This window comes from Lactuca saligna, chromosome 7 (assembly GCF_052625555.1).
Source record: "Lactuca saligna cultivar CGN05327 chromosome 7, ASM5262555v1, whole genome shotgun sequence".
Taxonomy (NCBI): domain Eukaryota; kingdom Viridiplantae; phylum Streptophyta; class Magnoliopsida; order Asterales; family Asteraceae; genus Lactuca; species Lactuca saligna.
Genome location: NC_136423.1, coordinates 48,065,638 through 48,209,816, shown reverse-complemented (window position 1 = coordinate 48,209,816; position 144,179 = coordinate 48,065,638). Strand labels below are relative to the sequence as shown.

Here is a 144,179-nt window from a genome sequence, read left to right as displayed (position 1 = left end):
CTTGAAGAAGAACTTTGGAACCTCAGGATGACAGGCACTGATCTTGAAACTTATACTGCCCGTTTCAACGACCTAGCACTCCTTTGTCCAACAATGGTCACGCCAGAAGAGAAGAAGGTGGAACGATACCTCTGGGGGCTGTCATCCCAGATTCAAGATAGTGTATTGGCCTCGAAACCCACTACCTTTGAGAGTGCCAAGGAATTGGCACAACAACTCATAGATCACAGGGCTAGCCGTGGTACCGTGATAACCACCACCGACCGAACAAAAGGAGGGAACAACAAGAGGAAGTTCTGGGGCAATAAAAGGAAACAACCAATTCAGGACCCCGCCAAAAAGCAACCGATTGTTGCTGTTCGCGCCGCCACTACTGCTGTCGCACCAGCGCCACCAAAACAGTATACAGGAACTCTTCCCAAGTGCAACAAGTGTAACTACCACCATAACGGTGCTTGTCGAGAGTTACACTGCAATAACTGTAACAAAAAGGGGCACACTGCACGATTCTGTAGAGCGACTACCCAACCCGCCACACAAGTCGCTACGACCGCCAACACTGGAGCAAGCCAAGCCTGCTATGGGTGTGGTGAAACGGGACACTTCAGGAGGAACTGCCCCAAGGCACGAGCCCCTAATGCTGGGGGTGTAGGGAGAGTCCTAACTTTAGGGCAGGGAGAAGCAGTCAAGGATCCCTCTATGGTTACTGGTACGTTCCTCCTCAATAACTCTTATGCATGCGTACTTTTCGATAGTGGGGCAGAAAGAAGTTTCATAAGTCACCAATTCAAACATATACTTAAGCAAAATTCTCAACCACTAGAAGATTCTTACATCGTAGAAATGGCAAATGGAAAGGTTGAGCGCGCTAATGATATTTACATAGGGTGTACTCTCACTCTAGACAACCATTTGTTCAAAATCGACCTTATGTCGGTCACCATAAAAAGCTTCGATATAATCATTGGTATGGATTGGTTAAGCCTTCATCGTGCCGACATTCTATGTTACGAAAGGGCCGTCCGCCTCAATCTGCCGAATGGCAACGTTCTCACCGTTTATGGCAATAAACCTAGTGCGAACCTACAAATCATCTCTTGTGTTAAAACCCAAAAGTACCTCCGAAAGCAATACCAGGTTTTCTTAGCCCACATCGTAGACAAGAAACAGGAGGTGAAGGACATCAAAGAAATTCCAGAAGTATGCAACTTCCCTGATGTTTTCCCAGACGATCTGCCTGGTGTACCACTCGCACGACAAGTCGAATTTCGGATCGACTTAATCTCAAGAGCTACCCCCGTCGCCAGGGCTCCCTATCGCTTAGCACCGGCAGAAATGCAAGAACTATCCAGCCAATTGAATGAACTATTGAGCAAAGGGTTCATCAGGCCAAGCTTCTCACCTTGGGGAGCACCAGTCTTATTTGTAAAGAAGAAGGATGGGTCTTTTCGCATGTGCATAGACTATCGAGAACTAAACAAACTCACTATCAAGAACCGTTATCCCCTACCCCGAATCGATGACCTCTTCGACCAGCTCCAAGGAGCCAGCTACTTTTCAAAAATCGACCTGAGGTCGGGCTATCATCAACTGCGAGTTCAAGAAGAGGATATCCCCAAGACGGCATTCAGAACTCACTATGGGCACTATGAGTTTGTAGTGATGCCATTCGGATTAACTAACGCGCCCGCGGTGTTCATGGATTTGATGAATCGAGTGTGTCGACCCTTCTTGGATAAATTCGTCATCGTATTCATCGACGATATCCTGGTCTATTCGAGGAGCGAAGAAGAGCACAGACATCACCTACGACTAGTTCTGGAGGTTTTAAGGACCGAGAAGCTTTACGCTAAATTCTCAAAGTGTGAATTTTGGCTCCGAGAAGTAGGATTCCTTGGCCACGTAGTAAGCAAAGAAGGAATACATGTGGACCCCTCGAAGATCAAAGCAATCGAAGATTGGTCAACACCTACAACGCCGACAGAAATCCGACAGTTTTTGGGACTCGCAGGCTACTATCGAAGATTCATACAAAACTTCTCCAAAATCGCTAAGCCTCTCACCACCTTGACTCAGAAAGGGGTGGTGTTCGAATAGGAAGATAAACAAGAAGCCGCCTTCCAGACACTAAAGCAAGCCCTATGCAGCGCACCAGTCTTGTCTCTTCCAGAAGGAACTGATGATTTTGTGGTGTATTGCGATGCTTCAAATCAAGGCCTTGGCTGTGTGCTCATGCAAAGGGGAAAAGTCATCGCTTATGCATCAAGACAACTGAAGACACATGAAGTTAATTACACAACCCACGACCTTGAATTGGGAGCTGTGGTGTTCGCCCTGAAGATTTGGAGGCACTACCTCTACGGCACCAAGTGCACCATTTTCACTGATCACAAAAGTCTTCAGCACATTCTCAATCAGAAAGAACTAAACATGCGCCAAAGAAGATGGGTGGAATTACTGAATGACTACGAATGTGAAATTCGCTACCACCCAGGCAAGGCTAATGTAGTAGCCGATGCCTTAAGCAGGAAAGAATACTCGGGTCGCCGAGTAAAATCCCTAGCCATGACCATCCACTCCCAACTGGCCACCCAGATCAAGGACGCCCAATTAGAAGCCCTGAAACCAGAAAACGTGGCAAGCGAAGCACTAAGGGGGATGGATAAGAATTTGGAAGTCAAAGGGGATGTAACTCGTTATCTCATGAATCGAATCTGGACACCGAAGTTCGGTGGGTACCGAGATGTTGTAATGAACGAGGCCCACAAGACTCGATACTCCATTCACCCTGGGTCAGATAAGATGTATCTAGACCTCAAAAAGTTATACTGGTGGCCAAACATGAAGGCTGAAATTGCTACCTATGTGAGCAAGTGCCTCACTTGCGCCAAAGTCAAGGTGGAATATCAGAAGCCATCAGGACTACTTCAACAACCGGATATACCCGAGTGGAAGTGGGAGCGAATAACCATGGACTTCGTAACCAAACTGCCTAAGACATCAGGTGGGATGGATGCCATATGGGTGGTTGTGGATAGATTGACCAAGTCCGCGCACTTCTTGCCAATAAAGGAAACAGACAAGATGGAAAAGTTGACCAGGACGTACATTAAGGAGATCGTGCGACTTCATGGTGTACCAACATCCATTATCTCGGATCGAGATAGTAGATTCACCTCGCGTTTCTGGCAGTCCCTACAAAAGTCTCTGGGAACCAGGTTAGACATGAGTACGGCCTACCATCCACAAACGGACGGACAAAGCGAGAGAACCATCCAGACATTGGAAGACATGCTGAGAGCCTATGTGATAGATTTTGGTAAGGCATGGGATGCCCATCTACCGCTTATCGAATTCTCTTATAATAACAGTTATCACACTAGCATTGGAGTCGCTCCATTCGAAGCTCTCTACGGTCGCAAGTGTAGATCACCACTGTGTTGGGCCGAAGTTGGAGATACTCAGCTAGCCAGAGGGCAAGTCCCTGATAGCACCCTTACGGGGCCGGATATCATAAGGGAAACCACAAAAAAGATCATTCAAATTTGGGAAAGACTAAAAGCGTCTCGTGATCGACAAAAGAGTTACGCGGATAAGAGACGCAAACCTTTAGAATTCCAGGTCGGAGACCGGGTACTACTAAAAGTTTCCCCCTGGAAGGGGGTGATACGTTTCGGTAAACGGGGGAAATTAAACCCAAGGTACATCGGTCCGTTCGAAATCCTTGCTAGGATTGGTCCTGTGGCGTACAAACTCCGACTACCACAAGAACTTAATAATGTGCACCCTATCTTCCACGTGTCCAACTTAAAGAAGTGTCTGTCTGACGAGACACTCGTAATACCACTCGAAGAAATCGAAGTTAATGAAAATCTCCACTTTGTGGAGGAACCCGTCGAGATCATGGATCGAGAGATCAAGAGAACAAAACAAAGTCGCATTCCCATAGTGAAGGTTCGTTGGAACGCGAAACGAGGGCCTGAGTTTACCTGGGAACGTGAAGATCAAATGAAGCAAAAGTATCCACATCTTTTCCCAAACCCTTGAAGTCCCAGCCGAATTTAAATTTCGGGACGAAATTCCCTCTAACGGGGGGATGATGTGACAATCGTCAATCTTGAGTCAAGTCAAGTCATCAAGTCAAGCCGGTCAACTCTATTAAACCTTGTGTATTAGGGTTTGTGTTATGTTCGTACTGTATAACTTGCTATATTAATGGGAAAACATCACTGGAGAAAAGTTTTGTGTTAAAAATTTCCTAAGCCTTAGTACTAATCAATGAATTAAACTGATGAAAACCATGTTGCATACTCATTAGGAGTGTGTGGGATCCTTAATCATGACTTAACGGGCTCAAGAGACTCGCATTACGGAACCAAACACTCACAAATGCCACACTTGAAATCTCTCTCAAATATCTCCTGTATGAGAAATCTCTCCAAGAATGTCAAATCTCTCCTAAATCTCTCCAAGTATGTGAAATCTCTCTCAAATATCTCTCTGTATGAGAAATCTCTCCAAGAATGTCAAATCTCTCCTAAATCTCTCCAAGTATGTGAAATCTCTCTCAAATATCTCTCTGTATGAGAAATCTCTCCAAGAATGTCAAATCTCTCCTAAATCTCTCTAAGTATGTGAAATCTCTCTCAAATATCTCTCTGTATGAGAAATCTCTCCAAGAATGTCAAATCTCTCCTAAATCTCTCCAAGTATGTGAAACCTCTCTCAAATATCTCTTTGTATGAGAAATCTCTTCAAGAATGTGAAATCCCTCCCAAATCTCTCCAAGTGTGAGAAATCTCTCCCAAATCTCTCTCAAAAGTTTCCCGTAACTTTTTGGAATCATTCGGGTCATTCCGGCCCTTAACCGGGTCAAAAACGGCTTAAAACGGGGCGAAAACGAGAAAAATAGGCTTTAGGAACCGAAACCGGAATGAGAGGCTTCTTAGGACCAGAGACCGAGCCTCTGGTGGCTAAGAGACCCGAGACCAACCGAGCGATCGGTCCCTCTCGGTGCCTCTCGGTCCGCCTCCCTCTCGGTGCCTCTCGGTCCGCCTCCCTCTCGGTGCCTCTCGGTCCGCCTCCACGCTCGGTTCCCTTTCTCTCGCTCGGTCTCTATTCGCGCTCTGTTCCCTTCTCTCCCCTCTGTCTCTCGCGCGCTCTGTTCCTCTCTCTCCTCTCTGTCTCTTCGTACTCTCGGTTCTTCCCTCCTTCTCCTCTCCTCTCGGTTCTGCCTCCCTCCCTCTCTCGGTTCAGCATCAGGAGGCCGAGCCTCGGCCAGAATTTCGCATATTTGCCACTTTTAGCCCATTTTGATATTTTTAACATTTTAAGCCCGTTTTTCGTGATTTTAAAGCGGGATTTTCTCCAGAAATTATATTTTAACATAATAAACTCTAAATATTCATAATTTAAACTTATTTTTATAAAAATCATTAATTAAATAATAAAGATCTAATGGGGGATTTATTTAAGGTAGAGTGTTGACTTTGCCTTAACTTATGACACAAGCAACCACTCCACACCCACTCTATGACCAGCCATACCTCCCCACCTTACCTATGTCACTTCAATGTTCCCTTACACTCAAATTTCACTCACTCCCACGCTTTTGAGCTGGAACAAACAACCACACTCCTCATTTACTCTCATTTCTCTCATTCCACTAAGTAACAAACACCACTTTTTCTCTCAAACTCTTCTACACAAATTTTCGAGATCCAAGGCTGATTTCAAGTATTCTTCCACACTTAGTAAGTAAAAATTCATCCTCCCTATTACTATTTCACTTCATTCTACTCAAATCTTTGGTTGCTCACACAAACTCCCTAACTATGATGTTAGATTCTCGAAAACCTTCAAGGCATCTCCAAGTGTTCTTGAATTAAACACTTCCATTCTTCAACAATCATCTACTGAAATCACTTAAGGTGAGTTCATACCCCTACATTTTCATGTTTTCTCAAGTTTTCAGGGGGGGAATACAAGTTAAAACACTAGGAACATAGCTAAATTTTTCTAACAGCCTTCATCAGAAAAGTTCAACTCCATTCACGGACTGTTTTGGGCATCTTAAACATTTTTGTTTTCAAAACTGTACAAGGTGCAAATAGTTCAAGTTTTTAGCTTTAAAATGGCTACTTGCACATCTCCATACGATTTTTCTACAATTTATGGTGATTTTTACAAAACTGCCTATCATTTCAAACAACAATCCGGACCAGTCTGAGATTATGGACTTTTTCACCCAAGTTAGAGGTCATATTAATTTGTGATAAAAATTATGAGCAAACTAGAGACATTTTGTGAACTCTCAGAATTTACGGATCTAGTTTTCGACTTCGTATGATTTTTCTATGATTTTTCCAAAACAGGGCAGAATTGCTAAATTTTGCCAACAGCATGTAAATATCATAACACTTTGTATTAAGTTGAGCAAAGTGTATAATCATAAGTTTTAGTAATTGTATGTGTTTCCTTGTTAGTTTATCATTATGAACTGAAACTAAGACATTCATATTAAATATTAAATATTATTCATTCATTTTGGAACACGTATTATTAGACTATAAAAAGTATAGTTTGATAAATTCACAATACTAATACATTTCCATAAAAGAATTCATACATATTACATACATTTTAGATAAACTATAATAGGTATAGCTTATGATACATCACTCAACGCACTCGTACAAAAAGGATACATCCATACAAGAAAGATTTATATTCACACACATTTCACGTAAACTTGTTAACCTATGTTGTGAGACTCTCTCTCTCCCCGTACGTCCGAGTGCGGGATATAATTCCTGGTAGTTATAATCAGAATCTCCTTGAGGGAGAACGTGATACTTGTATATAGATCTATATTGGGTTTGACACCCCACACCTTGCTGCTAGCTACAGTGGGACCTGCAGGTCTACGGGTGACAAATGTCATTTCATTTTCGCGACGCCTGAGAAACGTTGTGGCAGGTTCACATAGTCACAGTATGATTATAGCGACTCACTTAGGGGGATAACAATTCATGAAGTTTACGGGGTTTCATAAAACCGAAGTAGGTTTTAGGCTGATAAAAGAAATTTACTTTCCATAACATTTTAAACTCACAACATTTCTACTAAGAAACGATGATTTCTCATACATCCTAGTCTTTGGCTATAAGGTTACATTTTTCGGATTTCAAGGAAAATATCGGATTTTTTCTGAAACAAACGCGACATTTACATGTGAAATACTTCTACTAAGTTTATTAATAAAAGCTTATGAACTCACCAACCTTTGTGTTGACACCTTTCAAACAACTTGTATTCACAGGAAAACACTAATCAGGTTATCAAGTGCTTTTGAGGATGGGACGTTAAGGCGTCAAACTTTTCATATTTTGACAACATATTGTAATTGATTTTGAAACATGTAATTCATACAAGTGATGTAACCTTTTCAATTATATATATATATATATATATATATATATATATATATGTTGGTTGTGTTTGCTTAAATTACTATTAAAATTGTGGTTATGATGCTATACATGAAGTCCTCCACCCCCGGACGTTTCCGTCATCCTCGGTTTGGGGGTGTGACAGATCCTATCGGGTCTGACACCCTTGTCTCGTACGGACAGGCAAGAGACCTCAGTATAGAAGGGCTCCTCTAGTGCCCGGAAGAGTAAGCCCCCCCCCCCCCCCCTCTCTCTTAGTTCACTTCATACAACCCAACTCTATCTACTGAGTTGACCGTCAGAGCATTTTCCCAGGATCCCCTCCTACCAAAGGCTAACGGTCTCTCCATGCCATGGCGTTATAGGTTCGCCAGAGTAATCAAAACCTTAAAGAAGATCGTCGGAGGACCAGGTCACATCATTTGGCGTCACCCCGTTATGTGACGAATGACAAATAGAAAACACACCTCAAAACTTTTGAAGATGACAACCGACAACACCGACGAGGCTAGTGGAACACCGATGAGTCCCATCAGATCCATGATGTTATTGGAATCAATCAACCTCCCACCTTAGCAGCCAATGAAATTCGACGGTGAAGTACCATAACAAAGTGGCTCGACGATAACGGTCGCTCCGATGAGTGAATCGTGGATACCATCCATTAAAGGACCGATACGTCCTGCTACCGCATCGGTGTAAAATGCCTCATCACATAGCAAGCAACCAGCAACAATCTTTAGCAGGATGACATCACCTACTGTGGACGCTGGCGACATGTTCACTTTCCCACAAGCACCACCGTTAATCCAAGCAACATGAGGGAAAACGACGCCCTTCCAAACATCCTCGTTCGCAGCAAGCATACCGTTCTCCGCGATGATCTCACAACAATCACCGTTCACACCAAACCACCTGTTCACATCTAACTCGCCACTCCTGGCAACCCAACCACCACTTTTCTCATTCCACCAAAATTTTTTTAAGGCCAACATCGGGAAACCACTCAGAAAAAAAAAACAACATGTTGGTGCAATCATGCCCCATTGCTCAACAGCTCAACCCCCAGAGCATCTTTCCAATCCCATACCAATATTTCTTGTCGAGGAGTGTGTCATCTCCGTTCGCTAAGGAACTCTTAGACTATGAAATCCCAAATACAACAAAGGTGCCACACCTTAAAACCTACAACGGAACCACAAATCCAGATAGCCACAAAGACACGTATGAATAGACTATGACCTCATTAAAGTTGGGCGAACGGTTCTGGTGTACGTATTTCCCGACAACCATAGATGAAAACGCGGGAACATTATTCAAAACACTCCGCCCTAGAAGCATCTACAATTTCGGCTAGCTAAAGTATATTTTCCTGAAAAATTTCATGCAGCTAAATAAGTACAAAGGAGATTCACACTCGATCATTGTCTGTAAACAAATGGAAGGAGAGACGGTGCGATATACTTCACTTGGTTCACTAATGCTACACTAGATGTTCTGGGGCACGATGAAGGTTTAATAGCAGGATCCTTCACATGAGGCCTCCTTCTGAGACCACTATCCCATAAACTCATGGGGAAGAAGCCCTAAACACATGTTGAACTAAAAGAAAAGGTGGAACGTTACTTAGGACAAGAAGAAGGAGAGGCAGCTAAACAAGCTTACTTAAACGCCATGACCGCCTTAGCCACAAAGCACTCGAGCCAGCCACAAAATCACCAAGAAACTCTTGGCAGAAGTAGATACTTTAGGTGTGGGAAACACCCACAATGAAGTTTCAAACCATTCCAGAGAGACGACATTATAGGTAGACGACCGGATGTCTACGTCGTCTCTGACAGATAACCAACAAAAGGGGTAAAAGGATGGTACCGCGAGTACCATAAGAGCAAGATACACGATACTACCAATTGATTAGTACTCAAAAGGGAAATGGAAAAGAAACAACTAAAAAGAAACTTGATAGAGGTAGCATAGAGCCTTCGCGCCAAGTTTGATGCTGAGAATACTAAAGACGCTGCAAAGGTACATGACCGACCCCAAGAAATCTTGATGATCAGACCCAAGAAAGGGAGGCAAGGAGAATGCAACAGTATGGACAACCTCGCAAAATCCATGTAATGCTTAACGTTCTCTATGAAAGATCCATGACCCGTATGTTAGCGAGGAGATGACTGACTCATAATCCAAGGGTCCATCAAAGACATCACTATACACCAGGTGTATATAGATACCGGAAGTTCAACAAACATTATCTACGAGCATTATTTCCATCTACTTCCAGATAAGCGGAAAAGGAGCTCAAGCCTGTGACAAGAAAAGTGACAAGAAAATTGACGGGATTCATAGGACACAACTTGTGGCCTCTAGGCACGATCCACCTGCCATTCACCCTGACAGGCTACGATAAAACAAAGAGGAAGACAACCCTCATAGACTGCATTGTAATTAGGCATCCAACAGAACACAATATCATCCTTGGACGAATATCCCTATTCAAATTTGGAGCAATCCCATCGAATATGCCAAAAGAATTGTTGTGCTACGAGATCATGCAACCAAAGGAGATCGTACAAGGATCTAAGAGGTTGTGAGAAGATTTGATCGGGGAAGCAAGATCATCAACATAGAAGATCTAAACCAGCTAGCGAATATAGGGGTTAACATCCTCCCATCGACAAGGCAGGCGCTGATCGATCTTCGAAAGAAGTAGAAGCACATTTTTCGCCTGGAATCCGACTGACATGGTAGGAGTAGACAGGGAAATCAAAGAATACAAAATCATGATTAAACCGGGGGAAAAGGAGGTAAAATAGAAGAAACGAGTTCAAGGAGGGGACAGGAATAGAGCGATCAACGCCAAAGTGTCCAAGCTGACTAGGGCGGGAATACTCCAGGAAGCGATTTTCCCAACTTGGATTGCAAACCCAATCATGGTTAAAAAGCAGGACGGTACATGGCTTATGTGCATTGACTATTCTGATTTGAATAAAACCTACCCCAAGGACTGTTACCCCATGATAGAGATCAATTAGAAGGTGGAGTCCTTATAGGGATTCAGATTGAAGTGGATGTATACAAGGGGTGTCACCAGATCCTGATGAGAAAAGAGGATGAAGAAAAGACCACCTTTGTCACACCCCCAAACCGGAATGGTGGAAACGTTTGGGGGTGCAGGACGTCATGTTCTGTATCACAACAATTGTATAATAGTAATCAAAGTGCAACAAACATGTATTGATAAAGTATAAGTTATTACATATGTGTTCAAATCATTGTATATTGACACCAAAATGTATAGCAAAAGTTCAAAGACATGAGTCTATGAAGGACCGTCTTCTCAAAACCTGTGGATACCTGTTTACTGATCTCTTGAGAATATAAGTAGTTTTGAGAAGAGTGTCAACAATTAAGTTGGTGAGTTCATAAGCATGTCTGTAATTGAAATCTTTCGTTTGTTCCTTGAAAATGTAAGTATGTTTTCCTATAAAATCCTATATTTTCTGTTGTAATGTGTTGTACTCAAAACATGTAAATGTTATTGTACTCTGAAATAGTATAATGTAGTTTTAAATTCAGATAAAACCATGAAAAGTACATTTTCTCTGTACTGAAATAGTATTCTATATTTGTACTCGTATGAAAACTGTGTAATTGTAAATATCTAGATTCACCAGCTGTACTTTTAAAATATTGTATTATAGTTTTATTATTTTAAATAAAACTATGTGAAGTTGTTTACTTATTCATACACTAATCGTATTGTTCAATACCAATTTGTGAGTTATCATAACCATGCTTGATGACCTAAGATGGCCGGAACACGACGTTCTTCAGGCGTCGCAATCAGTAAAACATTTGTCACCTCATGCCTGTCGGCCTAACTATAGCGAATAGTTAAGGTGCGTGATTGTCAGTCCTGTATAGATGTATAGATCTATACACAACTGTCACGCTTTCCCTCCAAGAGACTCTGATTATAATTTCAGAATTTGGTTGGTACTTAAATAAGTACGTGAAGTATGTCTCACAAATGCTATATTGACGGTTATGTGTAGAATAATGAAAATCTACTTTGAAATGGATAAATTGTATGTATATCTCATAAAATATTTTTATTATAGTTTATATGTTTGTTTTCCATAATGTATTATGAATATGTAAAATAGTGCATATGATCCATAAACTATGCTTATTATAGTTTATATGTTTGTTTTTCGTATTATGATCTAAACTTTGAAAAGCAATATGTAAGTTCCATAAACTATACCTATTATACTTTATATGTTTGTGTTTTACTGAAATGAAAACCTTTGTATTGTTAATAATTCGGCATGTTTAAATTGTAAAATCTATAATACGTTTTCTCCGTGAAATTTAACGTTTTATGTACAAATGGTACTAAAATAGTTTGCAAAAAAAATTATATTTTTGTTTAACAAGTTTTAAATCATTTTATACTTATATAAATATAATATTTATATAACTATGATTAAATAGACAGTCAAATAAATAATTCCACCCCAAGCCCATAACCAAACAAGGAACATGAAATGAAGCCAAATTATCAATTCTAATCCGATTGAATCTTAATTATATAATTTATACATATATATATATATATATATATATATATATATATATATATATAAAATAACGGAAACGGTTAATAAATATTGAAAACATTTAGATATTAACACAAATTTTCTTGTGTTACACTTGTATTGCCCCCTAAAAAAGTGAAAAATCATGAAAACGCAGGGATATGAACTCATCTCATGTGCGTGTTCTTGGTTGGTTATGATGTGGTTGTGATGATTCCCGGGATAAAAAAACATTTTATCAAACATATCCTAATAATTTTAAGCACATAATCATATGTGATTAAGATGTTATAATTAATATATGTGTTGTATAATACAAGTTTTATGACTAAAACTTACCAAAATATTAAGGAGAAAGTGGATCAAAGCTTCTTGTGAAGAGTTTTGGAATGAAAGGAATTTAGCTAATATTGAGAGAGATTGAGGAGGTTTCGTGGTCACTGGATGTCTAAAATGAGGCGGTTTAATAGTTAAATATCTTAGGTATTTTGGAGTCTGCGGTGTAGAACTCTACCCGAGGAATGAGATTTCGGTACAAGCTGTTTGCGGTCCGAAGAGTTTTTGTCCGAGAATGGGGTTTGCGGTCCGAAGAAAGGAGCAGTTTCGCACGTTTGCGGTCTCAAACGCAAATGTGATTTCGGTTGGTTGTTTTCGGTCCGAAGTGATTGCTATTGCGAGGGTTTTCGGTCAGGGAAGAGATAAGATTGCGAGGGTTTTCTGTTGAGTGGGAAAAATCCCAAATTTTGCAACTCTTTAATAGTAAAGGGTTCTCCATGTATCAAATTATTAATTTATCCTTTTTAAATTAAAAACTCAAAATTTTTGACTTTTATTTAGTAAGTTTTGACTTTTGTTGACTTTTACAAACTGGAATATAACGGGTTGCTACAGCCTTTATATGGACAACGACATGTTTTGTTTCACAATAATATCATTTGAACTAAAGAACGCTGGAGCAACCTATCAGCACCTCGTTCACTCCATCTTTACCAAGCAAATCGAAATAAACATCAAAGTTTATGTCGAATCTTTACCAAGAAGTGCATATCTCAACTCCAAAAGAGTGGATTTTAGGGGGCAAATGACATTGAGTCATTTGACATATGTGAATCTTTTTTATGTAGCAAGATGACAAAATCCCCTTTCTTTGGAACAAATGAAAGGGCGAGTATTTTATTAGGCATCATACACACCGATGTATGTGGCCCTTCAAAACAATGTCTAGATATGGTGAAAGATATTACATCACCTTCACTGACGACTTTAGTCGTTTTGGTTACGTTGATTTGATGAAACATAAACATGAAACATTTGAAAAGTTTAAATTTTTTTATAATGAGGGAAAATCAACTTGACAAAAAAATCAGAATCCTTTGTTCGGATAGAGGAGGTGAGTACTTGAGCCAAGAGTTCCAAGACCATCTAAGGAGTCGTGGGATTATCTCACAACTCACTCCACCTAGAACACCATAGCTTAATGGTGTTTTTGAGAGAAGAAATCGGACCTTACTTGATATGGTTCGATCTATGATGAGTCAAAGTACTCTTCCTTTATCATTTTGGAGTTAAGCTTTACTCTATGCCGCCTGTATCTTGAATATGACACCAACTAAAAAGGTAGAGAAAACATCTTATGAGACGTGGTATGGAAAAGCTCTACCCTCGTCATATTTGAAAGTTTGGGGTTGTGAAGCAAATTTCAGACAAGAGACTTCAAGCAAACTTAAACCTAGATCTACCAAATGTATCTTTGTAGGATATCCTAAAGATTTTTTAGGATATTACTTCTACATTCCTAGTGAGAATAAGATCTTTCTCTTATGAAAAGATGAATTCTTAGAAAGAAAGTTTCTAATGGACGAGGCAAGTGGGAGGTGCATGGAACTTGAAGAAGATCAAGAACCTTAACCCGATGCAACTTTAGTTGGAGCTAGTAGTGAACAAGAGGTTGTTGAAGATTAAGAGATCATTATCCTTCAACCTGTTGAAACAAAAGACGTTCGCAGAACCCTTAGAACTCGTCATAAACCTGAGAGATATGGATTTCTCATTGACAAGTGCTTCATGATGATGAATGCTAATGAGACCATTAACTACCGATATGCAATGTTAGATCCCGAATCTGACAAATCGCTTGAAACCATGAATGCAGAGATGCTATCCATGAGAGAAAATCAAGTCTTGGATTTGCTTGAACTTCCTCCCAATAGCAAGACTGTTGGAAGTAAGTGGTTCTTCAAGACGAAGACTGACATGGATGGTTATTTACACACATTTGAAGCAAGACTTGCCGCTAAAGGATTTACTCAAACTCATGGGGTTGATTATGTTGAAACTTTTTCGCCAGTCGCTATGATTAAATCTATTAGGATACCACTTTCCATAGCCACATATTATGACTATGAAATATGGCAAATGGATGTAAAAACTACTTTTCTAAATGGGCACTTAGAAGAAGATTTCTATATGGTTCAACCCGAAGGTTTTGTCGACCAGAATGTGACATCCCCATTTTCACGGCCAGAAAAGACCGATTTTGTTTATGCTTTCTAAAAATTAGAGTATCTCTTTTAATAAAAAAACGTTGCGGAATTTGTTCCCAGAAAAACATGATAAATACGTTATCAAAACATTTCCAAAGAAATGTATTTTTATTCATTTTAAAACAATTGGGATGTCATCGTCAATACAGAAACATAAGCATAAACAGAACTTACATTCATTTACACTAGTGATCTATATCTCCTTAATCTCTCATTGTAATGTAACTTCACCTCGTCACCTGTGATACAAGTAAACTGAGTGCGTCAGGTTGGGAAACTTGGTGAGTACATAGGGTTTTCAACCCACAATAATATAATTATTATGTTTAATCATCAAACAATTAACCCAATTACCCATCCCCATTATCTTCTTTATTCCTAAGTACCTTCCCTAAGGATTTATCCTATGGATCGTCTCCTACATCATATTTACCTCTCATCTCCTTACATCGCATTTCCTTATATGTTTGTTCCAAAGGACTCTCCCTAAGGATCATTGCCTACATCGCATAGACTGTATTGATTCAGGGATTACTCCCTCAATACGTGCCCAACAAAGGTTAGGGAATCATCGCATGAATACGTAGTTACAACATCGCATGAACTCGTAATTCATAGTAAGGGGTTACAATATCATCGCATGAATACGCAGTTACAACATCGCCCGAACTCGTAATTCATCACCTACAAGTTATGAGCCTGCTGGTGTTTCCACAGGGTTGTCTATAATAGTCCGTGGTCGCCATCTATACTCTGGTAGATGACTACATCTCCAAATTGCCAGACAAGGTTATAGTATCTGTCATCCTACATCACTGATTCATCATCACCTATCTATCCTCACCTAATTATCATCACCTGTCTTTCATCATTTTCTTTCATCACACATCAACTATTTCATCTACCCATGTTTTATCCCAATATATTTGTAGAGATAAAATAAATATACCGTTTAAATCTTTTAAAACATGTATAAAATCGTTCATCCAACATAGACAGCAAGTATTCAAATAATATGCACACATAACACATAATTTATATAAAATACTTCATATCTATGTGTAAGATGAAAGTAACTATGCACTCACAACACGTACTATATATAAAAACTTCAAATCTATGTGTAAGATGAAAGGGACCATGCACTCAATTGTTAAAGTGATGATTCCAAACTCAGACAGCGCTTCGTTATCTCAAAACAATCTTCCTCGACAAAACCTAGTATCAATACCACTGGGGTTTAGTTTTAACGTTAACCGCGACTAATTAACAGTCTAGCTATTATTACTATTATATAAGCGTTAAATAACACTAAATATAACTCGTAATAATAGCCCAAATAATTATTTTAAGGTCCTAATAATGTTAGTATAATTAAATAAAAGATATATTAAATATAGTATAGGCGTAGCTCATTTACAACGGGTTTTTATTAAAAACAGGGCTTCGCTGGAGCAGCGTTTTTGAGCCGAAAGCTTTTCTTCTCGGAGCCGTCGGGCGCTCCGGGGCTTTCTTCTCATGCTAGGGAGGTTCCCTAGACTTGGGAGGGGTTTAGGAAGGTTAGAGAGAAGTTAGAGAGAGAAAGAAAGGCTTATGTTGTGAAGAAATTATGAAGAGTTCATCTCTTATTTATAGGAATTTTATAGTAAAGTAGTCTCCAAGCTTCGTCCGTGTCTTTCGCGTACGAGCTCCATTTTCTATGTTCTTTATATCCACGCATTGGTATTTACGAGTACTACAACTTTCATTTAGACCCGGTAGGCTAATTCTCCTTCTATCTTAGATTTACAAAAACTGTATCGTATTTATCGCACACGAAGAGTAGCGACTAAGCTTCGTCCATATCTTTCGCATACGAGATCCGTTTCCGACGTTATTTATATCCATGCGTTGGTATTTATGAATACTACAACTTTCAATGAGACCTCGTTGGCTAATTCTCATTTTATCTCGGATTTACAAAATTGTATCAAATTCGCCGCGCTCGAAAAGTAGAGACTAAGCTTCGTCCATAACTTTCGCATACGAGCTCCGTTTTTGACGTTATTTATATCCACGTGTAGGTAAAAATAAAATCTACAACTTTCCATTTTACTCCGTCGGCCAATTCTTAACCGATCTTAAATTTAACAGTAGGAGGTGATTACACTGTTAAATGTCCGCGTAAAATTCAGAACTTTTACATACGGACTCCGTTTTCGTCCGTCTTTTTGTCGTTGAGTTCCTATTAATGAGATATTAAACTCTCATTTAGGTGGCGTAAGCCAAAAACCGCTCAAACTAAAATTCGAGTTTCGGGCCATGCACCGCTATGACAAATCTTAGAAAAATCAGAACTTCCTCATACGAAGTCAGATTTGGGCGTTCTTTTTATGAACACTCTTGGTTTAACATTTTCTACGACTTTTGTTTAGATCGATAAGGCTAAAAGTCTCTCTATCGTAAATTCACTATTTACACTTCCCGGTGCTATGCCAGTTCCGTTGTGAAACTTCGACGGGTCATAAGTCATAACTACTTCGTTATAACTCGGATTTCAACGTTCTTTATTTCTACGGAACCCTTGAGATATATTCTATAACTTCGTTAAGATTATTTATTCTAAATAATCATTTGTCGAAAATTCGTTTTCGACCCCTATTATCACTAAATTGACTAGCCCGGATCTACGGGTATTACACAGAAGCATCTTAATAAAGTGTGTAAGCTCAAGAGATGCATTTTGGGTTACAACAAGCATCTTGTAACTGGAATCATCGTTTTGATGATGAAATCACAAAGTGTGGTTTTATTAGAAATGAAGACGAATCTTGTGTTTACATGAAAAACAGTGGGAGCTCGGTGACATTCTTGGTCTTATATGTGGATGACATATTAATCATGGGAAACCACATTCCAACTTTTCAAGGTGTAAAGACTTGGCTTGGAAAGTGCTTCTCAATGAAGGACCTAGGTGAGGCACAATACATTCTTGGAATAAAAAACTATAGAGATAGATCAAAACGATTAATACGTTTAAGCCAAGGTACATATATTGAGAAAGTGTTGAAACGGTTCAATATGGAAAAATCTAAGAGAGGATTTGTACCTACGACACATGGCATCGTATTGAGTTCATATCAGCGTCCTAGCACAAAGGTTGAGCTAGACAAGATGAAAGATGCTCCATATGCTTCGACTATTGGATTTATCATGTACGTCATAAATTGTACTCGACTTGATCTTGATTATGCTATGAGCATGGTAAGAAAATTCCAACAAAATCTAGGGGAAAGTCATTGGACAACTGTGAAGAACATTCTCAAGTACTTACGAAGAACTAAGGATATGTTCGTCGTCTATGGAGGCATCGAAGAAAGCTTAAGTGTAAAGTGCTACATTGATGCTTCATTCACAACTGATCGAGATGATTGCAAATCGCAATCAGGATATGTATTCATTATCAATAGGGGTGCGGTATCTTGGAAAAAGCTCCAAGCAAAGTGTTGTTGCACAATTCACTATAGAGTCAGAATACATTGCTGCTTCTAAAGCTGCACAAGAGGCTGGTTGGATAAAGAAATTCATTGGAGATCTAGGGGTAGTCCCTACCATTCAGGACCCCCAAGACGTTTTCTTTGACAGTAAGGGTGCTACTGCTTTGGAAAAGAACCTAGATCACACAAGAAGACCAGGCATATTAGCTGAAGATTCAACTTCATCTGGTATAAATTTGAAGAAGGCGAAATTAGTATTCACAAAGTTCACACTTATCAAAATTTGGCGGACCCTTTCACAAAGCCCCTTCCTCAAGTCAAGTTTAAAGGTCATGCTTGAGGAATAGGACTTCGTTATTCTAGTGATTGGCTTTGATATATGCATTAGTATTTAGTATTAGAACATTATAACATCATATATGGTAATGACTATGATATATATGGCATATGATATTTTCATTAAATATTTGCTGTGTTCTTTATTAACATGTTTAATCCATGAGTAAATTTAGTCACTCTAAAATCCATAGTTGATTATTATTATGGGGACAATAATAAAGTAAGACTGATTTGAATAGGAATGGTTAACAAAATGTTGTAACTAGTTTCATAGGTGCTTGCTAGAGAGCGAGTATTGGATTAACCTGTTCAATATCATTTCACGGATCGTTGTCATGAATGATACTTGATAAAGGTAATATATGTATATTCTTAAGAGTAAATTACACGAATGGTCCCTATGGTTTAGGGTAATTTGCGTGCTTGGTCCATAACTTATTTTTTTTAACTTGAAAGGTCCATATAGTTTGTTTTTGTTACACGTTTTGTCCCTACTGTTTATTTTTGTTACGCGTTTGGTCCATATGTTATCTAAAAAGACTATTATTTAAAGAAGAAAAAATGATGGGGGTAGGTGAGGTAAGGTGAGGGGGTGGGATTAGGGGTGTGTTTATTTAGATAAATTAAAAAAATCAAGGGCATAATAGTCTTGTTAGGTAAGATAGGGACCAACCGCGTAACAAAAACAAACAGTATGGACCTTTCGAGTTAAAAAAATAAGTTAGGGACCAAATGCGCAAATTACCCTAAACCATAGGGACCATTCGTGTAATTTACTCTATTCTTAACACCTGAGATACATATATGGGACTTGAGTGTGGAGAACGTTAGGCTTTGATGTAATCAAACGTTGTTCTTTAAACATGCAGTTATAAAAGCTATTATCGGGAATGATGTGATCCATGCAAGAGACTTATCTAGTCAAGATGTCATATTAAAATGATATGTGATCCTAAGGGTCACACTAACAGCAAATTAATACTATTGATTATTTATTAAAAATTGATTTTAATAAATATTCATAAAGTCTTATACTAAATTGAGAAAATATTTATTTCAATGAAATAATTATTTTACAATACAAGTAACATATTATTTCATGAGGTATGAATTAGTAAGTCATGTACAACATTTTGGACTTGGAAATCGTTTTTGTCTTTTAGCAAAAGACAAAGTTTATATCTTATAAACTTTGAGTTTATAAAATATAAACTCTTCTTTTTCTTTTTTTACTCCATGGCCGGCCATGCATGAGGAAAAAGAGAAATATGGCTTTCTTATTTGTTTAATCAAAATAATTCAAAGTATGGTGTATGCTTAGGGACAAGATTGTCTAAAGATCTTAATGGTAAAGAACTCTTGGATTAACATTCTAATTTAAATAATGGAGAGCAGGTTCAATCTTATTCATTCCTTTCCTATGAAATCCGAGAGCTCTTCCTCCCCTCTCCATATTCTCTCAAGTATTGAACTTTGAAGATAATTGTTGTTTTCATCCTCTCTTTAAGTCATAATCTTGTTTTGACTTAAATCTTAAGAGTTGTAACTAGCATTACATCAAGTAGGAACATTGTTGGTGTCTCAACCCTCTCTCCATCAACTTTCAAGCCTCCCCTAGAGGACCCACAGTTCTTCAAAGGTTGTTGCTTCTTCTTCCTTTTCTATGGTTTTGCTTCAAATCTTTCTTCTACTTGTAAGATGATTCTTGGTGGGTAATAAAATATTTATGTTATCTATAAAACTCAAATTTTCCGTTAGCCATTATTTGTAGTTTTTGAAACCAATTTTTTAAATAAAACCCAACACATCCTAGGTAGGTAATATTAGAACATCATAAAGCATCTTATAGCATGCATAAATCATTTAGCACATAAAAGTAATATAGGTATTATTTCTAAAATAAGCTAGTGCATGTGTCAATTCATGTGCATTGCCTATATTATTAGAGATACTTATCTTACAATCCTCGCTTAACATTCTAAGTTTAAGTATAGAAATCCTCAAAATTCCTACATCGCTTAAATTAATGCTCTGATACCAATTGTAACATCCCCATTTTATGGCCAGAAAATACTGATTTGTTTATGCTTGTTAAATCAGAGTATTGTTTTAAAAAGATTAATTATGCGGAATTTGTTGCAAAAATATGATAATAATATTATCAAAACATTTTCAAAGAAATGTGTTATTTATAAAAAGCAGGATGTCATTATCAATACATAAACATAAGCATAAACGGAGACTTACAATGTCTCAATATACTAATGATCTACATCTCCTTGAATGCCTCATACATCATTATCTGAGTATCTTTATTTAATAACATGTGGTTCAAATACACTGAGCGAGTTAGGTTGGAAAACCTAGTGAGTACATAGGGTTTTCAGCCCACTATAATATAATTTAAAGATCTTAATGGTAAAGAACTCTTGGATTAACATTCTAATTTAAATAATGGTAAAGAACTCTTGGATTAACATTCTAATTTAAATAATGGAGAGCAGGTTCAATCTTATTCATTCCTTTCCTATGAAATCCGAGAGCTCTTCCTCCCCTCTCCATATTCTCTCAAGTATTGAACTTTGAAGATAATTGTTGTTTTCATCCTCTCTTTAAGTCATAATCTTGTTTTGACTTAAATCTTAAGAGTTGTAACTAGCATTACATCAAGTAGGAACATTGTTGGTGTCTCAACCCTCTCTCCATCAACTTTCAAGCCTCCCCTAGAGGACCCACAGTTCTTCAAAGGTTGTTGCTTCTTCTTCCTTTTCTATGGTTTTGCTTCAAATCTTTCTTCTACTTGTAAGATGATTCTTGGTGGGTAATAAAATATTTATGTTATCTATAAAACTCAAATTTTCCGTTAGCCATTATTTGTAGTTTTTGAAACCAATTTTTTAAATAAAACCCAACACATCCTAGGTAGGTAATATTAGAACATCATAAAGCATCTTATAGCATGCATAAATCATTTAGCACATAAAAGTAATATAGGTATTATTTCTAAAATAAGCTAGTGCATGTGTCAATTCATGTGCATTGCCTATATTATTAGAGATACTTATCTTACAATCCTCGCTTAACATTCTAAGTTTAAGTATAGAAATCCTCAAAATTCCTACATCGCTTAAATTAATGCTCTGATACCAATTGTAACATCCCCATTTTATGGCCAGAAAATACTGATTTGTTTATGCTTGTTAAATCAGAGTATTGTTTTAAAAAGATTAATTATGCGGAATTTGTTGCAAAAATATGATAATAATATTATCAAAACATTTTCAAAGAAATGTGTTATTTATAAAAAGCAGGATGTCATTATCAATACATAAACATAAGCATAAACGGAGACTTACAATGTCTCAATATACTAATGATCTACATCTCCTTGAATGCCTCATACATCATTATCTGAGTATCTTTATTTAATAACATGTGGTTCAAATACACTGAGCGAGTTAGGTTGGAAAACCTAGTGAGTACATAGGGTTTTCAGCCCACTATAATATAATTTACATTATACATTATCATTAAGAAAATAACCTAAATTACCCATTCCCGTTATTCTCACTTCCTGATCCTAATTGATACTCTTGAAGAATCTATCCTAGAGGATCTCTAAGTGAACAATACTGCTTCAGGGATTCCTTAGCAATATGTGCTAATAGGAAAATCATGGGGTGAATAGAGTACCTACTTAAATAATTCATTCATACCTATAGTTTGTAATGCTGTCTATATGTGGTTCCTTAACATCTATAGGAAGATGACCTGCCCATGCATAGTTTTGTAATACCTATAGTTTGTAGACCTATCTACGTATGAATCATTAATGCCTACAGGTCATAGACCTGTCTACAAAATGATTTATTAACACCTATAGGTTGTAAACCTGCTCGTGTATGATTGATTGTCACTTCTAGGTAGTAAACATGGTCGTGTATGGATTCTAAACATCTACAAGTTGCAAACCTGTCCATTTTTTACCTGACTTGTCTAGAATAGCATGTCTTCATTATCAATACCCTACTAGACGACTACATTCATTGCGCATAATCACAATACGTTATAAAGGTTACTACCTCTCATTATTATTTTCCTTTCCTATTTACCCTTTGTTGCCCAATACATTATAAGAACGAAAATACGTATATGATAAATAATGTAAAATCATACTATTTCATCTAACATAGAACATCTTTATGCATAAGCACATAAAGCATTCAATTATCTAAACACTTTGTATATATGTGTAACATGAAAGTAACTATGCACTCACTTGACAAAATGTCTAGTGACTGGTGAATCGGGTAGAGCTTCGCCTTACACCTTTTTCCAAAAAGACCTATATATACATAATGCTAAGTCTTAGTCTAATTTCATATTTCATGGAACTTATTATGCTAAGAACTTAGATTCCTCAACAATCCCAAAGTCTACACTAAGATCTATCAAGTAAGGATCAGCCATGTAGGATAGTCGGGAGGCATGACCATTTCGGCTATAACCTTTCTAAAATCCAACAGCAAAACTGACGTGATCATTCTAGTCACCTCTCCCATAAGTAGATCAGTCAGTATAATGACCTAAAATCGTTGATAAATCTTAATTATAAGTTCCTAGTAACGATTGATGAGAACTGGGATCTAAGCGGGCAGAATACTGACTCGGGAACTCCTATTGAAAGGCTACTACTCAAATGAGTGCTTAGGGTGTTGCAGGCTAAAAACAAATGAAAAAGGGCTATATATATATATATATATATATATATATATATATAGAGAGAGAGAGAGAGAGAGAGAGAATCTAGGGGTAACGGGTGAGGAGCTTATATGAAAGGGACTATTTATATGTGATTTTTCCAAGTGCGCGTCGTACGCTTCTACGATGTCGCTCCTCCTGGATCATGGCACATGTCGCGTCGCTATTCTCCTACCTCACGTCCTTCTAGAATGTGACACATGTCACATTCCTATGAATCCACGTTTCAAGATTTTATGGAGCCATATCGGCATATCTCTCGAAGATTTCAGCTACCTGACATTGCCACGTGTCGCATCCGGAGAGTGCCACGTCAGTGCGCGTGCCGTGCTTGTCGTGGGCACGATTTTCCAAATTTTCAAAATGGTGTAACTTCTTCATACGTGCTCTGGTTTCGAAATTCTTTATATCCTCGGAAAGCTCTCGACGAGATATATAACTTTCGTTTACACTCCAACAACTAATTCTCAAACTATCAAAATTTTTATATATTTGATAGGCTTAGGCTGTTTAGAAATCCTTGTAGAAAGCATAACTCCTACATACGGACTCCATTCTCGAAGCTCCTTATATTGATTGCTTAGGCTAACAATCAACCAATTTAAAAGTCAATATCAGTGCGCATATTGATGCGCTAAATCTTAGAAAAATTATAACTTCCTCTGATGAAGTTGGATTTAGACGTTCTCTATACGCGCATTCTCAGTTTAACGACTACTACGACTTTCGTTAGATCACTTAGACTAAAAACTAATTTATGGAAATTCACTTTTTATGATACGCAGAGCCGTGCATGTGTAATTGAAGGGTTTTGAGCATTCTAACACTCCTATGGTGTACATGAAACCCTAAATACCTTGGATCTATGTTTTCTCTATTATACATGCAAACTTGAACTTTCCAAGGTATTACCCTAAACAGCATACAATCATAAGTACTAGTATAACAAAACTAGATAGAATACATACCTTTTTGATGTAGCTTGATTCCATGGAGCTCAAGATCTTAGTGCCCCAAGTGTGACACCTCAAATGGTTCACACAACATCATCAACACTCGGAATAACCATGAGAAGAGATACATGGACTCTAGGAATCGGCTTGCCCTCTAGTGTATACAGTAGTTCCAATTTCACCAACCAATGGGGTCTTTATATAGTGTGGCTATTAGGGTTACACCATGTAACTCATGACTTTACCCATTCCTTATGCTCCATGGGTTTTAACCTCCATGGAGTATCCATGGTTCACCACATGGGTTAAACCCAACATAAGGAATCATGGATCATAATCCCACATATAAGAGTGAATGATTTAGACAATCAATCCCCATATATTTAATTAGTCTCTTGTGATCACTAAATTAATTCGAAGTTAATTCTTGATCAATACTAAGTAAATAATATGATTTCATATTAATGTATTAGAACTTATAATATATTAATATGTCATAAATATCCTCTTCTCACAAAAGGTCTACCCAAATGTTCCGATGCCATGCAACCCAAATGGACAATGCCGGGTCGGGTCAAGTATATACCAATTATAGTTTTGGACTTAGACACTAATCCAACAGGAATCACGTAACTTCGAGGAAGTATAACTTCTTCATACGAAGTTGGATTTCAACATTCTTTATATGTACATAATCCTTGTCATACATACTATGAATTTGGTTAAGATTATTTGTCCTAAATAATCTTCTATAAAAAGTTATTTTTACTCTTATTATCTTTAAATTAACTAGCCCGAATCTGCAAGTGTTACACTTTAGTTTCTTCAGAGATCTATTACTCTGAAAACAAGACTTAACATTTCCCCATCCTTTTTCTGAAGGGTCTAATTAATGGTTTGGTATAGGCTTTTGTTGTAATAGGTTCTTTTGTGTCAATATGCATTTTTGGTAGATTGTTTAGCTGTTTACGGCCAGGTTGTGAGTTTATGGTCGTAAGCCTGTTTACGGTCGTAAACCCAAGGCCGGCCCAGGTCCATTATATATACATGCTAGCTAGGTCATTTAATGGTTGTTGATGCCACAGAGTTCTCGGCTGCTATTCCACAAGTTGTACCAGACGTTTTCACTAATAGAAGCGTGTGCAAGCTTGTTTTGATTTCTGTTTCTACATCGTTCTTGTTATTATTGATTGTCTTGATTGTTTGATCACTGGTAAGATACGTTTTAGGACCTTACAATCAGTATCAGAGCAAAACAAGTGTCAAAGCATCCTACAATAGAATTTTTGACCGTATTCTTCATTGTTTACGACTGAAGTTGGTATCTGCTGCAAAAGGGTTTCACGTTTAATCCAAGAATCATGATTCCTTGAGTTTCTTGGAGATTATGGATAGAGCTTACGACCGTAAACACAGCTTACGGCCGCAAACTCAAGATTGTTTCTTGAACCGTAAAATTTATTCTTAGACTGTGAATAAAGCATCTTCAACAACCAGAATATTAGACTTATAGACCGTATATAGAAACCGCAGACTCTTTATGACCATAAACTCTCGACCGTAAGCAGAGTTTACGACCGTAAACACTCCTTTGACCATAAACATTTGTTTTGAACGGAAACTCATTTTTTAAAGAAAATAACTTAAATTTTTATTTAAATTAATAAATTAATTTTTATCTAAATTTAAATGGATTCACAAAGTCAAACACATCACCATGAGCTGGACTTTGTAATGGACACAACCACTTGAATTCCAAGACTACAATTTGCTGAAGGTTTTCCTGAATGGAAGTACAGGATTGAGAAGTATATCAAAATGAAGGACTTCAAGATTTGGAGAAGCATCATCAAAAATCATGTCAGAATAACTACCACTGTTGCAGGGCAAGTAGTTGACAAAGCGGTTGAAAATTACACTGATGAAGATTTTTAAAAGGTTGAGGAGTAGGAACGGGCTTTGGCCACTTTAACCATGGCCCTGTCTTTGGATATAGCTCAAGATTTTAGGGAGTACACTTCTGCAAAGGCTTTGTAGGAAGCCCTAATCGAGGTATATGAAGGGAATGAAGGCATGAAGGAGAGTCGCCAAGATATGTTGCGACAACGGTTTAACATGTTCAACTACATTCCAGGAGAAACCCTGGAGGCACAGCTGCAACGATTCACAACTCTTACCACTGAGATGACTGTAGCCGGGTTCTTTTTCACAAAGTCTGAAATAAATAAAAATCTACTGAATGCTCTCCCAAAGTCATGGGACATGAATGTGGCTGTTATTAAGAAAACCAAGGATCTAAGTTGGCTCACTCTTCTAAAATGATGGCGGTCATCAAGGCCTGTGATATTAATGACAAACAGCAGGAGATAAATCATGTGAATTCATACTCAGCTACAAACCTTGGGATCTCATATAACAATACTCTTTCATCTCTCACCTTTTCCTCTGCAGGTCATCCCTTTGCTGCTCAGTAAGCTCAGATTCAGTCTTTTTCCACTCCATCAGCTACTTCACTTCCTGCTGCATCAGCCATGCAATTCTCTCAAAATCAATCATTCGTTGCTATTTAAGCTACTTCTTCTTCTAATGTGGCTTCCTCCTCAAATGGAAAGGAGTGTGATGAAAATCTTGCTCTTGTTACAGGACTCGTTAACTGCTATAATGCTCTTGTAGCTGGAGATCTTCCGCCCCAATTATCATTTGCTGATCTTGATTAGATTCATTTTGAAGACGTAGAAGAAATGGATATCACATGGCAAATTGCCATGACAGTTTTTAGGGCAAAGCAGTTTGCAAAGAAGACCGGGAAGAACAATAGGGGGATGAGTGCTAATAAAAAGGTAGGGTTCAGCAAGGGAAAGTTGCGTTGTTTCAACTGCCACGAGTCATGTCATTTTGCTCGTGAGTGCCCGAAGCTGGACAGAAGATTAAACAATGACCGAACAATGGTTGCAGTAGGAAACAATCGGAGTGGTGCTCAAGTCAACAGTGAGAAGGCTATGGTTGCACAATCATTTGACTGGGCGGATCAGATGTAGGCCCGGAACATATCAAGACCTGAAAATGCTCATTTGGCTCAGGTTGGTGATGATGCTTCCGCAGAGAGTGTTGTAGCTGAAGATCAAATGATGGAGTTGCAGGTTGCGTTGATGGTCTCTTCTGCTCCTTAACCAAAGAAAAATGAGGCAAGTCTGCCTTCTTTGTTCTCAAGCTTGTATTGATTATGTCAAAATTCTTCATGAGGAAATTGAAACACTATGTAGAGAAGTAGAGGACCTTTGATAAGAGGGTTATCAACTTAGAAAAGGACAAAAACCTCTTAAGGCCCAGTTAGAAACGAAAATAAAGGACTTCAGAAGACTTTAGGAAGACTATAGTAATAAATGTGAAAATTATGACTACATAAAGAGACAGAACGCTGACTTAGTTACTGAACTTGAAACATTAAAGGCCAAATTTGAAACTGCTGATTTTGATTTTAGAAAATTTGATGTATCAAGTGAGGTAGTTGCCAATATGATAGACCACTGAATGTAATTTAAACATAATCAATCAAAGGGTCTAGGGTATAATAAAGTGCTTCCTCCTTTCAATCATTTATATCAGTTTCAACCTTTGTCCAAGGAGGAGATTGCCAATGAACCATCCATGATTTATGGCAAGCCATCTGATTTTGTTTCGGGAGGATTTATTAATGTTGAAAGTACTAACATTTCTACTTCTCCTGCAGATCAATCCTTAAATCAGTCAAAGCACGAAGTTGAAGGATCTATTTCTGAAAATAAAACTGAGTCTGAACCTGAAGTTTTAGTTTTAAATAAAGACGTTAATTTTTCTGATGTTGAAAGTGACGATGTTTTTTGTGTTTTTTCTGCACCTTCTTATACGGGTTTGAATGTTTTTAAAGTGTTTGATGATGTGGTTGATAATGCTAATGTTTGTGCTGATACTAATGAAAAACAACCAATTTCACAAGTTTTTCCATCTGATACACCCTCACTTGTCTCACAACCTAATTCTTGTTCATTTTCATGTGAGAAAAGCAAGGGCATTGGTATGGAAAAAAAATCTGAAAAACATAGTACATGTTTTAACAATAACAAACAGATATGTTTCAATTGTGGTGTTGGTGGTCATATAGCTAGGAATTGTCCTAATAGAATGTTTGTACATTTTGAGTCACCAAGAGGAGAGAACAAATTCAGAGGAAGGTCTTTAACTAGAAAGTCCTCTAGAACTTGTTCTCGGAATGATGATTGGAAGGACGATCATAGTAGAAAATGGGCTATTTTTCAAAAGAATAAAAAGGTCTTTCATAACAAAGTCCCAAACAGTTTGCCAAAACTGAACATGGCTAAGCCAAGGTCGGTTTCGTCAAGAAGCAGCAATGGGTCTTCAACCAATTCAAGTAAAAAACCCAAGTGCTCAAGGCAAACTGATAAAAATCCTATTTCAAAACCATCTGGGACTGTTAGAAAACCTAATTATCAATGGTTTCCCAAAATAACCTCCAGTCCATCATCTGTATCCTCTGAAAAACTAGTGAATAATGATAAATCTAAAAAGGCAACGGGACAACCTAGGAAAGTAATGACCTGGGTTCCCAAATCTAAATGAACCCGCACATTTTGCAGGGACAGTTGCGGGGGAATGTCGTCAGACCTTGGTTCGTCGATATCGGCTACTCCCGTCATATGACAGGAGATATCTCCCAACTGAAAAACATTCAATCTTTTAATGGGGAGGGGGGTATGTTTCCTTTGCGGGTGGAGAAGGTGGCAAGATCACTCAGAGAGGAACCATCACAAATAGGGTGTTAAGTTTCGAGAATGTCAACTTTGCTCCCGAATTAAAGCATAGTTTGTTGAGTGTGTCTCAGATATGCAACAAAGGCTATTCTACAAATTTCACTGACAAGGAATATATGATTCTCAAGCCAGACTTTGTCATCCCAGACCAGTGGATTCTTGTCAAATCTAAAAGGGATGGTAATGCTTACATCATTGATATGAATAGCAATCTTCCAGAACAAGTTACGTGCCTCTTTTCAAAGATCTCAGAACAAAATGCAATGTTGTGGCACCGAAGACTCAGTCATGCTAACGCCAAAAACTTGAATCGTCTTGAGAAGAATGAGATGGTCCGTGGTTCGCCTGTCAAAGACTTTATAACTTTTGAAAAGTGTGTGTCATGTGCCCAGGGTAAACATCACAGAAAACCACACCTGCCAAAACAGGTTAACCCAATCAGTCAGGTGCTTCAATTGCTACATATGGATCTGTTTGGACCAGTCAACGTTCTCAGTATTAACAAGAATTCATATTGTCTGGTTGTGATTGATGATTTCTCTCATTTTACGTGGGTTTTCTTTCTATCCAACAAAGCTGGAGTTGCTGATCTAATTAAGAAATTCATTGTCTTGATTGAGAACAAAACTAACAACCGGGTGAAGGTGCTTCGTACCGACAACGGAACAGAGTTCAAGAATTGTATTCTAGATCATTTTTGCGCAGAAAAGGGTATTATGCATCAATACAGCTCCGCTCACACCCCTCAACAAAATGGTGTTGCTGAGAGGAGAAACAAAACTTTCAAAGACGCTGCAAGGACGATGTTGTGTGACTCCAAGTTATCAGTTTTCTTTTGGGCCAAGGCGATTAACCCTTGCACCCTTCTTCACCTAGAGACCAACCCGAAGTTTAATGCGAAAGCCGATGATTGTTACTTCATAGGGTATGCTGCACGTACCGCATATAGGGTCTACAATAAGAAGACAAAGCAGGTTATGGAATCTTATGACGTGCGCTGGTTGGAGGAGAATGAGAAGGATGCTCGAGTGGGTCCAGATTCGTTGTTTGATTACACATCGCTTTCAAGTCCATAAATGTGTCTTTGGGTAGCTCATCTAGATCTGTCTCTGGTTCGAAGAATGTATCTGAAGACGAAGACGAAGAAGTTGTCTACAGACCCCCAACGGTATCCTCTTCACTGTCTGAGGGGGACTCCTCTGCTTCGCCTGAGGGTGAGTCATCTGTACAAAGTGATAGTCCAAAATCTCCAGTTCAGAATGATACTCCTAATGCTGAAACTACACATTACTCCTACAGAAAGAGAGTTCATGTCTAAAGATGCTTCCACTATCACTTCAACCTTTATGGAACTACTCTTTCCTGAAAACATTTCTAATGAGTTTGTAGCAGAGTCATCTGGTGCGGCACAATAAACAAATGAAGGAGGTGTCAATATTCACAATCTTCCTGTCTCGTTTAATGATATCAGCCAAGAGATACCCTTAAGGATTCAACGTGATCATCCGATCGATAACATCATTGGCCAGCTGGGTGAAGGCGTTAAAACCAGAAGCAAGAGTGGAGATGTCAATACCTGTCTTTACTCTTGCTTTATCTCTCAAGTAGAGCCCAAAAATGTTGAAATGGCTCTGAATGAGCCCAACTAGGTAGATGTTATACATGAAGAGTTACATCAGTTTGAGAAACTCAGGGTTTGGAAGTTGGTTGAGTTGCCAAAGGGAAAAAAGTCACTTGAAACACGATGGTTCTATCGAAACAAACATGATGATTCAGGGGTTATAGTGTGAAATAAAGCTAGATTGGTGGTTTGCGGGTTTTGACAAGTCGAGGGTCTTGATTACACTGAGGTTTATGCTCCAGTAGCTCGCTTGGAGGCTATTCATATCTTCCTTGCATATGCCTCTTACATGAACTTCACTGTTTACCAAATGGACGTCAAGACAACCTTCTTGTATGGGAAGGTGAAGGAAAAAATCTACGTTGATCAGGCCCTTGGGTTCGTTGACTCAAAGTTTCCTAATCATGTCTACAAATTGGACAAGGCATTGTATGGGTTACATCCAGCTCCTCGAGCGTGGTATGCGACTCTTACAAAGCACTTGCTCGAGCATGGATACTCTCGTGGCACTATCGATCAAACTTTGTTTATCAAGCATGTCGGTAATGATCATATTCTTGCTCAAATCTACGTTGACGACATTATTTTTGGGTCGACCAGTCCGCAACTTTGCAAGGAATTCAAAGGCGTTATGAAAAAGCGGTTCAAGATGAGTTCATTGGTGGAGATGACCATGTTTTTGGGCTTCAGGTCAAACAAAATTCAACCGAAATCCTGCTACCTCAAGCCAAGTATGTGGAGGATATTCTTGAGAAGTTCGGGTTTCAAGACGCTAAACCTGCATCGACACCAATAGCTGAAAGACCTCTTCTGACTCCAGATACTGATGGTGATTCCGTAAATTAGACATTCTACAGATCAATGATCGGATCGTTGTTGTATCTTACTGCAAGCCGTCCAGACATCATGTTTGCAGTTTGTCAATGTGCATGTTATCAGGCTAATCCTAAACTTTCACATCTTATTGTTGTCAAAAGAATTTTTCGGTATATCAAAGGCAGCCCAAAGTTGGTTCTTTGGTATCCGAAGAATTCTGAATTTGATTTATTTGCTTTTGCTGATAGTAATTGTGGAGGCTGTGAGCTTGATAGGAAATCTACTTCACGATGGTGTTAATATCTTGGTGACAGGCTAGTGTCGTGGCAGTGCAAGAAACAACACACTATCTCAACCTCAACAACGGAGGCAGAATACGTTTTTGCATCTGCTTGTTGTTCTCAAGTTATCTGGATCCAACATCAGTTGTTGGACTACGGTTTGAATTACTTAGAAACCCCCATTTACTGTGATAATGAGGTCGGAATTTAAATTACCAAAAATCTTGTCCAACATTCTAAAACCAAGCACATCGATATTAAAATTCATTTCATCAGAGATTGTTATGAACGTTCACTCATCCGGCTGGAACATGTTCCCACTGCTAATAATGTGGCAGATCTATTCACTAAGCCTTTTAACAAAGCTCAATTTGATGCGCTTGTGGGATTTTTGAAAATGATTCGTTTTGAGGATGAAGTTTTTTCTGTTTTTTTTTTAGTTTTTCTTTATTTTTCTTAATTTTTTTATTTTTTATTTTGTTTTTGTTTTTGTAGGTAGGTTAGTTTAAATTTGCGCATTTATTTCATTTTTATTTTCATTCTCACCCATGCACAAATTTAGGGGGAGAAATAATCAAAATCCATAAACAATAAAAAATCCAAAAATTCCAAAAACAATAAAAAATCCAAAAACAATAAAAAAAATCCAGAAAATAAAAAATGTTGCTAACAGTCTTGTTTTTAGGTGTTGTGATGGGAAATGATATTATCAAGTGATAACAGGCAATCTGAATCTGCGTAACGTACCAAAATTAAATTGCATACGCTCTATGCTTGATGCGCTAGTAGGCACGAAAGATTTTAAATGGACTTGACTAGGAAGAGTTGAACTTAAGGAATTCAAGGACTTGACAAACATTAAACTAGTTAGATCCGTTTAGCCTGAAAATACGACGCTCGGATAGGTTGAGCAGGGAGAGATACATGAGAATCTGTCGGTCACATTAAAAGAACCCGTATCTAGAACCGTGGATTAACTTTTCCTCAATGTGCGGATTCTGTCCTTAATTCCAGTTTTGATGGAGTGACTGGGGAATTCCGATAAACTAGGTCTGTAGAAGGTTATTTTCTTGCTTTCTGTCTGTTAGTCATAGGTTGCCTCCTCTGCGTGATCGACAGATCCGACCTGGACTGTAACATATGCAATTCTATCTCTATGCATCTTCTCTCTATGCAATTATTTCTATCTGTTAGCCATATATTGTCTCCTCTGCGTGACTCAGGTACATAGTATATACATCATTCTCTTCTCAATCCCTCTATAAACTTCAGTTAGTCATAGGTTTCATCCTCTGCATGATTGGAAGAGATCTGACCTTATGCATTCTAAATCTATCTTCTCTCTTAATAATTGTCTGCTCACCCGGTGTAAGGAGTATTCAGGAAGTCCTTGAATGCTGGGGCATATCAGGAAGTGGGAAACACGTTCTACTACAATTAAAATTGAACATATACAGATTGTTTGTAGATCTTGCTGCTCAATTTACGTGGACAACAATATCCCTGGTTGTAGTCAGCTAAATGGTCTCAAGGAAATTTATTTAAGAATAAGGGCTAAAAATGTCATGTCATTCGTAAATTATCCAAATTCTGTCACAAATGTTTCGTGCTTAAGTGGGCCACAATACTGACGATCGATCAAACGAAGACATGAAAATGAGGGTTCTGACAAGTGGATTTGGGTTGTCCAACAACTTTGATCCCAGTGTCAGAAAATCATTTTCAGTGATTAAAATTTTTAGGTTGTTTGTCTTATTTAATTTTAATTTTATTTTTTATTTTATTTATTTAATCGTTAAAATTTAATTGTTAATTTTAAAATTTTGCATATTAATTTTATTTTATTTTTAATTTTAATTTTAATTTTAATCCTCAAAAGTTTTGTTTTTGAAAATTTTGGAAAATATTGGATTGTGCCTTACATAGTGTGTTTAGTAGGTAAAATGATCAAGGGTATAAATAGTGTTTACAGCTAGAAACTCATTCACTATTCTGATTCCGGTCGCAAACTCTCTCCCTCTCTGTCTCTCTCCTTGAAAAAATTTCTTGTTTTTTCTGTGACCGTAAACTCCCCTTTCACCTTAACTCCCCGTTGACCGTAAACTCCCCTTTGACTTGAAATTTAATTTTAAAATTAATAATTCACTTTTGGGCTCGAAATTAAATCATTTAAAATATTATTTGCTCAAATTTGCTTCTTGTCTTGGTATGTTTTAGCGCAGATCAAACAGATCAAATGGCAGCTTTAAAGTTTGTAGACATACACAATCTGGCAATGGTGCTGATTGATCCTCCGGTGGCTCATGTGGATTTCAAATCAATGATTCATGGACTACGAGAATGCTGTTTGGCCTTCGCCATCACCATGAACACCATTGTCTATCAGAAAATCATGAGAGTTCTGGCAGACTGCCAAAATGACAAGAGATGATGATGGAGCTGTGACTGTGGATGCAATCGTTCAAGGATGCAAAATTGTGATCAATGAGCAGTTCATCAGAGAAACATTGTTGATCAATGACCTACCAAGCTTTCCCACCGAAATCGATATTGAAGATGCTCAGAAGATTTTGAGGAAGATGGGGTATGAGGGCGATTCTCCACCTACAATGAAAAAGCTTCTGCCACACTATTGGAGATTTCTAGCCCATGTGTTCGTGAGCTGCATCTCCGGCAAGAGGTATGGTGCAGATGAAATATCACTGAGAAACACCGGATCTATAGTTTCTCTCGCTGCAGGAATTGGTTTCAAATTTTCAAGGTTTATTCTGGATGAATTTATGGTCAACATCAATGCCATCACACAGGATACCTTCTTGATGTATCCTAGGTTCATTCAGCTTTTCATCGACAAACAATTTCTTGACATGAGAAAGGAGGGTGATACACTTGACATGAAGTCCTTGGGCCCTCACACTATTGGGCTAATTAAACAAAATCGCAAAGGAAAGGTTAATTTTCAAGGACTTTATCCATTAGTCAAATTCAGACGATTTGCTGAGCCGAATGAGGCGTTCGAGTCCCACGGATCCTCTGATAAAATATCTTCAGAACAAATATCATCAGAAAGGGTGATCTCGGATGGAGATGTGATCACCGTATCGGATCAGGAAGGGGAGGAGACAGCTGGTCCTAATGTGGCTGTAGCTGAGGAGCATGACCTGAGATCAGTTCGAATTGAAAGCGACTACAATGAAGGGTCTTCCATGAATGCGACTGAGACTGATCAGTATGAAGACCTTGGCCTTACAGGTTTTGATCGAGATGAAATTCCTACCAATTTTGGAAGCAATGATGACTTCTTGTCAAATGTCATCCTCAACACTTTGCTGGATAATATCAGTGATGTTGTTCTCCCAGCAACGGAGATAAGGGATCTTGAAGACGTTCTTGACTCAACACCCATTTATAAAGAGCAAGTGGTTGCTTCTACAACTCCAATGGTGACAGTGTCAGGGATTCCTACTCTTGACGGTGCCTCGCCTACATCCGAACCACTTCAGGGTGATCGCACAACAGACCAGACCTTACAGCCTCCATCCAAAAGAAGAAGACATGATCCTAGGTTTGGGCCTCTGGATTCTAGCTTGACTCACGGCTTGCCGATTATGCCAACGACTACTCCTGCTATTGTATCTACATAACCTTTACGTGGAGGTCCTACCACCATTTTTGAAGCCGCTGGCTTCTCTGCTCCACCAGGATTTTCTACTCCAAGGGCATATCTTGATGAGGCCTCTGTGTGGTTGGCTTTGCATCTTGCCCAGGAACAAACTATTGCACCTTCTTCTAAAGCCAAAGGATTTGCTTTTAGAGAAGGTCATTCAGGTGAAGTTGAACATGTGATTGATGGGCTTCAGAAGAGAGTGAACATGCTGGACCACAAGAATATCGAGCTCAGCATTCGCGTCGAAAATCTTTTGAGTGAGAATACAAATTTGAAGATTCAAGTTTCTGATCTTCAAGAAGATATAGCAACAAAGACCAAGCAAATCTCTGAGATCCAAGCTCATTTTAATCTTCTGACCTCCAGTTATTTTGATTTAAAAAAGAAGCTTGAAGAAGAACATCTGCAGATGAGTATAGAATCAATCTTCATTCTTAGGCTCATCCTATTGTCGTGCCAACTGCTCAAAGTTCGCGGGTTGTAGACCGTTTTGAAGAAGAACCCACTCATGCTCCACATGTTGCAGAAATTATTCGTGACAGATAAGCTAAAGCTGTTTAGAAGGGACAACTCTTGTTTAAGAGGAGTTCCGACAAAAACGCACCAAGGAATCAATCCGCAATCACCTTTTTCAAATCCTTCAGATAATCAACAGGCAACTCAGTTCAAACACTTTCTTGAAGATCAAGTGAAGAAGGGCTTTCCCTCCATGAAGAATGTTGAATCTGTTATAAAGCATTATCCTGATGTCATTGATCCCAAAACTGGTCATCCACTTCAGGTGGTGATGTGGCCTGCAACAAATCAGGTCAAACAAATCCTCGTGCTTTAGAGTTACCCGGATGGATCCCTAAGCTCCATGGTCTATTGGGTATTCGATGAATCTACAGCATCTGTTGTTATCAAACTAAAAGAGGTATGCATCCGTCTGTATGATCGAAGGGATTTGTTCCAATTTAGGAAATGGGACATTCATCATCTAAGCCTTCATCAGATTAAAGTTGCTGAGGAATACACATGCATGGTCGCTGAAATCATAAATAAGCACATGTGGAATGGGGCAATGAGACAAGAAGATGTGATGATAGTTGACAAAGATTAACTTCAAGCTAGCACCAAACCAAGCGGGAGATTGAAGGGTCTAATTAATGGTTTGGTCTAGGCTTTCGTTGTAATAGGTTCTTTTGTGTCAATATGCATTTTTGGTAGATTAGTTAGCTGTTTATGGCCAGGTTGTGAGTTTACGGCCATAAGCCTGTTTACGGCCGTAAACCCAAGGCCAACCCAGGTCCACTATATATAGATGCTAGCTAGGTCATTTAATGGTTGTTGATGCCACAGAGTTCTCGGCTGCTATTCCACAAGTTGTACCATGCGTTTTCACTAATAGAAGCATGTGCAAGCTTGTTTTGATTTCTGTTTCTACATCGTTCTTGTTATTATTGATTGTCTTGATTGTTTGATCAATGGTAAGATCCGTTTCAGGACCTTACATTTTCCAATAATGTTGATGAACTAGAGATTGTACTCAATAAAAGTTCAGACTACTCCACGTGTTTTCATGTTGTTCACCACAATTCTGTACTTATTTGATATAGAGACAACAAATTCACCAAGAGTGGTAGTGAAAGTGTCGAAGTCATTCACCACATATGCAAGGTGCTTGTCTTTAATATTTTCCGATCCCTCAAACACCATTTTGGAAAAAACAATATGATCTACCTAGTGTTTCTCGATATCATTAGCAATTAGAGGTGCTGGTCGGAGCTCTTCTTGACCCATGAGAGCAATAGCAACATCTCTGACCATTTTCCTAATAGGAACATATGGACCTTCTTTCACTGACCTCCATATTTCTTCACCTTTTTGTTTACCAACCAAAAATCTCTCCATTCTACATTTCCAGTGATCATACTCTTCGCAACTAGCAACAGGCCACACGATGGGCAACCCATGCTATTTGCAATTTGCGTTGTATACATTTGTTGAGATTGATTAGAAGCAACCATATTTGTTAATATATTAGAGCTGAAGTGATATATAGGAGAACTTTTATCTTGAACCAAAATGATTGAGATACCATGTTAATCTTCAACCAACTATAATGTGTTCTTATGGATTCAAGGGACAACCACTTAGGCTTTGATACCAATTATGAGTTCGTAAATTTGCACAGACTAGGTTTGAAAACTCAAAAATTGAATTAACCTAACTTTAATGATTTCTTATAATAAGAGTTCCAAACATCTCTGGTTAGCCAATCAAGCCTTGAAATGATTAACTCAACAAAATGCTCAAGATAGATAATATAAAGTATGAATAATGTAAAGTAAATAAGAACATGAAGAATTTTAGAGAAAAACGATTGACTAAATAATTCTTTGATTTAATAGAAGTGAAGTTGTTCAAAAGGTGCACTCTAGTACCTATTACAAAAGTTGACAACTCCTTATATAGAAAGGGGTTTTATTAAAAGATAAATACAGAAAAAAAAGGTGCCCATGGACTAAAGAACTGAAGAACAACAACCTGACACAATTGTTGCTATTGATCTTATCTCCCGTACTATACCACAAGACACTTAGTAGAATACAAAATAGTACTTGACACATAAGAATGATTACAGACTCAATCACTTCTAAATACATAACTATGTCGGATAGACTCTTCATCTTGAAATTTTCTTAACCTCTAATTCTCATTCAACTTCTAAAAAGCTTCATCTCGATTTGCATAAGGATCACTTTTAATGTTCTATCAAAATACCTGACGTTCCATCATCTACTTACTTCAGATAACTATATCTCTAATGACCATTTTATTGGTAGTAAAAATGGCCTCTTTTAGGTCTATATTAGGAGCTATCTTAGAGTAGACTTTTCTTTTATGACCTTGATCGGAGGATCCACACTTAGCCTTACCATTAGGATGAGAAACTTCTTCTTATTAGCACCACCATGCCCAATGGCCAAGACAAGAGTAGTAGAATTGGAGATTTTGCTTTAAGCATGCTAGCTTCATTAGTTTTCAACATTCCATGAAGATCCATTAGGGTCTTGTCGAGATTTTTTATATTATAGTTCATGAAGAACTGATGATATGAACTAGAAATTGAATTCAAGACTATCAATTCGGGGGAGCTGGCGTGGGTAAAACAGTACTCATTATGGAATTGATTAACAATATTGCCAAAGCTCACGGAGGCGTATCTGTATTTGGCGGAGTCGGTGAACGGACTCGTGAAGGAAATGATCTTCACATGGAAATGAAAGAATCTGGAGTAATTAATGAAAAAAATATTCCAGAATCAAAAGTAGCTCTAGTTTACGGTCAGATGAATGAACCGTCGGGAGCTCGTATGAGAGTTGGTTTGACTGCCCTAACTATGGCGGAATATTTCCGAGATGTTAATGAACAAGATGTACTTTTATTTATTGACAATATCTTCCGTTTTGTCCAAGCAGGATCTGAAGTATCCGCCTTGTTGGGTAGAGCCGCCCTAGTAGCATGAGACGACAGCCTTGAATAGGAGTAGTTTTAACTCCGAGAATAGAATCTTATCCCCGCCGACTAAACCCGGACTCTTTCGCATCGCGCTAATTCAGTGCCAGCCGTTGGTGAAAGACCTGCATGGAGCCGAGCCCTTCTCACCTACCTGCTTTGGGGAGAGTTTGATCCGGACAAAACTAGTGGGTGTCGCCTCCTCGAAGCAGCTCCCTCTCGCCCCGATTGATGAAAAAGAAATAGAATTGGAAAAGTCCAAAGAAGACTTTGACCCCGTAAGCTAAACTGACCAACCCTTTGGAAACATGACACCAAGATTCCCTAGTCTATCAATGTATGACTTCATTTTTTGAACGTACACACAGAGAGTTCCCATCCTAATGTTTACAAGTCATCAAGGACTTAATGATCTCAAACTTTTCTTGAAGAGCCCACTCTTGGAACATTTTTTGAGTTGCTCACTAATGTTGAACACCCCAATATTCTCGAAACTCTTTTGGAGTTCGGGAGATATAGTGCAAAAATTACTGTAACGCCTGCTTTTCTGGCTAAGCATTATTATAATGATGTGATATTTCGGGTCAATAATTGTAACGTATTTGATGCAATGAAGAAGAATTATTTGAGTATTATGTGATTTACATGTAAATTATGTGCAATATACGAGCTTATAACGATATAATAAAATAGGAATAAAATATGCGTCTAAAATAAAATAATAATTAGACCCAATATCTTCGTAGAAAGTTGAAGTGTCCGTAACAAACATTCTGGAGATATAAGGAACGTTGAAATTTGAGTTATAACGAAGAAGTTATGACTCGCTGAAATTTCAGGAATATACCGACACGGTTCTACATATAGTAAAAAACAAATTTTTCAAAAAAAATACTTTTTAGCCTAAGCAATCTAAATGGAAGTCGTGGTAGATGGTAAACCGAGATTGTGCATATACAGAACATCCCAATCGGACTTCGGTAGAGGAAGTTATGATTTTTCGAAGATTCAACGAAACAGTATACAGCTCGGAAATAGAATTTTAGATCGTTCAATTTTTAGCCAAGATGATATAAACGAGAATTTAAGATTTAATTAATATGACCTCAACGATATAAAGACAGTCGAAAACGGACGTCGGATGACAAAGTTATGAATTTTTAATGGACTTTAACTGTCTAAGCCTGTTATAATATAACTTTAAAAATAAATTCAAAATTAGCCGATGGAGTCTAAATGAAAGTTGTAGATGTCGTCGATATATATGCGTGGATATAAAAAATGTCAAAAATGGAGCTTGTATACAAAAGTTATGAATTTTACAAGATAATTAATTTTCGGATTAACCAAATGGCGACACGTGGCGCGATCTGGCACCACACCTTCTTCCACACGGCTTGCAACCAGATGCTAACATTTGGCACATTACACCCCATGTAGTTTTTTAGTACGCCTCGGGCAACCCATAAAAACCCATTACGCCTCGTGTAATTTTTTAGTATGTCGTGCGTACTGGGCGCTGACAGTTATACATAGAGGCCAAATTTCACTCTTTTCCTCACACCTTTCCACTCTATTCTCTGCCAAACCCCACAAGGTCCTTAGAAATTTTCTCTAGCACTTCCTAAGTGTTAGTAGAGAAGCTCCGGAGTGCCAGAAAGCCCCGAGAAGTAGAGCTTTCGGCTTAGAAGTTTTGCCTGTGCGGAGTCTGGTTTCTCGCTAAACCACCTGTAAGTTGAGTTCTGCTTACCGTACTTTAATTATAACTAATGTTTAAGTTCATTATCGTTATTATGAACCTATAAACAATATTCATCAGTAATTCCAAGTCGTTATACTGATTGACCTACTTACGGGAGAGGTGTCTAGAATGGTCACGTTGGCTTGGTTGTTGGATTTCAAAAAGGCTATACGCCGTAATGATCCTGCCTCCCAACTATCCTGCCTGGTCGATCGTTACTCGATAGATCTTGAAGTAGAATTTGAATTAATGATGAATCTAGTCTAATAATTTGTCACAATAAATATTAAACTAAGAATTAGTGATAATGATACTAGGTTTCGTCAAAGGAAAAGGCAGTTGCTAGAAGCACAGTGCTGTCCGAATTTCGAATCATCACTTTAACAAATGAGTACATAGTTACTTTCATCTTGCACATATATATGAAGTATTTAATACAAATTACATGATATATGTGCCTATTATATGTGTTCCTGATATCTATACTAGATGAACGATTTATACATGTTTTACTTGATTTAAACTGTATATGTTTTTTTTTACCTATAAATATGTTGGGTAAAGATGGCTAAATAAAAGATGATATAGATGAAATATAAAATAGATGATGAGAGGCCTTGAATTTAAAGATGATCTTGTCGTCTAGCGGAGTCTAGATGATGAACACAGACTATTCTAGACTGTCCAGTGGAACGCTAACAAGCTCATAACCTGTATGTGTTTTTGAACTAAGTGTTCACCAAGTGTACTCCATCCCCTTCATGGTTGCCTTACTAACATATATTGTTAAGGGATCCCCTAAGCATTATTATCTATCCTCAAGATAATCCTTAGGATAGATCCCTTAAATTAGATGCTTTAGGAACGGAAAGTAAGGATAATGGGAACAGGTAATCGGGTTAAATGATTTGATGAAAATAAATAATTTAATTATTATGGGCTGAAAACTTTATGTGCTCACCAAGCTCCCAAGCCCGACCTACTCACTTTCTTGTCTTACAGTTAGTGGCACAAGAGTACAAATGTGATGATCAGATAAGAGATTTATGGATTATAGGCTAGTAGAATAATCGATGTTTGTAAGGCCTATGTTAATTTCGTTTATGCTTATGTATTGTATTGTCAACGACATCCCAACATTTTTAATATAATTAAAATACATTTCTTCGGATATTCTTTGATAATATATTTATCATATTTTGGGAAGAAATTCTCCAATTCTTCTTCAAAAGGATACCTTAAGTTTTATATAAAGCATAAACAAATCGGTCTTTTCTGGCCGTGAAATTGGAAATTTCACAATTAAGCAAGCAACTTTCGTCAATTCATCGTAATGTTTGTTATAAGTAGCCAGTTCTTCTTTGGAGGAATGATCATCTAGTAGGGGATATATTGATTGAGGACATACTCCTTGCCTTCGTACTTCAAAACAATTCTTAACTTATGAATCTATTCCTAGTAGTTTTGACTGGTGAGTTTTTCCCTAGATAGGATAGAGATGAGAGAGAAATTTGAGTTTGATGGAGGTTAAGGAGGAGAAGGAGGATTGTTGTTGTTGTTAGACATCTATATGATGAAAGTGGTTTAGTTTGTTTGAACGTAAACTTAAAATAATTATTAACAAGGATAGGATCCATATTTGGCTTTGTGATGCGAAAAATAGCACCTGGTTTCTGGTACGTAATTTATTTAAGTATTTTGCACTTTTGGCCTTGGACTCGGCTAGTTGAAGGACCAACTCACCGGGTAGAAGCAGGATGGGACGCGGGATTTAAGTGATGGACTCATCGAGTTGGGTCCCGGACTCGACGAGTAGGCTCTGACTGGACAAAAACCCTAATCTGAGGGTTTGCACCCTATTTAATCATCTCATTCAGCCACCACTCGTCCCTAATGCTCCTAGAAACCCTCCCTAGTAAACCCTAAGTGTTTTGGTGCAAGATCTAAGTCTTTTGAGTGATTTTTGTGGGTTTTGACCTCAAGGAAGAAAAAAGAGCATAGAAGGATCAAGAGGAGACCGAAGGATTTGAGTTTAGTGCATCATTTCCAGTCCTTGAAAGGTATAAAGTTTGTACCTTGCTTGTTCATTTGTTAGATCCCTTTTTGGGGAACATTTAGGGATTTTTAAGCCAAATGAGGTGGCCAACCATGATTTCAAACATGGTTGGGGGTCAAGACTTCGGATCTAAGTCTTGGAAGGAGTCACAAAGCAAATTTGGGTTGCTTTTGCACCCAAGGAAGGTCCCATGCAACATAAGAGTCATTTTAGAGCCTTTTTGGCTCAAAAGTCCCATGCATGCATGTAAAGTTCGAAACTTTACGTGCTAGATCGAGCTTAGGGGCTTGGATCTATCATTTGGTTAAAAGTTGTACATCAGAAATCCAGGAAATAGAGAATGGACGTTATCGACTTGGTGAGTCCGTTCTTAGGACTCGACGAGTCCAAGGCTTTGAGTCCCATATCTGTTAGGGGTCAAAGAACTCAGTTGGATGATTAGAAGGGTTGTAGCAGGACAGAAAGAGTGACCCGACGCATTGGATTCAGTTTTTGTAACATCCGGATTCCCAGGTATAATATTTTATTCTTTTATTTTTGGAAGTTGTGAGGGGACTCGACGAGTTGGTGTTTAAACTCGTCGAGTATGGTCGCGGATTCGTATTCGGGTTCACAGCCAGACTCGGCGAGTTCATGAGAGGACTCAGTGAGTCCACGTTGTTTAATGAAACCCTAATTTCCGAGGTTTGGGACCTATTTAAAGGCCCTTAAGGCCGTCATTTGTGGCTACCAAACCCCAGAGAGAAACCCTAAGAGATCTAGAGTGCTTGTGAGGAAGGAGAGGCCATTCTTGATCTTTTTGTGGGTGTTTTTGCAAGAAGGAGGTGACTAAGGAAAGAGGAGGCTGAAGGAGGTGCGATTTTGGTGACTTCAGAGTTCATAGAGTCCATATTGAGGTATTTATTTGGACCTTCTCCAGTTTTGGTATTGATTCTTAGAGATAGGGTTTTCTAACCCCCTTTAGAGGATGGATAAGTGGAGCAATTGGTCCCTTCTCGAGTCTATGCTTTATGAGTTATTTTGGGAGCCATGAGCTTAGGATGTTATTTTTGGGGCTAAATCGCCAAGTTAGACCATTTAGATGATATGTGAGTCTCAAGGTCTGAACTTTACATGATTATCATGCTCGGAAAGGCCAGATCTATGAATTACAAGAACAGATCTGACCTCAGGTGGTCTATAGAGTTTGTGCATGGCATGAACTCGGCAAGTCCGAAGATCAGACTCAGTGAGTAGGATGAGGGTTTCCTGTAAATCACTCAGTGAGTAGACTTGCTGAGTTGGGGAAATAACTCGGTGAGTCATGGAGAGTTAGGGGACTGGAGTTCAAGGCGGAACTCGCCGAGTTGTTCTTGAGACTCGGCGAGTTGAGTCGGGGTGGCCCCGCGATTCATGCTAGGTGTGACTAGTCGAGTAAGGGGAAGGACTTGACGTGACAAGAGGGACTAAGAGAGTCAGTGGACACGTGTAGACTCGTCGAGTCGCCCAAGTGCACTCGACGAGTCGGGTTAGAGTTTGACCGTTGACTTTTCTTGACTTTTAGGGTTTGGTCAACAGTGAGGCCTTTAAGCCAAGAGAGGGGTAAAATGGTCTTTTACCCTTCTAAGGGTGTTAAGAATGGTTTGAGTATATTTATATTTATGAGAGTATTTACTTTATGTGATTAGGCGGAGGCTATATCACATTTCTAAACAGTCAGAGATTTACCGAGACACCTGAGGTGAGTCTTCTCACTATACGTTCCCTAGAGTGGTATTATGTGTTGACCAGAGGGTCTTATGTGTTACGTATGAGATTATGTTCTATGTTATATATGTATCTTGTATGATGTTATAGACCGGACTGGAGGGTCCAACAAGCTATGACCGGACTAGAGGGTCCAACAAGCTACGGGACTGGAGGGTCCCTTTGAGACACATCGATCGGAAGGTCATATTTTAGCCTCGAGTGGCGTATGTGTTCTATGCGGTATTTTGGGGAACTCACTAAGAATTTATGCTTACAGTTGTTGTGTTATGTGTTTCAGGTACTAGCGAGGACCGTGGGAAGGCATCGGCGTGACTCGTACACACTAGAGAGAGAGTTTGATTTTATGATCTTGGGATATGTTATGTTTCAAAACTAAAAATTGGAAATAATCGAGAATGTTTTTATATGAAATTGGTGAATGAAGAATGAAAAATTTGTTACGTTGTTACAAGTTGGTATCACAGCCTTGGTTTGAGGGATTCAGATGCATCTTCGGGAGTATCTGAACTCAAACTGAGGATTTGAGGAAAAATTTTGATAATGAAGAAAGATTTTAGAAAAGAGTAAAAAGAGTTTTGAGACAAACAGAGCAGAGCCATGTGTACGATCAGCCAGCGCCCGAACGATGAATCCCCAAAAGTACCCTTACATTATGTGTTATGAGATATGCTATGTTACATTATGCATGCTAGAGTAGGCTAGGTATTCATATTAGGACTAGAGTGGCCTGATTTGTAATGCCTTAGCCTAGGAGATTTCTGCTGCTGAGATACTTTGAGAGCGAGTAGATAACAGTTAGGAGCTCATGAGAGGGCTATCGGAGGGTAGCCAATGCATAATGAGAGTAGAGTACTCGTAATCCAGGATCCAAGGAGGAGGACTTGGAGTGAATGCTGATGCGGTGTGGTTAGTAGGATTGGGCCTGTACTACTGAAGACACCAGATCAGTGGGCATTCCAAGTAAGAATCTTTTGGACAACGGATGACGAGTAGGATTGCGTCATCAAGTGTGAGTATGCTCGATCTAGTATCTGATATTTATTGTTGTATTTCAGAGGCATTATGGTTGGGACTCGACACACACCTGAGAGCAGTGGTGTCAGCGCTGAGGAGATTCGTCGATTGATTCATGAGGAGGTGGCTGCTGCCATCCGGGATGAGATTCCTGAGATGTTTGGGGACATCAAGACCACATTGATTGAGACCTTTGATGAGTGGTATGCAGCACTGACTGAGGCTGCGGCAGCTGCAGCTACTACTGTTGCTGCTGCTGCCAGACCTTAGGGAGGTGACCCGTTGTTGTTTCGGGAGTTCAACAACACGAAGCCACCAGAGTTCGATGGGACGCAGGACCCGATTGCTGCGATGAGATGGATCTTTGACATCGAGGGATGTTTCCATACGTGTTCTTGTCCAGAGCACTTGAGGGTACGGTTTGCTCTGAACCAGCTCCACTTGGGAGCGAAGGATTGGTGGAAGTTCGTGACGGCGAACTTCACTTTGGCATAGATTTCTGAGGTGACCTGGGAGAGGTTCACCGCTATGTTCAGAGACGAGTATGCTCCCCTGGTGGAGAGGGAACAGTTGATTCAGGATTTCTTGACCCTCAAGTAGGGTACTGATTTTGTGGCAGTGATCACCAGGAAGTTTCATGAGAAGGCAATGTTTTACCCTGAGCAGGTGTCCTCTGAGCAGGCTCGTATGAGCCGTTATCTGAGTGTTTTGAGGAGAGATATTTCAGGAGTTCGTGGCGAACTCGACTTAACGGACATTTGCTAAGCTCCAGGCAAATGCCCGGAAGAGGGAGATTGAGTTGGAGACTCAGGCCAGGGAGGAGGCCAAGTCATAGAGGGCAGATCGGCGACCGGCTCAGTCTCAGACGGTAGCCAAGCTTGCTCGACCCGCTGATTTAAGATCTGGAGGCACGAAGGGCCGCACTTGTGGGAAGTGGGACAAGAGTCACGAGGGGTCGTGTAGGGCTGGAGTATGTTACAAGTGCGGTAAGGAAGGGCATATCGCGAGGGATTGCCCCAAGGGATTTTCGGTTTGCTTTCATTGCAACCAAACCTACCATCGGAAGGCCGATTACCCTCAGTTACTTCAGTGATCAGATCAGGGATCTACGCCTGTTGCTAGGACTACCGAGGTTCGGCCGGTGAAGGCCGAGGCACCGAAGGCTCGTGGGAGAGCTTTCCAGTTGACTGCGGAGGAGGTCCGCGTGACGCCCGATGTTGTAGTTGATATGTATTCTATATCCATCTTTTATTTGAGTTGAGCTATTATGCTTATATGATGATGTGTGTAGGTACTTTTCTTGTGAATTTTGTGTCTGCTTTGGTGTTATTTGACTCGGGTGCGAGTCGGTCGTTTGTTTCCGTAGCATTTAATCAACACATTAGTATCCGACGAGAGGCGTTGGATCGACCTCTGCGAGTTTCCATAGCTGATGAGCGAGCAGTGTATCCTTCAAATGAGATTCGAGGATTTGTCCTTGAGATCTTCGGTGTGGGGTTTCCAATAGATCTGGTTCCGATTGCGATGGGGGATGTGTTTGTTATAGTGGGTATGGATTGGTTGAGCCGATATGGAGCTGTGATGGACTGCGAGCGTCAATTGGTGACGATTTGAGACCCTAGTCGGGGAGTTCTTACGGTGTACGGCGAGGGTACATGTGCTAGGTCAGCATTTTGTACGGCCGCCAGAGCGAGACAGAGTCTACAGCATGGCTGTAGGGGATTTGTGGCATATGTGATGGATGCGAGGGTTGATTCAGAGAGACCGAAGTCAGTTGATGAGGTCCCGATAGTGCACGAGTTTCCGGATGTGTTTCCAGAGGAGTTATCGGGTGTGCCTCCAGAGAGGCAGGTAGAGTTCAGTATCGATTTGGTTCCGAGAGCTGCGCCTATCGCCAAGGCGTTGTATCGCCTTGCACCTCCAGAGATGCAACAGTTATCCTCGCAGCTCTAGGAGCTGCTGGGGAAGGGGTTTATTCGGCCGAGCAGTTCGCCTTGAGGGGTGCCTATCGTTTTTGTCAAGAAGAAGGATGGTTCACACCGGATGAGCATTGATTACCGGGAGTTGAACAATCTAACGATCAAGAACCGTTACCCGTTGCCAAGGATCACCGATTTGTTTGATCAGTTGCAGGGAGCATCTTGGTTCTCCAAGATCGATTTGAGGTCTGGGTATCATCAGGTGAGGGTGCGAGATGTAACGCCCGCGTTTCCAAGCTAGGCATTATCATTGATGTAATAGCCTAGGTTAACCCTTGTAACTCTTTTTGAAGTATTATTGATGAAATATTTTAGTATTATGTGAATTATGTGTTTATTTTCTTAATTATTATAATTTAATGAATTAAGAATAAAATAAACGTCAAATTTGAAGTGTGGGATAATCCCAATATCTTTGCATAAAGATGTAGTGGTCAAAACAAGGATTCCGAAGATATAAAGAATGCCAAAATCCGAGTTATAACGAAGAAGTTATGACCTGTCGAAGTTTTGTGACAGAACCGACAACGCTGAGTGACGTAAAAAGTGAAATTTACGTTAGAGAAATATTTAGCCTTAGTGATCTAAACGAAATTCGTAGAATTCGTTAAACCGAGAGCGTGCATAAAAAGAACGTCAAAATCTGACTTCGTATGAGGAAGTTATGATTTTTCGAAGTTTCGACTTAGCAGTATGCAGCTCGAATACTCGATTTGAGACCGATCAGTTTTTAGCCGAAACAATATAAATGAGAATTGAAGGTCTCGTTAATAGTAGTAAAACGATAAAAAGATAGGCGAAAACGGACGTCGGATGAAGAAGTTATGAATTTATAACGGAGTTTTCTTGTCTCGGCCTACTAAAAATAAATAATAAAAATAAAGTCAGAATTAGCCGACGGAGTCTAAACGAAAGTTGTATATCGTAGTCTCACCTACACGTGGATATAAAGAACGTCGAAAACGGAGTTCGTATGAGGAAGATATGAATTTTTTGATGTTTATTAAATTTTTCGATATTTAATTTAAATATATATTATCCGATATTATCCGCGGGGGGGGGGGGGGGGGGGGGGGGGGAGTCAGCGACCCTATCGTCATTACGCCCAGCGTAATTCGACCTTCCAGCCCCTATAAAAGGGTGTCAAGGGCAACCGAGTTATTTGCTCATTTCTTCTCTTTTTCTCGCGTTTTTGCATCGTTTTTCGTGCAAGAATTATCCCGAAGCCCCAGTATCATTCCCGAGCCCAAAGCAAGTCCCGAAGCCCTGAAGATCCCGAGAAGTGCAATTCCCGAGCCGAAGCTCTGCCCGTGAGGAGTCCGGTTTTTGTGAAGATCTTCCAGATCTGCCGAAGAATACTACTTCTACAAGTCGTAGTGCTGTCCGATAATCTTCTGATCAAGTGAGTGTGTGGATACTTTCTTCTAACGCATAATTATGAAGTATTTTATACGAAATACGTGTTATGTGTATATTTTGTGTTATATGTGTGAATGTATATTCACTTTCTTCTATCTCCTAGATACGATTTATTCTCTATGAAATACGTGTTATGTGTATGTGTCTCATGTGTTGTTTTGGAATATGTATTGAATGAGAATGCTATACAGGTTTTAAACTATGTATAAAAATATATATTTTTATCTACTAATATGTCGGATAGAACATGGGTAGATAGTTGACGTGTGATAAATAGATGAGAGGCCTCGATTTTGTTTTTGATTCAGTCATCTAGCGGAGTTTAGATGAGGATCACACACTTTTCTAGACAGTCCTGTGGAACGCTAGCAGGTTCCCCACCTGTAGGTGTTAATGAAATTTGGTGTTCATTCGCTGTACTCCATCCTCCTCATAGTTGCCTTATTTAACATATATTGTCGGGAAACCCCCGAATGCATGTGTTGTCGCCCCGATGAAATATTCTAAGACTAAGTCCCTTTTGTTAGTTGTTTTAGGGACGTAAAGTGAGAATAACAGGAATGAGTAATTGGGTTATTGTTGATTGGTGGAATTAAATATAATTATTTATTGTGGGTTGAAAACCCTATATGCTCACCAGGCTCCCAAGCCTGACCCACTCAGTTTTATTTGTATTACAGGAAGTGGCGCAAGGGCATAAGATGGATGAATCATCAAGTTGTTTTGTTTACAAGTCTGTATATGTATATATTTGTTGAATGACTTGTAATGTTATCGTTTATGCTTTATGGTCTGTATCGGAACATGACATCTCGAGTTTTGATTATATAATGAAAATACATTTCTTTTATGAAATGCTTTGGTAAATATTATTTTATCATAATTTGTTTTTGGGAACAAATTCCGCAACTCTTTCAAATCAAAAGGATTTACTCTGAAATTATTTTAAAAGCATAAATGAAAATCGGTCTTTTCTGGCCGAGATTTTGGGGATGTCACACGAGATGAGGACGTCCAAAAGACAGAATTCCAGACTCGTTATGGGCATTATGAGTTCGTGGTGATGCCTTTCGGACTCACCAACGCACCGACGGTGTTCATGGATCTCATGAACAGAGTGTGCAGACTGATGTTGGATCGCTCGGTAATCGTGTTCAGCGACGACATATTGGTGTATTCGAGATCTAGAGAGCAGCATGAGGAGCATTTGAGGGAGATCCTCGGAGTTCTGAGATCGGAGAGGCTTTACGCTAAGTTCTCAAAATGTTAGTTCTGGTTACGAGAGGTTCAGTTTTTGGGGCATCTTGTCAACCAGAATGGGATATTGCTCGATCCGGCCAAGATTGAGGTGGTCATGAGGTGGGAGGTGCCGAGATCACCCACCGAGATCAGGAGCTTTCTGGGTTTGGCCGACTATCATCGGAGATTTATTAAAGATTTCTCCAAGATCGTCATGCCACTCACCAAGTTGACCCGGAAGGGTGCTGCATTTTCTTGGGGTCCGGAGTAGCAGACCTCGTTCGAGACACTTCGCCAGAAATTATGTGAAGCCCCAGTGTTGGCCCTTCCGGAAGGGATGGAGGATTTTGTGGTTTATTGTGATGCATCGATATCTGGATTGGGAGCGGTGCTTATGCAAAGGGGGCATGTGATAGCATATGCATCGAGGCAGCTTAAGCCTCATGAGTCAAGGTATCCCACTCATGATATGGAATTGGGAGCGGTAGTGTTCGCCCTCAAGATCTGGAGACATTATCTGTACGGGGTTCGGTGTACGATATACACGGACCACAAGAGCTTGAAGTATTTGATGGATTAGCCCAACCTGAATATGCGCCAGAGGAGGTGGTTGGATGTGGTCAAGGATTATGATTGTGAGATCCTGTACCACCCGAGCAAGGCTAATGTTGTAGCCGATGCACTGAGCCGTATGGCGGAGGGCGCCCCGATGCGAGATGTTTGTCTGAGATTGACGGTGATGACCCCGGTGTTGTATGCTATTCGTGGGGCCCAGGCTGAGGCCGTGAGGGAAGGAAGCCACAAGAGAGACCGAGGTATCAGGCAAGTATCAGAATTCGTTACTGATAGCCAGGGGATTATGACATTTCAGGGTCGGATATGGGTACCGTCGGTGGGTGGAACGCGTACCATTTTGATGGAAGAGGCTTATCGATCGAAGTTCTCGATCCATCCCGCGGCCACTAAGATGTATTTGGACCTGAAAAGGGAGTATTGGTGGCCCTGTATGAAGAGGGATGTCGCATGGTTTGTAGAGAGATGCTTGACTTGTCGCAGGGTTAAGGCCGAGCACCAACGTCCACATGGTAAGCTGCAGCCGTTAAAGATTATCGAGTGGAAATGAGAACAGTTTACCATGGATTTCATCACTAAATTGCCAAGGATTGTGAGGGATGTCGATGCAATTTGGGTGATTATGGATAGGCTGACGAAGAGCGCTCACTTCCTGGCTATCAGTGAGAGCTCTTCCGCGGAGAGGTTGGAAAAGATGTACGTGAGAGAGGTGGTATCGTGGCATGGAGTGCCGATCTCGATTGTCTTAGATTGAGATGTACGTTTCAATTCCAGATTCTGGAAGAAGTTTCATGAGGAGTTGGGTACAAAACTGCATTTTAGTACCACATACCACCCACAGACTGACGGGCAGAGTGAGCGGACGATTCAGACGCTCGAGGACATGCTCCGAGCATATATGTTGGATTTTGGTGGAAGTTGGGACACGTATTTGCCCTTGGCAGAGTTTTCCTACAACAACAGCCATCATTCGGGCATTGGTATGCTGCCCTTTGAGATGTTGTATGGGAGGAGGTGTCGGACCCCCATTTGCTGGGGAGAAGTAGGGCAGCGTGTGATGGGTAGTACCGAGATCGTGCTTCAGACGACAACGCAGATTCAGCAGGTCAGACAGAGGTTGTTGATCGCTCAGAGTCGTCAGAAGAGTAATGCGGACAAACGACGGTCCGAGCTCGAGTTTCACGTCGGTGACTTCGTGCTCCTGAAGGTCTCTCCTTGGAAAGGAGTGATTCGATTCAGGAAGAGGGGCAAGTTAGGGCCCCGATATATTGGTCCTTTCAGGGTGATTGCGAGGGTAGGCATGGTAACCTACTATTTGGAGTTACCTGCGGAGTTGGGTAAGATTCACGACACATTCCACGAGTCGCAGTTGCGAAAGTGTATTGCCGACGAGTCAGCAGTGGTGCCATTAGAAAATATTCAGGTGGATGCGAGCCTAAATTATGTTGAGAGACCGGTGGCGATTAGGGATCAAAAAATAAAGGTTTTGAGGAACAAGGAGGTACCTCTGGTGCAGGTCCAGTGGCAGCATCGGAAAGGGTCAGAATTGACTTGGGAGCCGGAGCGTGAGATGCGGGAGCAGCATCCAGAGTTGTTTGTAGAGTGAGACTTCGAGGGTGAAGTCTAATTCTAGTGGGGGAGATTTGTAACGTTCGGATTCCCAGGTATAATATTTTATTCTTTTATTTTTGGAAGTTGTGAGGAGACTCGGCGAGTTGGTGTTTAAACTCGCCGAGTATGGTCGTGGATTTGTATCCGGGTTCACAGCCGGACTCGGCGAGTTCATGAGAGGACTCGGCGAGTCCACGATGTTTAATGAAACCCTAACTTCCGGGGTTTGGGACCTATTTAAAGGCCCTTAAGGCCATCATTTTCGGCTGCCAAACCCCAGAGAGAACCCCTAAGAGATCTAGAGCGCTTGTGAGGAAGGAGAGGCCTTTCTTGATCTTTTTGTGGGTGTTTTTGCAAGAAGGAGGTGACCAAGGCAAGAGGAGGCTAAAGGAGGTGCGATTTTGGTGACTTCAGAGTTCATAGAGTCCATATTGAGGTATTTATTCAGACCTTCTCCAGTTTTGGTATTGATTCTTAGAGATAGGGTTTTATAACCCGCTTTAGAGGATGGATAAGTGGAGCAATTGGTCCCTTCTCGAATCTATGCTTTGGATCTGGACCCAAAGAGGTCCAGAGACCTTAACCCTTGGAGCTTTATGAGTTATTTTGGGAGCCATGAGCTTAGGATGTCATTTTTGGGGCTAAATCACCAAGTTAGACCATTTAGATGATATGTGAGTGTCAAGGTCTGAAATTTACGTGATTATCATGCTCGGAAAGGCTAGATCTATGAATTACAAGAACAGATCTGACCTCAGGAGGTCTATGGAGTTTGTGCATGGCATGAACTCGCCGAGTCCGAAGATCAGACTCGACGAGTAGGATGAGGGTTTCCTGTAAATCATTCAGTGAGTAGACTTGCTGAGTTGGGGAAATAACTCGGTGAGTCAGGGAGAGTTAGGGGACTGGAGTTCAAGGCGGAACACACCAAGTTGTTCTTGAGACTCGGCGAGTTGAGTCGGGGTAGCCCCGCGATTCATGCCAAGTGTGACTAGTCGAGTAAGGGGAAGGACTCGACGTGCCAAGAAGGACTAAGAGAGTCAGTGGACACATGTAGACTCGCCAAGTCGCCTAAGTGTACTCAACGAGTCGGGTCAAAGTTTGACCATTGACTTTTGTTGACTTTTAAGGTTTGGTCAACAGTGAGGCCTTTGAGCCAAGAGAGGGGTAAATTTGTCTTTTACCCTTCTGAGGGTGTTAAGAATGGTTTGAGTATAATTATATTCATGAGAGTATTTACTTTATGTGATTAGGCGGAGGCTAGATCACATTTCTACCGAGTTAGAGATTTACCGAGACACCTGAGGAGAGTCTTCTCACTATATGTTGTCTAGAGTGGTATTATGTGTTGACCAGAGGGTCTTATGTGTTACGTATGAGATTATGTTCTATGTGATATATGTATATTGTATGATGTTATAGACTGGACTGGAGGGTCCAACGAGCTATGACCGGACCAGAGGGTCCAACGAGCTACGGGACTGGAGGGTCCCGTTGAGACACATCGACCGGAGGGTCGTATTATGGCCTCGAGCGGCGTATGTGTTGTATGAGGTATTTTAAGGAACTCACTAAGAATTTATGCTTACAGTTGTTGTGTTATGTGTTTCAGGTACTAGCGAGGACCGTGGGAAGGCGCCGGCGTGACTCGTACACACTAGAAAGAGAGTTTGATTTTATGATCTTGGGATATGTTATGTTTCAAAACTAAAAGTTGGAAATAATCGAGAATGTTTTTATATGAACTTGGTGAATGAAAAATGAAAATTTTGTTTTGAAATTTACGTTGTTACAGTTTTAGACCTGGAGTTCATGGGACTCGATGAGTCCAAGACAATCTTCTTATGGATGAAGATGAACTCGATGAGTTGTTCATACAACTCGGTGAGTCGGGGTCAGAACGTGTTCATCAGATGAAGGTGAACTCGACGAGTGTTCATCCGACTCAGCGAGTCGGATGTAGGTTCATTGATGTTCGTAGAAGGGGAACTCGACAAGTCGTTTCCAAACTCGATGAGTCGAGTCATGGATAAGGACGAGTAAAGGAAAGGGACTCGATGAGTTGACGGCCCAACTCGGCGAGTCAGGTCAACTGGAAGTTGACTTTGACTTGGACTTGGTTGGGGGTAAAATAGTTATTTTACCCCAAGAGTAGATATTAGTTTCTGACTGAGTGTTTTGTGGGGATTATAGTCAGAGGACTTCCGGAGCAGCAGTAGGCAAAGGTTTCCCGCACAGATTATCAGCAACTACTTGTTCGAGGTGAGTTACCTTCCAGTAGCGGTGGGTCTACGGCCACAATGCCGGCCCATCAGTAGGAGTTGTATGTTTAGATGATTGTCTCCATGATATTCATCTAGGTTTGCTACTACTTTATATGTTTATGTGCTAGTATGATATGATGCTATGTGGAAGTGGCAGTAGGGAAGATAGTCCCCAAATTACCGTTCAATAGGGTCGAGGGGTAGTCATACCTAGCCATGCTAGTTAGATTATGTGATATGTGTTATGTGGTAGTAGTAAGGGGGTGAAATAGTCCCCAGTATCTGGTCGAGAGGACCGAAGGGGAGGCCAGCACTCAGATATGCCATGCAGTATCCGCTCGAGAGGACCGAATGCTAGGCAGTATCCGGTCAAGAGGACCGAAGGGGTAGGTCGGGTACCCGGATATGATTGACATTATATGTATGTTATGTGATTGTATGATATGTGGTACGATTGGGATTGTACTATGAAATTATCACCATTTTATGATTTGGGTTTTTAGACATTATACAATGTTTAATGAGATGTTATGATTCGACAATATTTTCCTACGAATGTTTAATTAAATTAATTAATTAAAATGAAATTTTTGGACTTGAAAATTGGGTCGTTACAGAAAAAGGATGTTGTAAACACATAATAATGTTATTTAGGTAGTTAATGGAATTTGCCGGCTTCAAACTTTTGAAACTCTAAGATAATTTGAAGTTTATTCACAATGGCATGTTAATCTTGATTGTGGTTATCTCGATCCAATACGGAGATGTCACAGATCATTGAATAGATAGTGAATTAACCATGCAAAACCACTTGAAACTCGATACAAAATCATTCTCAAGTTGGCATTCCGATTAACTACACACATTCCATCAATAGAATAATCTCACGATTAACACACCATATTAACTTATATTTTCGCAATGACATTTCGGTTAACCACATATGCTCCATCATCAAAATACAAACAGTATGTGTGTTTTCATGTTTAACACATGACTCACATTTTTATTATATAAAACGAGAATTTCGTTTTATTAATTAATTAATACTTTAAATCTTGAAACAAAATCTGACCGAATCCTTTTGGTAACTCCATTCTCAAAATACAAAAAGGCGGTGAGGGTGGTAAGCATGAACCATTTTCAAAACCAACCTCATTAGAAATCATATAGATCTATTTAAACATTTCTTAGAGTATTGGAGTGAGCGCGCTTAAATTTGATTCGACGATAATGTTTTCTTATTAAACATGTCAGGTTGTTATATAATTGTTATAAATATAGTAATTATACTATATACTAAATTTAAACCTTTTAAATTTATATTATTCTCTTTTAAATTTAATTCTTTTAGTAAATAAAGTTCAAGATAAATACTCAAATTTTAATTCAAGTTTAAATACTATTCAAATTTTAATTAATTAAATATTTAGATTCAGATTCTTATTAAATAATACTGCAAATTAATCTAAAGTTCAAATATTAAGATCTAAACAATTAAAATAATAGTTTAAACAAGAGGTTTTTCCCATAATTTTCAAGATTAAAAAATAATATGAAATCTGTTCAGCTCACTAGTCGCATCGCGGATGCGACTAATTACAAGTTTCTTAATATTCATTTTTTACAAAGTTTGTGAAATCACTTAAAACCTATTAAGCTTTGATACCACTATTGAGTTTTATTAGCATCAATATACTATCATCTTAAGGCAGCGAAAACAATCAACAATTTACCTAAGTTTACTTGCACCCTAAGTTCTAGGTTTAACTAGTTATAGGAACGAACTTTAAAAACCAACTAGTAAGAACATATTAACCTCTTGATTCTTTACTTGAGATCATGTGAATGCCAGTTATTGTAGTGGATGAAGGATCTAAAATAGAATCCCTCTAATGTAGTAAGACCCACAATGTCCAAAAGCAAAAAGGAAGAACCCTATAATAGGGTTTATTCAAAATTCACTAACCCTAGGAGAGGGGTTATGAATTTTGTTCCTAAGGTGAGGGAGAGAGATATGGACGAAATATAAAGCAAAAAGGCAGCTCTAGGGTTTGACGCCCTAACAATCTCTTTATAGTTTCTAGATATGATCCTAGAAGGATTCAGACTCTTCTAGTTAATGTTTATCTGATTCAAACATGTTATATCTCTATCCAAGGAGCCTATCAAAATAATCTATATCAGCTCTTTAGGAGCTTTTGAAATATTCCAATTAAACTCTAGGTTCTAATTAATATTCAAGCTCTTTAACTAATTAAAACAATTTAATTAATTACAAATATAATTTCTAATTGATTTATTAATTCCTTAATTCCTTAATAATTTATTTTATTCATTTTCTTAATGTTATTTGTGTTATGAGGCCAACCTAAAAAGACCCCACTATTATTATAGATATTACAAAAAAAGTTAACGACCTTTGACTTTATTGCAAACACACTTATCTAAGACGAGTTTATTAAAAGGAAGAGTACTGGATACTATGAAGTATGAATTGTTTTAAGATAGTAGAAGGAAGCTTATGCTTCCTTGTAGCTGCTTGCTTTTAACCATGTGTGGACAAGACTAATAAATTAGTTTTAGACATATATCTCTTTACAAATCCATTAACATCCTAAAAACTGTTATTCTTATCAAAATTTTGGACTCATTAACTTATATTTTGAATCCTTATGAATTTGAATTCTCTATAATGATTATGTAGTTCTTGCGACTTTCATTTGCTTACAATCAAAGTCGTTCCTTTTAATTATCCCTATAATTTGAATTTTGTGATAACCCATGGATAAGGGGTAAACTATCAAATTTGAAAAGTGATTTAGAAGATCCTACTTGAAATCCAAGATCATTTTCATGATTCCATAAACCATAAACCACCCTGGTCACCACATACACCAACATCACAATCATCTCATTAATGTAGACTAAAGAACATACCACATACGACTCTCATATCAAATGTTGGCTCAATAGTCAAGTTGTCCATATTTGAAACACCATATTCACATCAATATAGTTGCGATGATTAGTGCTGTTCCATTTGTATACCGTATTTGGCCAAAGAAGCATTGAACATTGGAGTTCCTACCTAAATGGTGGTTAGAATTAGGGTTTTTAGGGGTTCAAAACAAGATGAAGGGACAACCAAAATCTAAAGGGTATAGGTGGAGTATAAGTAGTAATTTATTTCCATAATGACGGTAATGTGATGAAGTTAAGGCCAAAATTTTACCCTCGCACGACGGGCATGTAGGATGTGTTAACGTATCATGATATTTAACAGAAATGATACCCAAATATCAAAATTTATAATCATCTCTAATAAATGAAAATGACTTTGCCAATTGTAATCTTATTCCGCATTATATCACATGTTATTTTGTGATAAATTTAGATTAAATTATATTCATGTATCATTTTGTGGTTTTTTTTATTTTATTAAATTTCATATAATACTTAAATGTAATAAATGTAATAATAAATGTATATTCAATTTATTAATTTAACTTTCCTTAAAGTTTCTATATTTATAAATTTCTAAATTGAATCCAATTATTTTAGTTGTTTATTTATTTAAATTATTAGTTTAAATTTAAAAGATAAATAAAGATTTAACTTTTAATAATTAATTTTTTTTTCTTACAAATTTAAATTTTCTAAATTGTTAAGTTTTCGTTTATTTTTTTCAATAAACTCATATAATACATAAGTTTTATATTTTTCAATAAACTCATATAATAGATGAGTATATAAACTCATATAATACATAAATTTTATATTTTTCAATAAATTATATCTCATATAATAGATGAGTTTTATAACTAATTTTCTATATATTTAATTAAGTTAATAAAATATGAGTGGTGTTGAATGCACGTTTCCCTTTAGGTATAATATTAAAACTTTAGATTAGAAGGAAAATGAAAAGAAAAAGGTACGGGTGAATTCGGTCAAATGTATTCACTTGCTACAAAGTATAAAGAAAGACATAATGAAGGAGCATATCCGTATTCCACTTCTGTTCATCGGTCGTAAATGGCGCCATCAACTCCGAATATTCAAACGTTTGAGACGGAGGATCAAGTCGCCATCGCTCTTGCTGTATACATCCTCCATCTCTCTGCTAAATTCATCGCCGCCAATGGTTCTTTCTCCGTTGTTCTCTCCGGCGGTTCTTTAATCGATACTCTCAGGTAGTTGTAGTAGTAGTAGTAAAACAAACTACTCAGATTTACTTGTTCAATACTCTTTGATCGATGTTATGTTTTGTATTGATTGATTTGAGCTTAATCTTTGACAGGAAACTAACTGAACCTCCATACGTTGATTCCATAGATTGGTCGAAATGGTCGATATTCTTCCTTGATGAACGAGTTGTTCCACTGGATCATCCTGATTCAAATTACAAGCTTGCTTATGACGGATTTCTAAGCAAGGTATTTCGTTTTTTACGTGAAGAGGTTTAAAATTCGTTTGTGATATGCTTATAATTTCCTGTTCCATGGTTGAAGCAAGTGTGAACGACGAGCTTCATGATTTCGTCACAAATTTCATATTTCGAAGTGATTTTGATCGCGAATCCCATTTTGAACTTTGAATAATCTGTTTCAGTTCCATGCATCAACTTATGATATGAACTTTTCCAACATATTTCAGGTGCCAATTCCTGAATCAAACATCTACCCGATCAAGGAAAGATTATCACCGGAGGAAGCAGCGGATGAATATGAACAGCGACTGAAAGATCTGGTAGCAAACAAGAAACTAAGAACATCAGAAATTACAGGGTTTGCTAAATTCGATCTGATGTTAGTCGGAATGGGTCCAGAGGGGCACGTCGCATCACTCTTCTGCTGGCATTTTCAACGATTTGAGAAGATAAAATGGGTGACTTTCATCACGGATTCACCCAAACCTCCTTCTAACAGAATCACTTTCACCTTCCCTTTGATCAATTCGGCTTCCGAGATTGCAATGGTGGTGACCGGAGAAGACGCAGCTGATGCAGTGAAGGTGGCGTTGGGCCCACATGCTTCTTATGGTTTTCCGTTGCCTGTGCAGAAGGTTTCACCTGAAGGAGGGCTCACATGGTTCTTGGATAAGGCTGCTATTTCAGAGCTCTGAGTAGATGTTTACTTGTACACAAACCTTTCTTTCTATATATAGCATAGCAAGATATTGTTTGCTATAATTTATGTATTGTTTGAACGTTTATAATGAAAATAAAAGTTTTTAGTAGACAAAGATTTTATAAATATATAAGTCGCTTTTGATCAAAGACTCAAGAGAACCGATTTTCACGCAACCATTTAGAATGCAAAGAACTTGAAGATAAACACATACTAATACATATATTTCCTTTGCGTAAACATAGACTCATTTTTTCATCCATAAATATTAAAGCTTTCTCTACAATTCGACATAGTAGGGAAAATTTCATATATACCCTTATTAAACCTCAAAATATTATATTTGCCCAGCTTATTTTCTTAATATCATATTTATCCTTCATAAACCTTTAAAATATCATATTTGCCAAAATCTTTTTTATAATGTTTTTAATATTTTATAATCATTTTTTATAACTTAAAATTACTATAATAATTAAAAATTTTAACGATATTATCCTTACGTCTATGATAATGGAATGTGAACGTCTAAATTGTTGGAATGTCGTCCTCTTGACAAACAAAAATATTCATCTTCAACTCTCTCTATAGAATGTATATTTTGATTGTTTAGTTTTTTTGTTGATTATGTTGTAGATGAAGAATATTTTAGATATTATCATTAATATTTTGATGTTTAAAAAGTGCATATACGATATTTTGATATTTAAGAAGGGCATATATGATATTATGATGTTTAAAAAGGACATATATGCTATTTTGAAATTTTATGAATGGTAAATATGATATTTAGAAATTTTATGAAGGGTAAATATGATATTTAGAAATTAAGTTGGGTAAATATGATATTTTGATGTTTAAGAAGGGCATATATGAAATTCTCCCTTTTTTATATCTTGTTGATATGATTCTCTTATCATTTTTTGTATCCACCAGCTTCACTCGCCTATGGCTCGTAAATGGGCTCATGGCCGTGAACCAGTTCACGGCCGTAAACACAATCTGGTTGTGAACACACCCGTGAACACATTTAACCGCAAACACCAAGAATGTTTACGGTCCTAAACTAAAAAATACGATTGCCTAGAAAAGCAAAGTATAAATCATAATTTTAGACCCAACAAGTCGCGTGTTCATTCAAGTCACCATGATGTGGCAACATTAGCCACGACGTGGTGGCAGCTGGCATGCAAACCCTATTTTTCCGAGGTTTGCTCCCTATTTAAACGAATGAGGAGGCTAGGGTTTGGTCATCCTCAGCCTCCATTAGTTCCCTCAACCCCAAAGAAACCCTAATCACTTTCCTCCATTATTGAGATCGTTTTAATGTTCCTTGAAGCTAAAAAAAGGAAGAAGGAAGCAAGGATCAAGCACGCGAGTCTTTATTCTTCACTCTAGCACTCTTCTAGACTTTCGTAAGCATCCAAGACTTGATTTTTATCATGCTAGGTTGCTAGATCTCGAGTTTTGTCCCATTAACTTCATATTCTTGTTTGTTGAGAGGATGAGGCCTCACAAAGTTTGCAGCTTTATGAATCTATGGGACATTTGGAGTATGTTGTGTCATGGATCTAGAGTTTGGTTGGATTTTCAAGCCATGCATGGGATTTAAATCATAAACCCTCATTTTGACCTAATATGGGTTCAATACATGCATTGAACATGCATGTCTATAAAGCACCAATTTTTAGGTTAGTTTTGATTCTAGAATCACTCCTGGAAAGGATGAATTTCAAACCTTATGGAATAAGTGCTTATTGGTTAAGTTTTTGCATTATTAAGTCTTTTTGGGACCTTTAGGTGGTCCTAATGGATAAAGTTGGAAACTTTGGTCCAGAGATGAGCTTTGGAGCTCTTAGAATCAAAGGAAACATCTTATAGAATTAATCTATTGGAACCTCGATAACCACAATGTGGTCCTAGGTCACCACGACATGGTGGCTGGGATTTTCCCGTGTATTGGGTAATATGCGGATCGCGTCGTGGCCAAGGAAGACCATGCCGTAGCGGTCAGTTGAAGTCAACATTGACTATTGACTTTGACCGTTGACCTTGAGGGGTAACTTTTGACTTGTGGATTTGTTCAATTATTAATATCGTAGTAGAAAGATTAGGTTCTTGCCTTGTGTGATTATCTAGGTGGTGTTAACACATGTTGCGGGATTTTGAGAGTGTGTTTACTTTTGAGCTGCTTTACGAGGTGAGTTTCCTTTACTGTTATCGTAAGTCAAAGGCACCCATGTCGACCAACTAGATTATGTTAGTGGGATGATAGTTGTCTTCGTGACAATTTCATGTTATGTATGTTTATGCTTGTTGTCTTCATGACTTTCGCTGATATGATTGTATTCTTAGTTGTAGGGGTGAAATAGACCAAGTACCGGTTGAAAGATATTGAAGAGGGTGAAATAGACCTAGTACCGATTGAAAGATACCAAATGGGGCAAAATAGACCAAGTACCAGTTGAAAGATACCGAAGGGGGTGAAATAGACCCGGTTATGCTTTGACTGTTCAATATGTATGGTAAGGGATATTTTAAGGGAGCTTACTAAGATTTGTGCTTACAATTTTTAGTTTGTGTTTCAGGTACTTCCAGCTCGAAAGGAAAGGGTCTGACTTGATCGCACCGCATACGCCCATGTTTTCCGCATTATGTGATTTTTGGAATTTGTAATATGATATTATTTCACTATAATACACTTTCGGTTATTTTAACATGATTACTGGATGTTTTGAAATGAATTAATAATGAAATTTTTGTCAGAAAATTTTGGGATGTTACAAGTCGGTATCAAAGGTGGCGTTAACACCTGTTGTAGGATTGTTAGAGTGTGTTTACTTTTGAGCTACTTTGCGAGGTGAGTTTCCTCCACTATACTTGTGGGTCGAATGCACCATTGTCGGCCCACTAGATTTTATTAGTAGGATGATAGTTGTCTTCATGACAATTTCATGTTATATATGTTTATGCTTGTTATCTTCGTGATTTTCGGTGATATGATTGTATGCTTAGCTGTAGGGGTGAAATAGACCCAATACCAGTTGAAAGATACCGAAAGGGGGTTAAATGGACTCAATACCGATTGAAAGATACCAGAGGGGGTGAAATAGACCCAGTACCGGTTGAAAGATATTGAAGGGGGTGAAATGGACCCAATTATGATTTGATTGTTATGTATGTATGGTAAATGATATTTTGGGGGAGCTCACTTAACTTTGTGTTTACGGTTTTCAGTTTGTGTTTTACCTACTTCCTGCACGAAAGGGAAACGTCCGACTTGATCTCACCACATCCGCCCACGTTTTCTGGAAATTTTGTGGTTTTGGGGATTTTTACTCTTATATTATTTCACTATGATAAACTTTTGGTTGTTTTGACATGATTACTAGATTTTTTGAAATGAATAAAAATGAATTTTTTTCTGAAAATTTTAGAATGTTACGATGGATGTTGGCTTCATCTCTCTCCTTCGATTTTGACGACGATTTGGATGAGGTTAGCAGCGGCGTTTTAATTTTTGAACGATCCTAACCCTAACTTCATCAATATTGCACTCATCCGGATACAATAACTCCTCCTTCGATTTCGGCGACGATCTCATAGATAACCCTAACCCTATCTTCATTTTTGTATATTGTAGCTCATGGCCATCATTATAGAAGGAAAGAGATGAAGGTCAAGGTTGCCATAGACATAAAAAAACCCTAAGGTCGCTACCATTTCCAGATCTGGAAGATGAAGCTCTTGGTCATCGGAGCCATAACAAACCATCTGAACACATTTTCCTGCCTTTGTCAACATCAACTTACAACAATTCCCTAGCTTCATCTGGCGAGCATTTTGACAGATCTGATGGTTATAGTAGTAGAGAGACAGTGGTCCGAGCAAGTCTCAGGTGGTGTTCCGACAAAAGGTAGCGCCAATAGCCTGTTAATTTCCGGTGGACAGTGAAGATGGAGAGAGAGAGAGAGAGAGAGAGAGAGAGAGAGAGATGCGTGGGGGTATATATATAGTTTTTCTTTTTATTAGAAAATTGTTAAAGTAAATAGAAAAAATAGAAAATGAAAATATAAAGGGCATAATCTTTATTTTATATGTTTGGTCGAAAATATGGTTTATACTTTAATTTTCTAGACAATTGGGTTTTCAGTCATGTAATATGTATTTGCGGTTGTGTTCACGACCCAGGTGGGTGTTTACGACCGTGAACCTGTTCACGGCGCATGTTCCATATAAATAGATGTTAGGTAGGTGAGGAGTTTACGGCTAGGAAATGAGCTTAAGTGTGTGAAACTCAAAGTGTGATAGAGAGAGAGAGAGAGAGAGAGAGAGAGAAACTAGAGAGAAGAAGAGAGTGTGTGTGAATCTCTTGTAAGGATCTTCATTCATATCAAAAATACATTAGATTCATCTTATTATTCTTCTTCTCCTTCTTCTTATTTTGATCTGGCAACATTCGATTGATTGGGATTCCGCACCATCAGTCGGATCTGATTGATACGTCAAGCGAACTGGGGACTTACATTTGGTATCAGAGCTTGGAATGTATCAATAAATTTGGCCAGATCTGGAGCATTTTTTATCTTATTTTTGAAGGATTTTTGCGTTTTCAGATAAATTTTTGAAAAATAAGAAGGGGGGGGGGGTGTTCTTTGAGTTTTTCCTAAAAACGAGTTTTGGATTGAGTTTTGGAGAAAAAAGGGTGAAAAACGTCGTTTTTTTCGCGATCCTAAGCAGTGTTCACGACCCGAAGCAGCTTTCACGGCCCAACTCGTTTGTGACCCTCGGAGTTCACGGTCCTCGCACGTTCACGGCCTTCGCATCGTTCTCGGCCAGCGTACACTTCAAAAAGAAGGAAGGAAACAATTTTGGGGGTTGCCAGGGATCGAACCCAGGTCCCCTGATTCATCATCCAGGCGCCTTTCCAACTGATCTAGCTTGCTAGACGATATAAACATTCCTGATTTAATTCAAAAGGTGTCTTTGTTTCGTTCCAATTTCACATTTTTTACACTTTTAGCCCAAAATTCAATTTCTTTTATTTTAAATTCCATTTTCTTCCAAAAATTTTAGTTTTTAATTTTTACTTTTATTTTTGACTTTTGACCTTAAATTTTGACTTTGACTTTCAAGTTTGACCTTGCCACTGTGACTACCGAACTTGATGCATTAAAAGCCAAAGATAAAGATGTTGAATTCAACTTTAAGAAATTTGATGTGTCAAGTGAGGTAGTTGTGTCTATGATTGACAATTGTTTGAAATTTAAAGATAACAAATTAAGGGTCTCGGGTATCATAGTGCACCACCTCCTTTCAATGACAACTATAACCCACCCCTTGAGACCAACAAGGAAGAGACACTTGCTCAGTTTGGTCCACTCCCTGAACCTGCACCAGTTTTAGTTAAGAAATCTGGGCCAACTGAGGGTGTTGAGGTGAAGAATATTGATGTTTCTACTTCCTGTGCAGGTAAAGTAGCGGAAGATGAGAACAAGAAGAACACTATTGAACAAACAAATGGCTCCTTGAACTCTGAATTTGTTGCTTCTAACTCACTTGCTTCTAATCAACATGCTGTTGGTAAATACAGGCCACCAAAACAAGCAAATCAGACTGCCTGCTGCAACTGTGCTTGTGGGAACAATCAGAGACGAGGCAAGGTCACACCACAAGGGGCAGGAAGAAACAATTCCTATATGAATAAAAAGACATGTTTTCATTGTGGAACACCTGTACATATTGCCTGAAACTGTCCAAATCGCACATACGTTTCCTACCACACACAAGGATGGCCGAATGCACCAAGAGGGAGATTTTCCAAAAGAAACCCCTCAAGGTCACGTTTAGATAATGGCAACTGGAATGCATACAAGTCCAAGAAATAAACTCCAAAAAACAAGAAGGGAATGTCGGCCAATAGGCCAAACTCAAGAGATGCTCCTGTGAAGCCAAGACCGATTAGGTCAAATCCATCTCGATGGCCAACTTCAAGTTCAAAAGCAAGTACTGATCCACCCATCCGATCCAACAAGAAATGGGTTAAACCCAACTATAGATGGGTTTCGAAGGTTCACTCTCCCAAATCACCTAATGACTCCAATATTTCTTCATCTTCTGTTTGTGTTAAACAGGATATGTCATGGGAGAGTGTACCGTGCAAGGATGACAAAGGTCGACCTAGTTTCAAAATGCACTGGGTTCCAAAGACCAACTGATCCCACTCTATGTTGGAGCAGCTATGGAGGCATATCATCAGACTTCGATTTGTTGGTATTGGTTGTTCCAAGCACATGATAGGGGACATCTCTCAACTGTACAATATTCAGACCTTTGTTTGAGAGTATGTGTCCTTCTACGGGAAAGGAAATAAAGGAAGAAAGGAGAGGATCACACATGGGTTTTTGCTTAACGATGTGAAGAATTTTCGGATATGTTCTGAGATTATGCGTGTTGTTCTCAGACCTTCTGGATGCAAATTCAATCGGTGACTTACGGTTTGAGTTTTCTTCTCGATTCTACTCTGTTTTTCTTACATTGATTCATTTTAAAGGCAATCTTTTATTTTCTTATAGTCTTTCGTTAGTTTTGTTAATTGGGAAGTGATATGAAGTCTAGTGCTAAAGGGGAATTTATGATGCGTGTAATGCACTAAAGCCAAGTTTTCTAGACTCTGTGTTCAATGTGTTGGTAGACACAAAGGATTCAAAGAACTAGACATTGATTGACATATGAAAGGACTAGACAATATGAACTTAGATAGTTTCATTTGGATTGACTATACAACGCTCGGGTAGATTGAGCAGTGAGATAAACATGCGAACCTGCGAGATACACTAAAAGTTAATTATCTAGAACTGTGGGTCAACATTTCCTTGATGTATGGACTCATAACCTTAATTCCAGTACTGATAAGGCGACTGAGGGGTTCTGATAAAGTAGGTTTGTAGGAAATTATTTTCTTTCTTTCTATCTGTTAGTTATATGTTGCTTCATTTGATGATTGGAATATATCCGACCTAGAATGCAACATATGCAACTCTATCTCTATGCATGTCCTCTTCTATATGCAATTCTTTCTATCTGTTAGCTATATGTTGTCCCAACTGAGTGATCGAAAGATCCAAATTAGGACACAACATATGCACTCTATTATCTATAACCCTCTATCTATGTTAGTCATATGTTGTTCCCTCTATGTGATTGGAAGACATCCGATCTGGGATACAACATATACACTTCTATATCCGACTTCTTTCTTAATGATTGAATACTCACCTAAAGTAAAGAGTTCTTTGGAAGTTCTTGATTACCGGAGTATGTCGGGGAGTAGGAAACACGTTCTAGTACATCTAAAATTGAACAATTTAAAAGGTTATCTGTAGATCTCGCTGCTTGATTTAAGTGGACAATAATATTCTTGCTCGTCGTTAGCTAAATGGTCCATTTAAGAATATTGGCACAAATGACTTGTCACTTATAATCTATCCAATTTGTCAACATGCTTTGTGTTTAAGTGGACCACAATATCGGTGATTGACCAGATCTAGACATGCAGGCGTGTGGTAATAACCGAGATTGAATTGCCTGACAACTTTGATCCCAAAATAGTCTTAAATTTAGCTTTTGTTTTTGTTTTTGTTAAATTTGTACATGTTTTTCCCTATGCACGAATTTAAGGGGGAGAATTAAAAATTTTAAAAACCAAACAAAGGCTGAAGCCAAGCTCCAAATGAAGATTGACAAGAAAAGCCAGCTACATTTTAAGGGGAGTTTGTTGGGTCAAATAGAAAAGAAAACTATAAACCAATGGGGAGATTGTTGGGTCAAAAATATGGTTTATACTTTACTTTTCTAGGCAATTGAGTTTTAAGTCATGTAATATGTATTTGCGGTTGTGTTCACGGCCTAGGTGGGTGTTTACGGCCGTGAACTGGTTCACGGCACATGTTCCATATAAATAGATGTTAGGTGGGTGAGGAGTGTACGACTAGGAAAGGAGCTTAAGTGTGTGAAACTCAATGTGTGATAGAGAGAGAGAAACTAGAGAGAATAAGAGAGTATGTGAATCTCTTGTAAGGATCTTCATTCATATCATCAATACATTAGATTTATCTTATTCTTCTTCTCATTCTTCTTATTTTGATCTAGCAACATCTGATTGATTGAGATTCTGCACCATCAGTCGGATATGATTGATACGTCAAACGAATTGGGGACTTACATTATAAGTATTAAAAATAAAATGGACGAAACTCGCAACAAAACGAAAAACTTTGGACTTCTGGTGTTAGTCTAAACCTTTTTTTGGACAAAAATGACAATTTTCAGCTAACCACATTGACCATTCTTGTAGTTTTTGTCTTTAGTATAAAATGATTTTTTTAAAACTTTGATTTACAGATTTGATATAATTTCTTTTTATAGTCCATAATTTTTTATAACTTGATATTTCTTAGAAAAAAAACTTTGTTTTTTTACCGTTTCTTTTAATAATATTTTCAGTTTCGATTGTATATTTTTTAGTATGGGTGATTTTTTTACGAATTTTTTAGAAATTGTTTACAATATTTTCTTAAATCTTTTCTATAATTTTCTTTTTTTATGTTCTTTAAAATTAGTTATTTCTAAAAAAATTGGTAGCTTCTTTTTTATTTTTTAAGAAATTTTATATATATATATATATATATATATATATATATATATATATATATATATATATATATATATATTTTAATGTTTTTATTATTATTCTTTCAATGCTTTTTTTACTAGAATTATTAAAATTTCAGTGTTAAAAAAACTATTTTCAGTTTGTAAAATTAGTATATTCAAATTTTAATTTATTGAGCAGCCTACAAATGTTAATAAACGAACAAACTTTTTATTACAGGTTGCAACCGTTTGATGTATCTCTTTTATTACAAAGATTGTACGCAGACTTCATAAATTGGTAATACCTCTATAATCGACAACAAATGACCATAATGAAAACTAACTACAACGACGGAACTGGAAATCTGGATCGTTACAATTGTTAATATCTCTACAACGAAGAAAATTTAGAAACTTTGTTGGAATTACATGTAAAAAATAAGAAACTTATTTGTAAATTGTATTTAAAAAGATTTATATATAATTTTTATACGAAACAAAAAGTTTGTTACTCTCTCAACGTTTTAAGTGAATTGGTAAGACGTCCACCACGATGATTTTGCAATTTTGTCAAAGAAAAAAAATTAAACCAACCAATTACGTTTTAAATGAATTTTAATAAAAAAAGTTTTAAATGAAATTTTAATAATTAAAAAAAAAAAAAAAAAAAACAAAACAAAAATAAACGAAGTGACATTTTGCACTTCAGAAAGTGCAAAGCAGAGTGTGTTGACGCGAACAGGATTCCATATCAGAAATGCAATTCAACGATACCATCACAAATTCACAATTCAGTCACCTCTCTCACTCTGTTCAGCGATAAGAAATGGCGCCACCCAATGTTCTAAAGTTTGAGACGGAGGAGCAAGTAGCTGTCGCTCTTGCCAACTATATCGCCGATCTGTCTGCTAAATTCATCGCCGCCAATGGTTCTTTCTCCGTTGTACTCTCCGGTGGTACTTTAATCGATACTATGAGGTAACTATACAACCTACAATTGAAATATACTACCTCACTCTTTGATTGCTGAATGATTATAAGAACCTAGTATGTTTGTTAATTGATCGTGCACTATGCTTCATTTGAACTTAATTCTCGACAGGAAATTAGTAGAGCCTCCATATATCAGTTCAATAGATTGGTCGAAATGGTTGATATTCTACCTTGATGAACGAGTTGTTCCTCTAGATCATCCTGATTGCAATCACAAACTTGCTGTTGACGGATTTCTCAGTAAGGTAATTTTAATCTCTACTATAACATTTAGGGTTTCGAGAAGATGAAAGAGATTTATGAATTTTGATTGAGATGTTATTGTATCTTTTCAATGTTGTGTTAGGTTGCGATACGTGATTCTAACATCTATCCAATCAAGGAAGGACTATCACCTGAAGAAGCAGCAGATGAATATGAGCAGAGGCTTAAACATTTGGTAGCGAATAAAACCCTAAGAACATCAGCAATTACAGGGTTTCCAAAATTTGATCTGATGTTACTTGGAATGGGTCCAGATGGGCATGTTGCATCACTTTTTTGCTGGCATTTTCAACGATTTGAGAAGGAGAAATGGGTGACTTTCATCTTGGATTCACCCAAACCTCCTTCTGAAAGAATCACTTTCACCTTCCCTTTGATTAATTCAGCTTCTGAGATTGCAATGGTGGTGACTGGAGAAGATGCAGCTGATGCAGTGAAGGTGGCGTTGGGCCCACATGCTTTGTATGGTTATCCGTTGCCTGTGCAGAAGGTCTCACCCGAAGGAGAGCTCACATGGTTCTTGGACAAGGCCGCTACATCACAACTCAAATAAACTGTAATCTGTTACTGTTACTGTTTTTGTCACTGTTTCTTGTTACTTGTACTTGTCACTGAAGCTGATACTGACACTGATACTGATATTGATGGTGGTGTGGATATGAGCGGATGATGATATGTTTGTATTGATAAGGCAAGATGTATGATGGAATAAACAAGTTAATCAACTTATGTGTTCCATGGTACAATGTCATAGTTTTTGGTTTTGTGAGCTTTAAGTTATGCAGGGTTTAAACTATAAAGATTTGTAATAATAAAAAAAAAAAACAAACACTTTTGAGATATTTTTGGTTAAAAAAAATCAAAACCAAAAGCTATGACATTCTACCAATTTAATCAACTTATATGTTCTATTTCAGCTTGATTTTTTAGTATTAGATTGGGTATTGTTTTAGGAGAAACTGCACAAAAACAGACCGGATCTGTTACTATGTGGGCAGAGAAGACAATTTCTACTATTTTATTATGTAAATATGTTGATTTGCATTATCGTTTATCTCTAAATAAAATAGAAGTTAGTAGGAAAAAACACGTTATGTGGGTCGAAAAGCATTCTAATTATATTTTTTAACACGTATAATTAGGTCTGATAATTGAGTTGGGTTTTGGGTTGGCGGGTTACGGGTTGGTAGGTTGGAAACTTCAACCCAATCCATATAACCCGTTTAAGTATATGTTTAAGTATATGGGTTCGTGAGTTCACAAGTTAAAAAGTCAAACCCAACCCATATAACTCGTTTAATAAATAAATAACACATTTTAAAAAATAAGATTTTTTCAATATAAATTTATAAAATGATTAAAGTAATTAACATAAAAAATAAAAAAATAAAAAAAAGATTTTCAAGAATTGATAAAGTCGATAACATACACATAAAAATGAAAAATGAAAACATTCATAGAAAGTGGATGTATTGTTCGTTCGTGACTTGTGAAAATAACATGTATTTTTTCTTTTTTTAATTAGCGAACAGCAAATATAAATTAGTCACATACGAATACGGAAGGAATACAATGGTATGTAATATTACGAACACGGATGGAAATCAAATTTAATTAATAATTAAATATATCATTTTTTAAATGTAATATATATATATATATATATATATATATATATATATATATATATATATATATATATATATATATATATATATATATATATATAGGGTAAAGTGAATATACCTAACAACCTTATATAAGCTTAGGTACCTAACCACATCATATTACGTAATTTTGTATCATATTTGCATTGTAATCACCCAAAGTTCTTAAAAGTCAACCTCATAACTTGATTGCTTCCAAAATCTTTGGAGTTTCACCATTAATGACGTATTTCTATCGGAGACCCCCTGGTGGGCTTCATATACTACCGTTACAAATCAAATGGTGTAGGAGGAATATAATGGTGAATGTTTGAAAATCTTGGAAGTAAATCAAGTTAAGGGTTGAAGTTTAAGAACCTTAGACGATTGCAATGGAAATATAATGCAAAACAATGTAGTATAATGTGGTTAGGTATCTAAGCTTATATAAGGTTGTTAGGTATATTCACTTTACCCATATATATATATATATATATATATATATATATATATATATATATATATATATATATATATATATATATATATATATATATATACACGGGTTGGCAGGTTGACCTGCAAACACAAAAAGATAACCCAATCCAACCCATGAAATAAACGGGTTGGTGGGTCAAAAAGCTCAACCCAAACCCGTCTATTTTTGGGTTGAGTCAGTGTCGAGTTACGGATTGGATCAAGAGTTACACCCCTACATATAATGGCTTAAGTCATCATGACAATTTAACATATTTATAATAGTTGAGACAACTATTTATGAATGGACCCGTCGAGTAAATTTACTTTTTTTTTTTACCCAAGAGATGTAGAACGTATATTTTATCATGCCTTTTGGAGAGGAGGTGATATTTCTAGTGACGATCATTTTCACTTTTAACTATTAAAATTAAAACTGAAGTAACTATAAATAATAAATCACTCAGAAACTTTAAAAATAGCTAGATAGTAGAGGGATGATTAGTTTGGTAATTAATCAATTGTATTGCATCATTTGGTATAAAACCTTTTGGAAAATCCAATAACCAAACTAATGGTGACTATTCTAGACACCTCTCTCCTAGGTATATCTAGGAAAAATATCATATTAGCCTATTTGTCACGTTGATATTAAAAGGTTACACTACTATTTTTTGTTTGTGCGAAAAGGGAATGAAGTATAAAGTGGTTGGTTGAAATGGTCCTTAACCCTTGATAAAAGGTTTCGCTGCCAAAAAAAAAAAAAAAAACAGGTGAGGTGGATGCCTACTCACTGCTTAAGTTGCAGTAGAATGTGGTCCACAGTACAACCCACCCTTGACCCCCAAGAATAGCCATGATGGTCCTATTATATTATGAAAGCGATACCCTAATTAGTTCATCCCTGCCATTTTGTTATCCTTATCGGTTTCTCTCTAAGTTCTTCCTTCGTTCCCAAATAGCTTTTAACCCCGCTCATTTCTAGACAATGTCTGAACAAAGTTTCTCCTATAGTGATTTCACGAGTCGAATTTGGATATTCCAACTACGAAATAGGAGTTGCTCGCAATGGAAACCCAAGTGGAGCTAAAGTAGATGGGACAACATATGCGAGAGGAAATGGGGGTGATGAGGACCGAGCTTCGTGTGATGAGGAACATTTTGAAGGCAATGGTAGTGATTGGTATGACTCTTGTTCCCACTATTGTTTGTGGGGTATTTCGTTTAGGTGGATGTAATTTGTGGGTCGATGATGGCGATTTTAGGGTTTTTGGGTTATGGATTGTTGGGGTTTTTTGTTAGTTTTTGTTCTAGTCGTCGTCATTATCGAATAATAACGTGATATGTTTAAGTTTGTTAGTAACAATGGTATTTTGATGGGTTAAAACTGTTTTTTTGGGGGGTTTTGGATAGTAGAAAACCCCATGAATCGTGTATGTTGTTTGGAATCAAATGGAAACTGTATTCTACTACATTTTCATGTTATATTTTGATTTTTTTTATTAGTACATGGATTTCAAATCAGAATTCCTTGCATCAATGGTAAATTTGTGTTTAACCTTTTCTTTTAATGTTAAAGATTGTCTTTAGATGGATGAAAGTAAATTGATATGGTACCTATTTGTTAACAAAGAAAGTACAAACTAAAGTACAATGATATTTTAGGTGTATACTTGAGTTGTGTTTATTATTATATTTTGATGTTAAATTTTGTATTTGGATATATAGATGAAAGTAAACTAGGAAGGTACCTAATTTTGAACAAACAAATTACAAACCAAAGTACAATGTTATTTTCGATGTAGTGTTAGGTGTATCTTAGGTTTAGGTCAACAGTCAAACTAAAATGCTTATTTGGGTGTATAGTGGGTAATATGGTTGCCAAATAGAGCAGTCGTATCATGTTTTTGTCTGAAAAAATGTTGTGTAAAGCGAACACGACACGATGTTGTGTTTTTTTCACTAACACAAAAGCGAACCAATTAAAACACAACAACACGACACAAATCAGAATTCCTTGCATCAATTGTAGATTTGTGTTTAAGCTTTTCTTTTAATGTTAAAGATTGTCTTTAGATGGATGAAAGTAAATTGATATGGTACCTATTTGTTAACAAACAAATTACAAACTAAAGTACAATGATATTTTAGGTGTATACTTGAGTTGTGTTTATTATTATATTTTGATGTTAAATTTTGTATTTGGATATATAGATGAAAGTACACTAGGAAGGTACCTAATTTTGAACAAACAAATTACAAACCAAAGTACAATGTTATTTTCGATGTAGTGTTAGGTGTATCTTAGGTTTAGGTCAACAGTCAAACTAAAATGCTTATTTGGGTGTATAGTGGGTAATATGGTTGTCAAATCGAGCAGTCGTATCATGTTTTTGTCTGAAAAAATGTTGTGTAAAGCGAACACGACACGATGTCGTGTTTTTTTCACTAACACAAAAGCGAACCAATTAAAACACAACAACACGACACAAAACAACAAAGATAACATTACATAACTATTAGTTTATTTAAATCATACTTAGTCATATATAACATGACAAACACGAAAAACGCATGTTCATTCATGTCAATTTTGTGTCAATTTGTGAACACGAAGACGAACACGACACGACATCATGTTTTTTTAAATTTGACATGAACACGACATAGACATAAATTCAAATTTTGATTTCGTCCCGATTTCATTTCGTGTCGTGTATTTTTGTTGAGTCATTTGATAAATTGACACCCTTAGTGGGTAATTATCAACAATAAAAGTATGTAAGTGTCACCATTCAAAGTACAATGTTATTTTTAGTCGTTACATTGCTTTATTTATCAATTTGTGTTTAAACCACACAATTACAAATAAAACAAGACCGTAACTAGTGTGACCATGACAACATAAAACAAACACATCTAAACATATCCATAACTAATAAATAAATAAAGAACTCTCATACTCCATAACCATAGCAAACCTAATCGAAGTCCATTGGTTTGGATAAGTTATCTCCTTCACCATTTTTGCCTTGGACCCTTTTTGCCAACTTTTTCTTTATTATCTTCTCTAAATTTTTCCTTAGCTTCAGTGTAAGTTGATGTTGACCCTTCCTCTTTTTAAACCACTTCCACATTCATCTTGACCCTTTTTTCACACCACTTCCACCTTCATCTTGACCTTTTCCATTTTTCACACCACTTCCACATTCATCTTGACCCGTCTCTTTATTTAAACCACTTCTACCTTCATCTTGAGCCTTCTTATTTTTCACACCACTACCACCTGCATCTTGAACCTTCATTTTTTACCTGTAATTTTGAGGGCCTTGCCTATGTATAAGAATTTGACTTGTTGTGCACTACCTTATTACAAGCACCACATACAATTCTTTTTCCTACCTTTGATACTCTATGTGATCTACTAACCTATATATTGTCCCTTTCCTCTTAATAGGGGGTCTCCCTAACATTTTCCTTTTCAGTGGTGGAAATGGTTATGTGTAGTATGTTGGGGGGCACATTTCACTCCAATCAATACTTCCAATTGAGTACTTATGCATGTTCACGTATATGTTTGTACGATATAAAAGATCAAAAAACATATGCACATTTATGTTTACGTAAAAAATGGTTACCACTAAATGAACACAACCATATCCATTCAACTGTCATGCCTTACAAGTACATGTTTTCTTATCCAAAATCAACATCATATAACTATCCCAAGTTTCTTGTCTCAAAGGTATTTAGTCCACTAGGAAGTACTTGCCAATTCCTACAAAAAAAACACAGTTAGTATAAACATGGGTATGGTAGAAAATGAATGAGATAAATGATCAAACCTTTGTTGGATTTGCAATTCATTTATGAAAAGTCTTATATTTGAACATATATCAAAACGTCCCCATCCACACCCTTTCATTCTCAAACTACACATCATCTGCATCGCATATAACCTTATGTCCTCCAACATATTAATAATATGCTTCTTCCTTGCATCCAAGAGAATATCATTAAAGCTTTCAAATAAACCATTCTCAACAACATCATACCCCCTTCCTATTTGAAAGAATGCTTTGGATTCCTTCCTATAAGGTGCACATATGCAGTAGGGCTAAACATTTGAATATCTTTCATTGTAGTATTGAAATGCGTTCAGTTGATGCTTTACTTACCTTCTATAACATTGCCTCATATTGAGAACCTAAAAATCTCTTATTGAAGTTAGACAAAATATGCCTGACACATTGCTTATGTCTTTATTTTCCACACATACCACAACCCAATTTATTTGATATATATATATATATATATATATATATATATATATATATATATATATATATATATATATATATATATATATATGATTGTTTCTATCCCTCCTAACAACATATAATAACTCACCACTACACATTCCTTTTAAAAAACAACAATCTAAGTTTATAATCCTTTTATATCCACTTCTCTAACCCTCCTTAAGTTCATGATATTGCCATATTTATACATATTTTTAGGCAATATTTAAGTACATATTTATATACATTTTGGTCATTTGCATAGAATAATGATACTTATAAGGTTAAATTATATTTTTGTAGCAAAAACGAAGGCATTTTGAAGAAAGGGACTAAAAGCGTTAAAGGATGGAACTTTAGAGGTTGAAGGCGTGAAAGACAAGAAAAACACCCAAAAAGGACGTACTCACGACGTGAACAGTTGATGGTTCACGACGTGAGTGTGAAAAGTTAGAAGATAAGCATCCGGGGAGAGGAATCCTTGGCGATCACGATAACTTCGAGTTCACGACGTGAGTTTTTAATTCTCACGACGTGAACAGTGATTTTCGAGAATATATATATATATATATATATATATATATATATATATATATATATATATATATATATATATATATATATATATATATCCTTCTCCATTACGATTGAGAGGACTTTTGGCTGAAGAAAGAGGTTCCAGGTGGTGAATTACAACAGAAGAAAGGTTCTGGAAAAGGTTTTTCAACACCAAGAGAGTACAAGTTCATAATTTGTTTACTTGTTAAATACTTATGAACATGTTTTCATATTTCAATTGTGTTTATGTGTTAGTTGCTATTATGAGCAGCTGAATCTAGCTACTCTTATCTAGCTAGATGAAGCTTCTAACTTATGAATAGCATAATTTTATATGGATTTATTTAGTTGGTGAATTGCTTGTGTTTGATTTATTGTTACCTAGCATGCTCATGTTATTACTTTAAGTTGCCTTAATTCATGTTGTGTGTAGCATAGTGACCATTAACTGCATGAACATGATAACATAGTAATTTAGTGAACATTGAATTGCTAGAGCTAGGATCAACCATAATCTTAGTGAGTAATTAAAGTAATTAACTTTGTTGTGCTAGAGAACATAATTGATGATCATTGTTTGGGTGTCAAACCAACAAATGATGGGATAAAATAATATTAATATAACTTAAATCACTGCTTTTTCTAATACTAAAGATAGTATAGAGTAAGCAGGGTCGGTCCACAGAGATACGAGACTTTTTATCTTGCCATATTTTCACACATAATACAAGTAATATTAAAATGGGGGTTTGTATTTAAACTTGAATTAAACTTCATAAATAAGAAAGATTGAAAACAAACGCAGTAGAAGAAGTACATTTCCGATTCTGACTCTTATATATGTATTATGTTGAAAGATGTTATATGATTATAACTCATGTTCAATCTAGGTTGGTAAGTTGGATATTAATAAACTCTAATATCCAAATTGGCAAAAGTATTTTATTCAAAATAAGCTCTTTAAATAAAATTTCATTTAATTGATTCAACCCAAATAAGCTCTTGCATTAAATCATTAAATGACATTAGGTTCTTGCATTAATTACCAACAATGTTTAACATTCCTCTTAAGCTTGGGAATATAAACATTTAATCTTTGATTGCACTAATTTTGATCTAATTACAACCAAGTAAGTGAGTGTTACTAACATCAAGTCATAAAACATATACAAATTTCATGATTTGATTAACTAGATTGAATAGAACCCTAGTTCATTGATCAAGTGAAAAAGAGAACTAACCAAACACATGATTAAGATCAAATCAAAGATTACACATACTTAAGAATTCAGATTCGGAAATGATAATAAAATCAACCACACATATCTAGGTTGGACTACAAATCAAACAAGTTTAAACTTCAAATTGACTTACAAAAAGAAATTAAAGTGTTTTACAAGTGTTAATCTACTTGCCAAAGCTCGGAAAATCGTCTCTTCTCCTCCCAAAATCCGACCTAACTTCCATAAAAACTGATTGTCTGAATTATAAGAAGACAAAACCACTTTAAAACTGCCGAGACGTTTACACGGCCCGTGTAAATCAAAGGGTTCCATTTACACGACCGTGTAAACAAGAAAAGTAGAATGCTTAATTCTTCCAGGTCTTCGAAGTAGAATGTCCTTGCATATACGTTTACACGGCCCGTGTAAATCAAAGGCATAAATTTACACGGCCGTGTAAACTCCTATGAAGCCAAATTCTTCATTTCTTCATTCTCTCTCTTCAAAGCTCCAAAACTTCTACAACTTTGTCTCCAACTCTTGATAACTTCCTCCAACAAGATCCAACCTTCATAAGTCCCTGAAATATCCTAAAAGCGTGTGAATGGAATTGCATCATGAAAATTCCCGAAATTATACAAAATGCATGAGTCTAAACCTAAATGTAATGCACTTTTATGAACTAAAACTATAAAAAATGAATGCATGAAATGCACCTAACAAATCTCCCCAAGCTTAAACCTTTCTTGTCCTCAAGAAAGAACAAGAAGATTTAAACTGGAAAAGAAAAAAAGAAAATAGAATAGAAGAAAAGAAAATTAAATTTAAAACTATTTAAAATTTAATGCATGAAATAAAAAAAAAAACATGAAAAGATCCAACCCAATTACCCTGTTTTGTACCATAGTTGAGAATGTAGCTGTCATGCCTTGAGTTAACTTTGCTTTAGTCTCAAAATATTAAATGATAATAGAAACAAGACTATGGCCACTCCCTAGTACAACTCAACAGGATCAAAGATCACAACACTTATTCCTTTTCAATATGATCAAGTCAATTCTTAGAAAAAATTATGGTCTTACTCTCGTGAAATTATATGTGACAAAACATGCTCAACTATCTTTGTTTCATAAAACATAACAATGTTCGATTCCAGCTATTTGTTGGTCAACAACAATCTTTTTCTGAAAAAATTTTTCTAAAAATTCCCTAATATTTATCCAGATTGGTTACAAACTTCAAACCACTTACACCAGTCGAAGTAATTAACATACAATCCAATGTCATAAATTCAAATCCAAGTCCAATGGAATCTTTTGATAGCCATTTATTTTTCCTAAACACAATATCTAATTAAACTATAAACACAACTATGTACAAACTTTCTAATTACATTTTTTTTTTATAAATAAAGCTCATGACTTTCTTTGAAATCCATGTAGCAGGCTTTCAACCAACACATCCAAATCAAATGACCTTAGTGTGCTAGATTTAAAGAGATCCCTCGGGTTTACTTGCCCGAACCTCAAAGGCCACAAATTAGCTTTATTTGCTATTATTAAGTTCATGACTTTCTATGGAACCCGTATAGCGAACTTTCAACCCAATCAATCCCAAACAATTTAGCTTTAGGTGATTAGGTGTAGAACACCCCTCAGAGTTTACTTGTTCGAATCCCAAAGGTCACAGATTAACTTAATAATAATTTTTTTTATTAAATATAACACATATACAAATAACTAAGTTAACACATAACACTCTTATTAATTTATTTATTTGGCCAATTTCCTTATATTTCCGTCCTTGACTTTTCTATTGTGAGACATCTCACGGTCTATTACCGTGAGGACTTCTAAGACATTTTTCGGGGGACTAAATGTTAACATGCAAAACCCCGTAAGTATAGTTGAAAGCTATGTCCTCAAGCAGGGTATATATAAAAGGGAATAAGTAGAAAGGACTTTTAAGAGCGCTGGAAGGCAGGACATTGATATTTTGCATTCTTTTTATGAACTTTTGAATTTGACATTTTAAGTTCAATTGAGCATTACTACTCATAAGACCGGTCATATGTCCCAAAGAATTAACTCATACCTGCTGTTATGCTTCAGTGTTGACAATCTTCTCATTTTCTGTTTTGCACAAGTAGCTTCGGGAGATGTGCTCGTGTGTGATTAACTTGCTTTTAGATTTTTTCTTTCAATAAAAAGAGCAAGCCAATTTCAAGGCACGTAACTCATTTACCTGCTCAACTGTTTTGAAAAGATTCGGTTGCTTGGGATTGGATCGGTTTTTTTTTTTTTTTTTTTTTTTTTTTTTTTTAATTTTCCATGCAGAAAAAAAAATGAAAACGAAAATGAACTGAAAATTAATGCAATATGTACAAAACTACATGCAACCTACATGCAACGGGATAATGCATGGATGGATACCCCTCCCCAAGCTTAAAGTATAGCATCGTCCTCGATGCTTGGAGAGAGGCGTAGCCGTCCTATTGAGGACCGGGCGGAGGATATGGAGGGAACTGTGAAGGGTAATCTGTAGGATAGTAGGGAGGCCATTGGGGTTGGGATGCTGATGGCTGCTGCGACTGTGTGGGGAGCACAAGAACTCTATGGATATCACTCAGCAGATGGTGAATGTTGCGGTTGTGCTGCTCTTGAGTAGCCCATCTTTGATCTTGCTCAGCCCACCGCAACTCTTGTTGGGCCTAATGCTCTTCCTGTAAGTTACGGTAGTCCTGAAAATCAGAAGTGATTTCAGCGACAACCGTATAAATGTCCTCGACTTCCTGTTGTAGACTGGTGTAACGATGATTCAAACACGCAAACTCGCCCATATAAAGATTATGTTCAGAAAAAGGAATAGGGCGAGAGGAACTAGAAGCACCAGCAGTAGGAGTAGGAGGAGGAGAGGATGGAGGACTATGATCTACTGTAACACCTAAGTTGGATCTGAGTTTCCAATTAGTTGATGGAATATCATTGGCCAAATTGAGTATCTTTTTATTTCTGTTGTCTATACGTAGATACTCTTTCCCATCTACTGTCCAATGAATATCCCCAGTGGGAAGGCGGTGGAAGAGATGCATTGTTTCCATAACATCAATTGATAGACGAGTACGGCCCATGATGATGTTTGTTGGGTTATTAGGTAGATGGAGGCCAAGATGCTCTGCAATAATAGAAACCATGCCTCCACAATGTAGCTGTCCACCATTGCTCGTAGCACTTCTGAGCATTTTTTGAATAACCCAACAACCAAAATGAGGGACTTCTGCAGGCTTGTTAATCATACACCACAAGACTTCTAACTCTTTTTTATTAGCCTTGCTAATCTCTTCTTGAGGGAATAAGAGAGAAGTAATGATCCGGTGAGCTACTTTCAAGACCGGATGGATAATGCTAGAAGCTTTGGCAGTGCCTGATTGATACTCATACTCACAAGAGATGTTTCTCCAAAAATTTGCACAGTCTTGCTCAAAAACAACATTTTTTCTACCCTTAGCTGTGTATATATCCCTTCTTGCTTTAGGAGCACCAATCATATCGCAAAGGATATCAGCATGAAATTGATGGGTTTGGTTGAGCAGACGGAAAGTTAGGAGATGGGTTTGATAGTCAAAGGAAATGGAAGACAAAAGTTCCAACATCGGTGTTTGGTAACTAACTGCATGAAGATTTAAAAGACCCTCCCATCCTATGTTTTTAAAAAGCTTGTGAACACCCTTGTATATGTGTAAATCTTTGAGGGCCTGGATGTCCACAAATTTTTGAGCACCCATTGTTCTTGTAACAATATTTGCATACAAGATTTCCTGTCAATTGTTCTAAAAAAATAAGACCAAATTCATAGGGGTTGTCAATGGCATGTGGGTCTTGTTCATCATGTGAAGTGCCAACTCTATGTCTTTTACCCCGGGAAGCCATAACCCAAATGAATCAACAAAATATTGCACACAATTAAGACAATTGAAGCACAAGAACTAGCAAGTTTCACAAAAAAAAAACACCCAAAAAAGGAATGTGTTCTATCTAAATGCACAAAGTAAGAGTTTGGAACAATTATACCAATTTGTGCTTGATAATGGTGATAAGATGATATCCAATGCTTCCCCAAGCTATCCCCAAGCTTATCCTACAAGAAATTTGAAACATTAGGTTGAGATTTGAAGTTAAAAAATTCTAGGGTTTTGTTAAAAAAAACCCAAAATCGGCCATGGGAGAAGGATATAGATGTGGAAGATAAAGAAGATGAAGAAAAGAGAGGAATTTCATACCTTGGAGCTTGATTTTTTGATGCAAAATTGAGGAAGATTGAGTATTTGGAAGGGTTTTTTTTGAAGGGGGCAGTAGGGAGAGAGGGAATCGCAGGTATTGAGTGAAGAATGAGTTAGAAAAATCGAGATTTGACCTTAAAATCGTTCAGCCCTGTTTTTGCGTTTACACGGCCCGTGTAAATCAAAGGGGAGGGTTTACACGGCCGTGTAAACTTCTGAGAAAGCCAAAAAACTTGATTTTTTTCACTTTTTGAAATTGCAACCCGCTAAACCTCTACTGCCCGAAAAATGATTTTTAACCCTTTTTTTAGCATGAAAAACAACTTGGAAGTTTGAAAATAAAGAAAATACAATGAAAATATACGAAATGACAAAAATACCCCCGGGTTGCCTCCCGGTTAGCCGCCCCTTTTTAATGTCGTTGGCTCGACTTGGACCCCAACTATTTGTCAATTTTCATACTTTGGATCCATTACTTCCTCCACCTCTTCATTCTTGACTTGAAATCCTTCATAATAAGGCTTCAAACGGTGACCATTTACCTTAAAAATCTTCCCGGTTTTCTCACTTGTGATTTCTATTGCACCATGCTCAAAAACATTAGTGACAACAAATGGTCCCACCTAACAGGACCTTAATTTACCAGGAATCAATTTAAAACACGAATGGTAAAGTAGTACCTTTTGACCTTTGTGAAATACCTTGCGTGTAATCATCTTGTCATGGAATGCTCTAGTCTTTTCCTTATAAAGAACCTCATTCTCATACGCTTCATTGCGGATTTCTTCTAATTCTTGTATGTCCAGCTTCCTTTTCTTTCCCGATTCACTTAAATCCATGTTGAACTGCTTGATTGCCCAATATGCCCTATGTTCCAACTCAACGGGTAATCGACACGGCTTTCCAAAAACAATACGGTATGGCGACATTCCAATTGGAGTTTTGTATGTAGTGCGGTACGCCCACAAAGCATCATCAAGGCGTGTACTCCAATCTTTCCTTGTTGTATTCACGATATTCTCCAAAATGCCCTTGATTTGTCGATTGCTCACCTCAGCTTGTCCATTTGTTTGTGGGTGGTATGCTGTGGAAAATTTATGAGTGACACCATATTTCTTCAAAACACTCCCGAGTATACGATTACAAAAATGTGTACCACGATCACTGATCAAGGCCTTTGGAACACCAAATCTGGAAAAAATGTTAGCCTTCAAGAAATCTATCACAACTTTTGAATCGTTAGTACGGGTAGCCTTTGCTTCCACCCACTTGGAAACATAGTCCACAGCCAAAAGAATATAAATAAAACCCGAAGATGATGGAAAAGGTCCCATAAAATCAATGCCCCAAACATAAAAAATTTCACAAACTAATATGGGGTTTAAGGGCATTTCATTCTTTGAGCTTAAAGAGCCCATTCGTTGACATTTATCACAACTTGAGCAAAAAACATAAGAGTCATGGAAAATACTTGGCCAGTAAAATCCACTCTCTAAAACTTTTCTTGCAGTCCTTTGAGGACCAAAATGTCCTCCACAAGCATAAGAGTGACAAAATGTTAAGATAGAAGATACCTCATATTGATCCACACATCGTCTAATCATTTGGTCAGCACAATATTTCCACAAATATGGATCATCCCAAACATACCTCTTGGCTTCTGTCTTGATCGTGTCTTTTTGCCATCGAGTTAAATCTGGTGGAAATTGATTTGTGACAATGTAGTTCACAATATCGGCATACCACGGGGCAACTTTTGCTGAAAACAGATTTTCATCGGGAAATGCATCATGAATGGGAGTTGAATCTTCAGGAGAAACAATCCTGCTAAGATGATCAGCTACAAGATTTGACTTTCCGCTCTTGTCTTTGATTTCATTGTCAAACTCTTGCAAGAGTAATACCCATCGAATGAGTTTAGGCTTCAAATCTTTCTTTGCAAGTAAATACCTAATAGCTGCATGATCAGAATAAACAATGACTTTAGAACGTAGCAGATATTGACGGAATTTGTCTAAAGCAAAGACAATAGATAACAATTCTTTTTCAGTTGTTGAATAATTGGCTTGTGCACTATCAAGTGTTTTTGAGGCATAATAAATGACATTAGGAACACGGTCTTTTCTATGCCCTAACACTGCACCAACTGCGTGATTACTGGCATCACACATGATTTCAAAAGGCAAACTCCAATCCGGTAATTGAAGTATTGGTGCTGTGATCAACAACTCTTTCAACTGATCAAAAGCTTGCTTGCACTGATTGGAAAACTCGAATTCTGCATCTTTTTGTAGGAGCTCACACATGGGACGAGATATCTTGGAAAAATCTTTAATAAACCTTCTATAAAATCCTGCATGACCAAGAAATGAGCGCACCTCACGAACACAAGTGGGATAAGGTAAAGATTTTATGAAATCTATTTTTGTTTTGTCCACTTCTAGACCCTTAGAAGACACAATATGACCTAGTATGAGACCTTTGTCAACCATAAAATGACACTTTTCATAATTCAAAACAAGATTGGTTTCAATACATCTTTTCAAAATCTTTTTCAAATTTCCCAAACATTCATGAAAAGAATTACCATAAACTGTGAAGTCATCCATAAAAACTTCAATGATTTCCTCAACAAATTCCGAAAAAATACTTACCATGCACCTTTAAAAAGTGGCTGGAGCATTGCAAAGCCCAAAAGGCATTCGTCTATATGCAAATGTTCCGAAAGGACATGTGAAAGTAGTTTTTTCTTGGTCCTCAGGTGCAACGGGTATTTGATGGAAACCGGAATATCCATCCAAGCAACAATAATGTGTTTTTCCTGCTAACCTTTCCAACATTTGATCAATGAAGGGAAGTGGGAAATGATCTTTCCGGGTTGAGGAATTAAGCCGTCTATAATCAATGCAAACTCTCCACCCGTTTTGCACACGGGTGGGGACTAACTCACCTTGGTCATTCTTTGTAACGGTAATACCTGTCTTCTTCGGCACAACTTGGACCGGACTTACCCACTTACTATCTGATATAGGGTAAATCATTCCCGCATTCAACAACTTCAAAATCTCTTTGTTCACAACCTCCATCATTGGAGGATTCAGACGCCTTTGAGCTTCTCGGGAAGGCTTGTAATCTTCTTCCATAAGGATTTTATGCATGCAAAGCGAAGGACTTAGCCCTTTGATGTCGGCTATAGTCCACCCAATTGCTTCCTTATATTCCTTCAAGGTGGTGACAAGTTCTTCCTCTTCTTTTGTTGACAACTTGGTGGAAATGATCACTGGTAGAGTTTCCTTATCTCCAAGATATGCATACTTGAGATGCTCGGGTAAAGCTTTTAGCTCCAATTCCGGTGCCTGCACAATAGAGGGAACAAGTTTCTCATTAGACATTGGTATTTTCAGCTTTGGAACATCAAACCTCATTTTCTTCTTCTCATCCATACAAGACACAACCTCCATAATCTCGTTATCGATTGTAAATTGATTGGCAAGTTTTTCCACTCTTTCCTTTTGAAGATTCCTGTCTAAAATAAGAGCTAACACATCAAGATTAGACAGATCAAAACACTCCTCTATCAATGGTTCAATGACATCCACAAAATTCAAAGATGAAATATCACTTGGATATCTCATAGCATCATAAATATTGAAATTTATCACCTCCCCATCAAATTCCATGGACAATGTACGATCAGCTACAAGGTTCAAGTTATTTCTCAAAGATCGACTTGAGGTCAGGATATCATCAGCTAAAAGTAAGAGAGCAGGATATAGAGAAGACCGCATTCAGAACCCGATATGGACACTATGAGTTTTTGGTTATGTCGTTTGGACTAACCAATGCTCCAGCAGCATTCATGGATTTAATGAACAGGGTTTGTAATCCGTTCCTTGATAAATCTGTGATAGTGTTCATTGATGACATTCTGATTTATTCAAAAAGCCAAGAGGAGCATGGCAGACACTTACGAGAAGTTTTGGAAGTCTTGAAGAAGGAGAAGCTGTATGCGAAGTTCTCCAAATGTGATTTTTGGATTCGAGAAGTCCAATTCTTGGGTCACGTGGTCAACCAAGAAGGTATAATGGTTGATCCAGCAAAGATTGAAGCTGTAATGAAGTGGGAACAACCAAAAAGTCCCACGGAGATTTGATGCTTTTTAGGATTAGCCAGATATTACCGAAGGTTTATCCAAGGATTTTCTTCGATTGCTAGTCCATTAACAGCTTTGACCCACAAAGGAGCTACTTATGCTTGGAGTGATAAGCATAAAGAAGCATTCGAGAAGCTAAAGAAGAAACTATGCGAGGCACCGATACTTTCTCTACCCGATGGAGTTGAAGACTTTGCTGTTTATAGCGATGCGTCTGGTGTTGGATTGGGTTGTGTTTTGACCCAAAGAGATAAGGTGATCGCATATGCATCTCGACAGCTGAAAGAGCATGAAAAGAACTACCCGACTCATGATTTGGAGTTGGCAGCGGTAGTTTTCGCTCTGAAAATATGGAGGCATTACCTCTATGGCACGAAGTGCAAACTTTTCACTGATCATAAGAGTCTCCAATATATCTTTAGTCAGAAAGAATTGAATATGAGGCAACGACGCTGGCTGGAACTACTTAAAGACTACGACTGTGAGATACTTTACCACCCCGGTAAAGCCAATGTTGTCGCGGATGCTCTCAGTCGGAAAGTCAATCCTGAAAAGAGAAGGCCAAGAGCGTTGAGAATTGAAGTTGTCTCAACCATTTTGGAAAGTATAAAGAAAGCTCAAGAGGAAGCTTCGGAGAAGAATGAATGAAAGGAGGAACGTTTGGGCAAAACGTTGGTGTTCGGTGTAAACAGTCACGGACTGAAGGTGTTCCAGGATCGGATTTGGATACCTAAGACAGGAGGAGTCATAGATCTTCTGATGGAAGAAGCTCACAAGACCATGTAATCAATTCATCCCGGTAGCACTAAAATGTATAGGGACCTAAAACCCTATTATTGGTGGCCGACGATGAAGCTCAACATTGCGAAGTATGTGGCCGAGTGTGTGACTTGTGCAAGAGTCAAGGCACAACATCAGAAACCGTACGGGAGTTTAGAACCATTGCCTGTGCCTATGGGTAAGTGGGAAGACATTACTATGGATTTTGTCACTAAACTGCCCAGAACAAAGAATGGTCACGACATGATTTGGGTGGTCAATGAGAAATGGTCTATGGAAAAGCTTGCGAATTCTTATGTGAAGGAAATTGTGAGACTTCACGGTGTTCCGCTAACAATTGTGTCGGATCGTGATAGTCGTTTCACCTCAAGATTTTGGAAAAGTCTACAAGAGGAATTGGGTACCAAGTTGTGTTTAAGTACAGCTTACCATCCGTAGACTGATGGTCAGAGCGAACGGACAATACAAACACTTGAAGACATGTTAAGAGCGTGTACCTTGGAATTCCTAGGTAATTGGGATGAACATTTACCTTTGGTAGAATTTTCCTATAATAATAGTTTTCACTCGAGCATAAAGATGGCACCTTATCAAGCCTTGTATGGACAGAAGTGTCGTACGCCGTCTTGTTGGCTTGAGGCTGGGGAAAAGCAGTTTATGGGGCCGGAGATAGTCCATCAAACTGCTGAAAAGTTGAAAATAATTAGGGAGAGAATGTTAGCAGCTCAGGATCGTCAAAAGAGTTATGCTGACAAAAAGCGAAGACCGATGACTTTTGGAGTTGGAGATTCGGTTTTACTTAAAGTCTCGCCGTGGAAGGGACTTATAAGATTTGGAAAAAGGGGAAAGTTAAGTCCAAGGTTTATTGGACCGTTTAAAGTTCTTCAGAGGATTGGGAACCAAGCTTACAAGCTCGAACTACCAGAAGAACTGAATGGAATTCATAACACTTTCCATGTGTGTTATTTGAGGAAGTTCACGGGAGAAGTTCCCGACATAATTCCACTTTCAGAGTTGAGGATCGATGAGAACAAAAGGTTGATTGAGGAACCGGAGGCAATTGTTGACCGAAAGACTAAGAAATTGCGATGTAAGATGGTGGAGTTAGTTCTTGTCCGATGGAAACACGCGAATGGGCCAAATCTCACCTGGGAGACGGAGAGTGACATGATGAGTCGGTATCCGCATTTGTTTGCTGGTGTGTGATTCCGGGGACGGAATCATTCTAAGGTGGAGAGAATTGTAACGCCCGTGTTTCTAGGCTTGCCATTTTTAGCAATGTAATAGTCTAGGTTAACCTTGTAACTCAACTTGAAATAATAAGAATGTATTATTTGTGAATTATTTGAATTATGTGATTTATGTGTGTATTTTCTTAATTTTTATAATTTAATAAATTAAGAATAAAATAAGCGTCAAATTTTAAGTGTGAGATAAGCCTGACATCTTTGCGTAAAGTTGTAGTGGTCGAAACAAGGATTCCGGGGATATAAGGAATGCCAAAATCCGAGTTATAACGAAGAAGTTATGACCTGTCGAAGTTTCGCGACAGAACCGACACGACGCCGAGTGACGTAAAATATGAATTTAAGATAGAGCAATATTTAGCCTTAGCGATCTAAACGAAAGTCGTAGATATCGTTAAACCGAGAGCGTGCATAAAAGGAACGCCCAAATCTGACTTCGTATGAGGAAGTTATGATTTTCTGAAGTTTCGACGTGGCAGTATGCAGCCCGAATACTCGATTTAAGATCGAGCGGTTTTTAACTGAAACAATCTAAATGAGAATCGAAGATCCTGCTGTTAGTAGCGAAACAATGAAAAGTTAGGCGAGAACGGACGTCAGACGAAGAAGTTATGAATTTATAACGGAGTTTTTCTGTCCCGGCCTTCTAAAAATAAATAATAAAAATAAAAGTCAAAATTAGCCGACGGAGTCTAAATGAAAGTTGTAGAGTATGGTCTGACCTTCGCGTGGATATAAAGAACGTCGAAAACGGAGCTCGTATGCGAAAGTTACGCAATTTAGAAGTTTGACAAGTCAATTACGCCCCGCGTAATTTGAGTACGCCCCGCGTACTCAGTCGGATGCAACTTGTCTGACCAATACTCGAGTGCCACCAGTTTACGCACGCAGTGACGTCAAAGTACGCGCCGCCAACTGAGTACGCCCCGCGTAATTTGAGTACGCCCCGCGTAATCCCAGACCCAGCAGCCTATAAATAGAACTCGAATTCAGCCATTTTCTCTTGTTCAAACTCTTCCCTCTCTCTAAGTTTTTGCCTTGTTTTGCGTGTCGTTTATACCCCAAAGCCCCGGTAATATTCCCGAGCCCCGAAGTAAGATCCGAAGCCCCAAGGATCCCGAAGATCGTTATTCCCGAGCCGAAACGCTGCCCGCGAGGAGCCCGGTTTTGTGAAGATCTTCCAGATCTACGGAGAAACACCTCTTCTGCAAGCCGTAGTGCTGCCCGATCATCTTTTGATCAAGTGAGTGTGTAGTTATTTTCATTCCAACGCAATATTATGAAGTATTTCCTATAAAATACGTGTTATGTGTATATACTTGGTTGTTATACGTGTGAGTGTATATTCACTCTCTTCTATCTTATAGATCTGATGTATTCTCTATGAAATACGTGTTATGTGTGTATGCCTCATCTGTTATGTGGAATATGTATTGATTAAAACATGTTATACAGGTTTTTAAACTATGTATAAAAATGTATATTTTTATCTACTAATATGTTGGGTAGAACATGGGTAGATAATTTGTGTGTAATAAACAGATGAGAGGCCTCGGTGTTATTGGTGTTATTCTAGTCATTCAGCAGAGTATGGATGACGACCACAGACTATTCTAGACTGTCCTGTGGAACACTAGCAGGCTCATTACCTGTAGGTGTTGTGAACGACGTGTTCACCGGTGTACTCTATCCCCCACATGGTTGCCTTTAGGACACTTATTGTTGAGGAAGCCCCTCTGCAGTGATGTCCGTCCCGATGAAAAATCCTGAAATAGGTTCCTTATAATAGACGTTATTTTTAGGAACGTAAGGTGAGGATAACGGGAATGGGTAATCAGGTTTATTGTTGATTGTTGAAATTAAATATAATTATTGTGGGTTGAAAACCCTATATGCTCACCAGGCTCCCAAGCCTGACCCACTCAGTTGATTTATTTTACAGGAAGTGGCGCAAGAGCTTAAAATGGGCGAACATCAAGTTGTTTTGTTTACAAGTCTGTATATGTATATATTTGTTGAATGACTTGTAATGCTATCGTTTATGCTTTATGATCTGTATCGGAACATGACATCCCGACTTTTGATTGTGAAATGAAATCATATTTCTTTATGAAATGTTTTGATAAATATCTATTTTATCATGTTTTGTTTTGGGAACAAATTCCGCATCTCTTTTAAAATTAAAAGGATTTACTCTGAAAATTATTTTAAAAAGCATAAATGAAATCGGACTTTTCTGGCCGAGATTTTGGGGATGTCACATAATATAACTTAAATCACTGCTTTTTCTAATACTAAAGATAGTATAGAGTAAGCAGGGTCGGTCCACAGAGATACGGGACTTTTTATCTTGCCATATTTTCACACATAATACAAGTAATATTGAAATGGGGGTTTGTATTTAAACTTGAATTAAACTTCATAAATAAGAAAGATTGAAAACAAACGCAGTAGAAGAAGTACATTTCCGATTCTGACTCTTATATATGTATTATGTTGAAAGATGTAATATGATTATAACTCATGTTCAATCTAGGTTGGTAAGTTGGATATTAATAAACTCTAATATCCAAATTGGCAAAAGTATTTTATTCAAAATAAGCTCTTTAAATAAAATTTCATTTAATTGATTCAACCCAAATAAGCTCTTGCATTAAATCATTAAATGACATTAGGTTCTTGCATTAATTACCAACAATGTTTAACATTCCTCTTAAGCTTGGGAATATAAACATTTAATCTTTGATTGCACTAATTTTGATCTAATTACAACCAAGTAAGTGAGTGTTACTAACATCAAATCATAAAACATATACGAATTTCATGATTTGATTAACTAGATTAAATAGAACCCTAGTTCATTGATCAAGTGAAAAAGAGAACTAACCAAACACATGATTAAGATCAAATCAAAGATTACTAGATGTTAAACATAAGTCAAATTCAAGTTACAGTCTAACAACACATACTTAAGAATTCAGATTCGGAAATGATAATAAAATCAACCACACATATGTAGGCTGGACTACAAATCAAACAAGTTTAAACTTCAAATTGACTTACAAAAAGAAATTAAAGTGTTTTCCAAGTGTTAATCTACTTGCCAAAGCTCTGAAAATCATCTCTTCTCCTCCCAAAATCCGACCTAACTTCCATAAAAACTGATTGTCTGAATTATAAGAAGACAAAACCACTTTAAAACTGCCGAGACGTTTACACGGCCCGTGTAAATCAAAGGGTTCCATTTACACGGCCGTGTAAACAAGAAAAGTAGAATGCTTAATTCTTCCAGGTCTTCGAAGTAGAATGTCCTTGCATATACGTTTACACGGCCCGTGTAAATCAAAGGCATAAATTTACACGGCCATGTAAACTCCTGTGAAGCCAAATTCTTCATTTCTTCATTCTCTCTCTTCAAAGCTCCAAAACTTCTACAACTTTGTCTCCAACTCTTGATAACTTCCTCCAACAAGATCCAACCTTCATAAGTCCCTGAAATATCCTAAAAGCGTGTGAATGGAATTGCATCATGAAAAATCCCGAAATTATACAAAATGCATGAGTCTAAACCTAAATGTAATGCACTTTTATGAACTAAAACTATAAAAAATGAATGCATGAAATGCACCTAACAATCATAATTGTGTTTGCATGATAAATCTTACATAGCATATTCATAACATAATTGAATCTGTGTTTAATTGTGTGTGACCATACATAGTTATACATGAATTAATTAACTATAGGTAAATTTAGACCTAAATTACTAATATAATAACAACCAACTTAATTATCCATAATCATTAGCTAGCCATAAGGACGAAGTGGATTCGAACTAGATAGGAGTGTTTTTAATTATTGATTGAGTTTTTGTTAAAGAATTAAGTTCATCTAAACTTGCAAAATTAGATAAAAACCCCCCTTTTAGTTTATTAATAATTAGATTAATTTAGTAGTGAATAGATTAATTAATAACACCGTTCCCTGTGATCCACACTCGACTTACCTAATCTATACTGTAATCTGACTAGGTACACTGCCTACAAGTGCATAGTTAGTCTAAGTTTGTTAGGTTATAAATATTAAAATTAGTGGGTACTTTCGTGCACATCAGTTCATCAATATATATATATATATATATATATATATATATATATATATATATATATATATATACTGTCACAACTAGCATTTTGGCTAGGAAATTATGTCTATATGTAATCAATTCTTGATGTATCTTGTAACTTCATGTTTAAGGTTATACATGTTACTCCTTCAAAAACCACTATTCGAATAAAAAATCACTCGTGAATCCCTAAATCCAATTCAATGCACCATATTCACTCAATGTTGGGTTGTAACCCTAACATCTCGGTTCAAACATATTATTGGGTAAAAAATCATTTATTGGGCCTAATGGGCCAATAAACCTACAACTTGATTCTTTTGGGCTAAAAATCCTCATATGGGCCCCAAATAAACCCACATTCATTAAACTATAGCATTTTGGGCCATAAGATTTTTTATGGGCCTTATTTGGCCTAAAATGTCTCACTTTGTTTTCATGAGCCTTATTGGGCCAAAAACTACATAATTAATTCTAATGGGCCGAGAACCCATTTCCTTTGCCATTTGGGCCGTAAACACATATGTGGGCCCAATGGGACAAAAAAATTCTTATTGGGTTACATGCTTTCGATGGCTATCAAGTTCAAGTCCAATGTTTAATCTTTTCTCCTAACCCTCTCTCATCCTCGGTTTAAAAAAAAAAAAAAAAAAAAAAAAAAGAGGATAATTAGGGTGTTGCCACCTCATTAATATTTAGTGGTAATCCAAGCAACAAATCTCATATTTCTAGAACTCTAAACCTTCATGTAATAACCATTCCATTCTCTCTCTTTCTCTCTTCTTAACTCTCGGCCAAGGTGCATCCCACCACTCTCATATTCTTTTCATTACTACACCAAAAACTCTCTCTAGAACTTCAAGAATTCACCCATCCTTTCTCTTTAAATTTTGTGTGTGCTTGTGTGAGATCAAGAACTCTTCATTAAAAATCATCATTCTTTGTAAGCCATTTTCTAATCAAGGTGTTCAACTTTATTTTATATTAAGCCTTTCGCTCAATAACACTCCATATCATGATTCATGCTTCTTAGAACCCCATAAGTTCGAGATTTACTCAAAGGAGCTTGCTAGGACCTAAATCTCCTCTCATCTCTTCACCAAAAACCGATCCATCACCCCAAAGTGAGTTCATACCCCTTATTTTCGGTTTTTACTATATTTTGGGGGAGGATACAAGTTGCTTTGTGTTAGATCTATGTGTTTATGCATGTTTATGTGTGTTTTCCATGTTATATGTTGTGATTATGTGCTAAAACTTCATAAATATCGAAAACTCTACCAAAACCTGGTGATGTTTGTAAACTAACACACATTATACAACTTATTATGAAGTGAAAGGAGTAAACATTTTGTGGAAAACTAGAAAACTAAACAAAACTGTTTAAGGGGCCATTTTTGACAAATAAACAAAAAGGTGAAGCATTTAGGACAGTCATGGTTTTTCAAGGACCAAAAGACTCATTTTTATATAAAATGGTTCTTAAGGATATTTAAGGTTTTAAAAGGCCAAAAATGTTAATTTTCACAAAATAGGCTTAAAGATGGGCCTACAAGATTTTGTGGGCTAGATTTGTAAACTTTTGACTTTTGTGGATTAAATTCTCATTTTAAACAAATTTGGGCCAAAATTGTAAATTTTTGGTTTAATGGGTGGAAAATGTAAATCTTATTAATTTGGGCCCAAAAAGTAAAATTTTAAACATTTGGGCCGAAAATGTCTATTTTTCATAAAAATTGGACCGAAATGTTATTTCTAAAAAGAGTGGACTAAAAATGTTATTTTACTTGAAATAAGCCCTTAAATGTAAACTTTTGGGTCTTAAGGGACCTACAGTGTCATTTTTACCAAAAATGTGCCTAAATTGTAAATTTTTGGTTTTATGTACCAAAAATATCATTTTTACAAAATTAGGCTTTTTTGTGTTATTTTGGTAAACAATTGAGCTTAAACAACCAATGTAATAACAAACAGACTAAATACGCTATTTATATGCTTATTGAGCATAGAATATACATTTCATGTTTATTGGGCCTTAGTGGTCCGTTTACATGCTTATTGGGCCTGTAATATACATTACATGTTTATTGGGCCTTAGTGGTCCATTTACATGCTTATAGGGCCTGGAATATACATTACGTGTTTAATGGACCTTTGTGGTTCATTTACATACTCATTGGGCCTTGTAACCTTAAAACGTACTCGAAAACATTATTTACTACATTAAACAGTGTGATACAATATTCGCGTAAATAAAGTTAAGGTTCTTGTGAGACACGTTCTTTCATTCGTATCTACCTAGTGTACAACCTTAGTCCTGTAGTTATAACCAGAGTCTCATGGAAAGAGAGCGAAAGTTTGTGTATAGATCAATACGGGGTTGACAGCCCCGCACCTGAGTTGTTCGCTACAACTAGACTAGGTTAGTCTAGGGTGACAAATGTCTTACCTTAAACAAGTCAACGTATGAAAAACGTCCTAATAGGCAGATCCGCCATATCAAGCATGGTTATAACGCCTCACAAAGAAATTAACTTCACTATAAAATTTACGGAATACATAAACGATTCAACAATCACAACTCTATACAAGCATCAATTTACGGTCTTTGGGTTTAATACTACAATACTTTTGCAAGCAGAAAATATCGGATTTTCTGGGAAAACTTACATTATACATTACCTTCTACTTACAACAGAAACGTAGGATTTTCTTGAATACTCTCTTTATACACTTTCAAAACAGAAAACACACATGCTTTAAGACAAGATTTGCTACAAAGCGTTCAAACCATATATTTCTTTTATAGAAAATATCAGATTTTCTAGTGTTTACAAAGTGCTACAAATCTTTCATACAAATATACTTATGAACTCACCAACATTATATATGTTGACAATTTTCAAAATAACTTGTATTCTTAGGAAATCATTAAGTTGGCTGGCTTCCAAGAACTCATGGAATTGATGTATTTTTTCTATCATCGTACACTTATATTTTGAGAATGTAACTTTTGTAAACAGTTACAATGATGTAAACCCAATATTGTTGTATTATTGTACGTGTGATGATGATGCTTGCCTTGTTTCGATTATATTCACTATGATGATATTACAAGATGAAGTCACCCAAACCCCTAGACGTTTCCGCCGTTTCTCCGGTTCGGGGGTGTGACATATATATATATGTGTGTGTGTGTGTGTGTCGTGTCCCATATGTCATAGAGTTTACATGTAATTTGATTGTTGACCATGGATTAGATCTTCTTATCTCCTCACCATATGAACATAACTTTGCATAATTCTCTACTATGGTACCTTCAACAGGAGACATTTCATGTTTCCTAGCTCTCCTATACTATCCCACACTAACCTCTATGCCAAATTTAATTTTTGCTTCTTCTTTTAACATCATTACATTGAGTTTCTCATTCTCAAGAACTTCCTTGGTAAAATGTCTACCAATCATCTATAATTAACAATTAAACCTAATTTAAAATTCATGGCATGATTATGGTCATTAATAAGGGACTTGATTTTGAATGAATTCTCCTCATGCATCCACGAAGGCCATAGCCTAAATGTGCATTAACCATCACAACATTTAACCAATAATCTTATATTGTCAATTTTTCATAGTACAATTGATATTCATTGGCTACAACATAATTACAAAGCATGAATTCCAGTTGTTTAGGATTAGTTAACCTTATAACTAAAATCGGCATATGTATTCTTTAAACCTTGCTTTACCTTTCACATTTGGGACATTATCATTTTTATCATCTTATGGGATTTCAAATTTTGTGGCATACTCATTTCCATTTTCTTGACTTACTCCATCATAGGTTACTCCTTCCTTGTTGCTCTTCTGTGGACTCATGAAATGAGTTAGGTCAACATCATCTTCCCTTTCCATTGGCATGTTTAGCATAACCAAAAAGTTGTCCTCAATTTCATTTTCCTTACTCCATCATGAATACTACAGATTAGTACCAAAATGGTCTATGTACACAAGCATTTATAATCCATACCCATAAGCAATGTCTACAAACTCTTGATATTCAAGTTCATTAGAAATAAATTTTAAACATTATGGGTTTCTATATCTGACAATAATAATAAATCTTCCCACGCTTCTCTTCTATATATGAATCGTTCCAGAAAATCAACAAATTCCTTATGTAACATACCATTAAAATCAATATTCTCAAGATGAATACCATCAAAGTAACAAACAAGTTTGTTGACGAACATACTTTGGAAATGAACTTTGTGATGGGTTTTATACAAAAGAACATCCTATGTGCTCATGCAAACCCTAAAGCTTGGATATAGGTTTCTTTATTGTACATGTGATTCATCCAAGACTTATAAACCCTAGATCTAGCATACTAATTTTGAAATTGACATGTAAGAACAGATCTAGATGATTACCTCTTGTAGAATGGCTTGAATCTGTTCAATCTTCTTTCCTTGGAGCTTAGAGTCACAAATGTCACTCCACTAATGGTTTACAAACACCAAGAGCAAGAGAATGACTAATGAGAAGGAGGAGGAGCACCAAAAACTTCCTAGGGTTCTTCCAAAAGAGTTCTCTCCGTGTTTAGGGGCATAGGGATCGTTATATAATGAGGCCGTTAGGGTTATCAAACAAGAAACCCTAATTTAAATGCTTAGGCTCCAAGCAGCCCATGGACTCCCTTTAGAACACCCCTTGGACGAATTCCTTATGGGCTTCCCATAGAATTCGTCCAACCTAAGTTCCAAGGTGATCCATATCCTAATTGCAATTAACTATATAATTACAATTCCAGTCCCCTAAGTTTAATTAATGTCTTTTAGTCACAAAACTAATTCTTAATTAATTCTTGACAAATATTAATTAAACAATATTATTTCTCCTTTAATATATTATTCATATAATATATTAATAAATCATAATTAATCCTCTTTTTCCCTAAATCATCCTATCAAGTTGCTTTGGTGAAGGCAACCCAAAAGGACCACGTACAACCGGGTCAAGTACATACCAAATATAGTTACAGGCTTAGACACTAATCCATCAGTCTCATACTTGGATAAGTCTAGTAACTATGATGTAAGTACAATCTGATTAGCAATCGTAGCTCTCAAAGACGCTGTCGAACTCTGATCTTATCAGCAACCTGTCCTTTAGATAGATCATATATTCCTCCATTCTAGATATCGTATGAACTGAGATATGGATTTTAATCATACTCTCTGTTCACGTGTTGTTTCTTGATTTCTGATTTATGACGTCTGACAACAAACTACAATTGAACACATCAGCTTAGTCCCGGCTTGGCCAAGCGCTTAGGGTGTCATCACTAAAACATCGAGGGGCCCATATATATCACTTTTATCCCATTTTGGGTAAAAGGAACAGATAAAATTTGACTCAATGCTTGCTTGTACTCACTCACCGAATCACACACAACAATACGTTTTATAACACCAAGTTACTATTTCATTTACATATTATCTGTGACATCCCCAATTTCACGGCCAGAAAAGACCGATTTGTTTATGCTTTGTTTTATAAAATCAGAGTAAATCCTTTTGATTAAAAGAGTTGCGGAATTTGTTCCCAAAACAAAATATGATAAAATTTATCAAAACGTTTCTCAAAGAGAATGTATTTTTATTAAATAATAAAACCTTGGGATGTCATGTTCGATACAGACCAAAAGCATAAACAATATAAAATAGACCTTACGCAGTTATTTGTAACTACTAATCTATAATCCAAAATCTCTCATCTAGTCCACCAATTTATACTCTTGTGCCATTACCTGTAATGCAAAGAAAACTGAGTGGGTCAGGCTTGGGAGCCTGGTGAGCATATAGGGTTTTCATCCCACAATAATACATTTATTATATTTAATTATCAAACAATCAACCCAAATACTCATTCCCATTATCTCCTTTATTTCTTAAGGATTTACCCTAAGAATCAACTATCCTCTATCCATTTATTCCTAAGGATTGACCTAAGGAATTGACACAAAGTCCACCACTGCCAAGGTCCACAAATTACGACTGGTAAACACTTAGTTCAACATACTTAACAAACACCTAGTTCTAATACTCCTAGTGAACAATTAATTCAAAACATCTGGTGAATACTTAGTTCTAAAACACTTAGTGAGCACACTCAGTTCAACAATACCAAGTGAACACATAGAGTTCTAAAATACCTAATGAACACATTGAGTCCAAAAATACCAAGTGAACACATAGAGTTATAAAATACCTAATGAACACATTGAATCCAAACACCAAGTGAACACATAGAGTTCTAAAATACCTAATGAACACATTGAGTCCAAACACCAAGTGAACACATAGAGTTCTAAAATACCTAATGAACACATTGAGTCCAAACACCAAGTGAACACATAGAGTTCAAAAATACTTATTATTTCGTCTCACATCAACTATTTCATCTACCCATGTTCTACCCAACATATTTGTAGATGCAAACACATATACAGTTTAAATCTTTTAAAACATGTATAACACATTATTTCAACATTTATCTCAAGTAAACAAACAATGCATAAACACCTAGCACATACTTCATAGCAAATACTTCATATCTATTCGGTAGAAGAAAGTGATTATACATTCACGCATATAACAACAAAATATACACATAACACGTAATTCGTATAAAATACTTCGTATTTATGCGTTAGAAGAAAGTAACCACACACTCACACCAAACATATACTTAATACATTCAAACAATACTTGTATTAAAATTGTGTTCATGAAAGGGACTATACACTCACTTGATCAGAAGATGATCAGACAGAACTACGGCTCTTCAAGTAGATATTATTCAGTGAAACCGGGATCACTTCACACACCGGGTTTCTTGCGGGCAGAGCTTCGGCTCAGAAACTCTTTTCTTCTCGGGATCTTCGGGCTTCGGGACTTGCTTCAGGTCTCGGGGTGATACCGGGGCTTCGGGGAGTTAAATTGCATGTAAAACGATGTAATATGGGAGAGAGATGAGCGAATGAGCAACCAAACTCCGTTGGCCCTTCAAACCTATTTATAGGGTAAAACTGGCCCTTTCCATGTCGTGGAACCTTTTTCCACGTCGTGGGCTTGGTCGTCATTGCATGCGTCATCTCAAGTTGCATCTGGGGGACTCCCAAAGGTGTTAGAAGGCTTTCCACGTCGTGGTCTCTGACAATTTTGGGGTTTCGCGCCCCGAACTTCACAAATTCATAACTTTCGCATACGAACTCTGTTTTCGACGTTCTTTATATAGACGCGAAGGTGAGATTATGCTCTACAACTCTCGTTTAGACTCCATTGGCTAATTTTGAATTTATTTTTAATATATTATAATTATGTTACTTATATATTATTTTTAGTAGGCCGGGACAAGAAAACTACGTTATAAACTCATAACTCCTTCGTCTGACGTCCGTTTTTGTCCGTCTTTCCATCGTTGCACTACTATCGATGAGATCTTCAATTCTCATTTAGATTGTTTTGGATAAATATCACTCTAACGTAAATTCACTATTTACATTGCGCTGGGTCGTGCTGGGTCATGTCGGTTCTGTCGCGAAACTTCGACAGGTCATAACTTCTTCGTTATAACTCGGATTTTGGCGTTCTTTATATGCACGGAAACCTTGTGACATATAATACAAATTGGTTAAGATTAATCCTTCTAAATAATCTTCCATCAAAAAGTCATTTTTGATGCTTATCGTTTCTAATTTGACTAGCCCGAATGTACGGGCGTTACAATTATCTCCCCCTTAGGATGATTATGTCCCGGAATCATCAACGAAATAGGGATTGCATAATGATTCCACACGTTATCTATTCATCCTAGGTAATAAATGTAACTTCTATGTTTCCTCGAAAGAGTATTTAACTCTATGGCTTTCTTGACCGCAGACGATGCCCAATCTTGCATCTGCTTATCGTACTATGTTGTACTTTCAATCTTAACGTTCAAGTTACCAAATAAGTCCTCATTGTGGACTCCTTCTTCTTCTCAGGATAAATTCTTTTATTTATCTATTGTAACAGACCGATGGGTCGTGTTCTAACGACCTCTCATCATAGTCGGACTCAATTTGATATGACCACTAGGGTCGGAATAACAACCATCTTACTAGTCATTACCGAAACAATGGTAATGACATACTTCAATAAAAACGAACTCAATTACAAGCTTCTTGGTAACCTTGTGACTTTCCCTGATCCAAGCGTGAGTCCTGTGCTTCCAGTTGTATAGATCTCTACTACTACTCACACCTACTCATACTCATCCCAAGTATTGTCTCTTAGTCCCCAAGTCCTAAAATACCAAACAATTTAACACATACGAATGCGTCCAATTAATCATAAAAATTTTCCTAGACTCTACTAGGACTTCTTCCATGCGTATCTTCTATCATCAATCATACTTCAACTCGATTGGTGATGGAAATTCTAGATTATGGGACAACTTCAAGAATTACACCAATCGTTCCATCATCCTACCAATCGAAGGTGTACTTCAGACGTACCGTACTCCTCTAAACGTTCTATTATATTATCAAACATAAACTAAAGGCAAGACACCACTCTTACGATATCTTCCGATAGGTGTCATTCACTATCATAAGCCTTTCATTTCCTCCATTTACTCAATTCTCTACGAGTCTTCACCATAACGTTTTGTACATCCAAGCAAACGTTCGGTGCACCGGGCGAGAATTTAAGATAAGAAAGCTTTATTTACGATAGACGTAAAAATCTCCTTATCACTCTGAAACGTTTACATGCTAGTTCTAATATCGTAGTCGTACGCTTAGAATCCTAAACACATAAGGTTTCCAGATCCGGTCGGTAGCAGACCATAGATCCGAACAAATAATATCATATATGACAACATATAACATTTAGCACATAAAAGCATTTTAGGCAGCTTCCTAAAATATACTAGTGCTCGTGCCTAAAATATGGTAGACACTCATCTCACAATCATCGCTTAGCATTCTAAGTTTAAGTCTAGAAATCCTACAAATTCCTAGTTCGCTTAAACTAATGCTCTGATACCAACTGTGACATCCCCAATTTCACGGCAAGAAAAGACCGATTTGTTTATGCTTTGTTTTATAAAATCAGAGTAAATCCTTTTGATTAAAAGAGTAGCGGAATTTGTTCCTAAAGCAAAATATGATAAAATTTATCAAAACGTTTCTCAAAGAGAATGTGTTTTTATTAAATAATAAAACCTCGGGATGTCATGTTCGATACAGACCAAAAGCATAAACAATATAAAACAGACCTTACACAGTTATTTGTAACTACTAATCTATAATCCAAAATCTCTCATCTAATCCACCAATTTATACTCTTGTGCCATTACCTGTAATGCAAAGAAAACTGAGTGGGTTAGGCTTGGGAGCCTAGTGAGCATATAGGGTTTTCATCCCACAATAATACATTTATTATATTCAATTATCAAACAATCAACCCAAATACTCATTCCCATTATCCCCTTTATTTCTTAAGGATTTACCCTAAGAATCAACTATCCTCTATCCATTTATTCCTAAGGATTGACCTAAGGAATTGACAGAAAGTCCACCACTGCCAAGGTCCACAAATTACGACTGTTAAACACTTAGTTCAACATACTTAACAAACACCTAGTTCTAATACTCCTAGTGAACAATTAATTCAAAACATTTGGTGAATACTTAGTTCTAAAACACTTAGTGAGCACACTCAGTTCAACAATACCAAGTGAACACATAGAGTTCTAAAATACCTAATGAACACATTGAGTCCAAAAATACCAAGTGAACACATAGAGTTCTAAAATACCTAATGAACACATTGAATCCAAACACCAAGTGAACACATAGAGTTCTAAAATACCTAATGAACACATTGAGTCCAAACACCAAGTGAACACATAGAGTTCTAAAATACCTAATGAACACATTGAGTCCAAACACCAAGTGAACACATAGAGTTCAAAAATACTTATTATTTCGTCTCACATCAACTATTTTATCTACCCATGTTCTACCCAACATATTTGTAGATGCAAACACATATACAGTTTAAATCTTTTAAAACATGTATAACACATTATTTCAACATTTATCTCAAGTAAACAAACAATGCATAAACACCTAGCACATACTTCATAGCAAATACTTCATATTTATGCGGTAGAAGAAAGTGAATATACATTCACGCATATAACAACAAAATATACACATAACACGTAATTCGTATAAAATACTTCGTATTTATGCGTTAGAAGAAAGTAACCACACACTCACACCAAACATATACTTAATACATTCAAACAATACTTGTATTAAAATCGTGTTCATGAAAGGGACTATACAATCACTTGATCAGAAGATGATCAGACAGAACTATGGCTCTTCAAGTAGATATTATTCAGTGAAACCGGGATCACTTCACACACCGGGTTTCTTGCGGGCAGAGCTTCGGCTCAGAAACTCTTTTCTTCTCGGGATCTTCGGGCTTCGGGACTCGCTTCAGGTCTCGGGGTGATACCGGGGCTTCGGGGAGTTAAATTGCATGTAAAACGATGTAATATGGGAGAGAGATGAGAGAATGAGCAACCAAACTCCGCTGGCCCTTCAAACCTATTTATAGGGCAAAACTGGCCCTTTCCACGTCGTGGAACCTTTTGCCACATCGTGGGCTTAGTCGTTATTGCATGCGTCATCTCAAGTTGCATCTGGGGGACTCCCGGAGGTGTCAGAAGGCTTGCCACATCGTGGCACTGCTTGCCACGTCGTGGTCTCTAACAGTTTTGGGGTTTCGCGCCCCGAACTTCAGAAATTCATAACTTTCACATACAAACTTCGTTTTCAACGTTCTTTATATTGACGCGAAGGTGAGATTATGCTCTACAACTCTCGTTTAGACTCCATTGGCTAACTTTGACTTTATTTTTAATATATTATAATTATCTTACTTATATATTATTTTTAATAGGCCGGGACAAGAAAACTACGTTATAAACTCATAACTCCTTCGTCTGACGTCCGTTTTTGTCTGTCTTTCCATCGTTGCACTACTATAGATGAGATATTCAATTATCATTTAGATTGTTTTGGATAAATATCACTCTAACGTAAATTCACTATTTACGTTGCGCTGGGTCATGTCGGTTCTGTCGTGAAACTTCGACAGGTCATAACTTCTTCGTTATAACTCGGATTTTGGCGTTCTTTATATGCACGGAAACCTTGTGACATATAATACAACTTGGTTAAGATTAATCCTTTTAAATAATATTCCATCAAAAAGTCATTTTTGATGCTTATCGTCTCTAATTTGACTAGCCCGGATCTACGGGCGTTACATTATCAATGTGCAACCGACTTGCAGAATACAACTCACACATCTCGGTTTCAAGAAGACATGATATTATCGTCTCACCAATCACTGGTGATAAAATCCATGAAGCGATCCAAGTGAGCATGAGTTTAATCCAATACTCTAATTTATAGTTGCACTCAGGAACTCTATAGCAAACTTGTGCTATGTCTAAACACTTTAGACAATCTATAGACGGATTCATGACAATATTCTTTCATACCTACTTCTAAAGTATGAGCGACTGTGGAGGGTTTGAGTAATCTTATTATTCGGGAAGTCAAAACATGCAAAGCGAAACACAAGAATAATCGAACCCAATATGGCCCCAAACTTTTGAGTATAAATAAAAATCCTTTTATTTAATCACCATATTGATTACACATTATTCATTGTATAATGTTTCGGGTAATCAACTTATTACTTGAGTTATAACAACAATTGTCCCATGCTCTTATCATGCACACTATGTCTACCTGTGGTCCTTACTTTGTGAAATAGTATAATTGAATAACATTTTCAATCATACTCATTTCACAATTCCCAATCCTTACCACAAATGTGAGAATACCAAATTCTTGCCACTCATAGAACATGTTATAGATTCTAACATTTTATGCAATGGTCCTTTCATGATATCACAGTGCCAAAGTCACCAAGACTTTGCCAATGAAATTACAAAGTGCTTTATTGGAGATTGTTACAAGACAATTCCATATATGTGAAGTCTCAGATTCAAAATACATTTCTTTGAACATTCTTCTTGCATAAAAGTTTCTAATCTAGACATAGATTCTCGATATCCAACTCCCAATATGGAAACATTTCCATATTTGCCATACGACAACTCATTATTAATAGAATCATATCTAATCATAACGATGCTATTAAGGTCCATTCATTACAATACTTCTAACTGCCCACAAGCGACCAATCCTTAGGGAACCCTTGACAGTTGTTTAATTATTTTAGTCAAATCCAATTCTATTCCCTTTTTCCCTCTAAATGCCCTAGGCATTTGGAAAATTTTAGAACGGTCAAATATTACAACATATGCAATCGATACTATACCCGAAGCATATGGGATACGATTCATAATGAAAACGTGATACTATTGGATTAGTGTCTAAGCCCATAACTATAATTGGTATGTACTTGACCCGATTTGGCATGGTCCATTTGGGTTGCACTTCACCGGAACAATTTATATGGATAGTCTTTTGAGAATAGTATGTTTATGATTTATATTAATATATTATAATTTCTAATATATTAATATGGAATCATATTATTTAATTAGTATTGATTAATAATTAACTTAGAATTAATTTAGTGATCAAAACGAACTAATTAAATATGGACTCTTAGATATATAATATGGGCCAAGTTCATTTTGGTTGTGCTAAGCTTGCATGGATAGTCCATGGAGTTTTTAACCCATGGATCCTATGAAAATGAAAGGGCATGGGTATTAGGGTTTACATGGATGAAACCCTAATCCTCCATACTATATAAAGAGATCTTTGGCACAAAAAATGCTACTAGTGTGTGTGTATACAAGAGTGGGCCAATTTCTAGTGTGCTTATTATTCTCTCAAGTTTTCCAAGGTGGAGGAAGTGAAGCATGATCTCTTGTTCCTCGATCGAATCGTGGAATATCATCTTCATGTGGAAAGCCTGTTCCAATGGATTTGGGAAGACCAAAGTTGTCATACTTTGACATCTACAAAACGGATGAAAATTCAAGTTAGTTGATTGATTTAGTACTTAATAATACAACCAAATGAGATATTAAGGATAGGACCAAACACAATACTCTACAACTTGGGAGAGGGATTCCGTAACCCAAATTGCAGAACATTTGATGGTAAGTGAATGGCGATTCACTAATTTTCCACCATGAAAAACGAAAAAGAGATTAAGTTTTATATGTATTGAAAACTCCTAGATCCTTTGAGATTCATTGAACTTTTCAATGGCATGTTTAAATCTCGATATGCCCCTCGATTTGTGACTGGGATGCCGAGGATCACAAAATAGGGTGTGAATAACCATGCAAACTTACATGGTGACCCCAATGTTACAGTCACTTATTCGATGTGTCGGTTAACCACACACGCGCTCAATGTGATTGTCTTTGAAATTGGTACAATGAATCAAGGCCAAGCAACAACAAGTAGAAGATGGAATGTAACCTCAAGAAAAAAGAGAGATGAGTGAGTACAGAGGTATTACTACTGTGTATTTTACCTAAACTGAATTTTTTTTATTTAATAAAATCAATATATTAATTAGAAGACTCAACAAGAAAAATGCAAATGACGACATGACACAAATGAACTGCCAACTGGAGCAAATGCTAGTGATGTTTACCATATGACTTAAACTCCGATGGTAAGTTTAAGTTATTCCTTATTCCATATTATGGAATTCGTTATAATTGACATGTTTTGGTTATGGATATCAGGATTGGGATTTCTTTCTACATAGAAAATGTGTATGATCGGTGTGGGGATGATAGAGAAGATGTAAATGACATAAATACCCATGCCACATTGGTTATTTGAGAGAATAAATTCTATACTTTGTTGTTTTAGGGATAATTATTGATTAGACCATAATTCTATTATTTCACACAATAATTATGATGTTGTTTCACTGTCAAGAAACAAGTGGGAAATAAAAATTCAGATTAAAAAGTAGGCTTCAGAACTACGCCACTCCAACACCCTATAAAAAATTTAACATTTGTATACTCTTTTTTCCTTATTTGATTGTTTGTTGGTGAATGTGATCATTTTATTTCATAAGTTTTGCTAAACTTCTTAATTTTATGTAGTTCTCATTGTTCGAAGCATGCTGATACGGAGCAACATCGAAGGAGCCAAATGGTGGAGGTACACATATTTATTTGGTTGGATTAATTTGAATTTTAGAAAAAAGAAATTTAACATTTAGATTTTACATGGATTGACCCAAAATTGGATTAAAAAAATGATTATCTGATATCTGGCTATACTGGATATCCGTTTGGATTTAACAAAAAATTGATAGCTAAAAAACTTATCTGATCTGAAGCGTATTAAAAAAAGGTTTTGATTTCAACTGTCTTTTGTGTGGTTTGAACTTTCATTTACAATACACAAATGAATAAAAGTATGTTTCTATTTCTTTACTAAATAACTGTAACATTTATCTATATTTTAGCCCAAGATAACAAGAATATCATTTTTTTCATACGAGAATGATCATGTGTTGGCCAGAAAATAAAATTTACACAATTTTTTAATGTATCATTGACTAGAAAGTAAAATTCTAATCACTTTTGATTATATCTTTTTGTATAATACAATTTACGATTTACTTTGGGTGCAAAAATTAAGTTTCAAGTCTTTGACTTTGGGTGCAATAAAGAAATGAGATAAAATGAAGTTGTAAAAGTTGAATTCATTATACATCTTATTTGATTAGTTTGAAAATACTTGAGAAATATTATATAGGTGCTTATATTGATATTGCATTGTGAATCAATTAGCTTTTGGATTTTTATATTGAACTAGAAAGTTTTAACCTTCTTTTTTCTGATCTAATCGGTCAATCATTTTGAAAAGTTTAACTATTTAAATATGAACATGATTTAAGAAGGCTCATTTTATATTATATATAGGATTTTATTAGTAAAGTGAATAAGATCAAATGAGCAAGTTCATCTTTTGGTATCTTTGTGAACGATGTGTTATTTTGGTGATGATAGTAACTTAAGTGAATTTCATTTTATTTATTTTTGTTTCTTATTATGGATGTCACTTCTTAGCTTCTTAAATTACATTAAATGTTATGTAATTAACCATCTAACTTTTTCTGTTTGCCACTATTCCAGTAGGAGTTGAAGACGAGGAGAACACAAGAAAGAAACGAGACAAATTTGGAGAAGAAAAGCCCCAACTCCCGTTCCTATGTTTATAAGTTCAAATTTTGTTTGAAATTTATTTATATTTTCTTTTATAGTAATGTGGGTGAGTTAATGTGTTATTTCTCAGAGTAAATTAATACGTTATACTTCTTTAATTGTATGATCTGTTTTTTTTTTTTTTTTTTTTTTTTTTCACAATTCACATAAATTGGAAGATGAAAATATAAAAATCTTGTAGTTCTATAATCAAATGTATCAATATTATGGACAGATTTGAAGCCATTGTTTAATACGTAAATTTGTTATATCTGTATAAAAATAAAGATTGTACTCTTAAATTTTAATAATAACTGCGGTTGAAAGTGATTTACTCTTTATATTTGTTTTTGAGTGTGTGGTCAAAAAACTTTTGAATGTGTAGCTTTATCATTGTGTTTAAATTTATTGGTTGTTTGATAGTGCTTTAAACAAAAAATGTGTATTTTTTCATCTTTTACCAAACATAAAAGTATTAAATTGTGTAAAACGGGTTCGTGTGAAAAGTGTCGATTGATTTTTATTGAAATAATCAACAAGGTCGCAACAATATAAAAAAAATAAAAAGTTAAGATGTCAAGAACAAGAGATCACATACGTCATTTAAAAACAATCCATCATTTCCAATCCATGTAAATTAATTAAAACATATAATTTATTAAAAACGGTCCATGACATATCAATATTGAAAAAAAATATCACTATATTTTAAATGATAATAACCAAATACAATCAATTACATTAATATATAAACAAAAATTATATTATAAAAGGGTTGTCTAATTAAGAAAAAAAAAATGGGAATCTCATCATATATATAAATTAGTATTTATTTAGGATATCTATTCATTTAATAACATCCTCATGAGATGAGATATCTTATTATTTTCCTTTATTTTATCTTGATGTAAGGAACATGGGTTAGTTTCCAAGTTACATGTTATTATTTTCTGAAGCAAATTAGATTTTATTGTTAGTAGCTGATGTTTTCATTTTTTTCGTGTCAGAGTTGGGTGTCCAATTATACATGTTTTCGAGTAGAAATAATTACCGAAAGAGATTATTGGCATCCGATATATATATATATATATATATATATATATATATATATATATATATATATATATATATATATATATATATATATATATATATATATATATATAATTTAATTACCAATTAATAGAAATGTGTATGTATCTATAGTGATCATTTATATTTGTTGAAAATTTGACAGGCAAGGTATTTCTTCCAGCAATTAATCTCTGGGGTCTCATTCTGCAACTCCATGGTAAAAATCATTGTCTACTATCTGATAATGAACTATTCCAAGATATTAATGTATTGAAATATTAAAATTTTATTTGAATTTTATCTCTTAAAGTAAAATTTATATAACTAATGAGAAATTATGATTGTATAACGTTGATCATTTCCAACCTAGAAAAGTTGTGATAAGCAGTAAATATGTCATCGAGATTTGAAGTTAGAAAATATGCGATTTCGGATATTCCAAGGTTATAATCTAGTTTTTCTTTGAATCTGTACCCCATTTTTTACATTTATCTAATGCATATGTTTTTCTCCATTTCTCTTAAAGAGGTGATATTTCCACTTATGTTTTTAATCCATTATGTTTTTGATCCATCCGTTAAAAAAATATGTTTCGACTTTATATCCCTTATCATATTCTTCTTCGATCAATATGAGGGGTATAAAAATCAGATACCATTTTTTTCTTCTTTTAAATGTGAGGAGATGAACCTTCATAAATGGGATCCCTCAACTATAGATGTGATAAAAGTTGGTAAATAATAATAATAATTGATAATATATAACAATATTTTATTCTCGAGTAGTTTAAAAAAATTCAAAATGTTAACAGCCTATTTTCGTTGTTTCTTTATAGTTGTCACTTCTTCATTCAAGGCCCAAGTCTACTGCTGGAACTCTAGCTTACATTGCCCCTGAGGTTCTTTCTTGTAGAGAGTACGATGGCAAGGTACAAATAACAAATTTATGCATTCAGATACAAATGCCCGATTAGAAGAACAAGTTGCGGTCATTGTTAGAAAGTTGAACAACCTATCGGAATAGTTTCTAGTTTTATATGTCAAACATTAGAAATGTATTAGACTATGAACAACCCATTCGGTAATCTTAGACAGTTTCTAGTTTTTTGTGAATGTTAGTGATACTTTATTTTGGCCGGTTGAATATGAATGTAATGGGGTTTTTTCTACATTTGTAATGTATTATTGGTTTTTCTGCATTTTAGGTAGAAAAAACCTACATATTTGTTTTTTCTTTCAAATGAAATCAATTTTAGCTATGGATTTGCAACGGATAAATCTATCATAAATAATCAGAAAAGTTGTAGGGAATCAGTAGATAATATTTATTGTAGAAACTCTGTAGGTAATACTTTTTGTAGATAATCCGTAGCTAAAATTCCGTAGGTAATTTGTAAATAAAAATTTCATAGGTAAGCTGTAGTAAAACATGTTCCGTAGCTACGCCGTAGGTAACTATAATTGTAGGAAATTCGTAGGAAAATTACCTACATAAAATTCCGTAGGTAGCCCGTAGGCAATCTGTTACAACCAATTACCCACGAGCTATATTCCTACAGAGCTTTTCCTTAGGGAATCCGTATGCATTATCAGCGACCTCAATGGACGTGACAAGAAAACATTAATTAGTGACGACACTTACAACATCGGAGAAGGTATTATCAACGACTAGATTACGTTGACGACTCATTAGCAGCAACAAAAGAGTATTAACGACATGCAACAATGGCTACATTAATAACGATGCCTTGAGACTATTAATTTCAAGACAATTACACCCACTCAATAGCGGCTTTGTGGCTGCAAATCTCTTATTCCTTGTCGTGTCATGGAAAAAACAAACGTCTAATTACAAACGAATCATTTTTAAGAACATTGTATTATATACATGTCTCGACTTTTCACTTAATTTTGTGTTTCTTTTTCGTTTACCCCGTTTATAATTTCGTACACACGGTACATCTAAATTGAAGGTTGTTACACTAGACTTGTCTATACCAACAATTTTAGTCTGTATGTTGCGCAATTCCAATGTTATTTATTTGGTTGTGGTCATCAATAAAATTAACGCCTTGTTCCTGAGGTTTTTTTTTTTTTTTTTTTTTTTTTTTTTTTTTTTTTGTAAATTCAATAACATTAACGTGATCTTTCTTGGCGAATGGTCCAAAGAGAATGCTCTTAATCTTCTCCGCATCCTTAGATGTTTCCATATCGCCTCTGGTCTAAAAGTTAATCTTTCAAAAAGCAAGTTGATGGGTATTAGGGTTAGCAACCTAGATATATCCTCTTTGGCCTGCCGACTCAATTGTGGGATTAGGTCCCTCCCTTTCTCCTATCTTGGAGTGTTGGTTAGGGCCAATATGTCTAGAAATCCGATTTGGCTACCCGTGATTGAAAATTTCCAAAAGAAGCTCTGATTGTGAAAGGCATGTAACCTATCATTTGGTGGTATATTAATCCTTTATAAGAATGTGCTTGGCAGCCTTGCTACCTACTTTTTTTCACTCTTCAAGGCACCTTTGGGAGTGATTAAACTCCTTGAAAGTATTCGTAATAAATTTTTTGGGGGTGGTAGGTTGGACAACCACAAAACAACCTGGATCACTTGGAAAAAAGTTTTGAATTGCAAGCAAAATGGAGGCCTTGACATTGGAAGCCTTCATGCCCTTAATCTCGCTCTACTTGGTAAGTGGTGGTGGCGCTTCAAAAATGAAGAATACGCTCTTTGGAAAGAAGTCATCTAAGCAATACATGGTAGTGATGGTGGAATTGGTCATGTTAGATCTACTACCAATAGATGTGATATTTAGGGAAACATTAGCAACTTGCACCTTGCACTTGATAATCAAGACATCCACCTTGCAAACATGTTTTTTATAGCAGAATTAAAAGTGGAGAACTTGATGGTAAATTCACTGTTTCCTCCCTTAGGAGGATTATCGGTGCTAAAATTCTGACCAAAGTTCCGCTCAAGACTGCTTGGAATAAAATTGCATCGGGAAAAGCTAATTTACTCGTTTGGAGGGCACCGTTAGGTAGATTACCAACTCAAACCAATCTTGAGAGCATTGGAGTTAATGTAGGTTCTCTTCTATGTCCCTTACGCAATACAAAATAGGAAACATAAGGTCATATTTTCATGGATTGCTCAACTGCTTTGGAGGTTCAGTCTACTCTTCATAATTGGTGGACCGATTTTCCTATTGTTGTGACCTCGATTCAACATGTCTTTCACTCCTGATTGTGTTGCTAATAACCTAAAGGAACACTCCGATATTTTTGTTCCTTTATTGGCCGTTGCTTGTTTGATTTGGACCTTCAGGAATGAGATTGTATTTCACAACAACACGAAGAACACCAATGTTCTTGTTAGCGAGGTCAAGGTTCTTGCCTTCCATTGGCTTAAAATTAGAGCTAGGAGAGGTTTTATGTTAAATTAGGATAACTAGTGTATAGATCTGAAAGCTGAATGTCTTAATGTCTTATATTCTAGCTTCTTGCTAGTGTTTTCTTTGGAATGATAACTTTCTTGCTGTTCAAAGGAATAAAAAAATGGAAAGAGAAGGAAAATTTTGACAAAAAGAAAGGGAGATGAATGAAAATATTCATTATTACGTGTTCCAGATTTCGAAGAAAATGAAAGAAAATTTTTAAGTTTTTGTGTTTCCGAGTTAGAAGGAAAAATAAAATAAAACTTCAAATTTTTCTTCCCTTTATTTTCTTTCCAAATCCGCTCAATTTGGGAGAAAATTTTGGAAGAAAAATATGACTCAAAAATCCTTTCCCTCCCTTCATTTTCCTTTCATTAATGAAATTCGGGAACACGATTTTTCTTCGACATCCCTCAGTTTTCCTCGGTATCCTTCCATATCCCTCCTTAAATAGAACTCATGAACAAAGCGTAACTTTGCTTCGGCAACTACCTTTTAAAAAAATTGGAATTGTTGTCACTATTAATATGTGAAAAGAGATCTCAAATATTTTATATGTTTGACTCGTCAATGTCCTCAAAACATATTCTTTAAATTATTATGTTATTTCCTTATCGTAACTTGTATATACATATTATTTTACCTTATGCGATTGTAACCGATCGTTTGCAGATTTGTTTAACTTATTTGATTACAACACGTCTTCATTAGACTGCTTTTAGAACATGTTAGGTTAAAAGCACATTTTAGCGTAGATTTCTTAACAACTGATTTGACTTGTGTACTTGGGTACATGGATTCGAGCGTAATAGCTCTTTCAACCCGTATTTAGTTTTATTTAATTAACCAAGTTTCTTTAAGATGCGGACCATCTGTAAAACATTGTTGGGACATGTTAACGTAAAACATAGATAATCGATGTTTTCGTGAACGCGATCACATGGGTGAATTTCCACATTACTATATATAGACATTGTCAAGTCTCTATCATTGGAGAATCATAAAAGCTTAGCCCACTTTTAGAATTTGGAGCCATTTTGGTACAATAAACTACATAAATATAGAATATATTGCACTGTATAAATTCAACAAACAAAATGAACAATACACATATCTCATAAAATCGTGGTGTGATGGATACAGTCTTATCTCTACCGAGCTATTTGTAAAGGAAAATACAATAAGAGTAGCGGTGTAAACGAGCCGAATCGAGCCGAATACTACCAAGCTCGAAACTCGGCTCGACTAAAATACTCGAGCTCGAAACTCGGCTCGAACTCGACTCGAGCCTTGATTTTAAGTTCGAGCTCGAGCTCGTAAAATACTCGACAGTCTCAAGCTCGGCTCGGCTTGGCTTGATTAAAATTTAAAAAAAAAATCAAAATCACTAAATTGAGTATGAAATATTAAACATTCCACAGGTAAATTTCCAAATGATCAAAAAAACCACTTTTAATTACCGAATATCAATATAATATCCACCATATATGTCATAAATGAATAATTATAAAGAAATGATATATATCTTATAAATGAACAATTATAAAGAAATGACATATATGTAAATTATACTAAGCTCGACTAACCTTGCGAGCCTTACGAGCTAAGTATTTTTGTACTCGAACTCGACTCGATAAGGTACTCGAGTAGCTCTAGCTCGAGCCCGGCTCGATTAAGGTCGAGTCGATTTCGAGTATTTTCCGAGTTGGTCTCGAGTTTCTCGCGAGTTGGCTTGTCTCACCTACACCCCAAAATAAGAGAATAAAAAGATTGTAAAGCATTCTCCTTAATAAATAAAGAACTTTTTTCCACATGCCATCTTCTCCTTCATTTGGACACATAACATTTTCTAGAATTTTTTAATTTTTTATTTTCCACTTGTCATTTTATTGTATTTTTCATTTTATTAAATTAAAATTTCATATTTAATATGTATGTTAATATATATATATATATATATATATATATATATATATATATATATATATATATATATATATATAAAAGATATTTATTAAAAATTGTTTATATATGTAATGTATTCAATACATTAAAGCCTCATTAATTTTAATAATTCAAATTTTTTTTCATTTTTCTTATAAATTCAAACTTTTTAAATTGTTAAAATTTTATATTTAATTTTTTAAATAAACTTATTTAATAATTTAGTTAATTATAAAATACTAAAACTAGAGAAAACTAATAGTAAAGATCGCATATTACAACATAATATTGATCTATTCAATTAGATCAAGATGGTAATTGATTCATAATCCAGTTTTCCTAATTCTGTGGATACTGTTCATATTAGGTCCATTTTACGACCATAATTATTTTTTAGCACGTGTATATATATATATATATATATATATATATATATATATATATATATATATATATATATATATATATATATATATATATATATATATATATATATATATATATATATATATATTGTTTGGTATGTACAAAACATACTGAGAAAAACAATATATTCTAGAAATGAAGGTTCTTATCACTTGTCATACTTTTATTTAATTTGTCAAATGTTATTTTGTAGTTATTTTGAATTAATTTTTTTTCCACGTGCTATTTTATAGGTTTTATATTTTTTTAAATTTCACATAATATTTTAATGTAATAATTACTATAAATATAGTAATAAATGGATATCATTGTAATTATTGAATTTATCTTTTAATTTTAAAATTCTCAAAATTAAAACTCATTAGTTTTTTTGTTTACTTATTTAAATTTAAAAGATAAAAAAATATTTTCATTATAATAATTTATTATTTTTCTTATTTTCTTATAAATTTAAAGTTCTTAAATATTTAGATCTTTGTATTTTTTTTTAAATTAACTCTAATACATGAGTCTCACAACTAATTTGAATTTATATGATACATCTATAATACATTAATAATATAATTGTTCAACAAAGTTATATGTAACTTATAAGTTTTTATATATGCATAAATATACTAGCTTAGCCCTACGAAATTAAAAGAGAATTAGGAGAATATCTTTCATGACTTTCATCCGTGAATGAGCGTTCACACTTTGTGTTCTTTCAATGTATTCTAAACAAATTTTTTTTATTATATTACAACTAAAATAACAGTTTATTTTATTTTATTTATTAATTAAGACATTATCTTTCTATTTTTCAACAGCTAAAAAATAATTTTTAATAAATAAACGCATTATCTTCTATATATAGAAAGAAGATAGAAAGTGCACCAAGTCTGTTCATGCCCTAACTTGAAGCAAACAAAACACACACAGACACAATCGTTCTCTATTGATCAAAGTTATGTCAAGCACCAGCAGCACCTGCACAGATGTAGCAGCGGCGGCAGCAGTTTCTGAGCAGCTTTGTTACATCCATTGCAACTTCTGCAATATTGTTCTCGCTGTACTCTCTCTCTCTCTCTCTCTCTCTCTCTCTCTCTCTCTCTCTCTCTCTCTCTCTCTCTCTCTCTCTCTCTCTCTCTCTCTCTCTCTCTCTCTCTCTCTCTCTCTCTCTCTCTTGATGTATGCGTGTATATGTTTTGTGTATTCTTGAAGTATATGAACAAAAACAATGATGTGAGTCATTTGATTTAACAGTGGAGTTTTCTTTTTCCACTTTGAGAACTCAGAAACATACAGACTGATCAGAAGGTTAAGTCTCCATCGTTTAAGGCTTTTTTCTTGAATCTTTTTCTGTTAACAGTCAGACGAAGTATACATGACACACTGACGTTCACAGACACACAGAAACAAGGACTAGTTGCATGTACTGGGAGAAAAAAGTAAAAACCATTTTATTGTAACGCTTTGAGAGCATGTATATATTTTCTATATCTAAACCAACTCAATTGCCACAATTATAATAGAAAGAAAGGGGTCCTCTAACCCCAAACTGATCTTCTTGAATGCATGAGTTCCGAAGTTCTGTTCATTAGATGCAACTGGTAGCACTTTAATTTTCGCTTCTTTACTGAAAAAAGAAAGTAGGGTTTTGATGTTATTTCTTAGACTCTTCAACCCGACCCGAAAAACATAATATTACCATGATGGATTCACTTTGGTGATAGCTATCCCATGAATATTTACAAGGTGCAAAATTCCTTTCGTCCTTCTCTTTCTTTAAAAATATCGAAAACCCTAATTTGTTTTGGGATTTATAACTCAAAGAGAGATACGAGAGAGGCAATTAACTTAACGACTTTACCCAGTTGTAACTGAACTAGATACTAGACTACTAGCTAAGGAATCCCTAAGTTATCTGTATTAAATTCTTGAATTGTTAGTTCGTGATAATAGAATGGTATATACGTATGCTTGTATGAATGTTGGAACCCTAGTTTTCTCTAACTTCTATAGTAACCAAACCTAATAATATTTGTTGTTTTTTAGTCGTTTCTAAAATGCGTAATGATGATTTTGGAAAAAAAAAATGGTTCAGGTGAGTGTTCCATGCAGCAGCTTGTATGATACAGTGACAGTGAGATGTGGAAACTGCACAAATATGTGGCCAGTGAATGTGGGGATGGCTGCTGCTTTTCATCAATCTCTCTCAGCTGGTTCAACTTCCAGTTTCCAAGATTCATCTTCTTCTCATCATCAGGTGAGGGGCATAAACGTCTTTTCACATATGAATAATTCATTAACAAGAAAATTGATTGGCTTTTTTGGGGGGTTTGGATGTTTTGTCTCTAGGGTTATTGTCATAGCCCACTCCTTTGTATTTTAGTCATTAGGTTGGTTTTTGGTTATCTTTATCGAGGAAGGTAATGACATACCCTCTCTAGTAATTTATTTTCTATAAAGTCCATGTATTCATTTCCAGTTTCTTATCCCGTGCTCTTATTTTTCTTCTTTTCAGCAAAAATAAAACAAAAACCTATTAATGTTTTCTTTTAAAATCAATAAAAATGCAAAGAAACACACATTTTTCACTTAATTTCATAAGCGTTTCTTGAAGGTTTCTTATGTTTTATTCTCATTAAGAACTTTTTAACATTTTTGTTTTCCCCAAACTATTATATAAAAGGGTAACAAACTTTGTTGTTGTTGCCTGCCTGCCTGTATTGTTGTTGTTTTTTTTTTTCACTAAACACAATTTATTTAAAAAAAAATGCTATTAGAAGGTAAGCATGTAATTAAAGATCTATAAAACAAAGTCGTATTCAATTATTTTAACAGTATTTTGTAAATAAAAATTAATAATTTGTAACCTATTTAATATTATATTTTTATGACAATAGTGTTTTGCAAAAGCAAAAAAATGTTTATTCATTTATGACCTGAACCCATTCTTTTATTGTACTTAAATTCAAGCATATGATCCATTAATTGAATTACCGCTAGATAGGAAAAATTTATAAAAACTATACAAAATTGTTATTCAATTTTGTTGTATCCATGTATTATCAACCAACTAGTGTATAATAAAATCATTAAAAGTTACCTTTTATTAAAAAAATATTGTTATATTACCAGTAATGTAATAATAGTAATAATAGATTATCAACAATTAAACTTTTTTTTTGGTACATAAAAAAATACATATTATTACATAAAAATGGATTCCCTACCACCCTTTGCGGCTCCCCGATATTACGATGTTTGGGGAGGCTCTCATCTTGGACAGTAAATGATAATAAACAATTTGTTTTAGGATTGCATCGCACTCTTTTCTCCTAGTAACCCATGGACCGCACCCTTTAAGATTTGAGCTTCTGACCTCCCGTATTTGGTGTCCAAAGCTTACCCGATGAACCACCAAGATGATCTGTAATAATATAACATATATATATATATATATATATATATATATATATATATATATATATATATATATATATATATATTAAACATATTAATCATATCTTCAATTTTAAGAGATATAAGATAGAAAGTTTTTGGTACAAATCAATTATGTATAACCAAATCATTAATATTTGTCAAAAATTTTGAAGATCCGAATTAAGGTTATTAAAATTTAATTTGAACAAAATGACAATTTTCATATATTAAATTCATCTATATATATTATTTTACACTTATTAAAATAGATATTGATAATAATTTATTTACATCAAATATATAAGCAGAAAATATTAATGTAAGTTGAAAACATAAATATTGTAATTAAAAAAAAAGCAATTTTTTATTACAAAATAACTAGTAATAAAATTTAATAAATATTTTCTCGTAAAAAACTATTCGTCAAAAGAGCTATTTATCGTCTTTGCTTTGCGCGGACATACATTTAATATGTGTGTGTTTATATATATATATATATATATATATATATATATATATATATATATATATATATATATATATATATATATATATATATATATATATATATATATATATATTTGAACATTTGAAAACCATATATTGGTAAAGTAGTATTTATTATTACATTTAAATGGCTGAATACATAAATACTAAATTATGCATTATTTTACTTATAGTTAATGTACAAGTCAAATCATGTAGTATAGGCACACCATAGTTGGAATAATTAAGTATTTATATATTTATAATAACGTATATTACATGACTGGACTATGGTTTTCAAAAGTAAATCATATAATTATAGTTATAGTTTAAAAAAAAAAAATACTTTATATGTATGTAATAATATGTATCTTTTGAATAGTTATATAAAATTTATGGTAAAATAGGTCAAAAAAAAGTTTAGTGGTAATAGATATACGCAATATGTTTAATAATATAATATGTAGATAATAAACAATAAAACAAAATTCGCATCAACAATCGTGTGGCATGTCTTGTGTCGGTTGACTTATTGTTACCGGTAACACAATGATATTTTCTAAATAAAATATAAAGTTAAATGATTATTGTTATATTTTGTTGGTAATATATGTACACAAGTCCAGTTGTATTTCTTTGTGCAATTCTTGGTTATGGTTCTAAGTCATTTTTCCCTTACTACTATAGAAATCATTTGAGTTTTTTTGCAACCCTTTATATCCTTTCACACACTCCTATCTGTGTCTTGCTTCCTTTTTAATTTACATTTCTTTATATCCACTTATTTACATTGTTTAAACAGTTATCAACCTTGAGTTTTGCATTTGTAATTATTTCAGCAAGAACTCAACCATATTGCCCCAAATTATCGGGTAGATTTGGGAATTTTATCTGACTATAACAAAAACTTGCCGATGACTATAAGGTCATGCCCCACTCAAGCTATCGGTACCCAAGAGACCAATAATCGTTGTGAGTTTATTTCTTGTATTCCATTTTTCTTATGTGATATATATATATATATATATATATATATATATATATATATATATATATATATATATATATATATATATATATATATATATATATATATATATATATATATATGACCAAATCTTTTTTTCAATTTCTATAGTTTATTATTTATTGAAAAAAAAATTTAAAATATCTAAATTCATATATTAATATTGTGAATGTAAAAAATATTTTTCGGAGTCACCGTGTGAATCCAGATTCACATTGTGAATTTGGCCTAAAAAAATCGAATTTGATTTTATTGGAAAAAGAATAGAAAGTTATGAATTTCTGTAGTAAGGTTTTTTTTTTTTTTTTTTTTTTTTTTTTTTTTTTTAATAAAAAACAAGTTCTAAAAGTTGAAAAAAAAAATTAGTTTCATGGTTCTCTATTGATCATCACCTTATATATATATATATATATATATATATATATATATATATATATATATATATATATATATATATATATATATATATATATATATATATATATATATATATATATATATATATATGGGAAAAGTGAATATACCCTTAAGGGTATATAAGTTTAGATACCCAAACTTACTATATTACGTCGTTTTGTGTCATATATACATTGTAATTGTTCAATGTTCTTATAATTCAACTTCTAACTTGATTTACTTCGAAATTTTTTATAAATTTCACATTTATTGTCCTCTTACATATTTTTCACTTTTAACTATAATATATATATTTTAGTAGTGTTTGACAAAAATTTGTGATGTAAGAGGAAGATAATGGTGAAATTTAGGAAATGTTTAAAGTAAATCAAATTAAGGGTTGAAGTTTAAAAACATTATAATGAATATATTAAACAAAACATTGTATTATAGTGGGTTTGGGTACCTAAGTTTATATACCCTTAAGGGTATATTCACTTTTCCATATATATATATATATATATATATATATATATATATATATATATATATATATATATATATATATATATACACACACGCATGCACAATATTGTCACATATTTTCTTCTAAAAAAAATTTAATGTTCACCGTTATTCATTTCTTTCCAGCTCAGGAGAAGAAGCAACGTGTTCCTTCGTTGTATAATCGCTTCATAAAGTAATGATCAAAACTCATATCCCTCTTAGAATACTTTCATATGTAGCAAAACAAAAGGTTATCATCGAATTTCGGAAAAAAAAAAAAAACTTTTGAAATGTCTCAAGTTGACAACAAATATATTTTATTCTTTTAAATGGTAATCAGCTCATGTTTTTTGTATACCTTGATATCTCAGGTTTAAAAGGTCGCTCTCTTTCTAATTATTTTGAACAAGAATTTAATTTTTTTTATGAATTTAAAAAATATATAACGAGTTGGTCATAAATTTATTTTTCTACAACTTTAAAATTATATTTTTTTACAATCTTATTTAAGATTTTTTTATAAGTATTTTTTAAATCTATCTATACTAAATTTGTAACTATGTATAAAAACATTTACTAACTATTATAGATATTTACTAACTTGTTTTTTTAATATTAAAGCATTTTAAACTTGGGCTATAAATTTTTAACTGTTTTTTACACTTTCATACAATTTTCATACAAATGCATTTAAATCAAATATTTTTAAATGTTTTAAACCTTTCTTACAACGTTTTTAATTTTTACTTTTATACTCTTATATAACCTTTTGTGTAACTTTCTTACACTTAGTAAATTTATAAACCTTTCTACAACATTTTTAGAATGTTTTATAACCTTTTATAAGTTTTTTTTTTTTTAATAATTTTATAACTATTAAAATACTTTCGTTAAAGATAAGTCGTATGAAAGTGTAAAGAAAAACACGATAGTAAAAAGTTTATAAACTTTTAATTAAAATGTATTAAAAAGTTTTAAATTTTTAAAACAATTTACCAAATATTCATGTATAAAAGTAGTTGTATTAAAATTTTATGATAGTGTAAAAAATTTAAAATGTTACAACTTAAGTTTAAACGTTGTATTAGAAATGTAAAATAAGTTTATTGTGTTTTTTTTATAAATAATTATAACAAGTATTAACTTTTTCACATAAATTTATAAAAATATGGTAAAAGAAATTAAAAAATATTAAGAAATTTTTTGAAAAAACTTGTTAAAAATCTTTAAAAAGTAGTAGAAAAACAAACGTGTAAATTAAACTAATTTCGTAAACATATTTAAAATCTATATATGGGAAAAAAGTCTAAAATTGGAAAGAGATAGTGTCTTATTCAACATGAGATATATAAGAAAATATAAATTGGTTATTTAAAGAAAATACATTCGTCAACTTAAAGACACTTAAAACAAATCAATTCAGTAATAATTGCAATACAAAACTACATCTTTCTCTACAATTTGAACGTGAAATATGTTGTTACTTATTTAAGTTGACAAGAACTATATTTCTTTTTTACATTGACAAGAATATTATATGCATATATACTTATCAAACTCGTACGAGTCGAATCATTTGAAAGCTAATGCGAGTCATACAGTGACTTAGTTTTGTTTCTGATTTGTAAAAAACATATGATTTAAAGTCTGACTCGAATTAAAACGATTTTATTCATGATTCGGTCAAGTAAAGTCACAAGTCAAGATTTTAAGATTTCAAGTTACGAGTCGACAATTATGATTATATGTCATACTATGTATTCATGTATAAATATATTGAAGTTACAAACTATTGACTTTCTAAAATAAAAAGAACAATGACTATTTTATAAAGAAAATGTAAATAGCTAAGAAAAAAATTTGCATTTTTATGTTCAATGTCTTGAACAAGTGAAATATTGTTGCAAATGCAGAGAAGAAATTCAAAGGATAAAAGCCAATAATCCAGATATCAGCCATAAAGAAGCTTTTAGTACTGCTGCTAAGAATGTAAGTATACGCATATTATCACTAAGTAATTCTATTTTGGAAAAAAAAAAAAAATCAAATCTATATGAGTTAGGCTATCCGGAGTCGTCACGCCGGAGAAAGGGTGTGATCTCAGTGCCATTACGCCATGAGAGAGAGAGAGAGAGAGAGAGAGAGTGGAGTGAATGAGCACGGTTCCAACCTTGCCAAATAACAATGATGTTGACGACACTCACCCATAATGTTGTTCACGCTGGACACATTTGCACCACACCCTTCGTGTGGTTTGTACTCCCATCCGATAGCCTTACATTGAATCTTTTATACCATAAAACGTCATAAAAAATGTACTATGTATTTGCAATTTTTAATTTTATATTTGGGCTAATTAGAATGGTTAATCAAATCCTCCAGATTTTCTAATAGGGTTCAGGTTATTTTTAGTTACTTAACTTTTGATTTTACATTCATTTGGTTATTTAATTCATTTTAAATTTTAAATAGTCATCAAACCTTTGGCTTTATGCTCATTTAGTCACCTAATTTTTGATTTGGTCACTTAATTTTTGGGTTTGTGATCATTTAATCACTTAACTTTTAAAATTATGCTCCTTTTTATAGCTTTATTTTAAAATTTTACTGACTGAATGAGCACAATTTTTAAAGTTAAGTGAATAAATGAGCATAAATCCAAAAGTTAAATGACCAAGCCAAAAGTTAGATAACTAAATGAGCACAAAAGCCAAAATTTAGATGACATTTTAAAACTTAAAAAAATTAAATAACCAAATGATCACAAAATCAAAAGTTAAATGAACAAAAATGAACTAAATCCTTTCTAGTATTAAATTGCAATTAATTTTCCTTTTTAGTTGTCCCTTAAAAGGATTCAGATTTTACTTAAAATCTTTATTGAGAAATTAAATATCCTTTTAAATTTTATTCTTATCTATCATCATACCCATATTATAGTAACAATTGGATTAAAATATTATTAATTGTAATAAATGTGACATATATTATCATAATTAAATATAAATACATTAATTATAAGGAATATTACAATAATTAAATGTGAAATGTATTAATAATTTACATAATAAATATATTTTGCATTTAATTATAGTAATATTTTTCATTATTAATACTTTTTATACATGTCATTAACACACAGATTAGAAAATCTCATTAAAAAATAGAAGGTATCTAATTTCACAATAATTCATGGAAAATATATATGGATGTCACGTATATCTATGTTGTTTGTTTTGTGGATTTAGATTTTAGTTACAAAAAAATATTTATGGAAAATATATGAGTTCCAGTTTCTATTAATTTCTATGTTGTTTCTTTTGAGAATACATGTAAAGTACTAAGTGGATTTAATGACACAAATTCTCTTATGACATTACACGATTTATGTATGCAGTGGGCACATTTCCCTCATATTCATTTTGGGTTGATGTTGGAGAATAACCACCACCAAGCTAACCTTGATGAGGTATGTTAATTTTTTGCTTTAATTCCGCGAATTAATCAAATAATTATATTTTCAATGGCATGAAAAACAGATAAGTTTTCTATTTAATTACAAGTCATTTCGCTTTATGAAACATAACGACTACGACATTGAAGATCAGATTAGTTTTGCATTATATTTTCAGTTTTTCTTGAGGAGACAGACAAAAATTAAGTAGCTTTTTGGGGGAAAAAAATATCGCTTAATAGTTTATTTATGTGCACTTAATATTAATAATGGTAGAAAAAACTGCAAGTTCTCAAATATAACTGAAAGGTCGCTATATATTATTATAATTATCGTTTGAGAAGGAGTATAGGATAAATTACACGAAAAACAAAATGTATATTGAAATTTTATGTTTCATTGAAAAAAAAAAAAGTATATATATATATATATATATATATATATATATATATATATATATATATATATATATATATATATATATATATATATATATATATATATATATATATATATATATATATATATATATATATATATATATATATAACTACTTCCATCGTAATTTCATTAGGGACCGACTTTTATAAGTATATTTCTGGTCGATCCAAAACTATTCAAAGAATCTAAATATAGTTCTTTAATGCATCGTTCGATATATTTCATGGTTCAAGAAAGAATTAGCTTGCAAAATAAAAGTTCATTTTTTTATAAAAATGCAAAATTTTTATTAAGCATTATAGAATTAAAGCAAAAATTTTATTTTATTGAAACTCAAACATAATAATTTCATTGTGTAAGAAACAATTAGCATACATACTAAATAGTAGTTCAAACTTTATTTATAAAAAATAACAAAACTTTCTTTCACCATTACAGAAGCAAAGATTTTGTTTTAATGCAACTCGAACATCATTAAATTATATATATATATATATATATATATATATATATATATATATATATATATATATATATATATATATATATATATATATATATAGAGAGAGAGAGAGAGAGAGAAGTGAATATACCCTTAAGGGTATATAAGTTTAGCTATCCAAACTCACAATACTATGTTGTTTTGTATCATATGTGTACATTATAATTGTTCAATGTTCTTATAATTCAACTTCTAACTTGATTTACTTCTAAGATTTTTATAAATTTCATATTTATCTTCCTCTTACATAATTTTCATTTTAAACTCTAATATACATAGCCTAATAGGTGTTCGGCAAAAAGAAGTGATATAAGAGGAAAACAATAGTGAAATTTCGAAAATCTTCAAAGTAAATCAAGTTAAGGTTGAAGTTTAATAACATTATAATGAATATATCAAACAAAACAACTAATTATAGTGAGTTTGGGTACCTAAGCTTATATACACTTAAGAGTATATTCACTTTTCCCATATATATATATATATATATATATATATATATATATATATATATATATATATATATATATATATATATATATAGGGTTAGGTTCATTTGAGACCACCTATATTTTGTGAGACCGTGAGACGCATTTTTTTATTTTTTATTATTTTTTTTAGTTAATTCATGTTCCGAAAATAATATTTAAAAAAAGAATTTTTTGATTTTTCCATTTATTTTGCATTTTAAAATTATTTTTAGAATATGTACAATGTAATATTCTATTTAGAATATTTCACATATTTTTCAAAAAATATAGAATTTTTTTTATTTTTTTTTATTTTTTTAGTTAATTCAAGTTCCGAAAATAATATTTAAAAAAAGAATTTTTAGATTTTTCCATTTATTTTGCATTTTAAAATTATTTTTTAAAATATGTCAGTGTAATATTCTATTTACAATATTTCACGTATTTTTAAAAAAAAAACAGAATTTTTTTTATTTTTTTTAGTTAATTCAAGTTCCGAAAATAATATTTAAAAAAAGAATTTTTGGATTTTTCCATTTATTTTGCATTTTAAAATTATTTTTAGATTTGGTCTCACGGTCTCACAAAATTAGAATGGTCTCAAATGAACCTGAACCTATATATATATATATATATATATATATATATATATATATATATATATATATATATATATATATATATATATATATAACTTATCATCTTTACTTCTTATATTACAGAATCGTGGGCTTCATCATCCAACAAATGATAAATCTTAATTTGGAAGATTATCAATATGCAAATGATAAATCTTCATCATCCAATATATATATATATATATATATATATATATATATATATATATATATATATATATATATATATATATATATATATATATATATATATATATATATATATATATATATATATATATATATATATATATATAGTGCATGTGTTATGTATTTTGGTGAGTAGTATGAATGATGATGTGGGTGATTTGTCTATGTATTCTATCTAATCTAATTATATATTTAAGCTAGGGTTTCATTTCTCTAAAAGTGTAAAAGATCGTAGAAGAAGAATATCTCTACTTTTTATCATAGATTTTATTTTATTATACATATATTTTTAACAAAACCGACTTTATTGAAAATGTTAGCGAGGCTCTAAAAGTAAACAACTTAGATTGTGTTACAATTCAGTTCGGGATGATTGTACTAAACACGATATCCCATATTAAGTTTTTAGTATCTTTTACTCTACTCCTAATCCAAAGTAATGACGAGAGTTGTACATCACAAACAATAGATTTGCAATTCTTGACTTTGCAATTAAACAGCATAGATTTTATTAATTGAAAATACCCACTAGGTAGCAGTGAGCTTATTGAAAGAACATGTAGTCAGCACCCAAGAACCGAGAATTTGAAAGAGAAATAAGGCTAAACATGGCCCTCCTTCACCAGCTTCAGCATAAAACGTAAAACAAACTACACCAAGCCTAAAGTAGACAGTAGAGATGATCGGGATACGTCTACCAACATAAGATAAAACAATATTGAAGCATTAGACAACCACTCACTCCATACCTCCTTTGTCATTTTCTTTTTTAGAAACAGCAAATATATATTAAAATAAAAAGAAAGGGCACCCATATAGCAAGAAGCTACAACGAGGCCAAAGTACAAGAAACAGAAGGAACAAAAGAAAAATACAAGTTCATGAAAATGTTAAGATACAAGTTGACTAAAAGGCAAGGCACACCATTCAACCCAAATTCCACAGCCACCGTTGTCTCTATGCTTGCACCATGTGAATGACAGTAAGATTGTGCTGTTTAGAATAATCACAGGTGATGAGCAGGTGTTTGACTGATTCAATTTCTTTGTCACATAAAGCGCATAATGAACTGGAAATGTTTACTCCCCTTTTAGCTAGAGTTTCAATTCAGCCACTGGAATTCTTCATAGCACATCCCTCCAAATGAAACAACACACTTTCAATGGGATTGTCTTTGGCCACTCGATTGTCACCCCTTTGTGTGACATCATTTTTTACTCCAATAGCTTTCTCATTAAGTTCACCGTGTGTTCACCGCTAGGATTAAGATTGAACCTGAATCCAAATTTGGATTTTTTTCGGCAGTATTCAGATTCCCAATATCGATGTAAAGCTGCCACAATTCATTCAATTTTTCAGGACCTGTTGGTTCGGATCTCGGATCTCCACATCCCTGAGAATCCATTTATGGAAAGTCTATCACCCAATAAACTATTTTTAACTCTTTCAAGTCTCTCTGGAACAAAATCTTGACTTCCGACCTAGGTATATATGAGGGCAAAAATTCCAGTCTATTTGAAACAATTCTATAGACCTAACTGGCTTAGCAATATTACTCCATACACCACTCGGGGTATTTTTACAAAAAACCGGTCTAATTTGACCCGCCTTCTGGGTCACGGTCCAACCGGTTGAACCGGCCGGATCGACCCGGGTTTTAAAACATGGGTTTTGTGTAGATAGTGAGTTGACGCCTAGACCCCATCTGATTTCGAAGCTCTAACTTTTGACCCTATACATCTATTGTCGGTTCACCGGAAAGAGTTTTGAACAATATATTTTCGTCCTTTATCCTTTTCTCGTCGAAGGCAAATCCATTTATGTGCAACCAGACCATCCAAACATAACATATAAGGACCATGACAAGCAATTTATTTTGGGTTGCATTCGATTTTTTAACCTTTCTATATGATAGAACTGATTCGATATTCATCCTCGCATGAAGAATGCACACTACAAGAAACACGATCATTAGCAGCGACATGCGTCGTCGCTAAAACGTAGATATGTCGTCGCTAAAGCTTTTAGCGGCGATCTGTCGTCGCCAATAGGTCGTCATTGTTGGTCTCGCTGCAAATGCTTCATATGTCGCCGCCAATGCTATATCACTGATAATGCTTACTGTCGCCGCAAAAGATCTGTCGCCACTAATACTTACAGGTCGCCGCTAAAAATACTTTCCTTTTTTTGTATTTAACATTAAATTTATTAAAAACAATATAACATGTATAAAAACTGCTACGAAACTTAATTTTGTAGAAAAATAGTTCGAAACATTAACCGCACTTAATACTATACCTAGTCCATATATATCCGGTCCAAAATATTCATCCAAACATAGTGTAGTATATCCAAAATACAAAATCAAACAAAATATTTTATAAATCCTAAAAAAGTAGTTATCATTCCTCATCACTCCTTTATAACATATGAAATAAGGTGTGCATCGTTGACCATAACTTCTATTGCATTGTCAAAACTAGTCCTTATTTGAGAAAATGTGGCAGTTGAGTACGTGGGGCATACGCATGTGTACGCTCAGCGTACTCGTGTGCGTATCATGAACGCGGAGGCCACCTAGTACGCGAGGGGTACCAGAGGGTACGTTGGGCGTACTAGGCTCAGAGTAAAAAACCTTAATTGTCTTGTGATTCCCTATTTAAGGAACATGATGGCCTCATTTCCAGCCTCCAACTCTCCTCAAACCCTAAATCTCGTTTCCATAGCTTGTGTGAGCATTTGTGGTTTATTGAGTGATCTTGTGGAGTTCTTTTTTAAAGAGGGAGCCTTGAAGGAAGAAGAGTTGGTGTCCAAGCTTTTGGATCTGAGTTTCTATGTGGTTGGTGCATCATCCAGAGGTATCAAGCTCAAAGCTTTCTCATTGTTTTATTCAATTCAGGTTTTGGTCCATTTTTAGTAGTGGCGGATACCTTTAGGGGCCAAGGTAGGCCATGGCCACCCTGCTTTTTAAACCTATTAATATCTATTTCTATACTGAAATTGTTCGTAAGTTATGTGGTAAACTGAAAGAACAATCTGCTATAACTATTATATATATATATATATATATATATATATATATATATATATATATATATATATATATAATTTTTCAGAATACATATAATTCGTGATTTGTAGGAAACGCTACTACTAAAAATAAAATTTTAAATTACTATCTATTTTAATAACCTTAAGAGAAGAAAAGAAACTAAACAATGTAAAAATAAAACTGAAAACCTTAACCCTTGACCATCATACGTCGTCGCTGCTCCTTTCACTCCCATCCTTTCCCGTTCATTTTCTCCGATCTTAGTATCCTAATAACCTTAATATTATCCTTTTCAACTTAAACTAACACTTACGTGTGATTGTGTCATCAATTGTTCCTGATCGTACATAGACACAACCGTAGAAGGTTTATGTCTGATGCCTGTGATATGTCCGCATCAAAAACTCAATATTCTTACAAAACAACTTTTTATATTATTTGGTGGTAGACCGCCTGCTACATAAGAAGCTTAGGTTTGTTGATTGGTCTCTTGGAGTAAAGAATTCTGTATTTTCAAAAATGATAAACATCATAATAATTAGATTACTAAATGCCCGCCTTGACAATATAAAACACTTACATGAAAAGACAAATTAACCACTTACGTATTGTTTCTCGACGGGAAGATTACTAAAGACCCCTTGGCAATTGGTATTAGCCTTATGACATGCTTCAATTCGATTGATGTCGTATTTATCATTAAAAGTTAGATTAATTATACTTTAAATAAATAGTTAAATATATCATAATTTATATCTTTGAAACATGCATTGCTATACGAGTACGATCCACATCTGTTTATAACATGTTATTGTGCGCAAACTTCTTTATTTGACGCCGAACGCTTAAAAAGTTTCGGTGTTTGAAAATGTTCGACTGCCTGCCCGCAATTTTCACGTGACATACCTTTGGGAGTTGTCTAATGCCCTTGGGATATCTGTAGGCCCCGATATTCTGAAAAATAAGTATGTACTTTACTTTTCCGTCCTCTGTAATTTTTTGTAGAGTCGCATCCATGCTCTGCAACAATGAGCACGCTCGGGATTCAAGTTAACCTTTTTCCAAATAAAACTTATTCTTCAAAGACAAAAAAGTTAGTTAATTAAATACAAATCACAACTAAACTTAAAATATTATCCATGTTACCTTTAGATGCACGATTGTTGCATTCCTTAAATTAGGGGAAACATTGTCCCAACCAGATATGCTTAAAGGGATGTTCATCCATATATACCTCTCAATCTCATGGGTAAACCAATTACCACGATTCCTAATAGGGGAATATGTGAGCACCATATCGAAATCCAAATCCACGGGCTTTCCCTTGTTATCCGTATCAACTTTGCTATCTGGATGTTTTTTTGATAGACCTCTTCTTCTTTTAGGAAGCTCAGTTGGAAAATATAATTAAAAATATTAGTCACAATAGCTTATAGTAAATTAATAAAAATAGCTAATAAATATATCATAATAAAACTTACCATCATGTTCATGCTGTCTGCGACCAAAGCCTCTTGGAAATGGTGGATCCCCGGCTCCAACACCTCCATGTTCTAGGCCCATAACATCCACCATCTTCTCAAAGAGTATTTCCCAACTAAACTCTGTATATAGCCTGTAAAATTACAAGATGTACAATATAGAAACATAATATGAATAAAAGTTAGTTGCCTTGAAAACTTATATGATGTATAATATAGACAAACAATATGAAAAAAGTTAGACTTCAAATAATGTTTCTATTACAAAAAAAAGACATATGACTTTTTTAATCAGAATCTCCGTCATATACTTCAATGTCTTCTTTATCAGTATCATAATCATAATCGTCTTAATCATAATCAATCTCTTCCTCGGAAACATTATCGATTCTAACCGTTGGTGGAGGTACTTCAGTCTCCTCCTCATCGTCACACTCAACATTGTTTTAAGCTACATCAAAATGTTTTGAAAGTATTGTGTAACACTCCAAAAATCACAATAGATTTAAAATTTTCAAAACCAACCATGAATCAATATTGTTTACAAAAGGGTCATTGTTTCAAAAGCATTGTTTCAAATTAGAGTTTTTCCTAAGACCCTAAGACATAAAATAGAAAGTTGTGTACGCTCACGCCTTCATCTTCCCATTATCCTCAGACGTACCTAAAACCAAAACTAAAACTCTAAGACAAAGCTTAGTGAGTTTCCCCAAAGTACCAACACCACACTATAAACAACCATACAATAGGAGCAGCTGGCCTGAATAGACCTCCTTACATGGCCTACAACTTATCTGGACCGCTCTACGAGCCTTTGGCATGACACGGCCACCTCGTAGGGCCTACAGCCTATCTGTACTGCTCTACGGACCGCTGGCCCGAATAGAACGCCTCGCAGGACATACATCCTATCTGGTCGTCCCCATGTGTCTTGGCCTACAACACATTGTAGGACCGCCTCAACCCAACATAATATGTTGACATATGAAACAAATAAACATACATAGAATCAGTAATTCCGGAAAATCATACAAATCTACTAATCAGGTACCACTAGCATAATACTATCATAACCAGGATAAATAATCTATTGGGCCGACATTGGTGCCTTCTGTTGGGTTATGAGCATTCTAACACTCCTAAGTGTACATGCAACCCTAAATACCTTGGATCTATGTTTTCTCTATTATACATGCAAATATGAACATCCAAGGTATTATCCTAATCTAGCATACAATATTATCAATATAACAAGATAGAATACATACCTCTTGATGGTGCTTGTCTTCATGAAGCTTGAGTGCTTAGTGCCCCAAGTGTGACACCTCAAATGGTTCACACAACACCAAAAGCACTTGGAATAACTTAGAGAGAAATTAGAACACTTCATGAAATCGTCTAGCCCTCATACACATACATAGTCATGATTTATTGAGCCATGGGTTTCTTTTATATGGTGGCTATTAGGGTTACACCATGTAACTCATGACTTTACCCATTCCTTATGCTCCATGGATTTTAACCTCCATGGAGTATCCATGGGTCACCCCATGGACTTAGTCCAACATAAGGAATCTTGGATCACAAGCCCACATATATAAGAATGAATGATTTACACAATCAACCCATATATTTAATTAGCCTCCTTTTGATCACTTAATTAATTCCAAATTAATTCTTGATCAATACTAATTAAATAACCTTATTAATATATTAGAACTTATAATATATTAACAAACCTTAAGTGTTATTTCTCTCATTTTAGTCTATCCAAGTGCATGATGCCATGCAACCCAAATGGACCATGCCGGGTCGGGTCAAGTCTTACCAATTATAGTTATGGACTTAGACATTAATCCAACAGTCTCCCACTTGGATAAGTCTAAAACTATTATTGCGTATGACTTCAGGAACCAACTGGCAATCGTAGCTCTCAAAAGCTTTTGTCGAACTCTGACCTTGTAGATGAACTCTGATCTTGTCAATGACTTGTCCATTAGATAAGGGATCATATATTCCTGCATTCTAGATATCATATAGACTGAGACATGGATTATAATCATTCTCTCTGTCCATTTGTTGTTTCCCGATTTCCGATTTATGACGACTGACTAATTGAACAAATCAAATCAGTCCTGGCCCGGCCGAGCACTTCCATTTGTCATCATCAAATCATCGAGGGGCCCACAGATATCGCTTTTATCCCGAAGGTAAAAGGAATGGATAAACTTCGACTCATATGGCTTGTTCTACTACTTGTTGAATCATACACAAAGGCACGTTTTATAACATCGAGTTACCAATGCGTTTCGTGCAATCAATGTACAACCAACTCATAGTAACAACTCATATCTCTAGGTTTGAAGAATATAAGATATTATCGTCTCATGATCACTCGTGATAAAACCCATGAAGTGATTCCAATGAGCGCGGGTTGAATCCAATACTTAGAACTTATGAGCACTCATGAGTGTTGTAGCCATTTGTCCAACACCTTAGACCTCTACAAGCCAACCCATGACAGTCTTAATTCATATCTACTTCCAACATATGACCGACTGTGGATGGTTTGAATAACTTAGTCATTCCGGAAGAATAACCTAGTTTATTCGGGAAGTCAAAGCATGCAAAGTGAAACACAAGAATAATTGAATCCAATATGGTATCAAAACCTATGAACATAAATAAAACACCTTTTATTTATCACCATATGATTACACATTATTCATTGTATACTGTTTCAGCTATCAACTTTATTCTTGAATTTAAAACAATAGTTATCTCATGCTCCAAGCATGTACACTATGTTTTCTAAACACTAGTCATGCCATACACCAAGTATGCATAATATGTTTGTCTATGATCTTTATTTTGTGAACTAGATCAATTGAACATAACTTCAATGATTCTCTTTTCACACTCCCAAATCCTTACTGCAAATGCAAGAATTCCAAATTCATGTCATTTACTGAAATCTGTTAGATTCTAAACTTATATGCATTGATCCTCTTGTAATGATTATGCACAAAATCAGAAAGACTTGGCAAAAATCATTACAGAGTATTCCAAAGGAGATCAACTCCTTGGAAACATCCTTCTTGCATTAAGTTTCCTTAATCTTACACAGATTGAAATCTCTGACTTTGAAACATTTCCAGATTCATTTTGACTATCACTTCTGAACAAGAGTTGCCTTCTTACAGATTATGTCAATATGGTCCTTCCAGAATTATCACTACACTTCCAACTGTCCTTGAGCAACCAATCTTTGGTAAACCTTAGATTGTCCTCGACAATTGTTTAATCCTTTTAGTCATATCCAGTTCTAAACCTTTTCCCTTCTTAATGCCCTAGGCATTTGGAAAATTTTAGAAAGGATGAATATAGCACATGTAATCGATCCTATATCCGAAGCATATGGGACACGATTCATGATGTCTCACATAAAGACTAAACCAGTCTTTTGCTATAACATTTCCATTTCTATTTGCCAAGTTCTCATAATTCATATTATGAAAAGGGATGTCGTAATCATAATCGAATTTTAGAACGCAAATAATGGAACCATATACAGAATTTCCTTATGTTGAGCCATTCCAACATGAAATTCATATATATCCTTGACTAAATGATTAAAACCTCACGATCTAAGCTTATAGATTTGAGATGAAGTATAATTTCCTCTCCCCTAATTATAGCAAAACAACTCTTTCCCAGTTGAAACTTTTGTTTTCTATAATTAACATTGCTAGCTTGCAATACTTATCGTAATTATCATGCTCCCACTAACATGATGATTATTAGCATAACACTTATGCTCCCACTAGCTTTGACATGTACTTAGAAATCAGCTGGACTTCTAGAAATCAATACTTTATTGACTTACCAAAGTTTAGATTTCTGATACTAGATTGTTTTGATAAGACTTTATCAAAAAACATACACCTTCCCTTAGATAGCACATTTGTGTGTCTAAACAATTATGAAGAGGGATGTTGTAATCATAATGGTTAGACCTTTTTGCCACTTCTCACAAGTCCAAGTTAGTGTGCCGGTAAACCACACACGCTCCACTAATGACTTTGAGAATGCAAATATCCCAATTGCTATCTAGCTAAAATCTACTTAGTGGAAGTGTTTCCTCACCATCATTTTCATGAATCAGAGAGAAACCTTATGACACTTAGATTTATTGGTGTATGAGTTCCTACTCATATGAATTTGTCAAAACCATAATCACAAGACAAGGATAATGACAAATCCAAAACCATATGGATTGAACTCAATCTTAATTTCTTGCCACCTGGCAGCTCAAGGGCCTACCATTGCTTCCAAGTTGTTGTGCAACACATTGAGAACTCTAAGAACTCATATGCAAAGCCAACTTTAACTAGAATAGGCACAGAATATGTCAACACGATAGGTTATAAACCTCAAGTCGTGTGCTAGTGAAGAACTTCAGGTTTCATTCTTGATTAGTTCTTGAGAATTTCAAGACCTTTAAGACTCCCACTGTCCTCTTGACCTATAAGACTCCCTTGTCAAACATCCAAGAGATAGTGTGGATTCTAATCAAGACAAACACTTCACACAATTGGCCGAAGTTGGTCTTTGTTTTATCCAAAACATCACAACTTACCAATTTCAAATGTACAAGAGTAGAAAACTTTTACTCTTACATTTGTCAAGTGTATTAAACCTTCTTTAAGACATGTCACTCAAATTACAATCTTGGAGTATGACTCTAAGACTTGTATTGGAACGAAGTATGACTCATCTTCTTGATTTAACCATTTCAACAATTCAAGATCCCTTCTTCTTAGTCATAAGAATGCACTAAGACTTCCTTAGAGAACTAATTTTGATATGGTTTCTTAATCATTAAGATGATCACAAAACTGATACTAAAGTACTCTCCCATCTTTTCAGATTTGAGAAACTTTTATCCTTCTGCCTAATTTGATTCTTCTTATTCGCTCTGCCATACGTTGGAACCTTTTCCAATGTCTCAGAGTTACACTTACGCTTGTAAGTATAATCATATTTACTAAGCTTTAGTAAACTATGACGAATAGCCTTATATCTTTTATAGTGGACTTAATCAGTGCACATGCCTATGTACTTGATCCCTTAGTCCATTACTTTACTCACACATCCATGTGAATAAGTAATTAGTCTTAATTTTTCCAATACTTGAAAGTTCTCATTCATCATGCTATACACCTTGCATGATTCCAAGTTCCTGTCCAATTAAGACTTGGGTGATGAGAATCTTTCCTTTATTTGATAAATTTAGACATTACCACAAATGACAGAATCAATTTCATATTTCCACTCTTGCTATTAATGGAATCATATAAGCAACAATTTTTCCTCAAACGCCATTGTAAGGATATTTAAAATAAAATAAAAAAATTTCTTTTATTTTAAAACTATGCGGAAAAACTTATCCTTACAACCCATATGAAAACTTGTTGTTATCTATTCCTAAGCAATATCTCATAACTCCTAAGAAGTAGCTCAAGAATCCGATCTTCAAACTACGCGATAGAAATCCATCTACGCGATCAAATTCAGCATATTCTTTCTTTAAGTTCCTTTACTTTTCTTTGATTCTTAAAACATTACCATGTGACCCAGTCACATCATGTATCATGAATCTCAGAATAGAAACTTAACAGAGTTAGATAGTGGACTTTACTTGAAGTAGAGTCAAACTTATTGACTTTAACATCCTTAGGTAAATTTGGCAGCTTTGCAACTAATGACTCTTTCTTTGGCAAATTAAACATATGGACCCTTTGATAATGGTACACGGGACTATCACAGACTTAGCTTTTCTCTTTACCATTTGTTCAACCGAGTTGACTATGGCCGATCCCTTTCCATTGGGAAGAGAATGCTTTTTCTGTATTTCCAGTGTCACCATTGTCAATGTCCATAAAGTTTCAGGAAGTTGATCTTAACAATAGATAAGATCATTAAGGGTCTTGTCATAGTCTATTTCATAGGTGTCCCAAAAGAACTCACTATGTGACTTAGAAAGTGATTGAACCACCAACTTTCTCAAGACTTTGACACCCTTCTCTCCCGGCTTGTCAATATGTGACTACATCTCCAAGATGTGACCACACCAAGACCTTTACTTGCCAATAGGGCTCGAGTGACTTTAAACTTTTAAAGAACTTGTGGGGTAGGGAGAATAATTTGGAGGAGGTGACAGAAGTATGATTTCCATGGGACATCATCTTCATTTAGGAAAGCTTGTTTCAAGAGATTTGGGAAGATCATAAATGTCTAAACCAGACATGTTTTGGAAGATATTCAAGATAGTTGATTTTAAAGTCCTTAATATGACACCCAATATGAAATATTAAGGCTAGGACCCAACAGACTATTTTATAACTTAGAAGAGGTATGCCGTAATCCAAGCTATAAAACAATTTGAAGGTAGGTGAATGACGATTCACCAATTTCCACCAAGATAAAAGAAATGTATTATTAGGTTTTAATTGGATTTGAAATTCCTAGATCTTTTGAGATTCATTGAACTGTTCAATGGCATGTTTCAATCTCGAGTGTGCCCTTCAGGTTTTGTGACTGGGATGCCGAGGATCACAAAACAAGGTGTGAAGTAACCATGCAAATTACTTGGTACCCTTAAGTGTTTACCCCTCAATCGATGTGCCGGTTAACCACACACGCTCCATCGATACTATGATAAACATTAAGTTACCCTTTGCCTACCTTGTTAAATACGAGTTAATGTGCCGGTTAACCACACACGCTCCACTAACCGACTTAAACAAAGTGCAAAGTGTAATTTCATGGATTAGCACCTTCTTCACATTTTCCTAAGTAACTAAGATTGGGAATTATTAAGAGTTTAGTTACTTAGTATTTATCATTAATACTTTTAATGAAGGGAGAATTATAGTCATGTCAAACCCGTTCGGCTAACGACCCTCCACCAGTCAAGCAAGCGGTGGGTGAGAGTGGACACCCATTAAGTTGCCATTTTATAGGCAACAACCTTATACCCACCTTATAGACCGGCTTCGTGAATGAGGTGTACTAGCGGTAAGACCGACTTTACTCTTATAATATTATAAAGTATAAGGGTTGAATTTTAACTTTTAAAATTCTAAGGGCTAACTTGGAATTAAAGTATTCATAAGAGAAAACTTTACAAATTCCAAAACTTGAGGGCAAGTTTTGAAACTATTCAAAACTAATTAATGCCATAACTTATATGTTTAAAGTAGTTTTAATCCAAAAACTCTTCAAGTTCCATAACTTGAGGACAAATTATGGAAGACTTTAAACTAATAAAGAATTAACTTTTTCTTTATTTTATAACTTATGAAATTAATTAAGGTTACATTATTTTTTTTTATATTTATTTAATGAAGAGACTCTTGGTCCTCCATAACTTGAGGACAAATTATGGAGTCATAACTCCAATTAATTAGAACTAGACTCTTCATTTTTGTAACCTTTGCCAACTTTATGAGTTTTATGAGTCTTTAATGTGACTCTTCATGTAACTTGAGGATAAGTTACACAAACACATTTTATACTCAACTCTTAGATTAAAATGGATTGAAAACAACTATTTCATTCAACTTTTCTATTAATCTAAGAAACTCATAAGAACAAGATAATTCAAATCAAACTTTTTCATGTAATTAGTCTAACCTTTAAACTAATACAAAACATGAATCTATTGACAATTATCTTTGAAAATGGATTAGCATGAACATTACCACATCAAAAAACAAGTTTATAAGTTCAAAAACAACTTAGGGTAATGTTCCTAGTCCATTTCTAGCCAAAAACCTCAAAAGTATGCTGTCTGGGGTCCAACTCGTCGAGTGCATGAACACAACTCGGCGAGTTGGATGCATTTTGCCTTGGACTCGTCGAGACCCTTCATGGACTCGGCGAGTCTGCTGGGCTGACAGCATCAATTTCGATTTTTCAGCTTCTATTGCAAATATAACAAGAAAACAAGCCTAGGCTCTGATACCACTGTTAGGTTATGAGCATTCTAACACTCCTAAGTGTACATGCAACCCTAAATACCTTGGATCTATGTTTTCTCTATTATACATGCAAATATGAACATCCAAGGTATTATCCTAATCTAGCATACAATATTATCAATATAACAAGATAGAATACATACCTCTTGATGGTGCTTGTCTTCATGAAGCTTGAGTGCTTAGTGCCCCAAGTGTGACACCTCAAATGGTTCACACAACACCATAAGCACTTGGAATAACTTAGAGAGAAATTAGAACACTTCATGAAATCGTCTAGCCCTCATACACATACATAGTCATGATTTCTTGAGCCATGGGTTTCTTTTATATGGTGGCTATTAGGGTTACACCATGTAACTCATGACTTTACCCATTCCTTATGCTCCATGGATTTTAACCTCCATGGAGTATCCATGGGTCACCCCATGGACTTAGTCCAACATAAGGAATCTTGGATCACAAGCCCACATATATAAGAATGAATGATTTACACAATCAACCTATATATTTAATTAGTCTCCTTTTGATCACTTAATTAATTCCAAATTAATTCTTGATCAATACTAATTAAATAACCTTATTAATATATTAGAACTTATAATATATTAACAAACCTTAAGTGTTATTTCTCTCATTTTAGTCTATCCAAGTGCACGATGCCATGCAACCCAAATGGACCATGCCGGGTCGGGTCAAGTCTTACCAATTATAGTTATGGACTTAGACAGTAATCCAACACCTTCGACCCACAGGTACAGTGAGGAAGACTCACCTCTCAGTCGGAATGCAAACTGAATAAAACCCTGTTCTGAAAGTTGGATCATCGATCACCTAACCAAAACCAAGAACCTAATCTTTAATTAACAATTCAAACACCCAAAATACCCTAGGTCTACTTGGTCAAACACTAGTCAAATTTCAAAGTCAGCGAGTGAACCCAACCGAATCGGCTCAGGCCTTGTATGCGGGGCATACTCGAGCCTTAACCGAGATTGGGTAATTTACCTCGTACGCACCAAAGTCCTACTTTCCACATTAAGAGCTTAATACTTTGACTTATTACATTGCAGATCCAAGGCCAAAATACCACCAAGAGTGATAAAGTTTCCAACTTTATGACTTTGCATGCCCAATAAGTTCTTAATACACAAAATCCCAACTTCTTAACACCTTAAGACCATCTAGAGCATGAATGGGGAAAAACTAAGCATCAAGACCAAGTTTTTATGACTTAAGACCCCTCATTAGGTCTGAAAGGACAATTTAGACAATTAAGAGCATGACATTATGAAGAATCATCATAGTTTGGACCAAAATTTGCCCTAAATGAAATAATGGCTAGATCTATAAGATAAGAATATCAAGCAAGGAGCTTTTTACCTCCTGGAGGTTACTAGCAATGAGAGAATCTCGGATCTATGTTGCTTCCAAGCTTCCCACCACCTTCTTCTTCTTCAAGAATATCACCAAAACACAAAGATAAGCTCAAGATGCAATCTTCTCACTTAGGGTTAGCAAGAGGTATGTTTTCTTAGGTGGAGGTTGAGGAGGGAATGAGCAATAAGGTGATAATGATGCTTATATATGGATCAAACTGTAAACATTAAGGTTTGCGGTTTTATCACATACACCTAGTGTACGTGATGTATGTCCCATTATGCCTAGCGTACATAACGTACGCCCAGCGTACTATGGGTCATTCTTGTAATCTTTCTCAAGCACAAGGATCCAAATGCAATATTCCTTTATACATAGGGTTAAAATTGAGAATACCTCATCATCAGTATGTTACATATTGTGAAAAGTCGATAAAAAGTCTAGCATCGGATGAAGAGTTGCTTGAACTACGTCAACATTTCCGGCCTCCACATTGTCGATATTTTGGACAGCGTCACTGTAAGCATTTTAGACACAAGCATTGTCGGATGGTAGATCCCAAATACTTCGATGATTAACATGCTCGATGACACAACAAGGGTTGGTATTTTGCTTTCTTCGAGAAGGCTCGTGAATGTAGAACACTTGTTTAGCTTGCGAAGCATATATGATTTGATCATCTTGGTACGCTTCTTGTTCTGTGTTGATACTGATGAAATTATGAACAGGAATATCTATCATATCGAACCACTTACATCGAAATATTACAGTCAAATAGAAAAAAAGTAATAATAAATAATGAAACATAAAGATAAGAACACTTACAACCTTCTAGTCTCGCCTTATTCAGACATCGTCTTTTAGTTTTGCTCATATACCTTTCGAGCGGATACATCCATCTCATACATACCAGACCTCCGAGAATCTCTTTATTAGGTAAATGCAAAACTAAATGAATCATAATGTCAAAAGACATCGGAGGATAAATGAACTCTAACTTGCACAAGATTCTAATAATGTCTTCTTTTGCTTTCCTCATATCCTCCACTGTTAGTGTTCTGGAGCAAATTTGCTTGAAAAACATACAAAGATCTACAATTGATGTAGAAGTTTCATTATCTAATAACAATCTAACCCCAATCCGTATCAGACGTTGCATAAGAATGTGATAGTCATGAGATTTCAACCCAATAATGTTAGTATCATTATCTACCACTTTCTTACTGATGTTAGATCCAAAGTCATCTGGCAGTTTAGCATCTCTTATAAATTGACAAAAGATTTTGTGGTCGGGTTTCTTGAATAAGTATCTTGCATGTGGTCTACCAATGTCAAATATTTTATTCCCATAAGTACCATCTCATCTCTTATAAATTGACAAAAGATTTTGCTGACAGATCTTTAGATGCAACAAACTTCCCAGAACTTGGCATCATTTTTAAGAGGAAAACTAACAATGTCAAATATTTTATTCCCATAAGTACCATGCATCGACTCACCAGGAAGCAGCTTGACATCTGCCACATTGCAGTAGAGAAATCCAAATTCACTACCGCAGAGGTCAAGTTTAAGATCGTGAGGAGAATCACCTGGTTAGAGAACGTAAGGAAGTTCTGGTGGATCTTGATCAAATATCTTTGTCTTGATAAATGATCAGAAGTTAAAGAGGTCACTTAGGGGGAAATTGTTGAATAATTTAAAGTGACCCTCTTGAACTTCTCCCTACCGCAATCAACACCGCAGCCGCAGCCCAGATTCTCTACTTCAGCCATCCGCAACCGAAGTCTAAGGAACCGCTGTCTTGATTTTTGTACTTAGTCCTTATTTTTCTTATTACTTTTATCTCTATTATCCAGTAGACCTTGCATGGCTACTCATAGAGAACTTTTATTGTAACTCTTACGTCTCTATGAATATGGACCTTGCTCATTGAATCAAATACGCATCTTCACTCTCTAATATACTTTCTCTGGATTTATCCTTTCTACATCTTTCTTACTCAACCATATTACTTACAAATTACATAGCAGATTACAATCACTCTTCGGAGCAAGTCTTTGTGACTTAATCACTAAGTTTGATCTCACCCACTAACATTGCTTTGAATGCATTCCATGTTATGTATCAACTTATGTGTATACTTGATATAAAAGATAGTTGTCATTTACGTTTCTCTACTTTCCGCATCTAACTATCTAATCTTTTAACAATCTAACATAATATTATTGTTGAGCTTATAGATCCTCTGAGATTAACTATTCCGCTAAATACTTGTTCTAACTTTTGTTCAAGTGTGTCTCAAAGTTTTTTCTCTCAACAATTATCACCACCTTTTTATGATAGGTAAATTTTTCTAGGGGCCTAGAGTAGATAGTTAGATAGGTTTTATTCATATCATCACATTGATGAACTTTGAGGCGGGTCCTCACATTCACATACTTGGGACCAAGTTTTTTTTTAACGCTAATTTTCTGAGTCATATCCCACCCTTTCTAGTAGATCTTCACATTGTCAATGATAATTATTAGGTGTTAATGTTAGCCTCTATATATTACTCTTTTTCATATTATTGGAGTCCTATGTTTTATGGTGAAATTCCTTATACCTTCCAAGAAGAAAGATAAAAAGGAAATAAACAAAAAATGGAGAAAAATTAGAAAATTAAGCAAAGAAAATAAACAATAAAGCAACATTCAAGAAATGAAACAAAGCAAAAGTCAAAGAGAAAAGCAACAATAACAAAGAAGAAAAATGAAGACAAAGAGCAACACAAAAAGAAGAATCTAAGGTCAAGCTTTCTCTCTTCAAAAAAACAAATAATAACAAAAAAAAAAACAAAAACAAAAACAAAAAAAAAAAAAAAAAAAAAAAAAAAAAAAAAAAAGAGGAGAGAAATAAGAATATAGAAGATCGATAAGCAAAGAAATTAAATACCAAATACCAGAAGCTCAAGAATGAAGATTTAGGATGTCTTGTGTCCATTTCTTAGATATGGTTGTTTTCTTCGGAAGCCATGTTCTAACCCATATTTCATTATGATACACTTAGCCTGACAAATGTAGGAATCATCATGTATGAAGAGGCGCATTTCCTTCATGCATTATAGTCCGCATTTTTGTATAGTGCCCCCACTAGGCGCATCCCCTGTTTCCTTTGTCTTGTACACTATAATGATTTCCACCTTCAGACAGGGTCTATTCGCCCTTCAAGTAGCTCAAGAATGTGGGTTTTGGCTTTAAAGTGGGAAATTTTTGGAAGATGCATAGGATCCATGCGAGACTGACTCTGACCATGTTGATTGAGTTTTACCAAGTTCTGTGGTAGCTTTCTTTTTTCCTTTTTAGCTTAGTTCATCATAAGCTCATTTTAGTCTTGTTCTTACATGAGGATAAGTAAGGTTTGGGGTGATTTGATATTTTATTTTATTTCCTTCTTTTTTATAGTTTATTTTAAAAAATTTAGCCCTTTTTATTAGTATTGCATTGTATATTCTATCTCATTCGTTATTTTGGATCGTATTAGGTACTTACCATTTTGCATGAGGTGTTTTGAAGGCTTTTGGAGTCTTGATGCGATTTCGTTTTAGCTTGGAGATGGGATTGGTGGGCTTGCGAAGAGTTATTGGGCTTTACAGATCCATCAAAGAAGACTTGGACTTAAATGTTGAAGAATTAGATGAATTGGGCTTACGAAGATGGATCATAGATTCTTGTTATTGGGCATGGACTATCCATTTGAATCTTGAAGATGATTAGCCAAATTTGAATCATATGAGGTGTGTACGGGACTAAGGGAATATTAAGTAATGGGTGGAGTAATGGAGAAAAAGAGCCAATAGTGTTTCAGCACCATTGGCGAGGGTGGGGGTCTCGATCGCGTAAACTTGCGAGGGTTCCTGCACAACAACACACTTTTGGCCTTTTTGCTCATTTTGCTCATCATTTACCTTGAGGGATTAGGTTTGGCAACAACACTTCAATTTTTCCACCATTAGATCACCCTAGATGCGTTCTTGGAGATCGAGAGCTACATTCTTCTCATGCTTCTAGTAATTGTTAGTTTCTTGATGAAAAATCACTTTAGTGATTGTTATATTGTTTCCATGAGTGGCTATTCTCTTTATGTTGGTTGACTTGGGCAAACACTTG

At 35.6% G+C, this 144,179-nt stretch overlaps 4 protein-coding genes across 6 annotated transcripts; 3 read left to right on the top strand and 1 right to left on the bottom strand.

The window, feature by feature from the left end:
* Window positions 1–58,463: 58,463 nt before the first annotated feature.
* LOC145006546 (putative 6-phosphogluconolactonase 4, chloroplastic) lies at window positions 58,464–59,713 on the top strand. Its single transcript, XM_078965623.1, has 3 exons — window positions 58,464–58,662; window positions 58,770–58,905; window positions 59,126–59,713. Exons 1-3 carry the CDS (start codon window positions 58,505–58,507, stop codon window positions 59,591–59,593), a joined length of 762 nt encoding a protein of 253 aa, XP_078821749.1. The 5' UTR covers window positions 58,464–58,504; the 3' UTR covers window positions 59,594–59,713.
* A 9,241-nt stretch (window positions 59,714–68,954) lies between these two features.
* Window positions 68,955–70,235, top strand: LOC145006149 (putative 6-phosphogluconolactonase 4, chloroplastic). Its single transcript, XM_078965246.1, has 3 exons — window positions 68,955–69,231; window positions 69,356–69,491; window positions 69,593–70,235. The coding sequence occupies exons 1-3, from the start codon at window positions 69,080–69,082 to the stop codon at window positions 70,061–70,063; spliced, it is 759 nt and encodes a 252-aa protein (XP_078821372.1). The 5' UTR covers window positions 68,955–69,079; the 3' UTR covers window positions 70,064–70,235.
* Window positions 70,236–84,657: 14,422 nt separating this feature from the next.
* Window positions 84,658–85,674, bottom strand: LOC145006910 (uncharacterized). Its single transcript, XM_078965932.1, has one exon. It carries the CDS (start codon window positions 85,672–85,674, stop codon window positions 84,658–84,660), a length of 1,017 nt encoding a protein of 338 aa, XP_078822058.1.
* Window positions 85,675–115,392: 29,718 nt separating this feature from the next.
* Window positions 115,393–126,070, top strand: LOC145005049 (axial regulator YABBY 5-like). Of its 3 annotated transcripts, none has more exons than XM_078964093.1 (7): window positions 115,393–115,588; window positions 116,624–116,785; window positions 119,292–119,424; window positions 120,527–120,575; window positions 122,296–122,371; window positions 123,780–123,851; window positions 125,972–126,070. In XM_078964093.1, exons 1-7 carry the CDS (start codon window positions 115,487–115,489, stop codon window positions 126,008–126,010), a joined length of 633 nt encoding a protein of 210 aa, XP_078820219.1. In that variant the 5' UTR covers window positions 115,393–115,486; the 3' UTR covers window positions 126,011–126,070. The 3 variants fall into 3 exon arrangements, with proteins under 3 accessions (XP_078820219.1, XP_078820221.1, XP_078820220.1); XM_078964095.1 differs by lacking the exon at window positions 115,393–115,588 and adding an exon at window positions 116,049–116,129; XM_078964094.1 differs by lacking the exon at window positions 115,393–115,588 and adding an exon at window positions 116,136–116,274.
* Window positions 126,071–144,179: the final 18,109 nt, after the last annotated feature.

Coding starts and splice junctions, on each gene's coding strand:
- LOC145006546 (XM_078965623.1), top strand. CDS start 58,505: ATGGCGCCATCAACTCCGAATATTCAAACGTTTGAGACGGAGGATCAA. Junction 58,663..58,769: donor TCTTTAATCGATACTCTCAG/GTAGTTGTAGTA, acceptor AATCTTTGACAG/GAAACTAACTGAACCTCCAT. Junction 58,906..59,125: donor ATGACGGATTTCTAAGCAAG/GTATTTCGTTTT, acceptor AACATATTTCAG/GTGCCAATTCCTGAATCAAA.
- LOC145006149 (XM_078965246.1), top strand. CDS start 69,080: ATGGCGCCACCCAATGTTCTAAAGTTTGAGACGGAGGAGCAAGTAGCT. Junction 69,232..69,355: donor ACTTTAATCGATACTATGAG/GTAACTATACAA, acceptor AATTCTCGACAG/GAAATTAGTAGAGCCTCCAT. Junction 69,492..69,592: donor TTGACGGATTTCTCAGTAAG/GTAATTTTAATC, acceptor ATGTTGTGTTAG/GTTGCGATACGTGATTCTAA.
- LOC145006910 (XM_078965932.1), bottom strand. CDS start 85,674: ATGGAATTTGATGGGGAGGTGATAAATTTCAATATTTATGATGCTATG.
- LOC145005049 (XM_078964093.1), top strand. CDS start 115,487: ATGTCAAGCACCAGCAGCACCTGCACAGATGTAGCAGCGGCGGCAGCA. Junction 115,589..116,623: donor TCTGCAATATTGTTCTCGCT/GTACTCTCTCTC, acceptor AAAATGGTTCAG/GTGAGTGTTCCATGCAGCAG. Junction 122,372..123,779: donor TTAGTACTGCTGCTAAGAAT/GTAAGTATACGC, acceptor TTATGTATGCAG/TGGGCACATTTCCCTCATAT.